Below are 144,179 nucleotides of genomic sequence, written 5' to 3' on the forward strand. Positions count from 1 at the left end.
TAAGAAACCAGAGAAGGTGGGGTATATGTATGCCGGGTTGCTCGCAACTAAAACACTCAGGGTCACTCCAGGGGAACTGGGCTACTTTGGCTGTGTGAAATCACCACACAAGAGACAGAAATACCTTTTTCTTTGGGGGTGCTGTGACGGCTCCTCTGACTTTAAGGGTCAGGAGAAAGAGAGAGCGAGAGAGCACATGCTGACCCCTTTTATTGAGGAGAAGCTATTCAAATGAGGCAAGGGGTCAGGTTTCAAGGGGCTGAGTCTAGCTTCATGATGTCTGCTGTCAGCAGGTTGACTGACATCTAGGAAGGCCACACCCAAGGGCAGCGTAAGAGAAGGGGACACACAAAGCACATTTCTGTGGAACATTTAATCCCAAATAGGGCAAGGGGGTAATATCACAAAGGAACAGGTGAGCATAGCTCCACCCATTGGGTTGTAAGAAGACACACCCAGGCACGAAGACACAGTGGCTTGCACCCTAAAAGATGGAGGGAATCGGCTAGGTTACCTAGGCAACCAGATCACAGAGTGACCTACGATGCCACACCAATCAGAAGAGGAGACAAATGCGGTTTGGCCTCCCACATAGGTATATATAAAGATTTATTATAAGGCCTTGGCTCATATAATTATGGAAGGAAGAAGTGTCACAAACTGCTGCCTGCAAGTTTGGGACTTGGGAAAGCCAGTGGCACAGTCCCAGGCCTGAGATAGACAGCCAGTGGTGCTCATCCCAGTCCAGGCGAGACGGCCAGAGAACCAAGAGCTCTGGAGGCAGAGAATCGATGAGCCAGCTCAAGCAGTCAGCAGACAGTGACCCCAACTTTCCTCTACTCTCCATCTATTCAGGCCCTCAGCACATGGAGCCATGTCCTCCCACACTGCAGTGGGCATCTGCTTTACTGAGTTCACCAGCTCAGATGCTAATCTCTTTCAGAAACACTCTCACAGACACACCCAGAAATAATGTTTAGGCATCTGTCTGGGCCTCCAGTGGCCAATTTGACACACAAGGCTAACTATCACATACAGACTTGGAGAATCGGGCTTATTGGTGGGTAGGATTTTCCAAGACAGCCCAGGAGACAAAGGGGCCAGGTGGAAGTTGAAGGTACATAACAAATGAAAATACAGTGACTGACCAGAGATCCACAACTAGAGGAGGAGGCAAGCCATGGACAACGAAGAAGGCGGTGGGCTCAGTGCGTCTAGAGGTCTTCAGCGTGGGGGGGGGGTCACTGTTGGAGCGTGCTTTTCTCAAGTGTGCTGAGAAAAAGTGGAGATGGAGCAGCTTAGGAGAGGAGGCTGAGTTGAGAGGGAGAAGGTTGGGGAAGTAAGGAGGCCAAAGGACCAAGAAGCCAGTCACTGGATGTTCATGAGAAGGAAGCCTCCAGAATAGCAGTGCAGAGAAAGATGAGCAGATACTTGGACAAGGAAGAAGAGTGGATGGATGGACCAAGGGCATTGCCTCCAAGTGCCTAAGGACTTTCTGCAAAGAAGGAAGATAAGGAAGTACAAAGGGCAGGTCATTGCACAGTCAGTCCTCACCCACAAGGTTTTGAGGTTTGGGGGTTTCGCTTAGAGCCAGGTTGTGCAGAGAACTCAGGAGAGGTGGTGATTAGAGGGTTTTGCAGATGACAGATCACACACTGCAGAGGGCTCAGGCGAATGGGGAGAAACGAGGGCATTAGCTGGGTGTGATGAAAGAGAAGGTAAGTTTTTCTGACTCTGTGTGTGTGTGTGTGTGTGTGTGTGTGTGTGTGTGTGTGTAGAAGAGGAATCAGCAAAGCTCACACAGACAGTTGTTAGTTACTCATATGAAGCCAAGTTTTGCTTCCTTGCAGATTCTTGGCTATGTTCTGAATGATTGTGTTTGCCAAGTAAGCACCATATGAATAATTTGTTATCACAGAAAATGACATTTACTATGTTTTAATTATATAACTCTATTTGAAGAAAGAATCCTGCATGTTTCATTTTTTTTGGTCAGACATTGTTATATATTCTAATTTAAGTTCATTTAAAATTAGTTCAAGAGACAGGATTCTAAGGAGGACTGAGTTACATTGCACATAACATGAACTCAGGCCAAGCTACCCTGACCTAGCAGTCATGCCACATCTGGCATGGCAAGTGCCATGGTGACTACTCTTTGTTGAGTTTGCCATAGTTTGCTGTCATCCTATCCTCTAAGATTGCTCTGGTTTTTGTAAGGCTCAGACTTGTGAATTAAATGGCAATATAATGGGGTTGACCGCCCATTCCTGCAATTTGCCCCAGGATGCATGTTATTTTAGTTGCACTACTTTGGTCATGGAGGAGATTCATTTCAGAAAATTGTCCTGAGTCCTCTATTATGATTGATAGTCTTACTCTAAGCCAAGGAACCAAAGTGAGAGTGTGCACTACAAAGGATGTCTAATTTCATTTTATATTTGGGAGGTAGATGAATGACCATTGGGTTGGTCTGCAGATCACTGGCCCTAATAAGCTGGATCTGAGCCAGTCTTTGTGTTTTACCTAGCTCCAATATTCTTCTACTCTTACTGGGGCCCATGGTGTTGATTTGTGCCTCTATGTGTTATATCTGTTAAGACCTTGTCAACAGTTATCAGTCACCCAAGCAGATTTCTTCGGGGAGTAGACCTAGGCCCTCACACAGTTACTATGGTCTTCCTCCTGGGGACCCAGACTTTTCTTCAGTTGGTGGGCCTCACTCCCAACAATGGCTTGGGCCTAGAAACTGACAAAGATCTGAGACATTTTGTGGGCTCCTGATCATCCATCCTTGATTTCTTTCTATTAAACAGATTGAGCCCTCCCGTTAGCTGCCTGCCTGTTTTGTTCCTAGGGATTCAGTAGCTCATCAGGATGTCGAGTTGACTTATCTTAGTGTTCTTTTTTGGCTATAGGAGGAGTTTTCTGTATCTGGGGGAGTCTTTGTGGATATTTCTTGGCCAGAGGGGCAGACTGTGGTAGTGGGAGCTGACTGGCCAGCATCACACTCCCTTATGTAGCGAAGCTCCATTACTGAGGGGCAGTTGCCCAGCCTGCGGCTATACTTCCCAGCATCCTTTGCTCATAAGTCATGCCACATGACTAGCTCTTGCTAGCAGATCTTAAGCAGAGGTGACATCATCTCTCTGCTGAGGAGTTTAAGAGGTAGATGACCTTACCCAGTCAACTGCTCCTTTCTGTATGTCAGCAGTTTCTCCCTGTCAGCCCAGGGAGACCATGCAAGCTAAATATAAAAAAAGGAATTGCCTCTGTCGGTCCAGGCCTTTGAATAGCCACAAGAAAGAGCCAGCACCCTCCCAGTGTTATACCAATATTGGACGGTTGTGTAAGCAAGAAACCATCTTCAATTGTGCTAGGTAGTAGAAATAGAGGGGTTTGTTTGCTAAAGCAACTATATAAATTCTATATCAAGTCTAAATAAAAGAATTCTGTCCTGGCTAAATAGCTCGTAATCTAATATGAAAGATATGTTTGCGATGGGTTTATGTAAGATTGTAGATTATGTGACACATAAAATTCACAAAATTATGTGGGTTAGAACAAAATTAATATTCTTACAGTTCTGGAGGTCAAAATTCTGACACAAATTTCATGAGTCTACCATCAGGCCTGGCTCCTTCTGAGGATTCCACGCCCCTCTTGGCTCCAGGGCTGCTGGCATTCCTTAGTTTGTGGCCCCTTTCTTGCATCACTCCAACCTCTTCCATCGTCCCATTTCTTCATACTGACTCTGATCTCCTGCCTCCCTCTTAGGAGGGACCCATTTGGACAAATAGCATGATCTCCTCCTGTTAAGACCCATAACTTATCTGGAAGTCCCTTCTGCCAAAAAGGAACATCCACAGGGCCTGGGGATTAGGACACGGGTATCTTCGTGGGTGGGGGTGTTCCTCAGCCCACCACATTTGGATTCTTAAGTGGGTTTTAAAGGCACCAGATAGATAACATGGGAACGGGGGAAGCTAGCTACCCATGTAGTGCAATTAGGCAAGGAAAGGGAGACAGAACCAAGCCAGGAAGGTAGATCTTCCTTCCTGCTGCTGGAGGAGTACTCTGGGGTGGGACTTCCCTGGCTGCCCTTGGCCATGGTAAGAAGAGAGACACAGGAGAGCTTCCCACCCTCCCTGACACCACTCCCTTTCTTGGCTGCCCTGGGATTGCACTTCCTGAAGTATGTGTAGTTAATTTCTGCCTCATGCTCTGTTCTCTCATTTATTAAGAAATACTCAGTATCTGGTACATTCAGATACGGTTCTAGATAACAGAGTGACAGTGATAATAGGAAATGATTTCTGCTCTCACGGAACTTACGATTCTAGTTGGAATAAAAAATCATTTAGTAGCAAGTGCTACTTCAAATAGTGGGGCAACAATGACTCAAATTTGGTGGTAAGGTAGGACCCTCTGGAGACGATGTTTAAGCAGAGGCTGGAATGACAAAGAACTATTCCTGCAGAATCCGGACAGAGCGGTGTGCTTTGCTGCAAGTATCAATTTGCAATCAATGTGCTTCTTGAATGGGTGATTCCAGGGGATGACAGGCAGGAGCTGAATAGCAGCCGAAACTTAACTTTTTAAAAATTCATGATTCTACCAAGTACTAGATGGCCAGCTGGCTTAAGATACAAAATAAACATCCCAAGCAGGAGCTCTCTACTAACAAATTAATGGTGCTTTCTCTTTGTCATGAAGGAATGAATTTCATTTTATTTTAGAAGTTAGATTGTCTTGCTGTTTTACATTCAGCACAGGGACCAGCACAGTAGGTGTTATAAGCTTTAGGCTTCCTCATCTGCATAAGTATAATTTGAGTTGACCACCTCAGTCTCTTTCCATCTGATACATAGCTTTGCTCTTATGATTAGTTGACATTCACATCACAGCAATTTCCACCTTTCATTTCATACGATTTTGTGAATCAATTTACTTTATTTGGGGGGAGGAGGATACTGGAATTTAATTTAGGGGCACTCAACCATTGAGCCAGCCCTATTTAAAGACAGAGTCTCAACAAGTTGCTTAGCGCCTGCCTTGCTTTTGCTGAGGTTGGCTTTGAACTCACTATCCTCCTGTCCCAGTCTCCCGAGCCGTTGGAATTACAGGCATGCATCACTGCACCCAGCTAACTTACTTTTCAGTTCAGACTAGTATAAAGAAGTCAGGAGCTGTGACATAAGAGGACACTGTTTCTTTTAGATTTCCTTTTAAATGTTAAATGCTTGTGATAGCATTGTAAAGGTGTTATTTTTAAAATTTTGTTTTATAAATGGTTGTTGCTCCTTTATAGGAATGCGGTGTTCTTGACATTAACCTTTTCTCTGGTGATCTTGCTTCATTCACTCTAATAAAAAGTTCAACATGAGGGCTGGGGTTGTGGCTTGGTGGTAGAGCACTTGCCTAACAAGTGTGAGGCCCACATAAATGAATAATAAAGAAAGGATATGTCTATTTACAACTAAAAATATTTTTTAAAAAAGAAAGAAAATTCAACATGATCAGCTGATTACCTGGGTGCTTCATCAAATAAGTACCTTTATAGGTAACAGTTATTTCTTTAGCTTGTTCCTGTCTTTTAATTATATGCAGTAAAAAGAAATTATGTGGTTCCTTCAACATCTTCTCTGGGAATCTCCTCAACTCATTAAGTACTTTTTTATTCTCTATGTGACTAGTTAGTGGTGTTGCTATACTTTCTGCCACTGAATCAAAAAGGACCCTTCTTCCAACTTCCAGTAAAATTTCCCTTACTTTCCTGTAAGTCCTCAGCAATAACCTCCTAGAGAGTAGTAGCACTTCTGCTTTCTCTTTGAGGTTCTTGATCTTCCACTAATATGGTTCTTAAGTTTGGCTTCTTCCCACTGCTGTGCCCCAAGGCCACAGGCTTTAGGTTGTTGTGGTGGCACCCAACACTTGGCACCAAATGTTCTAGTTATCTAATGCTGCAAAACTAACCACCCCCAAATTTAGTGGTTGTTTATCTATTTTGCTCATGAAACTGAAATTTGGGCAGATCTTAGCCAGGAGAGTTTGTTCTTGTTCCCCTTAGCATGAGCTAGAGTGGCTCAAAGTTAGAGTCTAGAATAATCTGAAGAGTCACTGAGCTATATCATGATTGGGAAGAATAGCAGCTGTGGGACTTGTCAGCCACCTTATCTCTGTGTGGCCTTTTTAGCCTGGCAACCTCAGGTTAGGGAGACTTCTTACATGTGAGCTGAGAGTGGTGGTCCAAGAGAAAACCCAGGTGTTGATGTATTGCCATTCATAATGGAGGCTGGCAAGTCACAGATTCCATAGCAGGCATCCATCACGAGCTAAAACTTGAGAATTCAATTACTAAATGGCAAAAGGAGAGAATAGACAAATGATTGTGGGATGGCTAACTTCTTTATGAGAAGAAATTAAAACCTGAAACTGGTGGTCATATGAATAGGGAGAAAGGTCATTTCATGCAAGGGAATGTAGCAAGTACTTGGGGAGGGAGCACTATGGGCACCTTGCAGGTTTACATCCACAGTGCAGAACCAACAGGAGGAAGCTGGTGGCAGAGTGGCGAATCGTGCCACATAGAGTGAGGCGGGGTGGCACTGCAATACTGCAGCCAGTGAAAAATGGAAAGTGCTTCTATTTCATATACTCTGTCCACAGTGGTAGTATGATTTTCAGCAAGGGTGGTAGATTACTAACTGGCCACAGTCCATCTAACCTCTTGTTGAGTGACTTTGTGGCAACTTCCAGCAAATGTGGTGTAGCTCCAACCACCTCTGGATTGTGGCCTGGCACTGTGTCTTCCTTTGGCCAATATAGTGTGGACGAATTAACAATGTGCAGTTTTGAACCTAAATCTCAAGAGGGCTCACTTGTCCCCACTGGTTTCCTTGAGACCTTGTCAAATGATCTGTGAACCAGCAAGGCCGGCTAACTGGAGGATAGAGCCACCACCTGCAGCACAGCTCGACCAGCTCGTCTGAACCAGGAACTGAGAAAGCCAAGGTGAGATGAGCCAAACTGACCTGGTGGTTGGAGTGAAGACCAGGAGTGAGCCCAGCAGGGAAAGGCTGTCCAGATGACCCAGTGCACACGGACAACCTATAGAACCAGGAGCTAAATTAGTGGATGTTTATTTTAGCCACTGAAATTGGGGGTGACTTGTTACACAGCAAAACTCACTGCTAAGTAATGTCAGTAGGTTACCTTCTACAACTCAGCATCCTTACATAGATTTGCTAGAACCTGCATCATGGCTGTCAAGGACAGAACAGAAGAACGTGGCAGTGCACTTGGCACTGAGCCTGAAACAGATGTGCTGAGCAAATGGCAGCTGATCCCGCATCACTTGAGAGAGCGGATCAAAGGAAGAACACTAACGTGGGAGCGTGCCAGAGAGAATTACACAGAAACCCACATTCCGTACATGTTCACCTCATGAATTTTCTTCATTTGTGTCACTGTACTGGCGCATACGCTAAATGTCATAAATTTGCATGTTTTGGCTCAAAGTCCCTTTCAAAACTTTGCTCTCTGCACTCTTCTTTCTGGGTCCCTTCAACACATGCTGTTCCAATTGTTTTATTGTCTCCTATCTGCCTATCCTCTACTCCCAACTAGTCTTTAAGTAACTTACTAAAGATACTTTTATTTCCTTTGAAATCCCACTAAAGTAGTGTTGTTTTCTCATCCAAATAGCAACATAATAATACGTACTTATTAAAATTAATTGAATTATGTTATGGTTGGTGTTGATCCTCAGGGTCATATTATCTCTAATCAAGAGACCTATTAAATTTCCTCCATGTTGAGTCACATGATGAATTTACAGAGAATCATTCTCCCAAGAGATCAGATTTATAGGAATTATTTGTTTTCTTTTCTGGCCTATCACGGGGGAAATGACAAGAACTATAATCTACCAACTGTTTGCCACCAAGCAAATGTATGAGTGTCTGAGGAGTAGACCTGTTCATGTCTCAAACTGCTTATCAATGCAATCCTGTTAGAATTTGAAATGGAAAAGAGAAGTCCCTGGGAAGAATAAAGATAGGGACAAGATTCTATACTTTGTGTGACCCCTGGCTCCTAGCAGCTGGGAAACTTGACTGTGTGCATCTAATTTTGACTCTGCATTCCGTGATGCCACCTTGGAGTCTGGAAGCAGCCATGGTGGGAATATTTACACCTAGAAAACCAACAAACACTCCGAAGCAGGCCTTTATTCATTTATCAGCATGTCACTGCCAGAATTCTGAATGCTTAGGAATTCTAGCTCTGGTCTTGTGGAATGCAGGTACTGGGTGTCACCAGTATCTGTTCCCTTTGTCACTGCTGGCTAGCAAAAGACTGTAAGCTAGAGACAGACACAATGGGGATGAAGTGAAAGCATGCTCTGACTTTGTACTGACACCTGCCCCAAGCCCATCTCTAGTCCACACCTGAGCTTGGTTCTTCAGGGCCCTCCAGCAGGAATTTCTTCCTCTCCACCAACCAAGACCTGCCATATTGCAGACCCGGCTCTGGGCCTACCACCCTTTCCCACACATCCATCTGCCTGCTTTAGGCATCTGCAATGCTACCTTACTGATACTCACCTGACTCTTCTCAGGCTATCTATGCAGTTATTTAGCATGTTCATGTGTATTTATCTCATTTTCATAATAAATTTGTTGAAAGGTGGGGCTGTAATCTGTTCACTTCTTACGGCTAAGTTGAGCCCCTAAAGCATTTGAGGCAGGCAGGATGCTGGATGTCCTGGGACAGGTGGAAGGATGTCTTTGTCTGGAGAAATTTTATGTCCTTTAATCAATTTACTGACAGATCAAGAGAAATGAGAGGTGATGCTGAGCTAGTTTGTACTGATGGGGAAATGCAGGGAGAGGAGGAGATTCACTCAAAATAATGAACAAAAACAAACCCAAAATCTCAGGCTGGGGATACAGCTCAGTTGGTAGAATGTTTGCCTCGCATGTACCAAGGCCCTGGGTTTGATCCCCAGCACCAAAAAAACAAACAAACAAACAAACAAAAAAAAAAAACCACAAAAAAAAAAAACAAACCAAACAAACAAACAAAAAAACCCAACCAACCAACCAAACAAAAACCCACCTCAAAAATGGGGACTATACCCCTCACATAACACAGAATAGAAATTCTAACCACAGCTGAAAAGTTATAAAGGAAATATATTTCTGTGATTACCTAAAACAGGAAAGTCAGTAAATCCTTTCTTTCTTGTTTTACTGGGGATTGAACCTATGGACAGGCACTTTACCACTGAACTACATTCCCAGAACATTTTATTTTTTGATTTGAGGCAGGGAGTCACTAAGTTGCAGAGGCTGGCCTTGAACTTGCCACCCTCCTGCTTAAGCCTTCAGTCACTGGGATTAGGTGTGTGCCATTGTGCCTGGCAGCAAATTCTTTAAATAAAAGTATGAGAGAGTAAATATTTTCAGCCTTGTGTAAAGTCTGTTCTGGATACTTAACTTTGCTGGTGCAGATCTGTTCTAATAAAACCATTTAAAAAAACATGTGGCGGGCTAGATTTGACTTCTGGGCTTCAGTTTGCTGAAACCTGGTCTAAAAGATTGCATATTTTGAAAATAGAAGTGCCAAACCTAGAATCCAAGCCCCATATTTTCCCACATGTGTATCATAATGCTTTTCTGATCAACTGCATGAAATAGCTGTAAATATATTGGTTAAATTTAGCTCTGGAGGCTGAGCCAGGAGGATCATGAATTCAAATCCCATCTCAGCAACTGAGCAAGGCCCTAAGTGACTTAGAGAGACACTATCTCCAAATAAAAAAAAATAAAAAGGGCCGGGGATGTGGCTCAATGTTAAGCACCCTGGGTTCAACCCCCCACCCCCAAGGAATCGCTTTATGTATATTTAGTTTTTTCTCAAACACTTCTGGTGCATTGGAATCTTTGTATTCATTAGCACTTGCTTTTATACTTGTAAAATACTTCTAGAATTTATTGAAGGTCCCGAGCATATGACCTAGATAATGTAGAACTTTATTATGACATATTTTTATATCAACTTATTGTTGTTTGAATCAAGTCTCATAACTGAAAAAACTGCCCTGTTAGATTTCTGAACTATTTTTAGAAATAAATTAGGTGGCCATTTCTTTTTTCCCACAAAGCTGTTTGCTGTACTCGTTACACTGGTTGAAAAGAATAAGAACCTCTGTAAGTATTAATGAAGAATGGTAATTAAAACAGTGTTCTGGGGGAAAAACAAGGTACAAAGGGATTTAGGCTTTTATATTTTCTTTAAAAATAAATAACAGGGGCAGAGGATATATATGTGGGTACATGCTTGGGACAGTTTAAAGTATTTCTGGAAGAATATTTAAGAAAATGGCAAAAAATAAAACAAAACAACCTTGGCTCTATGGATGAAAAACTGGGTAATTTTATGCTGGGAGGAAAAGTCATTTTTTATCTTTAGTATTTAAAAAAAAAAAAAACAGAGCTGGGGATGTGGCTCAAGTGGTAGTGTGCTCGCCTGGCATACGTGCAGCCCGGGTTCGATCCTCAGCACCACATGCAAACAAAGATGTTGTGTCCGCTGAAAAACTAAACAATAAATATTAAAAAATTCTCTCTCTTTTTTAAAAAAAATCACCTGAGTATTCTCTTCCAAAGAATTAAAAATAAGAATATGTGAAAATATAGTTGAGTTTAAATCTGAATGACGCTGTCCTTTACTCTGATGTTGACCTCAATAATAAAAAGGCACAGTTCCCCCACTCAGGTCATTCAAAGCCATGGACATCAAACATACCAACAAGCATGTGCAGAACCGGGGACTCAGAGTGGACCATGGATTGAGGAAGCTGCGGGCTCCTCTCCAGGGTGCGGGACAGTTCTGCAGCATTGCAGGCTGTTATGACTGGGGGACCCGGTGGTGTGGACCTCTCATTCCTTTTTGCTGCGTTGCAGCACCCTCTGAATCTCCAAATACTTCCAAATAAAACATTAAAGCACACAAAGCTACCGGCACTCAGTGGAGATGCTATTCTCTCCCTTTCCTTCCCTGCCATTTGTTCATGTAACTGGAGGGTGGGGGCGCCCTTCAGGTAGTGGTTCCAGAGGGGATCCAGCCCTCTGGCAGCAGGCCTCTTCAATTGCCTTCCCTTGAGGCCACAGGTTCTCAGTAGCACCTGGCTTCAGGTGGCTTCCCAGGGCATGGCCAAATGGCTTGTGTGCTCTGCAGCATAGTGAATTACAGGCGGGTCTGGATCATGGATTTCAAGGTCAGGCATATTTTAGAGATAGGCAAAGGAGACTGACAAAACACATTTCAAAAACTAGATGTGTCTAATGTCACTTACCAATCCTTTCGCCTTCTGAGAGAATGATCAAGATGGCCATTAATCTGCCTGATTTTGAGCCTGGGAGCAAAGAGTCCACAGATTCTTTTTCCATGGGTCCAACTAATCACAGATCAGTGAGACCCTGTCTCTTACAAATAAAATGCAAAATAGGGCTGAGAAATGTGGCTCAGTGATCAAGTGCCCCTGAGTTCAATCTCTGGTACCAAAACAAACAAAAAAATCAAACTGTATCAAGCACACAGACTTTAGTCAGTATTCCCCCAATACAGCACACCTACATAGCATGTTATTTTTTATAATCTAGAGATGATTTACCTTATACGAATGGAAGTGTGAGGATTATGTGCAATACTGTGTCAATTTATATAAAGGAGCTGAGCATCTGCAAATTTTCATTCCTGTAGCTCCTAGAACCAGTTCCTGCAGATATGAGGAATGAATATACAGGAAACACAGATCCAAAAGCAATACAACCAGAAATCAAAACAAAAATGAGCCCCTCACGGTTATTTAGAGACACCCTGATGAAGGAAACACATAGCATGTTAGCTAATATCCTTTATTGTCAGACCTTCTGTGAGCCAACAAACAATTTCACATGGTTGTTCATAAGGGATAAGGCAATTTTTTTTTTTAATGGGTAGACTTCATTGTCCCAAGTCTTTATAACTTTTCCATATAAAAATAAAGGTCCAAGTCCAGAATATTTTTCTTCTGGTCAAAAATGCTGACTTATTTAGAGGGGCCGGTTCTGACCACCAACATAAACTTGGGATAAAATGGTCTCATTTTACCAAAGCCTCAGCATTTAATATGGGTGTGCTTCAGAGGTTCGCCCCTGTGTTACCCCTTGCAGCAATGCGGTAGCTTCTCCATATTCAATGCCATTATGTCTGTAATCTATCCAGAGCGGTACAGGCTAACCTCCAAAGAAAAATGTTTTTTAACTTAACTCTTTTAGAAATACAAAGACTCCAAATAAAATGACTTCATATTGCTCTAAAGACAGTACTGGAGTTGGCAGTTTTAAGAGTGGTTCATAAATACAGTTATCTTGTGGGCTGCAGATCTGTTTGTAATACAGCAGACACAGAGTGCAGACTTTGCTACATGTAAAACAAAACTGAGTCAAAACATGTTTTTTCAAAATACAGCAAAGACAGGAAAATCCAGGATTCCGGTTTGTTAATAAAATCACCTTAATAAAGTAACAACTGAAGACTAGAACTCTGAACTATTAAAATATACAGACTGTTTACACCATTGCACATCCTCTTCCCTTTGTGTTTAATGCTCATGAAACAATGATTAAAAGTGTTGAGTTTATGAACACAGGCATGCACGGGCAAGCACAGACACTCAGAAGATGAAACAAAGCAAAAAAGTTAATACATGTCCACGAGGAAGGCTGCCAGCAGCGCTCCAACTAAAATATACCACCCCTCCGCCCTCACCTCCCCACTCCCTCACCTTCCCTCACCGCAGGGAAATCAGGCTGGGAGGTTAGTGCATAATCACGACAGACAACCCCCTCCACTCCGCAGGTTTCCCCGCGGGGAGCACCCCCCCTCAGTAGCACAGTTAAGGTCCACGGGTTGGATCCCAATTAAGGCACTTCTGGCTGCTTTGGTGGCAGCGTGGTTTTTCTCCCCTTTTCTTTTTTTAAGGCATGTGTCATCTAAGAGTAGTAAAGCTTTGGAAATTGTGCAGACTGTTAAGGTTGACAGCTTAATACATGATCATTGAAGCTGACAGGGCAAAAAGGACCCCTGGAGAATCCTCCCCCCAGCGAGGGGCTTCCAGAAAGCCTGGGCCGGTTGGCCATTGGCCAGACTTGGGACCCTGGAGCTGGCCTAAGCCAGAGGGTGGCCTGTTCAGATATTGGCTGTGTGGGCTCTTCTGTCTTCACCTGGAGCTGCCCTGGCTGCTCACGGAGCGCGTGGTGCTGTAGCGCTTCTTCACGATCATGCTGATGTAGGCTTTCATGAGCTTGGCCACGTCTACCACCTGCCCAGGGGAACAGAACCCACACTTGGTCACCAGTTTCCACCAGGTCAAAAGGCCCAGCCTGAACACCAGACATCCTCTATTTATTCTCCAAGCATAAGGCAGCAGCTTTCCATACTAATTCAGGGCTCCTGTCTTCAGTTGAGCTGCCTTTACCTATTCCTAGTCAGGGAATGTGGCTTTTCCAAATACAATGTGCGCCACCTGGTGGTTCATGCATGCAAAACAACAGTTTTGCTTTAGGTAAGTTATGAGAGCTTGCAGACACTAGTCTGCATATCATCAGGGCTGGAATTACTTCCCTCACTGAAAACAAATGAGAACTGTGAAGTTCACAATCAGTCCTGAAGTTTGAATTAACCAATTTTGGTCTACCCCTTGGAGGCAGCTGAAGAAACAGCACCTTGGTCTTGGAGGCCAGCAGAGGGCTCTGGGAAGCTGTCCCGACACCTGGCCTGCTTTGTTCCCTACCAGCCACCTCATAAAACTGGGAGCTCCCATTAGCTCCTTCCAATGGTGCCACCATCACTGCTACCCTCTTTGGCCATCCCTCCTCACTGCTGGCTATGTCCTGTGACCCCATCCTAACAGGCTTCCATTTCCCTGATCCCTCTGCCCTTCCAATCCCACTCTAGATCACTGTGAGCAAAATCACTGTGGAAGTGTCATGCATGAAGATCCCACAGTGACTTTCTATTGTCTACTGGATTCACCCAAATCCTGCAACCTTGCACTTGGGGCCCTCTGGTTGGGGAATCCCCAGCCCTTTCCTCTCATTGTGCATTTCTGTCTGCCTAGGGTGCCTGCTGCATGGCACCCCTGGCCTCCCTGCCTTCAGCACCTCGAGCACCCTCCTCATTATCATACCACGGGCAGCATTTCCGTCTACCTCTTTGCCGCCAGCCACTCCCTTTGTGCAGGCCTCAGTAGACAAGTATTCTTGCTATATTTGTTAAAGTTTGGAGTTGACATACTTAGAGGCTATTTTGTGCATGACTTTGAGATCTAGAATTAGCTACACAGATGGTCATGCCCTTCGGCTCCCTCCTGCACTGTGACCACAACCAGAATCAAGTCTCACTGCTGCAATGCTTTGTCACAACTGTCTAATTTTCACATTAAATATTATGCTTTTTCATGGACATCTTTTCATTTCCCTTTCTCTTCCTTTCCTCCCTGATAAAATAAAACCAAATCTCTCTATTTTAAAGGTATGCAGAAGAAATTTGGGCTTAATTTGGGGGAGGGGCCACCATACTGCACTTTCATATAAAAACAAGGAGAGAAATATCCAAATGGTCAAAGGTGTCAGGAAGTGGGGTGCCACCTTGCTCTTTCCTCAAGGTCACCAGTGAACACGTGCCTGTTCTGCCTCTTACCTCACTGGTTTCGAAGAGCAGTTCCCGCTCATCCACCACGATCTTGTACGTGTTTGCCAGGGGTGCCCCGAAAGAGAGGATGTGTTCATACTGGAAGACTTCTAATGGTCTTCCCTCCCCACGCTTGTAGACAGAGACGGCATCCGCGCTGACGCCCAGCCAGAGCTCCTGAGGGAAGCCGCCTTCCTTGCACTGGTGGCCAAAAGAGTTGGGATGAAGGTTTAATGGCAAGGCAGGAGAAACACAGTCTAGAAACCACCAGACAGAGTGAGACAAGAGCTCAGCACAGAACTCTGACTGCATTCACTGTGCAGGTTGCTGGAGGGCAGGAACAGGAGAAACAGCAGCTCTCTGGCTACCCTGATTGACTTCTGACTAGATGATCAATCTTATGAACTGGGAACCTCATCAGTCTAAGGTGCTGTATGGACTCTTCACCTCTTGGAAGCATTCTACTATTTAGCCACCTGAATCAGCCACATGGAAGAGGGCTGATAATGCCATTGGCCAGGGACTTGACCAAGATCTCCAGCCACCAAGTGGCCTGAGCTAGGTCTGCTGCTGCCTCTAGTTCTTTCTCCAATCCTTTCTGGAATGGCCACAGAGGAACATTCTCCAAGTCCCTGTGTGCCAGGCAATTTTGGCTCTTCTTTACAGGAGCAGCACCAACTTTTTGCCTTTTAGTGTAAATAGGCAGTTCACTGTCTAACTAAGATTTCTTACATACATCAGTGGAAGAAAAGGAGCCTAAGTGGAGAGAACAGCAATGTAGGCTGAGCTGAACTAGTGCAAACAGGAGACGTATAAATTGAGGATGATGAAAAGAGAAGGAACATGGTACAAAGCATCTGATTTATACTTTGGAACAAACATAATTGAACCAACCAATGGATCAAACCCAAAACAGCATCCAATGAGAAGCAATTAAAGGATCTTAGAAACTAAAATTAACATTTAGATTTTTATAGAGCCTCAATTTAAAGTCATCAGATAACATACTGAATTACTGTGACTTTTGAAAACTGGAAGCTAAGCCAGATCAGAGAGGAAATATTTAGGCTTTCAAAGTCATGTGCTCTCCAATTCATAATAGCTAAACTGTGGAACCAACCTAGATGCCCTTCAATAGATGAATGGATAAAGAAACTGTGGTATATATACACAACAGAATATTACTCAGCAATAAAAGAGAGTAAAATCATGGCATCTGCAGGTAAATGGATGAAGTTGGAGAATATCATGCTAAGCGAAGTAAGCCAATCCCAAAAAACAAAAGGCTGAATGTTCTCTGATAAGTGGATGCTGATCCATGGGTGTGTGTGTTTTGGGTAGGTGGGGGGGTGGTGGATGAAGAACTTTGATTGGGCCAAGGGGAGGCAGGGAATAGGAGTGGGTATGGGGGTTGGAAAGATGGTGGAATGAGATGAACATCATTACCCGAGGTACATGTATGACTGCACAATGTGGTGCGACTCTACATCATGTACAACCAGAGAAATGAAAAGTTGATGGTCAAAACCTCCTTTTGACCATCAGTAAGAATTCCTTTGAAATAATGGTCTACTTTAAAAAAATTAAAAGAAGAAAAAAAAAAAAAACGGGAAATGAATCAGAAATTCATTAAACCTCAGCTGGTGGCTAAAAATTTTAAACAACTTAAATGCAGGTTTCTATCAGCATCTAAAAAAATCAGTTCTATAGCTTCCATAGGAAAGAGTAGAAATTATTTAAGAACAGATGAGGGGGCTAGGGTTGTGGCTCAGTGGCAGAGCACTTGCCTCGCACATGTGAGGCACTGGGATTGATCCTCAACACCACATAAAATTAAGTAAATGAAATAAAAGTATGTGTCCATATACAACTAAAAAATTAAAATAAAAAAGAACAGATAACATCTTAATTTTGTATTCCTTCCTAAAATATTATAGGAACATTTACTGCAAAGGAAGAAAAAAAGCTCTGGGGAGGTAGGGGGTGTTAATGGTAAAGTTCGGGAGGCTTTCATAAAAGAGGGTGAGAGAGCACAGTGTTCCAACTTGTCTTCCCGCTACATGAACCTGGCCGTGAGTGCACCCTGCCTGCCCACCCGCACAGCAGCCAGCTCTCACCTCCACGTCGAAGAGTGTGGACCCGTAGCCAGGCCACTCCTTGATTAAGGCCATGTACTTGGCCATGGCCTGCTCCTGATTCATCCCCTGAAATTTCTTCCACTTGTCAATGATGCTGGCTCGAGCAGAGCCGACTTCCTCCTTAATCCACATGTCCAACATCTGCTCCTCCTCAACCTTCTGCCGAACAACAGACCCCGTCCGGAAGCTCCGCCTCAGTGTCCCCTCCAGGAAGCTTGTCCTCCTCTTTTCCAGCCGCTCGCAGGGGGTGAAGCTCTTGGTGGACTGGCTGATGCGGGTTTTGAGTCTCTGCAAGGAATAAACCTCTTCGAGAGGTGGGATTGTGGCGTGCAGAGTGTAATCCCCCTGCAGGTACTGGAGCCGCAAGGCAGCGAGAACCTGGAGGTTTTCTTCAGGAGCTGGATGGTGGCCGTGGATAACTGCTTCGTGGGCCTGAAAGGAGGAGGCAACAGCCCTGTGGTCACAGCGGCACTGTTACAGGATGCCCGTGCCCCCCTCATGACTGCTCTTGAATGTCACCTTCCCTGACTGCCTGAAGAAAATCATACCCTGAGCCCCTTACCATTTCAACCCAAAATTACTCCCTGGTGCAGATACCACTGAACTCGTCCCACAGTTTCTACTCCTCATGATCTGTGTTCCTCAAATGAGAAGAGTTTCTGGCAGGGAAGCCGACATAAACTTTGTAGAAGTTCCATTCTACAAATGAACGCTAGAGACACTGGCCTTGTCCCTGCTGGGAATCTAGCACCACGCACCATTTCCAAGGACCAGAGGTGGATTTATAAGGTGCCATCATGGGATTCTCTGCTGTGGGCCAGCAAGGATCTATTTTTAAGAATTCTCTTTACCTGTTCAAACATAAATGCAAATTCCACACTGTCTTTTGGCACGTTGTCCGTGTCCAGGAAGCAGTAAAGTTTGAAGTAGAATTTCCAAGGCAAGTCCCCTGATTCTGATGTGGCGGCCAGCCTAGAGAGAGAAGTCACAAGGCTCAGAAAGCAAAATGAGAGATGGCCCTTGGGTGGCCTGCAGGGAGCTGACTTACATGGCCATGCTCAGATGACAGTGAGGCTGGACTTGGGAATGGGGATGGGCCGGGGGAGAAAAAGAGGGGGCTAATCACAGTTCCCTGGCAGTTTTACCTAACCGGAAGTCTCACTCTACAGAAACAAACATGAAGCCTTCAGTTAAAACTGTGCCAACTAGTACTTTTTTGAGGAACCCAGATTGATTAGTACTGGTTAGGCCTTATATTGAATCCACAGAATGGAAAGAAAGAAAGGTCATTTCTTCATTTCCTTTACCAATCCTGAAATAAATCATAACATTCATAAATACTTAATATTCTTGTATGGAGACTGCATTTATGCTGAGGAGTAACTTTCGTGCCACCACCTAGGGGGCACGAAATCAAAAATGAAAGTGTGAAACTCCCAGTGTGAAACTGCAGGTGCATTTCATAATGGAAACATCAAAAGTGGTTTGAAGAGCTTCTAAGTTGGCTGATGGCCTGATTCAAAGCTTATGACAAGTGAAAACCTAAGAATCAAGAAATTCGAAGACAATGAATACAACAAGTGACTGAGAAAGAGAATGGGATGAAGAACCAGTTTCAAGTTAAATCATCTTTGAGACTGTGGCTTCATCTAGTAATCAAGAAACACAGCTGGCAGACATGAAAAGATAAATATGCTCAACCCAGGTAAAACCATCTAACTCGAACATACAGTGAACCAAACATGGAATGGAAGTTCAAACCCTCAGACCCTGCTCTGACATTTTTTACTTGCTCTTTCAGTACTTTATGAAGAATTTACTTTTCAAACTTTGCTAGAACATCAGCTACAATGGTTCGGCTTTCGATGGCTTTGTCCAGGTGTCCATTGTACTCAAACAAGGCGAACATGTTCCTGCTGTCCTCCATGGCAAGGCCCCGGATCAGTTTCTCTACCACCTGGAAGACACATGGGAATTCCTCAGCTCTGGAGGCTGTGGTCCCAACACATAATTCTAGAATATGCCTTCATATGGACCCAGAGGGAGCTGCTGGCACAAGTGAGGGTCCAAGTAGCCTCCTGAAACTGTCATGTGTATGATCACCCAGAATCTCAAAGGTGACATTTTCCCCTTGTTCTCCTATTTTTGGTTTTGGTGCTGTGGACTGAATCGACAGACGCTTTTACCATTAAGCCACATCCCCGCCCTTTTTAAAATTTTGAGACAGGGTCTCGCTAAGTTGCTTTGCTTAGGTCCTTGCTGAGTTGCTGAGGCTGGTCTTAAACCTGTGATCCTCCTGCCTCAGCCTCCCTAGTTGCTGGGATTACAGGCATGTGCCATGGCACCTGGCTTTCCCTTCTCTTAAAAATTAGCTTTATCTCACTCTTGCCAAGGAAGAACTTAGGGTACTTTACCAATCAATGGACACATTTCTTGCAAACCCATACTAATAGGGAAAGTAATAAAACACTGAAGTACTGTCTTTTAGCTAATAAATTCATAAACTCCAAAAAACAAGTGATTTCAAATGATACTTCTTCCACACAAGAAGCCTTCTGAGGTTTTACTGTACTAATTCTTTTAGCCAGTGGGTTTCATAATGCTAAGATTAAATTTAATGAAGAAAATGAGTTGGGTGCACAGCTGTAATCCCAGCTTCTCAGGAGGACCTTAAGTTCAAGGTAATTCTGGGCAATTTAGTGAGATCTTAAAATTAAATTAAGAAAAGGGGGGCGGGCTGTGGATGTAGTTCAACAATAGGCCCAGCATGCCTTGGGTTCAACCCCCAGTACTCCAAGGAAAAAAAAAAGTGACGTGGCAAAAAGAAACACCCTGGGGCTGGGTTTGTGGCTCAGTGGTTGAGCGCTTGCCTTGCACTGGGTTCAATGCTCAGCACCAGAAAAAAAAAAACAAAAAAACAACAAACCAAGATAAAGATAAAGTGTCAATCTACAACTAAAAAAATATTTAAAAGAAAAGAAACAATCTGTTGCAGAAATAACACCCTACATCCTTCAGGAACACAGCAATGTACCTGAATCAACTCTGCTGCCTCTACTAGATTCCCAGCTGCTTCTCAGATTAGCAGGCATGAGTGCAACTTTTTGTTTTCACTCATCTTTGGGAACTATGTGAACCTCTAGGTACATGCAATTGGTTGCAGGTTGCGCTTGCTTCCCTGTTTACCGAGCAGCTGGGTACTGTACGAGACAGCCAATCTAATTATGCAAGACCTCACTGACTTGGGCGTGTGGGCAGTTGTGCATTAAGTGGGATGAGGGCATGTCCTCCGCCTCACCTCCCCAGCTGTGGTGTGGGAGGTGATGGTGATCTTGCAGGAGCCGCCACCATGGCAGTACACTGTGGACGTCATTTCCTGCCTGTGGATCAGAGCTTCGATTTCATCCCGGGAAGGCACAAACTCTCGGCATTTGGTTTTCTTAAGTGATTCGTAGATGAAGAGGGCGTATTTTTCCATTTCGGTTCCTGGAAACTGTTCCCGTACCCTAGGAGACAAATATATGAACTATTAACTATAGATGGAGACTGGTTGGGCTGTGGGAAGGTCCTGGAGCCCAAGATAGTGAAGGGGGCAGTAACTTCCTCTTGAGTGCCCAGTTCATCCTGTGCAGATTTCAGCCTAATTACAGAAAAAATAAAGAGCTGGTGTGTGTGTGTGTGGGGGGGGGGGCACTCTCACTGCCAAGCACCTTGCCAGTGCCATTAACACTTCAAATAAGTATTATGCTGCTGCCCCCCCCCGCCCCCACCCTTTTTTTAGTACCAAGGATTGAACTCAGGGGCACTTAACCACTGAGCCACATCCCCAAGACATGGTCCTGCTAAATTGCTGGAGCTGGCTTTGAACTTGTGATTCTTCTGCCTCAGCCTCCTGAGTTGCTAGGATTATAGGCGTGCGCCACCAGGGCTGGCTCATGCTTCTTAATGTCTTATGAAAGTTGTTTTCCCACAGTTAACCAAAATCAGTAGATTGAACTACATAAGGTAACAGATGGGTTTATCTGCTAAATAATAACCATATTTCTGTATTTTTTTTTAGATGTTGATGTTCCTTTATTTGCTTATTTACATGTGGTGCTGGAAATCGAATGCAGTGCCTCACGCATGCAAGGCAAGCGCTCTACTGCTGAGTTACAATTCCAGCCCCTCATTTTACTGTTGAATGTATCCAATTAAACTATTTATAAATCTCAGACACAATAAAATTTATTAACAGCAAATATAAAATAAAATTCTTAAATATTTTTAAAAAACTTAAATCAGATTGTTTTCTACCTGATTGGCCTGAAATAAATATCCAAGCTGTTTTTTCTGTTTATGTAATTAAATGTACCCAATATCCTACATGAGGACGCTACATCAAAGTGACCTGGTCTCTGTCATGGCCTTGCATGACCTGAAGAAAGGACACCTGCATCCTATGACTTGCTGAAGCAGACCAAGGGGTGCCTGCCTACAAGGTGCTCTTTGTCAGAACTGGGACCACCCCTCTCCCAACTCGTGAAACAGTTCCTGCTCACCTCGAAGCCCCTGGGCTTTACCTTTTCAGATGGAACTTGAGATACTTGAGAATCCCTCGGCTGGGCAGGAAGGTGCAGCTCAGGCAAGTCAGGATCTGCCAGCTGTACAGGTTGCCCACGCTGCCAGGATGGGGCACTTTGTTGGTCTGCTTGATGAGCTGGCAGTACAGCTCATCCCGCAGAGGCCGGAGATCATGCCCTGTCTGTAGGATGCCCTGGATTATTGGGATAGGGTCGGACATGGATTCCAGTTGTTGGAGGGAATTGAATATCTTGATGGCTTCATCCTGAAGGGTTGTGTAGCCTTTGTCTTTGAGCACTAGGAAAAGCAACAAAACGGATGTCTCAAAGGGGTATGACGCAGACAAGAGGAAGGAATGAATGGAGACAGCCACTTCCTGATACAGTGCCCACCCTGTGCCCCACACTTTAGAATCAGTTGAATAAAGCAGCAAAACACAGGTAGGTAAGGCACACTGTTTTGTTATATAATACTTTTTAGTACATAAAATGCTTACTTAAAAGGTAGCCTATGGGACTGGGGTTGTGGTTCAGTGGTAGAGTGCTTGCCTATCATGTGTGAGGTATTGGGTTCGATTTTCAGCATCACATATAAACAAAATAAAGTCCATTGACAACTTTAAAAAAAAAAAAGTAGTCTATGTCTCAACAGGTTCTGTGCTTAGAATGCAAAATCGTTTAGGATCTGCTTATCTGGTATTGATGCACCTCAACATAATGATGAGGTTACATTCTGATAAGCCCATGTAACTTAAGTTGAAAATGCATTTAATGCACCTGAATACAAACTATCTTGCTTAAAAATGTGCTCCAAATTCATGTACACAGCCTACATTTGAGCAAAATCATCTAACACAGGTCTGTTTCATTGTAAGGTGTTGATTTAATTTATTGAGAGTTCATGCAGAGTGCTGGCATCTTGAGTCCCTTTAAATCTTACTATAGCCCTTGTACCTCTAAAACTCTGAGATCCTCATTCATGATGACTAAGTGTTTGAGTTAAACCAATGCTAAGTTGTTAGAGCTCAGAGTTATTAGGGAAAAATAAAATCACAGCCCCTGAGGTCCGATGGGATTCTGGACTTACAGTTGAGATTGATGTCTCCATAGGGGAGGGGCAAGAGCGGGGAGTGCAGGGGGTGGTGGGTGTATCGCAGGATGGGGTTCCGCTTATAAATCTGCTCCACTACATCCGAGTTCAAGCAGTTCTCCTTGAAAATAAAGAAGTCATTATGAGAAAGAAAGCAAAAATATACACCTAAGTGAAGAGAATCAACAGTAATTTTCCATACATACAAAAAATCCCCAACATCCACAACAAGTTTAATGGGGCAATGCTGGTGGGAAGCTAGAGCTGATCATTATAAAGAGAAAGAGAACCATGATGTGGTTTAAGGACAAAACACAAAAATACCTCCTTGCATAGCTCACTCTGTTTTATGTGTACATATTATCCCCTTGCTAAAAATGTCCCCTTGGAGATTATATATACTTAAGAAAATTAATTTAAACTTCTCTTCCTGATGATTTGCCCATCAATCATGTGATCTCTATTTATAATTCATTCTTAAAAATATTTTTTAGTTGTTGAAGGACCTTTATTTTATTTATTTGTACATGGTGCTGAGAATTGAACCCAAGCGCTCTTCCACTGAGCTACAACCCCAGCTCTAACAATTCATTTTTTAAAAACTTTTTATTTTATTTATTTATGTGGTGCTGAGGATTGAACCCAGTGGCGAGATAAACACTCCACCACTGAGCTACAATCCCAGCCCTTATAATTCATTTTAAAAATATCCCTTGCTAGTTATTTCCCCCGCCCCCGCCCCAGTACTGGGGATGAAAGCCAGGGTCTTACCACATACTAGTTCTTTTTTTTTTGAACCCAGGAGTGCTTAACCACTGAGCCATATCCCCAGCCCTTTTTATTTTCTGTTTTGTAACAGGGTCTCTCGCTAAGTTGTTTGAACTTGCAATCCTCCCGCCTCAGCCTCCCAAACTGGGACTACAGGTGTGCACCACTGTGCCCAGATCTTTGCTAGTTCTTTTTTTTTTTTTTTAAAGTACCTTTATTTCATTTATTTATTTTTATGTGGTGCTGAGGATCGAACCCAGCACCTCATATGTGCTAGGTAAGTGGTCTACTGCTAAGCTACAACCCCAGCCCTCTTTGCTAGTTCTTAATTGTTTTTTTGAATCCTCTCTATACTTAAAAACTACATATGTTCATGTGTTCCTGGGAAAACTCTTCCTTTCTATGCCTGCCCTGAAAATTAAGTGACCTTCTCATACAGAATTAGATTGCGTACTGATGCTCCTAAAATGTTAATCTAGAATATGAAAAAGCTAAGTTACTTTTAGAGCTTTAAAGAAACAGAAAAGTTGGAGGAGTGGTGATGACTCATTCTTTCGTGGCAATTTCATTTCCACTATGAAACTTTTTCAAATAGCACTCAGTTTGAAGGCCAGAAGAAAAAAATTTAATTACTTTTAAAATTTTCTGTGGACTTAATTAGGATAACTGTCTCATTTCTTAAGCAACATTATTTCATATCTGGAAAATTCTATTTATTCTTTGAATGCCTGAATTCATAATTAGAGAATATAAAAATAGATAAGATACAGCTTTGAAGAGACAGTATAGCTGATATGTGATTTCTTCTTTCACTGCTTTTTAAAAAGAAACCTTCAAGAAATAATCTTTTTAAAAACTCAAAATGAGGTAATTTATATCTAGCATCCTGGGTTCCATGGAATACTTTGAAATGTTAGAGAAAAATTTGTTAGAATTTGGATCTAAATGCCTACAAACATCACTTTGGACCGAGGAGGCTAATGTTAGCCACACATCAGCCCTTCTTCCCTTCCACAAAGGCAGCATTTCCCACCTGAACCCCAATGACTGATTGTCTTTGATGTACATCAGTAAAACACCACCTCACCACCATTCTCCCGTCTTTCCTGCCACAGCACCAGCTTTTCTCCTTGCCCTGGGAATCTGCCTGAACGGGGAACAGTCAACAGGATCCCTTCAACTTGGTTCTGTGCCAGAGACTGTCAGCTCTGTGAGCAGAGCAACCAGAACATCCATGTCTCCATTTCCACTCTTGCCCATGGCTGAATCATTGATTCCTTCAACTGACATACATTTACTGAGCCACTAAACTTATATAAACAGGAAATTACAACTTGACATAATCAATGTTAATCCAGAGACATGGAGCTTCTGGGCACTAGGAGGCACCTGTCAGGGATCCTGAGTTCTAAACCACTCTGGGCTCTTCATGAACCTACTCCTGTGGTCTAGAAACTGCACAGCCAGGGTAGAGTTGTGGTCTTACTCCTAGAAGGTCCCAACTGGAGCTGAGGTGGAACCTGAGACTGGTCAGGACCCAGATCACGCACACGGCTGTGGCCAGGATGCCCTTCAGTCCTTGTGCCTACTGAGACCAACATCTAGGCTTTTGTCAGCTGCAGCATCTGGCACCTCCCTAAAAGCAAAATGTTTTTAGTGTAATATTTTCACTTAAAATCTTGCATTTAGATTCCTAACTCCACATTAACTAAGCGCTAATTTTGGCTGCACTGGCCTACACTATGGTCTTTATGGCTGAGGGCAGCATGTGGGAGTGACTCTCAGCTACTCTGTTTTACCTTGATATCCTGGATCAGCTGTTGGGTTGGAGTGTCAATCGGGGCCTTGGTGTCTGTCACATTTTGAATGGCACTGGACCATCTAGTGGCCTCATTGAGCAGCTTGGTGTAGAGCCGGTAACAGTGCTTGCGCCCATAGACAGTGACATTCCAGTAGCCTGCAAGGACAGCAGCAGCACATACACACTGGTGTCAACTCTGTGACCAAGGTGATATTCTTGCACCAGAGCCCCAGAAATTCAGTACCATTAGAAACCTATATTGTCTCAGATTGGGTCCCTTTAAATTAATTAATGTTTTAATTCAATAACACTTGATAAATCCTACATGTGACTGGCACTCAGTAATCAATGACACATTAAAAAATATAGAGATTTCAGTAAAGAGGAAAAGATAAAACTCAGAATTACAGACGTAAACTGTAACGTTTCCTTTTAAAGAGCAGCAGGTATAGACCAGTGTTCGTTTCTAGGCTCTAGAATGAACTGAGACCCTCCCTTGGATTTTGACTTTCCATCCCCATTGGTCACCCACCCAGCTCTCCCTTCTACAGAGGACAAGGAACTAAGTGGTGTGCATGGCACAGAGACCACCTGACCCACCCAGACCTGTGTGACTATGTTTAAAAAGCACAAAATCACAACTGGAAACAAAAATCAAAGTAAGTAATCTTCCAGAACACCTTGTAATTCTCCAAATTAGAAGAAAAACAAAACAAAGAAACCCCTCTATGTTTATATGCTGCTCCTCCTGCTTTAGGAAGGCAGGATTCATCTTTTGTAGGTTGCACGCCCCTTATGGCACAATGATGAAAAGGACAAAAACACAAATGTGATCAGTGTGCTCTGTGTCCATCTACACTTTCTTGTCCTTATCAGTCTTTCTATACCTCTGTAAATCAAATCTGTTTACTATGGCTTAACTATGACATGCTCGAACAGCTGACTATAGCCAGCCTCAGAGATAACTCAAGAGCAAAGTTCCTTTTGGGGGAGGGGGATGAAAGTATACACAGTACCTAGGAATCCCACTCCTCTGCTTGGAGCAAGCCCAAGCCTTGTGATCTGCCCTCCTGAGTCCCAGTACAGTCAGTTTCCAGTCCACAGCCCGGTTACCTGTCTCTTTGAATATCTTTTCGTCCGGTGGCACAACAGAGCAGAGGCTGTTGAGGACCAGGGTGCCCAGCTTCAGGGCATTCTTCTCTGAGCTCTTGTAGTAATCCAGGGAGTTGTGGGTCAGGACAAACCACCGCTTCTTCAGCTTCAGTGATGATGTCTTAGGACTGTTCTTCACTTCTTTGTGTAACCACCCTGGAGAGGAAGATTCAAATGTGAATTAAAAACTATAGGCCATGGTGTGGTTCAGCAGTAGAGCACTTTTATAGTATGCACAGGCCCCAGGTACCATCCCTAACACTGAAAAGTGAAAACAAAACTTTTTGAAGAGCCAGGTGTGGTGGTGCATGCTTGTAATCTCAGTGGCTTAGGAGGCAGGAGGATGTCAAGTTCAAAGCCAGCCTCAGCAAAAGCAGGGCACTAAGCCACTCAGTAAGACGCTGTCTCTAAATAAAATATAAAAAAGGGCTGAAGATGTTGCTCAGTGGTTACGTGCCCCTGTATTCAATTCCTAGTACCAAAAAAAAAAAAAAAAATTAAAATCATTAAAAAATAAAAATTAAAAAAAAAAAATTTTTTTTAAGAGAAACCCAAGTACCACACAATCATTTGTATAACACAAAGGGGCTGCATTTCTACCTGCTAGGAAATGGCCATGATCTTTGCTTATTCACATTTAAAAACTTCCAAGAGTCAAAGTGACTCAGAAAAGTTGCTCAGGGTGGAAATGATGCAGGTATCTACACAAAGGAAAACAGACGTCTAGAAAAAAGACAGTGCAAGTATGCAGGGCAATCACCTCTCACTATAAATTCCTGGCCCTCCACTCTGGTGTCTCCCTTGGATCTCTGCAGCAGCGTTATCCAGTGGTGCATCTCCTCTGGCGTGTCTGCATTGCAATGGAGCACCCGGTTGGCCGTGATGATCACAAATGAATTGGGTCTGAGTGACAGGGGAGAGGGAAGCACAGCCAGTTAGCTCTACTGTCAGCATCACCTCCCTGAGTACCAAAACTAAATGCCTTTTTCCTGGCTTATGGGTCACAGGGAGAAACACTGTTATGCTATTTGTATTTTTTGTATTAAGGCAAACTTTGCTCATTTCTGCAGGATTTATTTTATGCATCATTAACCTTTAAACTTGGAGGAACACGTTCATTCCAAAGGTCCTAGGAGGGAAAACATTTCTTCATGCAAAACTTTCCAGATGAAACTCAGTTCCGGAAAGGCTAAATAAGGTGACTATGGGGGAAATTTTTTTTTTTTTTTGATGTTTCTCCAAAGTCAATTTCTTTTTGCCTCTGGATATTGCCTTGGATAGTATTTCTGCGGGTCAGGAATGAGCATTAGACACCGGTAAGAGGATCAGTAAATACGTGTAAATGGAACATCTTATGCACTTGGTATGCTTGGTACAAAAAGCCAGCTGGGTCCATGTTTCCAAAGCAATCCAACAAGGGTGCATCTGTCAGTGGGGATAAAGTGATAATGGAAATTTACTTGTCATACTCAGCTCTTTTTCTGTGACAAAGCTCTGAATTGCTCATGAGCCTATGTTCACACTTAATTCCTATACCTAATTGCTTAAACTAATGAATTTGACCTCACTCTCTCAAGTGTTCAAGTGCTTATCACAGTGAAATACTACTGAAGTTCAAGAAACAGAAGATTCACTGAACTGTAATAGTCAGGGAATTCTATACAAAAAGGTTGGACTTAAGGTCCCCTTAAAAATAAACATAAAAAGTTTTTTTTCTCCCCCCGAGAAGGGAAAAGTTTGGGCAGTTCAAGAGAGAAAAATCTGAGCAAGATGTCAAGTTCGCAGCATGGACCATCATGTGCCCAGTAAGGGGATGTGAGAGAAGAGGACGTAGATTAGGTAAGCGGGGAGGTTTAAGCACTGCAGTGAGAACCTGGCCTCAATGACTGTCAATGCGCTCCTGTTACAGATTACTAGTGAATCTTTAAGAAGGTGCAGGTTCACTCCTGAAAACAAAGGGTCCATAGTTAGAAGAGCTGTGTTGGTGGTCGGATGATGGAGGACTTCCCACCCCCACCAAGCTCAAATCCTGCCTAGTAGACACTATATCTGTTGTCAATTTTAATACACTCATATTCACATTCTGGCTATCTTACTAAAAGCATTAGTCAGTTTTGATTCTGACTCTGGCCCTAGAGCCACTTTTACTGAAGACCAAGAACAGAATTTACAAGCAGCAAAACAATAAACAATAAACAAAACTCACTAGGTACAAAGACTATAAAGATGATTTGCCTTAAAAAAGCAAAACCTACAGCTGAGTGTGGTGGCACACATGTACAATCCCAGTGACCTGGGAGGCCTAGGCAGGAGAATCACAAGTTTGAGGCCAGCCTCAGCAACTCAGCGAAGCCCAGCCTCAAAATTAAAAACGGGAAAAAGATGGGGTTGTTGATCAGTGCTAAGGCACCTTGTATCAAATCAGATACCCCAAACATGTTACTTTAAGGGCACAGAGAAAGCAGAAATGTCAAAAAAGGAAATGTTTGTGGTTTTATTTATTAAAGTTCTATATTTACATTGACATAAAAATCCTTTTCAAATTTAGTAAAATATAGAGAAGTATACCCTCCTTATGAGGAAACAGCATTTTCTCAATCAGTGATTTTTTTTTCCATATGAATCCAAAGTTTGTCCTTCCAACCAAATAAAGAATATTCCCCTTATGCTGCTGCTGTTTTAAAGTGACTGTCTAAATTAGGTCTCCACTGCTTCCATCTGCACTCCAAAGACAGCCAGGAGGTGATGTAAAACTGGATACCAAAAAGGAAAACTTTGGATTATGGGAAATGGATTATGGGAAATGCCAAGCCCTGTGGTGCCATGGTGCAGTGAAGGGGGTAGTGACCAGGCACAGGATCTGTGGGCACTTGCAAGTGCTTGGTCATCTGAACTTACCTGTCGGGGCTGTCGGAGGCGCACACAGAATCAATTAGCCCCACATCCAAGGTGCCCTGGGAAGGAGCAAGGAGTAGCCAAAGTGAGAGAACGCCAAGGTGGGGCACATGGAATAGCAACATCCCTAGACGACTCCCTCAATCAGCAAACCAAAGTGATACCTTCTTTTTTAATTAACTGCAAAATAACAGTTATTGAGGAGAGGTCCCTTTGGCTTAGTGAGTATGGTCAGCCGAGACAGGCAGATTCTACAGGCCTTTCCTTAAAAGTGTTGTGAATTAACCATTGCCTCACATTCTCAAAATATCTTCAGTGAAGAACGTTCATGAATTTCTTTCAGCAATATATGTGTTCTGATTTTTTACTATATTTTACTACATTTTACACTTAACTCTGCTAAGATATTTTATTTGATTTCAAGTTCTTCTTCTGAGGAAATAATTTTTTTTTTTTATAAATTAGTATTTTATAACTTTGTATCTGGGATCGAGACAGAAAACAATTTTGGAATTCGCCTAGTCCTTTGAAGAAAAAGTCTCATATGCTTCCAAGATGTCATAAAAATCGTAATTTTTTTTTTGTTCCTTTAAAGGTCTGAGGTAGGAGAATTAAAATACATCACATTTCTAACCATCTGTAACTTTCTGTTTTATTTCTATGCATAATTTTTAACCTAAATGGTTTTGTTTTTCCCTTTAGTTATTATACTTTTATTTTAAAAGATTATCTAGAAATTCCTGGTCCTGTCCTTTTTGCATCCTGATTGCCTTTCCCTCTCGCCCCCACGGAACACCCCACCTCCACCCCCAGTGCTCACACACCACGGCATTCTGTGGGTTTGCCTGCTCGTCGTGCATCTCCCGGATCTCCTGGTCCGTGGACGAGTGGACCTGACTCAGCACGCTGAACCACTGGCTGTGGAGAGAGGGCATCTGTCAGGGGCAGCCAAGGGTTGGACCAGCAAAGCAATGGCACCCTTTTCCATGTTCTCTGTGGAAATATCATCTCCTCCAAGCACCTTTGATTCAAATTTGCCCTCTTCCCCTTAGGCAAATGTGGGATTCACTCTACCAAGGGGAAAGTTCAAAAAAGCAGCCAAAGCACCTTTAAGTATCATGTGTTCTGATGTCTATTGAAGACCCCTCCTCAAAGTCCCCACAGACATCTGATGATGGTGTGTTCCTTGAGAAACTGTCAGTAAATAATGAAATACATACTTCTACCTAAAAGACTTACACCAAGGACATTTACTGAATCTTACGCATACCCTAGAGGTCATTCAGGCTCCTTCCCTGTCTTGAAAATAAATTACAAGGTTAAGAAGGTCAATACTATAACTAAGCCCATTTAAGCACAGCACTGGGTATTTGTTCTCTACTCCTTAAATACTCCAGTATTTCTACTTAAGTGAATAAAACCGCTGGAGAGTGGGAAAGAAGAAAAAAATAGCTTAAAGTAGAAAGCAGAAAGTTATTTCCACCAGATAACTCGCCCATCTTCATTTCAAATGAGATTTCTTACTTCAAGCCTCACCATAAACAGAAAGTAAGGAAAGATATTTGTGAACTTCAGAAAAATCAGGACATGCACGAGGAAAAAGATCACTAATGGCTATCTATTCATTTAGCATTAAGCAAATACAGCATGTGAAAAGGTACAAGTAAGAGAGAAGCTATGTCATCATCTTCCTACTAAGGGTTTGCAAACATATTATACGTGTGCCCCTACTAAATAATACAGAAGGGTAAGTACCTGGTATGCAATGGGATATTTAAGTGAAAAAATAACACCCACAAATAAAGATTAGGCCGTATAGCAAAGAATTCAAATCTATCTCCTGTGATTCCTGGAGGAGAAAACTCGAATAAGATCTTAAGAACATTCAATCTGAACAACAGCTTAGGGAGACCAAGAAAAGCATCTTAAGATGGACTTGCCCCGTCAAATGCTAGTGAAGCAGAAGGCAACCCTCCAGTCACTGCTGAGCTCAAAAATTCCCTAAATCAAAATTGTAAAATATATAAACTCAAGATGTGTGCCACATGCACACACGTACACTAAGAGGAAAAACGTGCAATCTGTACAGATGCTCTTAAACTTATAAAATTTCTTCACTGAATCAAGTCCAAAAAAGAATTTTTAAAAATGTGTTCCACTGGTCAGGGGAAAAAGTCCTTGGCTAAAATATCCCAGATGCTAAATTTAGCAGGTTCATTACAGCATAAAACAGACAGGACAGCTGCCAAACGCTGGGTCTATAATTCAGCTAAAAAGCTGTGGGCACTCCCTGGACCGCAAAAAACCACATGAGGTCTCTAGGAGTCCCAGACGGAATGATGGTGCTGTAATTTCAGGTTTGCTTGTTTTTCCAGTTTGTGTTATAATTTATGAGTCAAACCAGGGTTTCAGTTTGTTCCCATGGGAAGAATTACTTTCTGGTGTCTTTACCCTTAATGTTGCTATCGAGAGGTTATATCGACTTAAAAACATTCAAAGGGCAAAGGGTAGTGAGAAGCCCTGAGAACTCAGAGGGTTCTAGTGACTTCTGGGATAAGATCTGAAGAATAATACATAGGCCATTGGATGTTACCTTCATAAATTGGAACCTAGAGCTGCCCAGAATTGATGACAGTCACCTCCAACATAACTCTACAAAGTAGCAGAATGGAGGGGACAGAGACTCCACTGAGTCACACTTACTATGTGACCTTGCGATGTCTCACTGAAAAGCAAAAACCATTTCTCCTGAACTCTGTGCTCCACGTCCTGAGCATTCCAACATGGAAACCAGAGGTTCAGAAACAGGCAACTTGCCCCAGCCAATAGGGAAATCCTTTCTTATCTCAATCAAAATTCAAACTCCTTAAGAAAGAAATGTAGGAATTCTAATGCCTCCATCAATAGAACAGAACTTGCATTATAAGCCGGGCATGGTAATCCCAGCGGCTTGGGAGGCTAAGTCAGGAGGATCACAAGTTCAAAGCCAGCCTTAGCAATGGCGAAGAGCTAAGCAACTCAGTAAGATCCTGTTTCTAACTAAAAATACAAAATAGGGCTATGGATGTGGCTCAGTGGTTGAGTGCCTTGAGTTCAACCCCCAGCACCACCCCCCCCACCAAAAATAAGGAAAAAAAAAAGTTGCATTACATCTAATTAGACTATCCTTTTCCCATACCTTCAACTCTTTCTCTGCAAAATACAAATAGTGGTAATGATAATACTTACCCCGCTGGACTGTTGGTGAGTTAATATACATGAAATACTTAAAATACTGCCTCCTATAGAGTCATTTCTACTAACTTAGTATCTTGTCTCTCAAACACTTTAGCACAGAGATTTTTAAAAGCCTCCAATTTCCAAAGCACTATCATTTATTTAAACAGCCCCTGCTTAAATTATGCTTCTGTTCCCTAGATCCTTGTGCACATACAAGCTGTTCGCTTTCAAAGTTGGAAACATCTAGAGAGTGGGCTTTCAGCTTTGTTTACACTCACTACCAGTGACCATAAGAGCCTGAACTAAGATAAACAGGAGGGTTGTGCAGGGCACATGAGGACAAAGTTCCCAATCTGTGCTGTGTTTAAAGACTGCAGGACAGAACAAACAGAAAGACAACCAGAACATCAGTTAAACTTCTCGAATCAGGTGAACAGCGCCCTGTGTGCTGCATATGCCTGTGAGGAAGGACGTGGTTAAGAGAAAGCTGACAATGCAGACCCCACCTGGCATCTTCTGGGGATTCCGCGATCAGGTGGAAGGTCCTATCGGCCATAATGATATCAATCCCGTTTTCTTTGCTGGTGTTATCTATGATCTCTCTGCAAAGAAACAAAAGCAATGAATAAAAATCAAGAACACAGAATTTCTAATAAAAAACCAAGAAAAGGAATTTTTATGACTAAGTTGAAACTGTTACTAAAAAAACTATATGCAATAGTACCCACTTATCATAGGAATACCAGATTTTCATGGATACCGGAAACCAGACTACTGAATCCAAATTATTATGATGACTATTTTTCCTAGGTTGAAGAGTCTTTATCCAAAATGCTTGAAATAATAAGTGTTTCAGACTTAGGAATATCTGCATGTATATAATGAGATAGATGTCTCAGGGATGAGACGTAAGTCTAAACATGAAGTTCACTTGTGTTTCTTTTACACCTTCCACACATAACCAGAGTTGTTTTATTTTTGGGTACTGGGGATTGAACCCAGGGCCTCTCACATGCTAAGTATATAACCTACTTCTGTGCTAGACCCCGAGCTCCCTGGAGGTAGTTTATAAAGTATTTTTAGTATATGTTTTGTCTATATTTTGACTGTGACCCATCACATGAGGTTGGGTGTGGAATTTTCCACTTGTGGCATCATGTCAGCACTCACAAAGTCTGGAGGATTTTGGATTTGGGGGTTAGAAATGCCCAATCCATACACACATACTTATGATGAAGCTTAGTTTGTAAATTAGGAATAGTAAGAGATTGACAATAGTAATCAACAATAAGCACACTTCTAACAACATACTATATTAAAAGTTACATAAACAGTCTCTCCCTCAAAATATGAAATTTTCTTTTTAATATTTTCAGAATGCAGTCGACCACAGGTAAAATTGTGGAACGTGAAACCAGGATCTGGTGGGACCACTGTACCCATATCAGCCTTTTTTGATTTTTCTCTTAGAAATGATGAAGATTCTTGTGACCTCCAGGGGGAGCCAGGCTCCTCTCTGACCCCAGGAGCAGGGTATGGTGTTGTGTGTGTGGTATCCCTTGGCTTCTCCGGAGAGGGGTCTCTTTTACCTGGCCTACACAATGCCTTTTCCCATTCAGGTTCTAGAGAGGCTTTCCTGTGGCTCCTATCTGATCTCTTTCCCTACTTTATAATGGCAGCTATGATTTGATGTGTCCCCCAAAGCTCAGGTGTTAGAAACTTAATGCCCAATGCAACAGAGCTGAGGAGAACCTCTTAGGAGGGCTCCCCCTCCTCATGAATGGATTCATGCTGATCATTAAAAGGCTTGAGGCTGCAAATTAAACATCTTTGCCTTTTCTCCCCCTCGATCTTGGACTTCTCAGTTATGAGACAAATAAATTTTTGTTCATTACAAATTACCCAGTCTGAAGTATTCTGCTACAACAGCCCAAACACACTAAGATAACAGCTTTCCATCCCAGTTAAAGGCCTAGGCTGCTGTCTTGATGCGGTCCACCCAACAGGGACACACTATTTCCACCAGGGGCCACTGGGTGAAGAGAGGCCTTTGGTATTTTTTGGATCTCACCATCATCTTGATCTTATCCCTAAACAACTCCTGAGATGCTGGAGGGTGAATTAACAAAATCAGGGAAAAACACAAGCAGATGTTGGCACCAGATCAGAGATGGCAGTATATTTGATGGAGAACAGTCTTGGGGATAAAGGCAGCTTGCTTTGACACCTAAAGTAGTAGAGCTGCTCACAGTAAAAACTTAAACAGTCTAACTGGTAGAAAGACCGTTCTAACAAGCATATTGCTATAATCACTGAAACAAGATAAGTATATTCTTTTAAAAAATAAAGATCAGAATTTGCAGACGGGTCCGTAAGGCTTCCTCTGGGTGGAAGGAGAAGCATGACCCAGTGGGTCTAGCAATGGAGCCTCCTCGGCAGGGAGATGATTCCCAGGAAAAACTGACCTACCTACTGTTCTTGGATGACCCACTTTTCTCTCAGGAACTTGGGTACCTCGTGTAGAAAGTAGGGGTAAGACCTGGTGATCTAGCTGTGAGGCCAAGGTTCTGAACCACAGTGGTCCATCAGAATCCTGGGAAGCACTCATAACACAGGCAGGCCCAAGGACTCAAAAGCTTCCCCCGTGTTGGCAGGGCTCCAATCATGAAGCTAGGCTCTAATTCAGGACTCTGCCCAAAGCCTCAAGTTCAAAGTAACAAAGCAAACACTCAGGAGATCTTTTTTTACACAGCCTGAATTTTAAGAGTAGGGAACATCTTCTATCAGAAAGCAAGGAAGGTATTAAAAATTACCAGGGTGACATGGGAAAGACAAGGGAAAATGGAGAGGCATCCCTGTGAAAAGCTGCAATGACTGAAAACCCACTAAATACATTAAAACGCAAGAGCTCAACTGATACTTGGAAAAATAAATGAAATACCCAAAAGTTGCCATCAGTAGAGCATGCAGGGGAACCCACTCATTTTCCTGGAAACTGGGGTGAGGGGTGGGGTCAAGCATTTATGTTGCCTTTCCTAAACAAACAGTACCTTAGGATCATAACTACCAGATTAGAAGTTTCTCTTAATAGAAATCTTCTAGGTAATAAATGAGTACAGTTGGCCCTGTGTGTCCGTGGTCTGCTCAACAGCAGGTTGAAAATATTCAGAAAAAAGCCTGTACCTGTACTGAACACGTACTTGCTGCTTCTTAACATTATACCTAAACAATACAGTATAACTATTTACATGGCATTGACATTTTAGTTATTATTTATAGAGGATGTGTAGTTTACATGCATACTGTGCCCTTTTCTACAAGGAACTTGAATTTGATGCCCCTGAGGGGCAGGGTGTTCTGTAACCAACACCCTACAGACTCTGAGGGATGACTAGCATCATTCTGTGACCCCAACAGTCTACGGCCATACCCCTGGATATGCCAGGTCATGTTTGTTGCCCCTGAAGAATTTCATGATCCTAAATAACAATTGGAAAGAGACCTGCCATTTATGGAGCACTGGTGTGCAGAAGACCTGAACTGGAAGTCTAACAGCCAATCCACAGAAGAAAAATGAGAATGAAGAAGGTGTTCAAGAAGGCACTGGCCTGGGGCCAGTGAGGCCTGGAAATCAGTGGGCCAATGAAGTTGTCCAGCTGCAGCTAACCAGTGGAAGACAGCATGTGGGGAGTGGGGTGTCTATCAAGCAAGAAACCTAATGTCAACACCTATGACAAAGTCTAGACCTCCTTTGGATTCTGATTTTAAGAAAGAAACTATAAAACCAACCTAAACCACTTCCATTTATGAGACAACTGTGGGAAATTGGAACAACTGGAGTTTGATATTGGAAGTTTTATTTTATTTTATTTTTTAAGTACCAGGGATTGAGCCCAGTCGTGCTATACCACTGAGCTACACCCCCAGCCCTCTGTATTTTTTATCTGGAGATGGGTTCTCAGCAAGTTGCCCAGGCTGGCCTTGAACCTGCAATCCTTATGCCTAAGCCTATACATCTACAAAGGGCTGGGGGTGTGGCCCCAACTATGAGACTATGAAGAGGAACATCACAGTATGTGGGCTGAGAGTGGGCAGTGAGGCTGGCTGGGCTGTGTCATGCTGTGGACACTTGCTGTAGGACTCGCACTTGAATTTCCAAAACACTTAGACTGGTTCCTAGTAAGCCCAAAGAAGCAGCCTGGAAAAGTCCAATGTGCCGCTCTGTGCACTCATGATTTGTTCTAAAGCCAATACATAAAAGACCTTCCTCTCCTCATTCAACTTTCCATTGCCCATGAGTAATTTTCTGAAGTTGCTGATGCTGGCTGATGAGAAACAACATTTCATTTTTAAGTTGTATGACTTCGGGGCTAATTTGACCTCTCCAAGTTTACTTTACCACTTTCTTAAATATTTATAGTTGCTCAGTTTTGAGTGTAGTATGGTCACAGATCACTCTTAAACAAGTTTGCTTAGTACCTGAGTACCCAAGAAGATAAGGTACCCTTAGCATCAACGGTATTTTCTAATAACATTATTTAGTTTTTAACAAAAATAATAGGCCCTTGATAATCCAAAGCCTTGGTTCTCTAAAGGGTGGCAGAGAGAGTGGTTCCATGGGACTCAAAGGCCAGTCTTGCTCCTCTTATTGCTGGGAATGGGGAGGGCTAGCATTGAGGACACAGGTAGAAGATAGATGACCCATTTCACAACACTGGCAGTCTGCTCCCAACTTAGCTAATTAAACTGCTGACTAATAGCCAGAACGAGGAAGAATTCAAGGTGCCAGGGTAACCCATGAAAGGACTCTCAACCAACTGCTGCAGATTCACACTATTTTTCCTGCATGCGAACATAATTCCAGTTAACTATATATTCAAGGGGCCACCTTCCCAATGAGACCTATGTCTGAGCATAACCACAAAAGGCAATTTAAACACAAAGTCTTACTTCCTACTAATACTATGCACTGAACAGAATTATCAGACTCAACAAATACCTAGTAGAGCCTCTTACTGCAAGAAAGATGCACAAGGGAGCACTCTATCCTTTGGTGCAAATTAGCAAGCAGTGCACAGCGGTGCACAGCACCGCCCAAGGGCCACACCAAGACTCATCTACTTACTTGGCTGTCCTGACTTCCAAGGTGCCCTTGAGCTTCTCCTCGCTGTCATTTTCAAAGTACATGAGCTTGGATTGGCGGAGGACAAACCAGCGCTTCTTCCAGTTTCTCCTGGACAGGGTGGAGGAGCCGCCACCTTTTTTGTGCAGCCATCCTTGCTTGAGGGCCTCCTGCTTAGAGCGGAACCACAGGAAGGTTTCGTCCTTGAGGACACACCAGCGGCGCTTCCAGGAGTTCATTAAGCCACCTGTTCCCCCAAGAGGAAGTTTTAAAGGAAAAGGTTTAAGAAGTCAATCACATGGGACGACAATTTCTGTAACAGGTCTCAAGGCACAGACAGTCTTTGACCTTGCCTGGCTGAGCTGCACTCAGAAACCCTTCAAGGAAGACTGGAGACGCTGGCTCCAGTCTCACAGCAGCTGGGTACCCCCTCCTGACGGACTAAACAGCGCTGACTCACTGAGCTGAGAAGACTGTATGGAGCACACAGAAAGGCAACTAAGAATTGACACTCCCACCCAGGAATGAGTCTAGAACCATTTCTGTGTATGGATAATGGTGGCTTTCAAATGCCCCAAAAAGTGGGGAAGTTATTTTAAGATGGTGTCCTTTATATGTTTCCTTCCACATCTGGTCAATGTGGAACAAGAATTCCATCATTTGGTGATAAAATCTACCAGAGAACAAGAAAACATGGTGTTTGAGGGCGATAGCTTAGTAGCAGAGGGCTTGCCCAGGAGGCCCTGGGTTCAATTCCTAGCACCACAAAATAAATAAATAAAGAATTTAAAAAATATATGGTATATATGTATAAACATGTTTTTTTCAAAGAGCATTATCTGAAATGGCTTAAAGGAGAAGCTATAAGATGACATTATTAAAAAAAAAAAGCCGAGAAATTGGACCTTAAAAGAGAAAGTTCAGCTTAAATTTGTGTAGTAGTAAACTTTCTAGCTGAAATTAAAAGAATATGCAGATACTATCTTTCACAGAATTAAAAAAAATTTCAATACCCTTTCCGCAGGACAATTTTATCTTAGTATTATAAATTCCCTGAGGATGCTTAAGAGTGACATCATACCATGACTGTTTAAAAACCTGTTTTAATTAGTATACTGAAGGACAGAATCTACTTTAACACTTTATTATGAGACTTCTCATATTTCAATCTTTGATCACTCAGTAATAAAAGTAATATTTGACATGGATAGTTAAATAAGCAAAAATAACACTTTATAGATTGGAAAACGAGATCTTTCCTCAAGGACTGGGACAATGGTTGTGTAATTAACCCTCTGACTAGAACCAACGAGGTGGTGGAAGTCCCCTGGCTTTGCTGCAGTGCACAGATGCTGGCTTTCTTCACCTCTGTAGTGCTCTCTGCTTGTCTGGCTGAGATCCCTATGTGGTCACACTCCAGAGCTGTTTCCTAACCAACAGCAAACTTGCCAAGGACTCCCAGTGAAACATTATTACTTTTTTTTGATTTGTGACTTATAATCTGAGTTTCTCAAAACAAGTCCAAAGGAAAACTGTAGTACAAAGTTGTTCTGTTTGTTAAATGATCACATTCACCCTCAGCTGTGTCAAAGACAGCATCAGTCACCACAGCAGCCCTCACCACTGGTGTGGAACCTGTCACTCCTCTCTTCCCAGAAGTACCAGTGCTAGCCCTCCCTCGGGATTCTACATGTTCTTCTGATACAGCATCACATAGAGAATTTGATCAATGCTCTTAATTTCCTAACTGCAAACACCTTAGTAAGCTATTTGCCCATGAGGACAAAGTGCTGACAGTATTTTCTTTTTTTATGGTTTCTCTGAAAATTCTGGGCATTATTTTATTCAAGAGTTTGATAAAAATTAATTGATGCTATATTTAATCAGTAATGTACTTTAATAAGAGATACTCCAAAATAGTTACCTCTATGAATTCTGATTTAAATGTTCTACTTTCTACTTTTTCTGATTGTTTAGTTTTAGTCAGACGACTATGTAATAAACCAAAGCCACATAGCCGCATATTTTTAGTTGTTTGCCTGTTTTGTTGCTGTGGTACTGAGGATTGATTCAGGGAGTATTCTACCACTGAGCTACACCCCTTGTCCTTTTGATTATTTATGTTCACACAGGTCTCACTAAGCTGCCCAGGCTGGCCTTGAACTTGTGATCATCTTTCCTCAGCCTCCTGAGTAGCTGGGATTATGTGTGTGCCACGGTGCCCAGCTTCAATGCCAATATTGCAATCAACTGTGATATTACAGGAGACTTTAAAGCAAATTTAGAGAACTAGAAATTAATTTGGGAAAGGAATTATATCAATAAAAAGCTTATATTTATTCTATCTGAGAAATGTCTAAGAAAATCTTTAGATGCCATGATTAAACATTGATTGGATCATTAGGTTCTGATTTGTGATTACATATTTTCCCATATCAGGGGTTCCAATGTGGGTACATGTCTTGATTAAGATCCCCCGATGTATTTCAACACTCCTATAAAAACCTTTAGCAACCAGTGACTTCAGGCAAGTCTCCCCTAAATCAAACCTGGTGGGGGGTTTTGTGAGCACTTTGGATCTGAGGCAGAGGATGGAGAACTTAAAAAAGAGAAGGACTAATATTAATCATCAGACTCCTGTTTTACAAAGGCAGCAGACATAGCAAAAATAAATAAAATGAAAAGAAAACCACAGGAAAGGCAGAAGAAAATATTAAGGAGGGCAAAAGACGACATATGGAAAAGATAAATATGCCAAGAGCTGAAAAACAAACCGGAAAGGAAAGGAAGCATCCCAAAGCAAAAAACTACACAAACAAAAATCAAGAGGAAACAGGAAAAGGAGGCAGAATTAAAGTTTCTCAAGGGAAAGAAGAGGAGAAAAAGGAAGAATGAAAGAAGGAAATAGCACTAGAAAAAAAAGTGAAGAAAGGACTGGAGGGGCTGGGGATATAGCTCAGTTGGTAGAGTGCTTGCCTTGCATGCACAAGGCCCTGGGTTCAATCCCCAGCACCACACACACAGATACACACTCACATGTACTAGAGAAGACAAAACACTTGATGGGAGAAAGCAGGAAAAGGAGAGAAAAGAAAGGGCAGCAGAGTCAGACACCACCAGAGGAGGCTGGTTCCTGTTCTGCCCTGTCCCCACATTCTTGACTTTCCCATTGAGTCCAGGATCATGTGAGAAATGAGGGTTCCCTCTTGACCACCCAAGTAAAACTCCTACCAAGCAGTTTTTCTTTATACCTGCCCCTGAGAGGCCGGGAGAGCCAGAAACAGGAACAAGGCATGAGTACCAGGTCCTAAGTAAAACATTTTCCAAATGGTATAAGGTTTAGGGTTCCCAAGTGCTAAAGTCCAATATAGTATATTCAGCATTTAATAACAATTAAAGGAAAATCCTCTTCAGGAAGTGGGTGCTGTAAGCAGTTTAAGCAAACTGTGGCCCTGTCATATCTTTAATCCTCGCCCCCCAGAGCATCACCTTTTTAGGTTCTCTAACACCCTGTGCATGAGGAAATGCAGTCTGTCACTTCTAGCAGTAACAACGCACACATTTGTTTTTGTATGTGTGAGAGAAAGAGAATGAGTGAGAGGGGGCAGCAACAGACAGGAGAGAGGGGCTGAAAATGAACTCAGTGATTGCAAACTCTTTGTCCTATCACTGTGGACCAAACCAGGGGTGCCAGAACCATGCTCATCATAGCAGGACCACAACCATCCTTATGCCAGCCCAGCATGGTGTTCCCATTTGCTTAAGCCATATAACTCCAAGGAGAGGCACAGTGGAGTGGCTTTCCCAGGCCCATCAATCAGCTCAGGGAAGGCAAAATCCATTTCCCACTGCTGTACCCTGGCCCAGGCTCTGGGGCTGTAGGTCATACCTTTCATGTACAGAAAGCTGTGGAAGTAAGGCAGTGTGACACAGCTATACACAGAGTCACGCCGGTAAGAAAGTTCGTCGTCTGTATCGAACCTGGAGTCAAAGTCTTCTTCGCTATCTTCAAACTAGAGAAAGAGGAAAAGAGACAGAACATTAATATTGAGAAAGGATGGAAATCAAGCAATGGAAATGCCAGCATAGGTAAACATCAAAAAATGACAGATCAAAAAGTTCACTCTCAGCTCATAACATTACAATGGAGTGTGGCAAAGGAATTTAGAATAGCAAAATACTAACTTTTAAGGTCAAACTGTCAGTTGAACTGAAACCTAAAACACAAGATATACTTTAATCCAAAGGCTTGATTCTAAAAAGAGCACTGTTCTTTAAGGGTATAATTTTAATCAAACCATGCAAGAGTTAAATCTCCTTTAAATTACTATGCTAAAACATTTTCAAGTCTTAGAAAGTAAAGACAGCATTTAATGCATGACCAAAGGGGGGAAAATGAAAGTAAACTATAAATAACACTAGAAACTGGAAAGAGCATATTTAAACTCAAAAGTTCCTCCCTTACAACCAGTACAAGATAACATCACATAGTGTGGTGTGGATTGTGAAGTCACTGTAAAGAAAGTTCTCAATATGCCCATGGCCAGTTTGATTCCAGTTTGGGGTGTGTCTGCAGCAAAGCAAACCTAAGGCTCCATTTAAAATGCCCATTTTCGAAGGTCCTGGGCAAAATTCAGTTCTGGCCTTTGGGCTCCAACCATCACCAGCACAAGCAAGTATCACTTATAATTCAAATGGCCTTTGGAAAGAGAAAGGGGTTTAATTACCTTCAAACACAACACTATGATCTTTGGTTTTAGATGTGTGTCTTAAGGGGACAGATGACAAGCGGGTGAGAGGGTGGAGCACTTCCACATCCCGGGCTACTCACCGAGGACTGCGCCCCTTCGGAGCTGAACCGGTAAGCCCCAGAGCTGTTGTACGTCCCCACGGAGCACCGGTAGTCTGGGGACCACTGGCTGCCATAGGAGTTAGAGAAGGTCACGCTGCTGCCAGAGGTGATGGCGCCATCCTGGTAGTCGTCCTGGTCGTAGTCATAGTCGCCGTCCGGGGAGGGCAGGTCCCCAGTGTTCTGGGGCATGCAGTAGGTGGACTCGCCACTGGACGAGTCATGCACGGAGGGGGCGAGCAGCACCGTGCTGTCTGCGCTGGGGCTGGTGGGCACCACTGTGTCATTCATGTAGGGGTCTTCCTCGGAGGAATCGTCGCTGGTCCGGATGCCACTTGTCCGCTGATCTGAGTGGCCGTGCTCACTGGGGTTGGGGGAGTCCTTGAAGGCGTCGTCGTCGGCCTCAAAACCCTCATCCACCTCCTCCTCCGGATAGGGCTGGCTGAAGTTGAAGTTGGGCTTCTCGGCGCTTGCATTCTCCGCAAGTTCACTGAGCTCGCCCGAAAACTCGCTGCCCACGGACAGGGACCGCTCGATGTTCCGCACGCACTCGTCGATCTCGTCGAAGTTGAGCGACTCGAGGAACTCCTGCGCAGCCCGGCACGCCTCGTCCTCCAGGCGCCGGAGCTCCTCATCCCGCAGCTGCTGCAGCTTCTGCAGGGAGGCCTGGGTCAGGGACAGCTCCTGCCGCTCCTTCATGCGCTGCAGGTCCTCGATCTCCTTCTCCAGGCGCAGGATCTCTTCCACCTGCTTGTTTTCTTTCTGCTTCTCCAGCTCCCGGGTCAGTTCGGCTTCCTTGCGACTCTTCTGCAAAGCCGCCAGCTCTCGTTGCTTCCTGGCTTCTTCCTCCTGAATACAACGGGAAGGTGGGTTTTAGAATGTTGCACTACCAAAACCCACAAGCATCTTCCTTCTTTTCAACTATGATGAAATATGGTCGCCATGGCCTGAACTGTGCCTCCGTACTGCTCAACACCTCAGGTTGTGACTGTACTTGGAGACAGCACGTATAGAGAGGTGAAGGCTCTTAGGGTGGGTCCACATCTGACCTGATGGTGCCCTTATAAGAAGACATAAGGACACATAGACACCTTGCATGTGCAAACATTGAGGAAAGCCCAAGTGAGGACACAGCAAGAAGGTGGCCATCAGCAAGTCCAAGATATGAGGCCTCAGGAAAAACCAAGCCTGATCCTGGACTCCCACCCTCCAAAACTGTGAGAAACTCAGTTTCCATTGTTTAATCCACTCTGTCTGTGGATCAATCCTAGCAAATTAACACAGCGGTTTTCCTTGGCTTCAAGAAACTATGCTGTTGTGATCACAATGAAATTTGACAATCACAAAGCTTTCCCCAATGGAAACATGTAAGAAAATGAACCATAAACATTTCCTCAAGCTGTTCTTTCCTTCTACCTATCTACCTATCCCCCACCTGCCCTCCCAGTTTTGATTCCTATACTCAGTGTTTGCAGTGGGAGGGAAGCAAATAAGGGAGTGGCCAAACTGTTATAGTAATCATCACCTGCTGGGCACGGAGCTCTGCTTCTCTTCTCATTCTCTCTTTTTCTCTAAAAATGGAAAAGAGAAAAGAAGATAAAAATCAATAATAATTGTAGAATGATTTTTCAGCAAGATCTACTTTTTTTTTTTTTTTTTTTTTTTGGGTGGAACCCAGGGCCTTGTTCTGCTAGGTAAGAGCTCTACCACTGAGTTATAGCCCCTGTTCAAGATGTAATTTTATTTTTTATTTATTTAGGTACCAGGAATTACACCCAGGGGCACTCAACCACTTAGCCACTTCCCTAACCCTTTTTATTTATTTATTTTAAGACACTTTAATTGCTTAAGGCCTTGCTAGTTGCTGAGGCTGGCTTTAAACTTGCAATGCTCCTGTCTCAGTCTCCTGAGTAGCCGGGATTACAGCAAAATGTAACTTTTAAAAAGCTCTGCTAAATGCAAGTTAAGAAATATGAAGAATGTAGCCTCTGCCTTTGGCATGGTCCCTATTCTATGTGTGAATAGAAATATGCACAGAACTGGGCTTCAAATACTGCCAAGGAATTTTACATTCCAGATACCAAGAATTCCTGTTTGTTTCAATAGTAGGTTCTACAGTGTCCACTGGGAATTTTTGAGAGAGATTGAGCATAAAACTCAAAATGTGTCCTATTGTTTCATCCAAGGAAGAAAGACATTGCACCTTTCCTCTTCCTCCTGTTTTTTCTTTTCTTCTTCCTCCCGCTTCCTCTTTTCTTCTTGCTCCCGCTTCTCTGCCAGCAGTTGTCTGTAAAGTCTCCGGGCAAGCTGGCCTCTGAGTTGCTTCTGGAACACTATGGCTGCTTTTTTCAGGTGCAAAAATCTCTTCCTTAGAAGGAAGGCTCTATAATTCTTCTGTATTGTCACTACACCACAAAGGACCTTTCTGTATTGCTTTCTGCAAAGGAAAAGAACAGCAGTTGAAGTAATGAGGTTGTGAGTTATTCAAATGAGCTTCATTAAGGCTTCAGGACAAGAGGAGAGAACTTAGTTTTGAAATGATACTCTCATCAGATACTTTCATTAGGAGACTGGAGAGAACAAGGAGGCCCTTTGGCTAAAACAAAACAGGAAAAAACAAAAGAATAATAAACAAAACAAGTAAGAACTCTATCACTATCTTGTCTAAATAAACACAGAACCCCTAACACTGACTTCCAATTGCCAGCAGGAAGCTGGGTAAACAGAACCCAAGTAGATATGATATATTCTCCTGTTCATATGAAAACAAACAAAGCAAAATACCATCATAGAGAGCGCTCTATTTCAGAAAATGCTCTATTTCAGAAAATGTGGTTGTGTGAAGCTTCACGTGGTCCGATATTACACACAGTGGAGAGAACTAAAATGCAGTTAAAAGGAGGTGCCTCCTTCTCCAAACAACTAGAGAATACATGGACAAAATGATACAGGGTGGGCATCCCTCTTCTAAAAACCTGAAACTAGTGCTGACACAATGCTCAGAAAATTTTGGGTTCTTGATGTGGAGGGCATGCTTAGCATGTGGGAGGCCCTGTGTTTAATCCTCAGCACTGCAACAAAAAGACAATCAGATTCTGGAGCATTTTAGATTTCAGAGTGTCACATTAGAATGCTCAACCAGTACAGTGCATGCAAACATGCCAAAATCCAAAAATTCTGGAATCTGAAATTTTTCTGGTCCCATGCATTTTGGACAAGGTACAGTCAACCTGCAATAAACAGAGGTGCTGTGGCTTCAGCATAGGATGCAGTGCAACTAGGCAAATAATTTAGGCATCTCGGTAGAATCCTCTAATGAGAATTGCAACCGAGATGTCAAAAAGTGGCATGTACTCTTTCCTGTTTCTGCCCAGGTCAGGCTTATTTGGCTTGGGCTGCTGGTGTAGCTACTTAAGAGGCCTGACCCGGGACACCCCTCCATGCCAATGACTCAGGCCATCCCAATGGAGCCACAGCCCCTTACAGGCCCTCTCCCTTTGGCATGGCTCTTACCGTGCCAAATAGCCCAAGATGTGGGCCCGGATCACCATGGCTGCCCGAGTAACTTCTTCTTCCCGTTGTTTCTCCAGCTTCTGCTCCAAGGATTCCCGAAGGAAGACCTGCCCAGGAGGAAGTTGCACGTCAGAAGAATGGAACTTGGTTGGGAGAAGGAAGGCATCTCTGAGTCAGGGCTGTTGTTTGTGGGCAAGGCTTTTTCCTTCTCTTTTTGTCTACTGCAAATTCATAGGGTCATGCTTTCTAGAAAAGTGCTTTTTAAACTTCCCGCCTGCGATGGAGTAATATGTTTGTGAAATCCAATAAAAATAAATATATTTTTTGGTATAAATATATTCAAAAGGCTGGGCGCAGTGGCACACACCTGTAATCCTAGCTGCTCAGGAGACTAAGGCAGGAGGATCATTATTTTGAGGCCAGCCTCAATAACTCAGCAAGCCCTATCTCAAAATAAAATTTTAAAGGGTTGGAGATGTAGCTCAGTGGTAGAGCAACCTTGGTTCAATCAATTGCCAGTTTTGCAAAAATAATAATAAAATATATATATATATATATATGTGTGTATGTATATGTATACACACATATGTGTATATAAAAGATTCAAGTCTCATTATTTTTGTTATTAAACTAGATTCAATAGGCATAAAATGACTATAAAATTGCTCTTGAAGTTTCTAAAGGTTTATCTCACTGTGGGCCAGGACACGTAGTTCATGGTCCAGCACCAGTCCCTTCAATCTCGGGAAGACAAGAAAGGATGAATCAGGAAAGTCGGATAAAGGTTATTCTGCTATGAGGAGGAAATCCCTCCACTCTATTTGTATTACAATGTATCAAGCCCAGGTCCTTGAAGGGCTGTTTTACCATTTAGCTATATTCCCAGCTCTTTTTGTTTTTTTTATTTTCAGACAGGGCCTTGCTAAATTGCCCAGACTGGCCTCAAACTTGTGATCATCCTGTTTCAGCCTCTAAAGTCCATGGGATTACAGGTTTGCACCACTGTGCAGCTGTGGGGAAACCCTCTCTTCACACCCGTTAAATGATTATAACCAGAGATCTTGGCTTTAAAAACTTATATGTGCATAAAAATATCGACATTACAAATGCAATTCTGAGGGTCGAGGTGCAGCTGCAGATGGGGTGCTTGCCTGGCCTGTGAGAAGCCCCAGGTCACATTGCATTGCATGTATAGGGGTGGGAGGATCAGGCGGAGGACGAGCTCTTTGGAGAGGTAACCTCCACTGCCTGCATTTCTGTGTGCGGAGTCATATTTGTGTCTTTCTATGTGATAAGGCCCTGGAGGGGAGTGAGGAACAAATGAGGTTTTGGCAATTCCCTGACATAGGAAAAGAGGTCGTTCAATTGATTTCATGGCTGATTTTTGGTGTTCAGGCTAGACTGCTTCCTACTTATCTCTGTCCAGCATAAGCGGCTTAAGGCCTCTGCCACTGCAACATGTTCCAAAGCAGATTTTACTTCTCACTGTCTGGACCGAGCTTTTGGCAACCTGCAGAATTCCAGACTGCCTGCTGGCTCTTGCACAGCAGCTGCTGCAGTAGCAGCAACACCATCCAACATTCAGTTACAGAAAGTTAGAACGGTTGGGGCGCGGGGGTGTGGGGGGGTGGGAGTTCATTTCTGGAAATTTGGGAGCTGCCTCGTCCATTTGTGACCCTGAGACACTCACCAGCCAACATGTGTCCTCTGCTTGAATATACAGGAGAAAAGTTGGGACGAGATGTTCCAGTGTGTCTCCTGAGGAAACACTGTCCTGAGGAGTCAAGGACTTCACATAAAATAGTGTTTGGAAGACAAAAGATGGCAGTGGATATGGCAACGTGAGCTTTTTTCAAATACTAAAAAGCTAATGGTGAGCAGTATCTTGGAACACTACGCCTCACGGGCATCACCCTACATTTCTCTGGTGTTTGATTATCCTCTGTCACTGTACCTTGGTCTTCCCCAGCTGCCACTCGCTGTTGGAGGCGTCATAGAGCTGCAGTAGTGCTGTGCACTTGCCCCGGACATCCTCCGGCAGAGCCAGGTTCCTCATGAGCACTTTATACCTGCAACGCAGAGATGGGCACTGTCACCTTGAGCTAGGGTTACTTGTTTTCTCCCACCCTTTTGAAAAGAAAAGAGGACCATCCATTGAGCTCTCTCTTGCCTTTTGTAAAAATCCTGAAAGGGTCTTCGGACCGCATACCCGGCTTTGCGAATCCGCACCGTCTCCAGCATCCCGGAGTACCGCAGCTGGTTTAGCACAACTGCCTGGTCAAACTGGTCTGGCATCTAAAGCACAAGAAAGGTGAGATGCAGCAAGATGACACAGTCAGATAAGACGGTGCTGATATGGCCATCCTCACCACTGCCTTTCACGAGTGTGCACACATGATTTGTAGAATTTTGAACAAAATACACAAAAACACAGGCTAGAAAATGAACCCCAGTGGATGTACCACCTCTCCTCAACGACCATGCCAGCTAGCCCTCCCCCTTCAGGAGCCTGCTTTCATCCTCTCCCTCTGTTTTGAAGAGTTCCAAACTTCATACCATCTCATTTGTAAATATTTTAGTATATATCATATTTTAATAACACCATTATACCTTAAAACTTACCAATAATTTCTTAACATAAATATCCATGTTCAAATACCTATCTTACAAGTATCATGAATGTACCACCATTTTAAAATCTATCCATTTCCAAAGAATCTAATGTATCATAAATATCACTTTGTTTCACTTTTTGAACTTCAATTTAAGAGCATTTTAAAGTTACAGAATACAGTGAAAGTGAGGGGGAAACATACACACACACACACACACACACACACACACGTGCACACACACACATGCATGCGTGCACACATGGAGGGATGGGGAAAAGGGGACCAGTAATGCTGGCCAGTGCATAAAAGAGACAAAAAGAATTTAAATTTCCTCAGTTTCTAGTCAAATATCGCATTTATTGTGAGTCCCATACTAGACACAGTGAGCCCAAGAACATACAAATTAAAGACAGGAAATCAAATCAAGACTAAGCATCTGAAATGTGCTCTCTGCTCAGCTGCCAAACAAGTTGGCATTGCTTCCAGGACAATAGTTTCTTTTAGGATAAAGCGAAAAAAGTGGGTCATTCCTCATTTACAGCTTTTTGAACAGCAATTCATTTTTTTAATCCAACCACCCCATCCCCTTTAATTAACTTCTATTTTGTTATTCCACACGACCTTGAATAAATGGACTGTAAAATAGAACCAAAGGATGTTATTGCTAAAAGGTACAAAAAATGCAAAGGAGCTTAATCTGTGGTCTTTAGCAAATGCATTCAGTCACTAACACAAAATGAGGCTTAAAGCCATGATATCCTGCACACTTCCAAAACTAACAAAAACTAAACTTAAAGAATGCTCTGCACACCCCCTGACAGTTTTTGATGGAATAGCTGCTGTCTTCTAGCAGGCTGACTCCTCGCAAAAATTTCTTATACAAACACTGGCCGAGTCGTCTTTACTTAGCAGTATTTTGACCAATGCAGCCAAGAAATCAGGGCAAACAGCCAAAGAGCTGGGGCTATCTGATTAAGAATTGGGGCTCTCTGATTTTTAGTCTAGATGAAACTATCCTTAGAAAAGTAAGAGAAGCATAAAATATGGAAACAAAATGACTCCTGGCAGACCTTAGGCCGGGTCTCAGGTTTTAAAAATGAGGGTAGAGGTTAAGTAACTTGTTTTGAAGTTATTTGGTTCTGCTGCTTCTGTTCTTTTAACTTGGGGATATAATCTGAACCAGTAACAATCTACAAAGGATAGTGAAGAGATACCAAACGAACACTGAATAAAGTATCTGAATTATGCAACTTTTGTTAAACTCGTAATATCAGAGAAACCCACATTTAGGAGCTAATCATCTGAGCCTCGGAGTTTAATTCAAAATCTCCAGCTTCCAAAAATCTGTAGCTCTGGCTGCAACTGATGCAAAAAATTTCTTTAATTACTTTCTCCTCCAGCCTCTAGTTGAAAAAGTCCGCACAATTCCTTAGTTAGAGCTATTAAAACAGCCTGAAAGGTATTATTGGAAGGGCCTCCCCCTCCAGGAAGTTTGCTGTGCGCACTTACCATCTTCCAGGCTCTCCCAGGGACATTCCACCTTCGGTTGGGCTCTCAGGCCAAAATTCATATGGAAAACAACTGCCACACTGACCTTTTCCCCACAGCGAAAGACACGGAACAATGATGAACACCATTCCTGTGCTTTAAAAAGTGCCCTGTCGCCATGACAACCCCTTTCCACTCTAGGGCTAATTAGTGTGGTGTGGCTGTAGGATTTGATACAGCTCATGCAGGGGAGGGAGACAGTCGCTGGGAGCGGCTGCTACTGCCAGACTCCCACCACCATTGTCCTTTGGCCCCTTCCCAGCAATTTAACCAGGGGATGGGGGATCTACAGGCTGACTGTCGCCCTGAGCAACCCACCCCGCAATCACGAGACCAAGCCGGGCTTTCCATTGGTGCTTCTCCTTTTGCGGGGCAACTTCCTTTCCTGGTGAATTTAACATTCAAAGATGTCACAGCTGGAGGCTGGACAAGAAGCAACTTAAAGGCTTTTAGCTTTTCAAAACTTTGCTAATACACTCCAGTCTGGACTGGTAACTAGTTTTCCAGAGCGGGAGTTTGCCCCAACAAAGACTGCCTGCGGTGTGCTAACAGTGACCATTGGATGGTGACAAATAGGTTGGATTTTGGAAGGAACAGTTCTACCCCCCCAGGCAATTATGGTCACAGGAATCCCAGCTGGATCTGGTTAGTGAATAGTTATTAAACACCTACTGTGTGCAAGGTTTCCAGGTTTCCAGGGAAGATACACAAAAGGGTAGGAGGCTGGATTTTGTTTTCCAGGACCCTGAAATTTAGGGGGGTGCCCCGTATGACAAACACCACCATTCACATGGCAGGAAGCCCAGTATTATACCACATTAAAGATAATTTGTATCTTTAACATAAATTAAGTTCCTTGGGAACAAAGGTGAGAAAAGTCTATTGAAAGGCTAATGGCAGTGTGTGGATTGGAACCAGAGCTTGGAGGAAGGGCGCTCCACTCAGCAAGAGCAGGAACAAATGCTGTGAAGCAGAGAAAGAACCTGCCCAGCTCAGTCTTCAGTCTGGGAGGGACCTGGGCTGAAGGTGTGCTCAACATGGATGGTGCTGTGTTCAAGAGCCACTGGCCACAGACTAGGTCAGACCTGTGCTGCAGAAGAAACCCCCGTGTCCACATATACAACACTGGGAACAAGACCATCATCAGAGGGACAGCAGAGTCCACTTCAAAACCATGCACAGCAGGAAATAATAGCAGCTATTAAGAAGTAAATCCAAATGAAAGATATGTTAGTTGACTTTGGGCCCTTCCATAAGGTTTTACTGAGAAAAAGAAGCTAAGCTCATTTCATAAAAGCAGCAACGGCCCTTCGCCACAACACCTGCTCCATCTTTGGATGTGCACATGAATATACACATCTAGATAATGTCATGCAGAAAAGCAGGAAAGACATGCTAGTGCTAAGTCTTTACTGAGTTGGGGGTGCTGCTATGGGTGGTGGCAGGAAGAGGTAGCTAAAAAAAAGGGATAGAAAAAAATCAGACTGCACTAATAGAAGGAAATAGTCACATAGATAAAAATGAAAAATTCCAATACTTTGTATCTTTGGAGACATTTCAAAATAATAATTGTTACAATGGGAAAAAAATCAGACACAGGATGAACTTTGGAATGGAAGAAAGAAAAAGAATAGGAGAGTGTAAAAGGTCAGAAGGGAGACTGGGAAAGTCACAGGAAACAAGAGAATGTCAATCAACTGATGAATGGATAAAGCAAATATGGTATACACCCATCTAATAGTATATGGTTGTCTACTGGCATCTGAGAGTGGGAAAGGGACCAGGACCCCCTGTGAATACCCAAAGTCTCAGATGCTCAAGTCCCTTATATAAAATGGCATAGTATTTGCATATAACCTACAAGCTCCCCTATACTTTAAATTATATGCTAAAATGCTATGTAAATAGTTGGTAGAGAATAAGGACAAGGAAAAAATCCATACACATTCAGTACAGATACAGGTTTTTTTTTTGTCTAAATTATTTTCAATCCACAGTTGGTTGAGTTCATGCATAAGGAACTCAAGAATACAAAGGCCACCCCCACACAGCACCTTCATGTTACAGAAATATGCTACAATATAACATCATGCCAAATGAAAGAAGCCAATCACCAAAGACCACCTGTCATATGATTTCATTCATATGAAATGAAATGTCCAGAATTGGGAAATCTCTAGGAAGTATATTAATGATGGACTGATGGATGAGATAGAGGTCCATATAGGAGGGTAGACAGCTAGAGAATCAGGGGGGTTCTCTGTGAGAGGATGAACATGTTCCAAAACTGACTATGATAATGGTTTCACATATTTGGGGACATTTTTAAATCCCTGAATTGCACATTTTAAATGAGTCAACTATCTGATCAGTGAATTCTGTCTCAAAAAGTCTTAAAAGAAAAGAGTGTGTTAAAGGCCAGGGCAACACTGAGGCATTTAAAATGGCAAGAAGGGAGGGGCTTAAGAGGAAGTTTATGTCCCGGAGATGATCAAATACATTTAGCTTCAATTTATACTAGGGGTAATTGAATCCAAACAAACAAAAAAATTTGAAAACCTTCTAGTTCTATAATCTGAGGCAAAAAAAAAAAAAAAAAAAGACAGGAAATACTAGACAAAAACAAACAATTGATAACTGAGCACACTAAACTCTCTATAAAAAAAAAAAAAATCAATTGTGGCAAATCTCATCTCCTGCTGCTTAAAATTTATATAATTTGTGTCCCCTCTGTCCCCAGTTGTGTTGACAACTGGGGACAGAGGGGACACAAAGACCAGAGAGGGTGGTTTACATCCAAGAAGACAGAGTGCATGCATTTATTGAATCTGACTGCCCTGAATGTTACCCAGCCTTCCTTAATTTCATAAATATTGCATGGTGACTGTAAGAAGCATGACACCTGTCTATGGTGAGGGGAGGTCAGTCTGGCTTATGAAAGAAGACATGTGGACCGCCATGTTCTGCTGCCTTTTCAGCATTTGAGAATGTCAACCTGGGAACCCTGGGAGGAAGGCAGGAAAGGAGGTGGGTGAGAATCCAGCCTGCCACACTGGATTCATCACCAGTGCCAGCTAGGACTTCAGGGAGACCTCCCTCTACTCTCTGAAGGCAGGAATCTCACACACACATGATTAAGTTCTATAGTGCAAGAAAGCATTTCAGGTGATGATGGGGGAGATCCAACACTATGGCTGACGTGAGACCCTCCACGGCCCACAGCCTCTGGAAGAGAACAATACTCAATACCTTTCACCTCACAGAAAGGGGAGGGCTTGCTGAGTAAGGAGACAGGGCTGATAGGAAGTAGATTCTCATTTCACCCTGCTGTCATTCACTGTCCCTAAAAAGGATCTTCAGGGTCACTTTTTAAAAATTTAGTTTGAAGGGAAAAAAATAATTTTCTCTAGAAGAAATGGTGTGCTTTATCCGACTATAAATTTATAAACTGATCACTATATAGTTGACTGTAATTAACTTAACTTATAACTTACCTTGGGCCAAGAGGAATTAAGGCAGGCTAAAATAAAGTGAAATTAAATATGGTGATTGAGAGGGGAATTAAAAAAAAAAAGAAGAAAAGAAAGAAAATGTACTGTATTGCCCATTTTGCCTTGGCTGACAAAAATATCTAAGTTGAATTTAATTTTCAACAGTAGCTATTGTTAACTAGGTTATTTTATTTTGCCTTAATCTCAGAATGAATTTTCATATAGGTTAATCAACAGACAGCTCAATTTCTTTATAAAGGATATATTATTAAGTCTAAAATAATCATAAATGTTTAAAAACATTAATGCTTTTTTAAAAAAGAGAATTCTATTATTCTAGCCTCAAAGATCTGCTATTTCTTATTCAACAATTCTGAAACTGAAGGAATTTCAAACCTTTCAATTTCAAGTCCTTTAATTTCAGGAAGAGATTTCAAATTCTTGACTTTAAATTCTTGAATTTCAAATTCTCAACAACTTTGAAATTGAAGGAATTTCAGATCCTTGCTTAGCCCTGCAGGAACTACAGGCTGCTTTTGTTTTGTTTATGAGAATGAGGTGCTGATAGAAATCCTTCAACATAGATAGCACTGTAACACACAAACTTGACTGATGGCTTAGGTGGGTAATTTTATTCCATTTTGTGGCTTTTGGGTGGGTAGATAAGAAAACTGCAGGCCAACAAGGAAAATGGCTTATTCAAGAGATTTATTATTGCTAAAATTGAATAATTAGTTAGTTCAGTGGTAATGGCCATTGATTCAATCCCCAACTCCAAAAGACAAAAATAAATCAAATGATGGAGAACGTATATCAAAGAGCTCTGCATTTTGAAAACTAGTACTGAATGTCAATCAAACTTGTACACATCAAACCTATTTTCTTATCAACATATTTATAAAAACAGGGCATGGTTTCTTAGGATATAACTTTCAAAGGGATACATACTTCTTTAGGGGAAGCATGAGGCGGAATCTAGATAGCTAGGCATGGTGACACACACCTGCAATCCTAGCTACTCAGGTAGCTAGGCAGGAAGATCACAAATTTTCTGCTATCCTGAGTGATTCAGAAACCCTGTCTCAAATAAAAATTTCCCAAAAGGGCTAGGGATGTTAACTCAGAAGTACAGCATTTGCCTAGCATGTATAAGGGCCTGGATTCAATCCTAGCACCCCCAAAGACAACAACAACAAAACCCTAATGTGTTCTGTATTGTAGTGTTCCCTGTAGCCATCTGTTTTCTGAAAACACATTCTCCCAGATTTTAGCACCAAGTGAGGTCGTAGGGACCAAACTGTCAGGTGCTGGCATGGTCTAACAGAAGTAATTTAAAAATACCAATTTTATCTTATGTGGTGAAGTGCACCCATAATTCTAGTGGCCTGGGAAGCTGAGGCAGGAAAACTGCAGGTTCAAATCCAGCCTCATAAACTTGGTGAGGCCCTAAGCAATTTAGGGAGACCCTGTCATAAAAAGAAAAAAAAGGGGGGGGGAGGGGTGTGTTAGGAATGTGGCTTAGTGGTTAAGTGCCCCTGGGTTGGATCCCTGGTCCCCACCCCTTCACAAAAAAATAAACAAAAATCCCAATTTTGGTGGGGGCTCACTGACTGGTACCTGGAGCCCATCTACTCAGGTGGCTGAGGTAAGGGGATGCCAGCCTGGACAACACAGCAAGTCTCCATCTCTAAAAATCAAAAACAAAAGGGGAGCGGGGGGGGGGGGGGAGACCAAAATTTGAAGAGGTACAGTGACAAGGATAGGAAACCGGTTCACTATGTTGTGAGTTTAGCCGAATGTCAGTATGCAGAAACAACTTCTGAACAAGGAAACCTCGGAAGATCAAACAGCAAACTCCAAGCAAATCCAGCTCCAGCCCTCTCATGAATGTCATCCTTATTTGCACCTCAGCTTCAGATAACTGACATGGAATGCAGAAGTTCTTCTTTGACCCACTGTGGTTTGACTTCACTTGCATCTCTGTGCGCCCCTTGGGCATCTGCCAAGGGCAGACTTTCAAGCTAACTGGATCCCAAGGGTGAACAGAAGGGCACTCTCCAACTGCAGCCACACATGTGACAACATATTTAACAATGACTGCTTTTGCTTTAATAACAAATGCTCACTGCAACTTGATACATTGTTAAGGGTGTTTCTAACAATTTATTTCTAAGAGGAGTCCTTTCCTTCTTTTCTGGGGAGGTAATTTATTCCAAGTCTAAATATTTAAATATGATCCCATCTTGATGGCTATGTAAAAGAAAACTTATTTTAATCCATTAAAAATATTTATTGAGGGGCTGGGGTTGTGGCTTAGCGGTAGAGTGCTTGCCTCAAATGTGTGAGGCACTGGGTTTGATTCCCAGCACCACATATAAATAAATGAATAAAATCAAGGTCCATCATCATCTAAAAAAAAAAAATTATTGAAAGCCTCCCACAGATGGAGCAACCACTTAAGTGTACGGGATGCACCAAAGCCAAGTCAGCCCTGGCCTGGACCTGACACCCAGGCTGCAGGGCTCCACACTGCTTAGCTGCTTAGAATGCAAAATGGCAGTGAGTCCTAAGCTGGTGTCCAGGAGGCCCTGAGCTCACAAATGACCAGACAAAGACCACAGCAGGACACCCACAGTTCTTGCTGCCCTAGAAGTTTATTCAAGAAGACATTTTTAAAACTCTCTTGTAACACTTAAACTTTCCCTCCACCTTGGTCAATTGTTTTTTCAAAGTAAACAGCATAACTTTCTAAAATTAAGAATTCTACTTTCCCTCATATTTTAAAATGAATCTTGACCTACTTTATGCGAAACACTTTACCTAGTCCATATTATGAGGACTGGTCCCCATCATTCTAAGAAACATAAAACATGCTGATTATTTAGTAAATTGAACCATTACATGATTTTTATTTTGATAGGTAAATATCATGGGATAGAGAAATATTGCAACTAACCTTACAGAGAGCATTTTATATATTCGGTATATTTGTATTTTGTTCCCCCTTTTAATTTTAAGTGCAACCAAACCTACCTTACTTTCTGGAAATCCCTCTTCAGCTTTAATAAGTTGAGGATTCCATAAGAACTTACCGCAAGTCAATTACATTACACTAATAAAATATCATCCCAGGTCCTACAAAGGCTTCGAAGTCTCACCCAGGAACTCTGATCATGCCTCTGACTAATTCGGAGGACCCTGCAGGTCATCACAATCTCTATTTGCTTTCTTAGCCACATCAAACCCACAAAAGCAGAGAAGGAATAAATATTATCAGATAAGAAGTTTATCATGCTTTGAACAGTGTTTCAAAGCCTGGTTACTAAAGCAGCAATATAATTTCCCTGACCTTGAACAGGCAGTAAACAAAAGCCAATTAAACAAGGGACAAAGGCCCTTTGTACTTACATCAGTCATTTCACTCCGGGGCTGTTTAACATTTTACACAGTTGTTGCCACTTGCTAATTTTCACATTTCCAGAAAAGAGGCAGAAACTAATTTTCCCTGCAGAAAAGGCAACCCCCCCAGGTGAGAACAGGAAGCTAAATGGTTACATGACTTGCAAAAGTGGAGCTGTGAGTCAGTCCTGGAGGTCAGATTACAGAGTATGGAAATTTCTCACTCAGCAAGGACAGCCTTCAGCCACACCCCTGGCCCCAGAACAGTTATCACCTATGCAAGGAAAACCTGGTCCCCCTGAAGCTGGAAGCTGCCTGCTCAACACAGAGCCACACAGACCCACCTGCTCCTTACAAGGAAGAGGGTGAACACAGAAGATATGCACATATGCACATTCCTCTTTCCTGAGGCCCAGCCTGGCCACACCAGACCCTTCACAAACACCAAGCACATGCGAACTCAGACTTCATGTCCAAGGTCCCTGAAGCATGGCTCCAATTGGCCTTTCCACTCAATCACAAACCCTGCATTTTAGTTCAATTATGGTTCATTCTAGTTTCTGAATTCACCACTCACTTCCTGTCTTCACCTCAGTGGAAGTAGCCTCTCCACCAGAAATGTCCTCTTTCTAACTCTGGAGTCCGCTGGACTTTCAAGGTGTCTCTCAAATGCTCCCTCCTCCATAATATCATTGCCTGAGCATGCAACTGGGTCATCTGCAACCTCCCTCTCCCTTGAATTGCTCAGAGTGACCATGCTCACACTTTCCTTCGTGGCCTGGAACTGCCTGGCATACAGAACTGGCATACCAGGTACACACCAAGGCTGCTGTGTTGCATCAGAAAAATTGTGGTTCTATTTGTACTTGCTTCTAATGTACATGTTTGGTTAACAGACATGTTTTGTCTGTGTAACAGATTTTCAAGAAATGAAAATGGTTTTTGCTGCTTAAAAAGTATGTGAGTCTACACAACTACAGTCAACTGATTTTTGACAAATGAGCAAAGACAATTAAGAGGAGGATAGTCTTTTTAATAAATGGTGCTGGAATAACCAGAAATCAATATGCAAGAAAAAGAATCCATATGCAGGCATTATAACATTTGTAAAAACTAACTGCAACTAGATCATAAACCTGTTTGTATAAAGCACAAAACTCTTTGAAGAAAACACAGGAGATAATCTAGTGACCATGGATTCAGTGAAGATTTAAAAATACAATACCAAAAGTATTGTACATGAAAGGAAAAACTGGTAAGTTGAATTTCATTCAAATTAAGAACCTTTTCTAGGACACTGTTAGGAAAACGAAAAATTAAACAGTAGACTAGAAAATACTGGAAAAACACACATCTGAAAAAAGACCATCAAAAATATACAAAGAACACTAGAACTCCACAGTATGAAAACAACCCAATTTAAAACATGGGCGAATTACCTGAACAGATACTTCCCCAAAGAAGATCTGTAGGTGGCTTATCAGTACATGAAAAGATGCTCAACCTCACCTGTGATTAGGAAATTATCAGTCAAAACAACAAGGAGGCACCACTGCATACCTACTAAAACATTAAAATCCAGAAAACAGACAATACCAAATGCTGGAAGGATACATAGCAATGGGAATTCTCGCTCGTAGCTGTCAGTAACGTGAAATGCACAGTCAACTAGGAAGACAGTTTTTTAACAAAGCTCAAAGCCTTAATGTATGATCCAGCTAGTGCACTTTCTCATATTTACCAACTGAGCTGAAAACTCATGTCCAAGCAAACTCCTGCATGTGAACAATTAAATAACCAGGTGGCAGATGGTGGGGACCAGGCTTCCCTCTCATTGGAATGAGCCTTTTGCAAGAAAACTGGAGAAAAATGAATTCTATTTAACTAGGTTCCATTGACTTTCATGAAAACAGCAGCAGAACATTCCAGGGTCCTGGGGCCAGCAGGGCTAAGAAGGTAAAGGACGTGGGTTATTGCTGGTCATAAGACTCAATCAGTCCTCAAGATGGGTCTGTAGAGAACACAACATGCCCCCAAACAGCTCCATACCCCATGCTTTTTTCCAATTATTTACAGGGTGGGACTGGCATGCATTTCTATGGGAAAGAGACTGGTGGTCAGACGTGATGAAGGAGTATTTTGGTACACAATTTAATGAGAATGGATGCAAAAGACTAAAGTTGTCTCTTTTTTTTTTTGTCATTAACTAATTTACTGCTGGTAAATGAAAGAAAAAAGCATGCAAAGCATTTGTTTTCAAATGAGGATATATAGAAAGTATCGATAGTAAAAACCCCACCGCTCTCCTAGAGAAAACCACTCTTCCCAGTTTCTTGTGTCTCTTTTTGGATGTGTTCTAAGCATGCATAAATAGAACATGTGTATGTGTGTGCACACGGGCATCTTCATAGGTGTGCAGAGGAACACACTTTGTTTTTTAAAAATGTAAATAAAAACATTCCACCCTTGCCCTTAACACCTAAGGGAGTCCTACAGAATCCTTGTCAAGACTCCTGGGTCTGTCTTTTCCCAGCCGCAAACTTGCCTTTAAGAGGTTTCTAGTTTGTAGTTTTTCCTTATCCAACTTTCAGGACATGAAAAGAAATAAAAAAGCAGAACCACAGGGTCCCAGCACGAGTGTTTCCAGTCAATACCTCCTCCTCTGACCCAAGGACTCTGTTTCATGGTCCTACACTGTTGGTGGCGGGTGTCAGAAGCACAGTGAATTGAAGATGACCACTCCAACACCCAGCTCTCCAGCCCCTGCATGTGCCGCCCACCTCTACCTCCGTGAAAACCTGGCTCCTGACAAGGCACATCCCTGGGAAAGACCATACTGCAGGTCTCCTGCCATTGGCTTATGAAGTGTCAGTGTTCATTCAGTATTAGTTTGGCATATCAGTCTCTCAGTCAGAAAGTAATTACTGATGATGGGAAGAATAGGGATTTAACTCTCAGATTTTTCCTATTACATTCTGGAATATGAAATTTGGGAGTTCATCTGTCATACCATTAACAAGGTCATTTAATAATGTTTCTAGTCCAAATGATGAAAACTGAAGAGATGGATTATGATAATCTGCTATTAAACTGAAAATTTAATAATAAAAATAACAGCTACCTAGTCATTGAGCAGAGACTGTTTCTGCCACTGGACTAAGTACTTCTACATGTACTGTCTCATTTAATCTTTAGAACCACCCTAGGAATTACATCAGTCCATGATGATAAAATTAAGCTTGTGATATAAAGCAAAGAAAGGGACCCATTTGGGAAATGCTGTTGGTTATCATTTGTGTAGCACTACAGGCTACTCTCCGTACATGATGGTGTCATTTGCTTCTTGCTGCTACCCTGTGAGGAGGGCAGGGTAGCTCTGTGTTTGCAAACAGCCTACAGAATGTAAGTGACCAGAGACACATCACATAGCAATTACTAGGGCAGAGGGCAACAGGGACCCAAATCTTCTCAATGTTAGAATCCTTGCAGATCCTGCTAAGGTACCCTAGACTGTAGCAGTGCCTCTCCTTCAGGGGCAGCTTCAAGTACAAAGTGGTCACCATGATCACCTGTGGATGGCTGTCTCCATCGACATGGAATGGCTTCTATTCACAGATCTCTGCAGTGGTAGTGGTGGTGGTGCTGAGAGCTGCACTAATTCTGCTGATAGTGATGTCATAAGAAGTCCTGTGAGCAACAGCACTAGTGACAGCTGTAAAAGGCTAACGCGTGCTAAGGACTGTGTGCCAGGCACTAAGCTAGCTTTTATTAAATCTTAGCAACTCTATGGCATAGGCATTACTGTTACACACATTTTACACTCGACCTGAAGCACAGAGAGGTGAATTAATTTGTCTATGATCACAGAGTTCATGCCTAACACAGTCGAGACTCCAATCCAGGCAGAATGGCATGTAAGTCAACACGATGTACCACACTGCTCTTCCTGCAAGGTGCAAGTTCAGGAAGGGGGAGGAGAGTTCCTGCAGTTCTAAAGCATTCATCATTTAACAATGAAGTTTATTTCCTGGTCATATTTCCTGAATATTCCTGAATGAAATTCAACACAATAGCTATATTGATAGCAGACCAAAATAGAAATCAACTTCTGAGGATTAAAACCCAACTGAGATAATACATATAGTCAAAGCAGGGGCTGGCACAGGACAACCTGAGAGCTACATCCGGCCTGCCACCTGTTTTTATAAATAAAGTTTTATTGGAACAGAGCCATGAATTGTCTGTAACTGATTTCACGATACATGGGCAAAGCCTAAAATATTTACCAGAAGTTTACTGATCCCTAAATTCAACAACAAAAGCCAGCACTGGGGATGTAGCTCAGTGCAGAGGCTGTGTTCAGGATGCAGGAGGCCCTGGGTTCCATTCCCAGCAAAAACAACAACAACAACAAAACAAACAGGCAAAGCATAGAGGGCATTCGACTAGTGCAAACTGAGTTATTGTCTGAAGTTACTTATACACCAGATTTCAAAAACTTAGTATGAAATAAACAATGTCAGGTACCTCAGTAATTTTGAGACTTTGTATGTTGAAATCATAACATTTTGGATATACTGGGCTAAATATATATATAACTCATTTTTGTGAAATTAATTTCGACACTTTTAAATATGGCTATTGGAAAATGTTTAATTGTTTATGTGGCTTATATGTCCACTGGACAATGTTGCTCTAAGAAAATAGAATCTCTGCTCCATAAAGACTTGAAAAATAACAGAAAATAAGGTTAAAATTATAATTATATTTGCATTTGTTTGACACGTAGAGCATGCTTTATATAAATGAACTGTCCAACAAATTTTGGGCGGGGCAAGGACTGGGGATGGAACCCAGGGGCACTCAATCGCTGAGCCACATCCCCAGCCCTTTTTTGTATTTTATTTAGAGACAGGGTTTCACTGAGTTGTTTAGGGCCTTGCTAAGTTGCTTAGGCTGGCCTTGAACTCATAATCCTCCTGTCTCAGCCTCCCAAACAGCTGGGGTTACAGGTATGTGCCACCGTGCCCAGCTGTCCAACTATTTTAATGCAAGGCTTAGAGACTAAACATATTACTTCTTACCATCATTTATTATTTCGAATTGAAAAACAACACTTAGGCAAAAAAAAAAAAGTGAACTAGAAGAGACCTAATAGTTCTCACCAGGCCAATAAGTCTGAATGAATAAATTAAATGTGAAGACTTTCCATTAATTTTAAATAACGTGTGAAAGATCTTTCAAGATATAGACAGTGATTCTCAAATAATATGTGTTAATCTTACAAATTTCCATTTAATTTCCAAAGGCACCCCAAGATTTCCAGAACATTAAGTTTTTGACTTTTGTTTTGGAAACAAGCCAGTGAACCAGCACTTCAGTGCCTAAGGGAATGATGAAAGAGAGCCACCTGGGGACTGTGGGCTATAGCTGGGCAGAATAGGCCCACATGGTCCTGCCCTGTCCTGAACTGGCAAGGAAACGCCCGGGGGGCGCTCCAGCATGCAGTGTGAGCCCTCCTCTCGCAGCCTGTCACGGGACACTCACCCACTGCAATCTTAGCTACCATTGTGTGCCTGTCACAAACTTGTTTCCAAAGCCCAGGCGTGGCTGGAAAACCACACACACTGAGCATCTGGTCAAGCGCTTCCTTGCGGCACAGCAATGGAGGCCTGACCTCCTCCAGTTTCTTCTTTCCTTCTTGCTCCCTCTGGTTTCCTGCTGTCACAGGCCCTGCACCTGCTGCTCTCACCTCCCCCTCCCTCCATGGCCAGGCACTGGAACCCACTGGGTGGGGGGGGGGGACTCCCCCACTGTGCGCCTCTGGTCACTCCATTCTTAGGAGGTCTGGGCAGTTCTTCACGCCTGAATGCCAGCTCCCTTGGGGACAAGGCACCTGGGGGCTTTCCTATGGTGCATGCTCCTGCTGCCCTGCCAGGAAGAGAATGCAGAGTTCTCCTGCTAAAGGAAGCCCCGGTCTGCTGAAAGGGGGCTGCCATCAATCTTCAACACTGAAAGGAAAGCAACTTTCTCTCTCTTGAATTAAAGTGAAACAGCAAACAATGGCACTAATATTCAAGTATGGATTGCTACATACCAGGGATTTTTATTATCTTAACTAAATCTCAAAGAGCTCTCTTAAGACCAGTGGGTAAGACAGGATTATCATTCCCTTACAGACATGGACACAAGCGAGTGGCTTGCCCAAGGTCACATGACCAGTGACCTCAAGGGCCTGTGGTCTTCCTCAGAGGAAAACCCCCAGCAGGCCCTGTGCCGGGTGCCAGTCCATGCTGAGATCCAAGCTGAAGGTGAGAGTGCGCATTTAAGAACTTGTATACCAGTTTGACACAACTGCATCATTTTATTGTGTTTTTCAAAAATATCAATCCACAACGAATAAGGAATAAAAAATTTGTTCCTTTGCCACATAGAGTTGGAGAGGCGCTGTTCTAGAAGGTACCAATGCTAATTTTGAGTACTATGTGGACGATCTTTCTTCATATTAGTATGTATGCAGCTCTGCCATTATTACAATATTACTCAGTAACTGCCTAAAGTTCTAACATTTAACACCAAATCAGGCTTAATGGATGAAGAAAAGGTATTGAAATCTTTCTTTGAAGTTGTCAGAAGTATAAAATGTTTAATCACAAAATCTGATATCACATTGTTAAAAGTCCTCTAGTTTGCACACAAAATAAAATCTGAACATTTCTGTATTTCTGCCTTTCCATCTTATCCCTCCTGTCTACAGTTTCACCCTCTAGGGGAGCCCAACAGCTACCCCTTGTTAAAGGAACTCCAACTATATTCAGTGTCTTGGGGATGAGATCATTCCACGCCAGCCACATCAGCTCATTCACCTTTGCCAGATATTCACTTTCTTGGCTTCCAGTGCAGCCAGGCTCAGTCCTGGCCCTAGAACCAGGCAGAGAAGCCAGCACCAGGGAGACAAACCTAAGGGACTCCTGGGAAAGACTTTCCTTCCTAACAAAAGGACAGGAGCCCCAGAGAGGAGTCTCTTTGGCTCAGCTTTCTCCCTAGGATTAATGTTTACTCTGAGTAGACAAGGGCTTTGTGATGGGGGTGTAGCTCAATGGTGCCTAACAATGCATATGGCCTTGGGTTCAATTGAAAGAAAGAGAGAACGAGAGAGAAAGAAAGAGAAAGAGAAAGGAAGAGAGAAAGAAAAAGAAGAGAGAAAGAAAGAGAGAAAGACAGAAAAAAAGAGAGAAAGAAAGAAAGAAAGAAAGAAAGAAAGAAAGAAAGAAAGAAAGAAAGAAAAACTGTTGAAAAAAACTGAATGACTAATGTTCTGTGAGGCTGCAAGGTTTGTAGCTATAGCATCTACTTTGTAAAACTGAGGAAAGACTGAGAATGGCAGATGGCCTTGGCTAGAATTCCCGACAATGTGGACAACGCAATTTTTTTGGTGGTACTGGGGATGAACTCAGGGCCACATACATGCTAGGCAATGCTCTACCAGTGAACTGTATCCCTAGCCTTTGGTTTCTCTTCCTTCCTTCCTTCCTTCCTTCCTTCCTTCCTTCCTTCCTTCCTTCCTGTGGGGGTGGGGGAGTGGAACCAGGGATTGAACTCAGGGGCACTCAACCACTGAGCTATGTCCTCAACCCTATTTTGTATTTTATTTAGAGACAGGGTTTCACTGAGTTGCTTAGCACCTCGTTTTTGCTGAGGTTGGCTTTGAACTCAAGATCCTCCTGCCTCAGCCTCCAGAGCTGCTGGGATTACAGGCGTGCACCACCACACCTGGTCTTTTGTTTCATTTTTAAATTTTTATTTTGCAACAGGGTGTTACAAGTTGCCCAGACTGGCCTTGAATTTGTAATCCTCCTGCCTCAGCCTCTCTAGTTGCTAGGAGTACAGGTATGTACCACCTATACCTGGCTCAAAAGTGTCTTATTAAATGTGACATTTACATCATTTAACTGCACAGGTCACTGTTGAGTTATGGTCTTACCCGTGGAGAATGGAAGGCTTCCCTGGGGCATGGGGGGGACTGAAAGGCAGTGAGTGCACATGGCTTACCTGTGTAAGCTACTGGTGGACGGAAGAGGTTCCCAAAGAGAGGGGAAGGAGTGCTCCTAAGGAAGAAGGGAACTCCCCAGGGAAGAGGTTCAATCTTGGTAATGTGAAGATCCAGCTAGGTCAGAAGGTTCAATCCCCAGCACCACAGGGGGGAAAAAAATCCCTAGCACCAAAAAATAAAAATAAAAAAGACCAAGGTCTACCTAATAACTGCAAGGATGGTGCAGAGTTGGAAACTGCACTAAGTTAGTCAGCTAACTCTGTGAACCTTGAAAATATCCCCAGGGCAAGTTGGTATGGAGCAGGGTGAGCAGTACCCGACGCCAAGGCCAGAAAGAAATCAGGGGCAGCGGTCAAGTTCAGGTCAGAAAAGCCCGAATCAAACAGAACAGAGGCCCAGGTTTCCCAGACAGAAATCAGATGAGAATGACCAGGTGGTGGACTCATCCAAAGCACCCAATGTCCAGGCAACCTGAGATGGGGGAGTTTTAGGAACACAGTACTTAAGATACAATGAGGATTATATAGAGGGAGTGAGACCCTGGAGAAAGGGTTCCCTGTAGGTGAAGAGGCAAAACAGGCTAATGACAGATGTTCTCAGTGCTTTGGTGAATTACAAGGGCAGGTCACGTGCTGGGGGCCAGGAATATCAAGGTTCAGGGTGTGGAAAGGTGTCAGGGTAATTAGGAGCAGGAACACAGTACCCAAGAACACTGTAAATGTGGACCAGCATTGATCAAAAGAATGTTCTTTTTTTTTTCTCTCTTTTTGTGATGCTGGGTATGGAACCCAGGATCTCAAACATGCTAGGCAAGTGCTTTACCTCTAAGCTACATCCTGAGCACATTTTTTTTAATTGTCCAGCAACAGTGGGGAATCTGAGGGTGAGAGCAAAACTGGACATAACCCAAGACAGGACTGGCAACAGGATGAGAGGCCAGGGAGCCGCTGAACTGTGGGATTTTATAGAGGATGCGAGCTTATGACCATAGCTCACTTATGACCATAGCTCACTGCCCGAGTTCACCTTGTGAACATTCAAATTTGAACATTTGGATTTGAGCACTCACTTTTTAGAATATAAATGCTATACTGCAGTTGGGAACAAACAGTCTAAGGTTAACATATAAACCCAAGGGAAAAAAAAAATGAAATTCTAAGGGGGCTCACGGGGACACTAAGTATGGACTGAGAGGCTTGTGTGGCAAAAAGGAACCGTTTCACTCTTCTGGGAGGATGGGAGCAGGCTGGAGGGGGATATCTTAAATGATGGACAGATCATATAAATTTAAAATTAAGAGGTTAGTAATTTGAGATATTTTGAAAAGGAATTCTGAGAGTTGATTAAATGTGCTGTAAGGCTGGGGGCATGGCTTGGCGGTGGAACACAAGCTGTGCATGCTGGAGGCCCCGGGTTCCATTCCCAGAATCAAAGAAAAAAAAAAGTACTGCAAGAATCTCTCAAAAAACCCAGAGAGGTGGGGATGTAGCTTAGTGGTCCAGCCCTTGCCTAGCAATGTGTTCAATCCCCAGCACTGCAAAAGAAAAGAAAAAGCCAGAGAGAGTGGGGAGGGAAGCAGGGACTACAGATATATTCTAAATCAGACCAAAGACCCTGGAAAAGGCAATAGAAAGTGCAAAATCCTCCCTGTGCAGCCCCCCTCCTAGGTACAATCGCTGCCTTCCTGCCCAGTGAACCTGATGAAACCTTTTTATCTCACAAATCTAAACCTCAGTCTCCCTCTACGGTCACTGCTCTGCTCCTACTCGACCATTCACCACACTGATCAGGTCACGGGTCCCTTATTCAGACTGGCTCTGGAAAATCATGCTGAGAAATACAAATTAGGAGGGCAGCTGTCTCTCTTTGTGGATGTTGGCAAGAAGGGCCATCGGTCATCAAAATGCTAAAACAGCTGCGGAACTCACTATACATGCATGGTTCCTTGCTTCAAGGTGCTTGAATTTCAGAGACACAAAACTTCTAATTCTCTGGAGAATAGAATACTCATCATACTTAGTTAAAAAAAAATGTTTGTTGTTGTTTTTTCTAAATTTAGTATGCACAGAAAAACAATGGCTCTCAGAGACAAACAAATAAATAAAAAATCAGACCAGAACTCAGAAGTCTAAACTCTCACAAAGAGGTGAAAACAAAATTTAGAAAAACACACAGCCACCAAAATGAGAAGAGAGGCAGAGTCTAGCTGGAGCTGGAAGGGCTGAGGGCTTCACACCCTGCTCCGGATACAGGAAAAACCAGATGTAGGGGCTTCATTTGCATAAAAATATACAGCCCAGAAAAAACTTCTTCCATAATGAATATAGCTGATGTATAAATATTCATGAAGATATACTAAAATACCAGAAGAAAAGAAAAAATAATAGAAATTTACTTGAAAACTGCTCAATGCTGTGTGCTAAGTAGTAATTTGCTGGCAAGTACTGTCCAGAGGGAAGGCTGGCCTGATGGGAAGGGGCTTTGCTGAGTTCTGCATTCTAGGAGTCCTTTCTCCTGCTTATTCATGTATCAAAGTGGTTGTCTGTGTGTTATAATGGGAAATTAGCCAGCCTGCGATCACAGCCAGTATCTGTTAAGTATAAATTAGAAACACCACAAAATATTGCACTGAGCAGTTGGGAGTTGCTAGGGAACGGCAGGTCAGGCAGCATTCAGAGGCCAGGTTATTCCCATCCTCAGGGCCGCTCCAGGACTCTATTCATGCTGGACTCTAAGCACAGTGGGCACCAGGCCCTGGAGGGCCCAGCATCCCAGCTCCACACCCAGCCAGGCCCTCTAGGCTTTTGAGCTGCACAGTCCAAGTTGCTTAAATCTGAAGGCCCCCCTCCCAGCAGCAGGCTCCCACCCTCAGGAAGGTGTCCAATGCACAAGGTACCATATTGGTGTCATGTGCAAACTGGTCCCTTTCTGCAAGACACTGGTGTCTAGGATTAGTGCGAAAGTTAGAAACAGAATGCTCCACCAACTAAGTAAAACCTTCCAAAAAATAAAAGCAGCTGTGGGATGTGGCTCAGTGGTAAAGCGCTTACCTGACCTTTGAAAGGCCCTGGGTTCAAGCCCCAGAACAGCAAAAAATACATAACATTAATTAAAAAATAAAAGAGATTTTTTAAAAAAAGGAATGGGGAGTACAGGCTCCTAAACCCAAGGGTCAGGAAACAGAAGACTGCACTGTGACAATATTTCCCCTACCTGCTCTTAGAACGACATCTTCCACACACTTCCATTAGTGATCCTGGGTACTTAACATTGACCCATCTTCGAGTTAAAGACTAGTTTACAGGGTCCTGATATTAACTTTTCCATGAATTCATCTTTCCCTGTGTCTATGCCAAAATGAATAGGGGTCCTTCACAATTTGTAGCTGGAAATGTGCTGCCAAGTTTAATACACGGTAATAAGTTCAAATTACAAATTATGAGAGGAAATGTGTTGAGAGCCACAGCCAAAGGGGCCCCAGCAAACTTCCAGCTGCCGGCTGATGATTGGCTCACAGCAGCCCCAGCAACATCTAGCTGATTGGCTCCTCCAGGGAGCTGCTCATTGGGGGACTTCTTTGGCTCCGCCCACACGACCCAGCCAATCGGCCTCAAGAGCAGGAGGATTGTGGGAGGTGGTGAGGGTTGTGTGGGGGTGAGAGGCCTGTGGGAAGCCGGTGGTGGCAGTTGGGCTCTGAGGGTTTTTTCCTGAGGAGCTGTTTTGTTTGGTGTTTTTAGTTCTAAAAATAAAGTATGTTTCTTTTGACAAGTGGCTCCTGAATTGTGCCCAGCCAGACTGCGGCAGAAATGAACCCTTCTTTTGCTGGATGGTTGCAACAATCAGCATCAGAGTCACCACCAAAGTACCTGTTGTTTTTTTTCCACAATGATGGACGTGGTAACCACCATACACTAGTAATGGGACCACAAGTGGTGACGTGCCAGAGTGAGGTGGGTTCAGGGCATGCTCAGTTATCAATCCTCGAACCCACCCCCAAAACAAGAGAACTCTGTCCTCGCATCATTGATGAGAAAACTGAGCACTTAAGTGAGAGGCCAATGACCCATTACTGGCCAAAGGCAGGAGGAGTCTCTGCAGAACTTCTGAAAGGCCCTGGGTTCAAGCCCCAGAATAGCTCCTGATATGCGACACCTCCTGAGAGGTATCATTCAGCATTTTACTCCAGAAGTGCTAGAAAGATGACCTGCGTTGTCTCTTGTTAACCACACGCAGGCTACAGCACAGGCTGCTTTAGTCCCTGGGCAAACAGCAACAGAATCATGTTTTTCAAGGATCTTGAGGGCCTTCTGCCATTAGCCCTGAAAGATGTAGGAAAATGGTCCAGGGTTAATTAATAAATTGCTATGAAGTGACCAGGCCAGCAGGAGTAAGTGCAGGATGGAGATGAAATTCTGATTCACACGACAAAACCAATGAGACCAGGCCATAGGGTGAATGCTGTTTAGACACATCATACAGGGAACACTCTAAAAAATCCTCCAGGGTCTGTCTCTGCACTTTCCTACCCATGTTTTGGCACCACAAACCATGATCTGTCAGCCAGTCAGTAAAGAGTGAGTGGAAAGAAAAGGAACTTGAACCTGGCCTGTGCATCTCTTTACTCCTTCCTATATTTCTGCACCCATCCCCTCAATACAGCTAGCATGCATCTATACAGTCTCTATTCATACTCCTTGATCAGTGCCCCCTCCAGGCCCCGAGTCTTTGGGCAATCAGCAGTCTCCACAGCACCCAATAGGGTGCAATCTGTCTTAGGTATGCAGCTGCACGCCCACCAAAAGAACCAGAACAAAGAACAAAAAAAGCCTGTGCACCCAGGCCAGTTGCTAAAGGCTCTTTTGAGTATTCCCAGGCCTCCTGCTACGTGCCATAACAAGCAGAGTGGATGCGCTAGGAGCAGGAAAGGTGAGTCACAGAGAACAAGTGGCGATTGTCTTGCAGTTACTTTTTTAAATTGAGCATGAGAAGGGAAACGCTTTTGCCCTACGGACCTCAGCTGAGCCTGGGTTTTTATCAAGCAGGAAAGGCCTCAAGCCTGCCCCGGATAGCAGGAGCTGTCCAAAAGAAGTGGCCTGTTTGCTAATGCAGCCAGGCTGCAAATGAAGTTCCTCTGAAGATGACCAGTTGCCCAGAGCTTCCTGTGCAGGTTTTGTGCCCATTTTTCCCCCTTGGATGACTGACCCTGAGCACTCTCACAGGCTGTCAGAACTCTGGAAATCAGAGTCAAATGACATCACCACCAGGTTGGACCTGCCCTTCTACCTCACACAGGACCTCATTCACCTAATTTGCAAGATATGGCTGATGGAAACCTCTACAGGTGGCCAATATGTGCATCTGTGGGTCCAGGGTACACTGACCAGAGCTTTGCAGGAGGTGATGGAATGCAATCAATCAAACACACAGAACATTCCAGAGTAAACACCAAAGCAAGGAAGAATAATTTTCCTTTGCATGTCCTCAAACCACAATTCACATGGTAACAATGCTTTATGACCAACTACACTAATCCCATGAGATGTCTGTCTCTCTGACTCAATGTTTTAATTCTCTAGTAAGTATTGTAAGAACCTTATTTAAACTTAGCTGTCTCCTAAGAAAACAGCATGAACAACATGTGCCTAAAAGATTTTGCATTTAAATCCGGTCTTTTTGCCTATCAGTCCAAAAAGTGAAATCTTAGTTTTCTAAATTTACCTATATTCTTACCTCATTTTCTTGTTTATCCAACAAGATCTTTTTAAAAGATGTCAAACATTTATTTTCTAGTAAAAATTTCACCTTCATAAATGAGGAGGGGAGGTAGAAGATGCTACAGTATCTTTAATGGGGCCACTTTAATTTTGATGGAGGCAAAATGTGAGTAGTATAAACAGTATAATTCCAAAGCCAAACAGTATTTCCTTTGAAGTGAAATACTGACAAATGGAGTGTCTGGCACACTTTAATGAGCTGCTTTATCCTTTCAGAGTGGCTGAAAGTAGGGCATCCATTCATCTGAGGAAGTGGACAGCACAGAGCTGCTCCACCATGGTGCAGGACACAGGCACAGAAAGTCCCCCCCACCCCCCACCCCCAGTTTCCAGTCTCCAACACTATACAGGGGAAAAGAAAAAGACATGCTTCACTTAATGACTCAACGTACCCCACCTGGAAAACATTAAATGACACAAAATTTCCTATAGTCACATTAAATAGTAAAACATAAGGTTAAAAGCAATAAGAAGTGCATAATAAAAATTAACTTGAGTGTAGATTCCTTCTTTCTGGAGAATAAGTAAAAAGAAGATTAGAGAAGAGGAGAAAAAAACCAAACCCAAATTTTGCTCAGCTTTGACATCCCAACCCCATGGTTTTCAAGGAGTAGCAGTTTGGATTTCTGGAGGTAGGGGCTGTCACTGGGTTAACAACTGGGCTGGTGTTTGAATGTCCTATAAAGCACAGGAGAGACCCCAACAAGGAAGTGTCCACAGTGTCAAGGTCCAGGGATGCTGCTTGAACTCGATAATGAAGAAAATGCTTATGAATCATCTTTCTAAAAGGCGGCTGAGAAGGGAGGGAAAGAATGTGAAATTTAGTTATGGACACACTTCTATTCCAGGTGCAGGAAGCACAAAGTAGAAAACCCGGGGAACTAGAACTGAAAGAGTAAGTCAGAGAACTGGAGGAGACGGTGGGAGCAAAGCTGAAAGGTTCTGAGCTGGGAAGGTGGTACAGAGATACCGGTACTCACCCAGCTGCTAGCTCCAGGGAGAGAAGGCGGCCTTTCTTGGGGAGCAGAGCAGGTGAGGAGGCGAGGGCAGAGCCCTAGGCTGTGCCTCCATCTAGAGGAGCCAGTCAAGAGCCTGGCATGGGGGTGGGGAGGCCTGGTCAAGGTGCCAAGAAGGAGGGGTGGTTAGCGGTATCCTGGGTCTAGGGGAGTGGGTGGGGATAGGAGGCTGGGCAGGGAAACCCTGCAACAGAAAGCAGCAGGCAGAAGGGGGCCCAGTGCCATACGGATCCCACAGACCTTAGAAATGACATGGGTACAGACTTTTTGAACAAATGTTTAGCAGTGAAGAGAAAATTGCTTAAGGCGGGATCCAGTCAAATTCCTATTCACCTGTTTCCTCTCTCTTTCAGCATCTGTATCTATCCTTCTCTTTATATATCTTCCAAGGTAAGCAAGAGAAACTAAGGGGGAAAAAAACAGGATGAGATGATCCTTTTGAAAAGGCTGCAATAATCTAAACTCTGGGCAGTAAAGCACAATAATAGTAGTTTCTTCAAATAATCACAGATCCTGGGACGTTATTAAAAAGCAACACAAAAGCCAGGAGTGGTCATGCATGCCTGTAATCCCAATGATTTGGGAGACTGAAGCAGGGGAATTGCAATTTTGAGGTTAGCCTCAGCAACTGAGTGAGGTCCTAAAATTTTAGCAAGATCCTGTCTCAGAATAGAAAACAAAATGAACTGGGGACATAGCTCAGTGGCAAAGTGCCCCTGGGTTCAATTCCTAGTACCAAAATCAAAATAAATAAATGAAGGACTCGGTTTGCTGCGTAGTGGTAGAGCATTTGCCTAGCATTTTTGAGGCACTGGGACTGATTCTCAGCACTACATATAAATAAATGAATAAAAATTAAAAATAAAGCAATACAAAACCAACAATATCATTCAATAATCACACTGCCAAAGTTATCTCGATATATTAACTTGTGTGCTTTCTTATTATACCACTAAGAATGTCAGGTTGGGCATGGTGGCAAACACCTATAATCCCAGCTACTTGGGAGGCTGAGGCAGGAAGACTGCAAATACAAGGCCAGCTTCAGCAGCTTATCAAGACCTTATCACCAAAGAAAGAAAGAAAGAAAGAAAGAAAGAGGGCTGGGGATGTAGCTCAGTACTTAAATCCCTAGTATGGGGGGCAGGAGGATGTTAGGTTATTTTTCATTTATATTTACCTTTTGTAAATTTCTTGTTTATGTGTTTTACTAATTTCCCCGTTAAAACATTGTCCTTTTCTTAGTGGTTTGTAAGGGCTCATTATATATTCAGGCTGTGTGTTCTTTGTTATACACATTGCAAAAATTTTTTCCTTTTTTTTGGGGTGTTAATGAAGGGTATTTTGGCTATGTGCATATGCATATGTGCTCTGATTTAGTAAATAAACTTTCAAGAACTTAAGAAAATAGTACTGAGGCACTTAATATTGGATTGTTTACAACAACAAAGAAAAAAATCCAATTGTAGAAATTTGACTTTAAAGCACATTCACTGACAAGAATTCTATACTCAGGAAAAAAAAAAAAAGCATAGGAATGGTTCATGATATGCTGTTTACCAACAGAAACAAATCTGAACTGACAGTTCTTTGGGCACTTTCTCGCTTCTCCCCTCCTTTAGTGTTGTACCCTCCGTGGTTTCTGATGAGAAATCCAGCCTTTGGAACTAGTATTCTTCCACAGGCAACACATTTGTGTTTTTTTAAGTTTCTGTCTTTTCTTCTTTGGTTTTCACAATTTGACTACAAAGTAACCATATCTTGGAGTTAATTTCTCTTTTTCTTCTGGATGGGATTTTCTCTGCTTCTCAAATCTACAAGTTTGTGTCTTCAACTAAAGTTAGTATGTTTTCAGCTATTATTTCACCAAATATCTTTTCAGCCTCACACTCCTCTCCTGGGAGTCCAAGGACACAAATATTAGCCCCACCACTGTCCCAGGCTCTGTTCATTTTCTTAAATTCTTTTTCTATTATTCAGATTAATTTCTATGGATCTTTTTGAGTGAACTGGCTCCCTCCTCTTGTGTTCATTCTGCTGTGGAATCTGACAGTAAGGTTCTTTTTTTCTTTCACTTATTGTGTTTTTCAATTATAAGAGTTTGCTTTGGTTCTCTTTGCAATAGTGGTCCACTTTGTTTTGAATGGAGCCCTTTCTGTTCTGCCACTGCCTCTTATTTTTAAAAGGACATGTTTCTTTGTCTTTCATTTTCCCTCCCCTCCCTAACCTCTCCCTTCCCTAACCTGGGCCAGTGGAGGACAGGATTACCTTTCTTCCTCATCCCAGGCAGAGGTATGTACTTGGGTACAGTCCACCACTGGAATGAAGTAATTCAGACCTCCACGATGCACCAGAATATCTAAGAAAATGACTATCTCTCAAATTAACAAGTTAATTACAACTCTGGAGAGAGAATACCTGGAATGTAGCCTCTTTTTTTTTTTTTTTTGTACTGGAGATTGAATGCAGGGGCACTTAACCACTGAGCCACATGCCCTAGCCAGAATGTAGCCTTTGAATCATCTCTTTAAAAACTCTCTGCTCCCCGACTGGCAGAATCACAGAATGACACACAACTTCCCCCATGTTTCTCCTTTGCTAAAAGAGCAATAAAATATCTTAACGGGGGGAAAAAAAAAGTAGGTTGGCAGGGCTCAGTGGCCTTAGATATTTGGGAGGTTTAGGCAGGAGAATCACAAGTTTAGGGCCAGCCTGGAAACTCAGTGAGATCCTATCATAAAATAAACAAAATAGGCTCAAGAATGGAGTTCAGTGGTAGAACACGTTTGCTAATCCTGTACAAGGTCTTGGGTTTAATTCTCAGGATGACAATTAAAAATAATAACAACATACAAAATTAAGGTAGATTATGATCCTTAAAAGAGTACCTATTCAACAAAATGTAAACAGGATTGTCTCTGGTGAGATTCTGGCTAATTGTAATCTTAAAAAAATATTGTGCATATTTTCCAAATATTTATAAACAATAAGTATTGCCATCATGTTGGGGGACAGGTGGAGACAAAAAATAGCAATTATTAGGGTGTTTTTCTTGTTGTTTCTATTCTTTGTAGTATATATTTTAGCATAAGGCAAGGAGCTGGCCTGAGAAGAGAATAAGAAACTGTACCCGAGGCAAGAACACGGTGAAATGTTGAGGGCAGGCTAGAACCGAAGCGAGGCTGAGAGAAATCCCAGGGGGAGCTTTAGACACTAGAACCTGGACCTGGAACCCACCCCTGGTCTCCATCCTCAAAATAACCCCTTCACTCTGGAGCCACCAGGTGAGGGTGTGTGTGGGAGTCTGGGTGAGCAGGAGGAGAGGGGAAGCTGCTCCAAGTCAGCAGTCCTTCCCACAGCTGGTGACCGACCAGTGGGAGTCCAGATCAGACCTCAAGTGAATCCACACACACAGGAAGTTGCCCATGAAAATGTTAATGTGGGGCTTCTCACTCTAGAGGATAACAATCCTGCCTTGAGAAGTGGCTGAAAGTTACCAGTGGGACTCCTGTTCTCATTGGAGGACATTCAGGAAGTCAGGGCCAGAGGGCTGCAGCAAGGAGGGCCATGTGTACCCCTGTGGGGGACACAGCAGAAGACAGATATTCTGTTTAGCACTTGGTACCTCCCAGTGGGAAGCAAGGAGGGCAGACCAGGGTCTGTCTCTAATCGCATCACCTTCCCCATACACCCTTTAACATTCCATGGCGTTCACTGGGAGAGTGCAGTGTGGGCTGGGGTGTGGCTCAGGGGTAGAGCACTTCCATGCAAAAGGTTCTGGGTTTAGATCCCCAGCACACCATACACACATATAAAAAGTGGCTAGGGACGGACTGTCTATCCACAAATTTAAACTTAACCAAGTGTGTGAGAAAACCAATTTTCATGTATTGAGAGGGTTAGAAATGTGTGGTATTTTCCCGTAGCTGACTCATAGGCTATTTTTTACTTTAGGAGGGTAATACATTTATGTCAAATTAATTACTCTCACATGCTAATATTTGAGTTTCCACTTACTTCTAGATGGTGTTTTATCTATTTCAATTAAAGTAGATTTAGCCCAGTATCAGTCAGTGCATTATTATTCATTTTATTTAAGTGTAACTCAATTTACTATGAAAGACCACCCTCACATTGAAAACAGTCACTCCCTTCAAGGGTGCATTTAGCAACTGAACACTGGACATCAACTGAACTGGACATCAACTGAACACCCATTCCTGCAGTCAGGGTGTAGGCAAAGATTAGCATTTCAGGCACCCGATTTAGTCCTTTCTTTGGAGATCTCGCTTTGGGGAATAAGAGAATCCAAAATGTGCCTCATCAGGTTTCTCCAGGCTGATTGCAAAATTCCCACATGTGTTTATGGGTGTGAAACAAGCGCACAATATTCAACAGATGACCATCGAACTCCTACAACTTCTCACATTTCCACACTTGTGTAAACCAGTTTATAATGCAATTCAAAAAGAGACTGATTATTCTTGTGCAGATTTCTTTAAAGATGTCTAAAGCTCCCAGCAAGGAAAAGAAAAGTTATATAACTAGTGTGTAAGTTTTTTTTTACAGAGAAATACTTTCAAGTAAATTCAAACAAAAGAAACCCCTACTACTGTCCACCTTCCAATTCAAAATGTTTTTTCTAATAAAAGGAGTCTGTCAAAAATATATCACATTACCAATGACTTATCTGATAATTGGATTACATCCTTCATATTTCTTTTTAAAGAAAAATTAGTAGTTCAAACTTGTACAAACAATCAAAATCAGTACTTACCCATTTGTTTAGAACTAAACACTTCTGATGCTCAGAGAAATGGCAAAATCCACTCCTTTCCTATTTAACCTCTGCAGAGTTTTACACCAGCACAACCATTGCAAAGTACATAAAACTTTTAAGCAAAGCAAATAAGAGGAACAACCCTACCTTGGGTTTTCTTTCTCCCCTTTCAGTTTTTGTGCAGTGTAAATGGCTGCATCTTTAGCAGTCTGGGCTGCGAGCATCTAAGCTGACAGACACAAAAACGGGCTTTCTTCAGCTCCATGGTGTTCCCAGCCTTTTATGTGGTGCCTTGGGCTGCGCCTGCTTAATTCATTCCTGATTCTACTCAAAGGAAGTGCAGCCTGGCCAGGCTGGCGTAATGATATTTGCTTTAGATATTTCTATCTACAGGAGCAAGCTATCTCATACATACTGTGTGCAAATACATTTAAAAGCCCAAAGAATCTTGATTTTTGAAAGATGATCTTTTTTTTTTAAACTGCCGCAGGGCAAAATCAATCAATTTGGTTGTGATCTTGGAAAATCCACCCTGAGAACAACACTCTTCACTTGAGCTGAGCTTCGTTTATGGCTATTTATCCTGGTCTTTAGAGAGTAAGGCTGAATAGTTGCCATGACAACTTGGTAAACAGGACTAAAGTGACCACTGAGGGGTTTACTGGGATTGTTTTGTTTGGGGAGAAGAATGGCTGCTTTAACGCTTCCATTACTAAAATTTCCTCAAAAGGTAAAGCTGCCTTTTTACAGGTTTGTATAAGATGTTCTCAAAAGTCAAAAAAGAAGATGCTGGCAATGGGTGCTCCAGTTGCTGGCGATGGGGAAAGCCAATCCGGACATTAGAGGTAATTGGAGAAAAGGCAAGAACTATTCATGGTTTTTGAATGCCAGTAGAATTCCCCTCCTCCACAAGAATGTAGAGAAAGCAGAACCATCTCAAAGGCTGAAAGTCACAGGAGCTGACAATTGGGATAACTTTAGAAACTCCCAGCTCCCTAGCTGATGCCTGTATACTTCCTTGAGTCTCTTCTATATAAAACAATATTATGCACAATTTATCAGGTGCAACAGAAACCTCATTGTCAATGCTTCAGCCTTCAGCCAATCAGGAATTACCCTATTCCTATAAAATTTTACTTGAAAAGAATGTTTACTGATGATGAAAAGAATGTTTACTGATGATGCACAGATTATGAATGCTTGGTATTCTGACACATCTTGACAGTATGTGTTCATCAAAACTCAAAGAACCACAGGGCACAGTGGCAAAAGCCGGAACTCCCAGAGGCTCAGGAGGTTGAGCCAGGAGGAGTGCAAATTTGAGGCCAGCCTCAGTAATTTTGGGAGGCCCTAAGCAACTTAAAGAAACCCTGCCTCAAAATAAAAAATAAAAAGGGCTAGGGATGTGGTTCAATGGTAAAGCACCTCTGGGTTCAATTCCCAGTACAAAAAAACAAAACAAAACAAACCTCAGAGAATCTAAAACAGCACAGAGAGTAAAATACTAAAGTAGACTTTGGACTTTCATAATAATGTAGCAATATTGGTTCAATTTATAATAAGCACACCACACTAATGCAAGATGTTAATGAAAGGAAATTGGATATGTGGGGCTAGGTGTAATATGGGGACTCGGTATATGCTCAAATTTTGTGTAAATGTTTGCATGTATTAATAAAAACTGAAATAAAAACGTTATTCCAATAACAGTGCCAAAGACTATAGGAAATTTTTATCCAGGTGTGGTAGCCCTGTAATAGGGGTTCATTTGACTACATCCCTTGTGGCTTTGAAACTTACATGTTTATATCTTTTTCCCAATTTTCTTTTCCCTAAACTTCTCCTCCCTGATCTTCTTTTCCCTGATCTCTCCTCTCTGATCTCATTTTCTCTGAATCACCTTTATAAAAGCTCCATTCCTGTGGATAAACAGAATCACAGCCTTTGGGACAGAAGTCCCCTTTGCTAGCAAAGAAATAAACCTTCTTTTTTCTTTTCCTCAAGACCTTATCTTCCTTATCGGATTGGTGTTGAGGATGAGGACCAAGCTTTTGGTTACAACCCCATTACTCAGAAGGCTGAGGCAGAATGAATGCAAATTCAAGGGCAGCCTGGGCAATTTAACAATACCCTGTTTCAAAACAAAATAAAAAAAGGACTGGGGATGAAGCTCAGTAGTAGAGCACCCCAGGGTTCCATCCTCAGTACCTGCCTCCAAAAAGAAGAAAAAGAAAAATTTAAATGAGAAAAAAAGAAAAGGCTATCAGAGGTTTGCACTAAACTCAAGGTGGGCTTGTTGGTGCATACTGGTAATCCCAGAGACTTGGGAGGCTGAAGCAAGAGGATCAAAATTTCAAGGTCTAACCAGAGGGGCGTGGTGACTCAGGCCTGTAATCCCAGCAGCCCAGGAGGCTGAGGCAGGAGAATTTCTAATTCAAAGCCAGCCTCAGCAATGGTGAGGCGCTAAGCAACTCAGTGAGACCCTGTCTCTAAATAGGGCTGGGGATGTGGCTCAGTGGTTGAGTGCCCCTGAGTTCAATCCCCAGAACCATAAAAAAAAGTTCAAGGCCAGTCTCAGCAATTTAGGAAGGCCCTATGAGACTTAGTGAAACCCTGTCCAAAATTAAAATAAAAAGGGCTGGGATGTAGGTTAGTAGTAAAGTAAGTACCCCTAGGTTCAGTCTTCAAGGGTAAAACAAAAGAAAAAAAAAAACCCAAAACCTAAAAAGAAAAAGGGTCTGACAATATTTTCAGATTTTCCTGTTGATTCAGCTTAAATTGAGGAAGAAGAAGCCATATGAATGTTGAGTCTATCTACCAGCATAAACATGCAATGTAAGCATGAATTAATGGCTTCCTACAGTACTACGCAGCAGCTGCATGTCAGCATGGCCTCCTGCAACACACATAGCTGTCCCCCTAAGCAGGAGCTGTCAATAATCACACGTCAGAAGGCAGAAAATCTTGAGGCCACGTAAGACCAAGTGGGAAAAGTCTTAGTGAGAGAAACCTGGGTCACACCTTCCCAGTACTCAACTTTCATCCCACATCTTTGTGGGCTCCCATACCTGGGTACTCTGCAATGTTCCTCCCAGGCAGCAGGGCTGTGATGCGCCAAGATGTGCTAGAACCAGAGCCCTGTCTTGCAGGAGTGGCGTAGAGCCCCAGGAGCCCTTGATAAGGAACACAGGTGACCAAATACCCAGGTCCTGCAGGTAAGGGAGTAGAGGGGGAGAGCAGGGAGCAGCTGAGGGTGGAGGGTAGTTAAGGGGAAATGTAGGCCTTGGAAAATAATCACAAAGTAAGAAACAAAACAAGTGAAAACAAACATAGTCAGTAATAAGGCAAGCAAAGCTCTACAAAACACAGCAGCCTCCAACAGGCTCAGGAGGCTGTTTATTGGAACAGGAAGATGTGTTCTATGTAGAGAACTGGGACGAAGCACCAATCCTTGGATGAAGAAGAGCCTATGTATAAAGCCTCTGATGTTGTGCTTGGCTGTTCTAAGAGGGCCTTGAACCCTATAGGTATTCTACCTGAGAAAGGGTCACTTAAGGGAGGTAGATGCGGTGAAGTAACTTATTAACATGCAAGATTGGTACATATTGAAAATGCTGCCCCAAAGTGGTTGTACTGGTATATACCAGGGGTGACTTTCGACTACACAAATCAAAGATGATCTCAAAGAAAAAACATGCTAAAAATAAAATATATAACTAGAATAGTTATTAATGATTAACAACAGCACACATGTCCTTTCTGTTGGCAGAGCTTGGCACTCACACACCACGGGTAGCTGCACATACAACATGCCCTCTGAGCAGCTCAGGTATAGAGAGCACACACCTGAGCCAGCCTGCACCTGAGCTGTGCAGAGGGACAGGTAGCATGAGACAGGCCTACAGAGCGGGGCTTGGTCAGGTCTCCATGGGATTAGGATGCAGAGACAGGCCTAAAACCAAACCCAAAGTGCTACTGGGAAAAAGTTCAGTAAGGATAATGAGAAATAAGAGATATAAGAGAAGATAAAGACATAGAAGAATAAGAGGACTAGAAATTCAAAGGAAGAAATGTGCCAGGATGTTATCAGATTTTTTAAAAGAAATGTTTTTGTTTCAAAACATTAAAAACCTATGGGGAAAAAAGTGGTAAGCAGCACCTGCCATTCCCAGGATCAGTGGCTGGATTAATGGAATCCACTCATCATGTTACCAGGACTCTGGAAACAAAGGGGCATGTTTCCACCACATCTGCATGGCTGTCACTTTACACATGTCCTCATGAGCTGTCCAGGCATCAAAATGAAGGACTTTGTGTGACATAAAAAGTAGCATCAGGGCTGGGGATGTGGCTCAAGTGGTAACGTGCTCACCTGGCATGCGCGGGGCGCTGAGTTCGATCCCCAGCACCACATAAAAATGAAAAAAAAAAAAATAAAGATGTTGTGTCCACCGAAAACTGAAAAATAAATATTAAAAAAAAATAAAAAGTAGCATCATGCCTTGCGCAGTGGTGCACACATATAATCTCAGCAACTCGGGAGGCTGAAGCAGGAGGATCACAAATTCAAAGCCAGCCTGGGCAACTCAGTGAGGCCCTGTTTCAAAATAAAGTAAAATGGGTTGGGAGTGTAGCTCAGTGGTAGGGCAACTTTGGGTTCAATGCCTAGCACTGTGCCCAAAAGAAAAAAAAAAAAGCATCATGAAAGATCAGTCAGCAGGATTCTGTTAGGTAAAAGGCACTGACACTGAGGTCATCTCTGTGAGAGGGTGACCGTCCTCATATCTCAGGACAGGAGACAGGAAGTCCCAAGACCTTGGTCCAGCTCCTTTTCTCTCAATGTTTCCTTTTCCAGAAAACACTACCATAGTTTACCTGCTAGACCTCTGGCTGCCCTCCTCTGGAGCGGATCAGCAGCCTCCCCGCCGGGGACATCTCTGCCTCACTCTTCCCTCAGAAGAGAGCCTTATTCCAAGAGGTCTCCTCTGCTGGATGTCTTCCTCCACCAGATCCCAGCCCTGCGAAAACTAAGGTGACCTAAGCCCCTTTCACGAGGAGACTTGATGGAAGCTGTCAGGATATTGGTATGTCAAGTTAAAAGGAATCCAGGATGCTTCCCTCCTGGAGTCCCTGTCACACCAAACCTAGCCTACAGAAAGAAGGGAACAGAGGCAGCCCCAGCTAACTCTGCAGCAAGTGGCCCGGCCTCACACTCTGCCTGGAACTGCAGACAACTGGTTCCCACAGGGGCAGGTCTCCCTGATGCTTATCAGTCTGTTCCCATCTTTAATTCTGTCTTGAATCTCCTCAGGGTTTTTCTGAGGAATGTTAATGAGAGACTTTTCTGACTAGAACTTATTTGCTAAAATACCAGGCAGGGAGAGATCATAGACCAGGGAAGCCCTTGGGGAGAGATTCGGAGGAGGCCAAGCAGGTTTGCTCTCATCTGGAAACCTGTGGTCGGTTGGGGCACTTTGGAGCCGGCCACTACTACTACCTAAGCAAATCACAGTAAAGGTTGAAAGAAAGGCCACATCAGCAACCAGAAGTCACCTAATGGAAAAGTCTGCCCTTTGTGAACAGCAGATTCTAAGCTCGATGGAAGATTTCACCCTCCAGAGGTGCTGGAACCCGAGGACTGGCTGCAGACTTCCTCCTGTCAGCAGATGTGTTTTTTAATCCCCTTCCTAATTTGGCGCCAAGAGGATTTCCCAAAGAAGTGAGTGTCGGTGGGTGCCCTTGATACAATGCCCAAGATTAGTGAAAGGCTGTTTATAAAGACAAGGCCACATGTTGTTAACAGATGAGTGGACATGTGTTGCAGCATTTCAGTTACAGTCTCCCTCCTTCTACTGCTTTTCAAAACAAACACCCCCCCCCAAAAAATAAAATAAAATAAAATAAATTTAAAAACCCCCCAAAAAACAAAAACCCAACAATAAAACCAAATAACCAAAACCCGCGAAGGATTCCCAGATTCTTTAGGCCCAAATACCCACTGGGAGGGTTCAAGCACTTGCCGCAGAATAGAACAGCCCATTCTATGGGTCTTGGGCCGTGTGGTCCCACTCGGTGGGCCAAAGTATGAATCCTGCACATGTTACCTGCTCATAAAAGCACAAAAATAGCCATCTTCTTTTTCTACAGCTCTTAGGACAGAGTTTAGAGCTGTTTTCCTTCTCTCTTTTTCGGCCACAGAATCTCAACAAAACAAAATAAAAACCTCTAGAATCTGCCAAATCCCCGTAACACTTGTTCCTGAACAGTACACAAAATACCTACATTCACCTAGAGTTAAATCCAACTTCCCAGACTCCCACTATGAACCAACTGGAGGAAGACGTGAGGTGAGAGGAGACCCATCGCCCTATAGCCAGAAATGGACATCCCCCATTGCTGCACACAGGGAAGGCAAGATTTTCCCTATGGAATTTTCTAGAAGAATTCATCTTTGGACTAAAGAAATTGGCAAAAAACTCCAAGACACGTTTCATAGAACATAAATATCAGTAACAATATTTTCAATGGAATCAAATGAATGCTAATTGATGCATAGCTTAGTATTTCCCTATTCTCATTAGCATCTTGACACTTATAAATCACACCTACATCTCAGACAAGTCAGTTCTTGTGCCTGGGCCTTCATTTGCTGGGTGCCTTTCAAATGGCAGTAAGACAGTTTTTACAGCCCATCTCTTGGTGTGTTATTAATTAGTATGTGCTATAAGTCAGGAGATAGTAGGGCCAGGAGCCAGTATAAATGGGAACATGAGGTTGAGTTGGCTCGTTTTTAAAAGTACAAAATCCAAAGCAACTGGGTACAATTGAATCTCAGCGTGGAAAAATAAACATCAAAAAGAGGTAATTTCTTCAACATTTAGACTGCTGAAGTGTTTTCAAGCAGGCCTAATTTCAAAAGCTTCTACAATTTAAAGGAAAAAAAAATAATTTCATGCCATCTAAGAATGAAACCCAAACCACTGAGGATCAAGTTTGTTTTCAAACTGAAATTTCTATCCTCAACACAGCACTGCCAGGACATATTCCTGTCTCACTGAATCTGACTGTAAAACTGCAAGATTATATGTCATAACAGGAAAAAAGGAAAAAAACATCTCACGAAACCATGGCTCCCTAGGAACTGTAATGTGCAATCTGGCAGCTAAGACTTTAGACTGAGAAAAAGACTTGTACATTTGAAGGATGAATTATGGAATTACCACCCCACCGAAAAGCAAGGAAAGAACACTGGCAGAGATCAAGTGGCACCTGAGGTATATGATAGAATCACGAAGCCCGTCCACACTGCCTTGTGCACACGCCTGCTGAAGATCACCCAGTACAGCAACAGGAACATAAACCAGTGTACGTGACACAGTGTCACACACAGACAGGTTCTACCTATTAATTTCCAACACTGTGTCCAAAAAAACCTTATGTATTGTTATATTACCATTTTTGTGCTATGACCTAAAACATTTTAATATAAATTTGAAAAATGGAAAGGTGTTATTGTTTTAAACTACAAAAATGGTATACATTAAGTCATTTCATATCTTGTATATAAAACCTGCTCTACCAGGTTCCTGCCCTCTCACCTCACAGGCAACAGACTGAGGGGGTTTACTAGAGAGATGCCCACCTGTAACCCATATCATGGGAGAAAGTCCAGGTCAGCTTTCTCATCTTAATTGTGAGGATGGCCTTAGGCCTGAGCCTAAGCAACTCCATTTTAAAAACTCCGGTTTTAAACCTGCAGTTTCACCAGGCACATCCACAGAGCCCTCCAGTATGGCCTCAAACAAGTTACTTGCCCTCACTTTGATCAAAAGAGTGAAGCCCCTGGCAGGCTGTCCTCGCCTGATAAGAGGGAAAGGCGAGAAGATCAGGGTGGAGACTACTAGACCAGATGTTTCTGGTCCTAGGATAAATGATGTCATGGAGAAATCCAGTGGTAGCTGATAAGGATTGAAAGGGGGGTCAAAAGCCCCAAAATTTAGTATAAATAATAGAGCTGATGAACAGGGATTCAGCCAGCCGAAACAAGGATGCACTCAAGCTGGAGAGCCTGATGAGGACCTGACATCCCATCACTTTTCATCATTTCCTGATCTTCTGCATGATCCTCACTGCTCTCAAACTCTACCACCTCGTCTGGACCCTGGTGAGAGCCACAACTTCTCCTCAACCGGTTGTCCACTCCATGCCAGGAAAAGCCTGCCTTGGTTCCAGACCTGGTCACCGCGGTCTAAGTGAGTGTGCATCTGCTAGACATAAAACCTTAAGACTTTTGAACTTAGTGTGCAGAGGGAATGTCTGTCATTAGCCTGTCATGATTAAGTATGTTTTGCAGTGCTTAGAATTAATTAATCTAGAATTGTTTGCTGTGAATTGATTATGTCTATTGCAGTGCCTAGCACTAAGGATTGTCATTTTCTTGATTAAGAACCTCTAGAGTGAAATTGTATTGAGTAATTTGAATGAATAAAGCATTAAAGGGGCAGAAGCATGTGGACATTCTTTATTTCTCCCCTTGACTCATACTTTGCAATTTTGCCCCCTTGCAACATTAATCCTCATGAAGATGGCAGTTCTTTAATATGAGGAACCTCTGGACATGACTATCTTGAGGGTGTTTTTCTCTCTCAAGAAAGGTTTCTAAGAGGCTTGTCTGCCTAATCAAAATTAACTTATGAACAACACTTTAAGGCAAGGTAACCATTTAGCCTTGGATTTAGCAACAGCACATTTCTAATACCCTTTTTTTTTTTTTTAATTTAGGATAACCTCCTTTTTTACTCTCAGGTTGTTTCTAATTGAGTTACATCATTAAAAATAGAAGAGCCTTTATGTTATAACAACTTATACAATGTCTTCAAATTGGTTTCAATCAATTCATTTAACTAAACTTCAAATTCAGCATTACTACTTATAGTATAGCTTCTTCATCATGTTTGACAATAAAGCAAAACAACAACAACAGCAACAACAAGTCAACCACAACCAAAAGTCATGCCAAGAACTTTTTCAAAATAGGTATACTACATTTTGGAGCTGGATATAGGAATATCAATCCAAATGCTAAAGAAAAATGTGAAGGCTTCACAATATTTCCTTTTAAAATAGACTTCCCGAAAGCCTAATGTCATCATTCAAAAGCAGACCAACAGACTCAGAGGACAAAGGAAATGTTTTTCCATTTAATGCCAGGTTATGAGAAGATCATATTCATTCCCAACCATTTGTAACGAAAGGACTTGGGAGAAACCGAATCTATGAGCAGGCACCCCAGGAGGCTGTGTCCTTGAGGAAGAGACTCAGCCTGGTACTCGTGAATCTTACCTTCTGCATGTTTGGCTTGATACAGCGCACGAAGAAGGGGTTGGAGGAACTCAGGGTTGCCATCAAGGAATGCAGGGAGTCCTAGGAAACGAAAAGGAAAGGGTATGTATTGACTTGGTCTCTTATTAGGCCACTTTACATTTCTCAATACCCTAGGTACTTATTGGAAACAAGGCTTAAAACAACAACAACAACAACAAAAATATAAATCATAGGAGTAACTTAAGAGATTTTCATTTCTAATTATGTCATTTTAATGTAAAACAAAGCAAAAGATATTATAATTCATTATAACTGGAATTATTCCATAATATATGAAATGTATTTATTACTTCCTTTGAAGCACAACCTTTTAAAAAGACCATTCTGGCTGGGTGGTGGTACATGGCTGTAATCCCAGTGGCTCAAGAGTTCAAAGGCAGCCTTAGCAACTTAGTGAGGCCCAGAGTAACTGAGGGACCCTGTCTCTAAATAAAGTACAAAAAAAATAATAATAATAATAATAAGGCTGGGGATGTGGCTCATTGCCCCTTGGTTCAGTCTCTGGTACACACACACAAAAATGTGTACACACACACACACAAATAGCCATTCTGAGCAGTACCTATTTTCCATGGAAATTATTTCTATAAACTCATTATTTCCATCAAAATAGCCTAGGAGAGTACTTGGCTGGTCTTTGAGCCACAATCTCTCACTCTCACCTTTAAGTCACCAGTTAGATTTTATATCAATCTGTAATTCTACTTGCTAAACTTTCCCAGGTTGTTTTATTATGGAGAATTTTTCACATTTTCTAAAGCAGACACAATGGGTCACTAGTTCCCATCTCCAGCTGCAGCTCAAGGCTAATCTCATTTCATCTGGTCTCTGTCTCCATATGTACTAGGCGTATCCCTTGTGGAAAAGCAAATCCCAAACATTCCATTATTTTACCCATCAATATTTCAGTATGTATTATTAAAGGCCGAACACTTTTGACATCAGTCAAATATTATTTCACATAAAAAGATATATGGATTATTTATATTAACATCTAAATAAACATTAAAATGTACAATGGCTAAACATTTCACATTTACAATCTGTTCTGTCTCAGATTTTATAATTTTTAAAATTTCTTTTCCTTTTTTTTTTGCATCAGAATGAAATGGTTCATGCACCATAGTTAATGTATCTTTTATTTCTCTTTTTAATTCATTGGTTTTCCCTCAAGCTCTCTTTTTTTCTTACATTTTTGCAGTAGAAGAAAACCAGGTTGTCCATGATACCTTGATCAGGTACTTTTCTGCTCAGAAAGCTTTAGGATCTCTAAGAGGACAAAGCTTCCTGGTATTCTTGGCTCTTCATACTCTGGTGTCTAGGTGCACTGCCACAGGCCCTTGTCTGCAGAGAGCCTTAGAGGGAAGACTTACTCCCGGATTCCGGACTTTTCTCCTGTTCTGGTCTCCACCAGGAAGGCCACCCACCCTTTTCCTTCATTCCTCACCCAATTCAGGTCCCAAATGTTCAAAAGCCTTTTAAGACACTCCAGGCAAATGGATAGGGCACCCTAGAAAAAGGAAGCAATTCTACTGGAAGATTAAGAGCTGAAGCTGTAGAGTCAGACACACGGAGGTCCAACTCAAATCCCACCTTCACTCCTCTGAGGGCCTGAGTGGGTCTGCTCTGCCCCAAACCTCCGACTTCATTTGTAAAACGGAGACAATAACATGCACACACGGGGATACAGGAGCAGTGACCCAGACGCTGAATATAAACTAATTAGCCCAATGTGCAGCACAGTATCCGTTGCTGCTGTCATTATATCTTATGGTACATGAATATTGTGTTTATTACATTATATCTAATCTGGAAAACACCTAACCTTACTGCTGTACCACCCATGCTGTTTGCATGCCGGTGTGGCAGCTCATCTCCACCTACAGTGTAAAGCAGGCTGCACACAGTGAGCCCCGAGTATCCCTGTGTGAGAGGCCAAAGGGAGGCCAGCCTCACAGGGCATGTTTAGTGTCAGCCGAAGAACTGACTCCACTTCTCTTCATGCTGGGATTTCCATTTGAGGGCAATATCTTCATTATACTCTACCTTTTTTTTTTTTTTAAGAGAGAGTGTGTGTGTGTGTGTGTGTGTGAGAGAGAGAGAGAGAGAGAGAGAGAGAGAGAATTTTTTAATATTGATTTGTTTTTAGTTTTTGGCGGGCACAACATCTTTGTTTGTATGTGGTGCTGAGGATCGAACTCGGGCCGCACGCATGCCAGGCGAGCGCACTACCGCTTGAGCCACATCCCCAGCCCATACTCTACCTTTTAAGGTAGATAAAATGCTTACACATTTAAAATGCAAAGTAACTGAAATTAATCTTATTTAAATCTGAACTTAGTCACTATATCTAGTTGTGATATTGCAAACATACCTGGGAAAAATACAGACATTCAGACATGGGAAGAAAAACCATCTATTTTCACATGAGCTTCTAAATACAAATAAGATGGCAAAACAGAACTTCATTTTTTCTTTCTTTTTTTTTTTTTTGTGGTACTAAGAATTAAATCCAGGAGCACATCACTGCTGAGTGACACCCTCAACCTTTTATTTATTCTTTATTTTGAGACAAGTTGCCCAGGCTGGCCTCAAACTTGTGATCCTCCTGCCTCAGCTTCTGGAGTCACTGGGATTATAGGTGTGCACCACTGTGCCTAGCTACAACTAAAACAGACCTCTTAAGGAGATCTGTTATTTCAAAAGCTGGGGCTTAAACAGTTCTCCTTTATTTAATAATAATTTTTAAAAACCATGTTTTCATCTGCTTCAGAAAATGTATATATTTTATATATGTTTATATACATACATACATATATACACACACAAAAACATATGCATAAATGTATACTATATATTATATATATGTATAACACACACACACACACACACACACACACACACACACACACGTTTTAGGGGGAAGTCCTAGGGATTGAACCCACGTCTCCATGCATGTGAGGCACACACTCTATCACTGAGTTACACCCCAACCCAAACAGTGTATATTTCTAAAGGACTGACTATTTGAAAAGCATGATATAAAAGAAAACAAAATCAAACATTCCCATAGTCCTTACTATACCTAAATCCTCTTTTGGGTTCTTAAAATTATAGTAACAATGAACTCATGTGAGCCCCAGTGGAGACTAACCTTGAACTGTGAGCTGACTGTGGGCCGCCGGTGTTTGCTTCCACATTTCAAGGTGTCCTGATTGTTGCGGCTTGAGACGTGTTCAAAGAGGTCATAGATGAAGTCGAACCTGTGTGAGGGAAGAGCAGGATCGTGAGGCACACACACACCCAATTATTAGCCGTCCGATTACTGTAATTATAGTACACTTTCCCACTGATAACTGAAAGTGGCACTCTGAGGCCTAAGAGCTAAGACAGCTTCCAAGGACTTTAAACTAACTATTGCCAAGAGCTTCTGGCACTGAAAAACAGTGACTTGGCTGGCCTCCCACTTAGGAGTATTGTGCTTTCCAGAGCAGCACCTGAACCCTGTCACCTGGGTTTCCTGACCTGTAGGGCGACAGACCCAGCCCTTGGGGTCCACAGGGGATTGCTTCCAGGACCCCCAGTGGATAGCAGAATCCAAAATGCTCAGGTCCCTCATGTCATTCTCCCATATACCTAAAATCATCTCCAGATGACTTATAGTGCCTAACATGGTATATATGCCATTGTTAAAATATACTGTTTAGGTGATAACAAAAAAAAAGTCCATACGTGTTCAGCACAGATGCATTATTTTTTTAATCCAAGGTTGGTTCAATCCATGGAAGCAGAACCACAGAAATGCAGAGCCAACTACATTTGTTTTGCTCTTACAGTCTTGTGAAGACCCTACCAGTTAACTTATGGGAAGGTGCTAGTGAGGAACACTAAATCTGGACTGAGGCAGACTAAAGTTCAAATTCTGCCTCCATCACTTGCTAGCTATGCTACGAGGGTGAATCATGCCTGGCCCCCCAGTATTGGTCTCAGATTTTTCATCTGGAAAATGGCGATCATTTTAGAACTGTCTCCTAATGCTGAGGCAAGGATGAAATGCAAAAGGTTGAGAGCATGGTCCCTGGCACAAGATAAGTACTGATGTTAACTGTCATTGTCATTACTATTAAGAAGTTCAGTAAATTCCATTGCCACTATTAATAAAATTTAAAAAAAATGTTTCCCCATATTTTCCATCCTCCTTGCATGGAAGATATGGGATATAACGGGGAGTTTGGTGGCTTCACTGTCACCAGGAAAGGCAGGGAGGACATCTAGGAGTCCGTATCCCCAAGGTGGCAATGTTAGTGCTTCTCGCTCTGCTACAGCACTTTTTCACGTTTGTTCCGGGTGGCTGTGCAAGGCTCACTCTTTTAAGATCTCCAACTGTGCAGTTGACCTCTTGGAGAAAAGCTTGGTTTGTATTAAGAGGTCAAAGATGTCAGAGGTGAAAGGGTAGGGAGAGCCAACAGCTCAAGCCCTCAGCTTGCAGAGGTGAGTGGCTGAAACAGCAAGTTCCTTACCCCATCACAAAGCCGCCCAACACTAGCATAGAGGCGACCCGCCAAGCCCCATCCAGATGCTCCAGGCCTGTGATCTTTCCACTACAACAAACTGCTTTTATTTAAAATCAATATGCAGCTTTTATTTAAATGTATCACTTTAAATCTTTTCAAACTGCTTTGACAGATAACATGCTGTGGTATTTTAAAGCATTTTTTAATGGGTATGAAAACTCATCTAAAAATGAAAATAGCTGTTGATATTATCAATAGTAAAATTTTCACAGAGGAGAAGTTAAAACAAGTATAAAGATCAAAAACTTCAAATTCTGAGCTCTCAGCTAATAGCTTAGCCTGGATCCCCTTCACCCCAATTCACAGCCACTAGCTAAGTGATGGCCACCTGGTATTTACATTTTGAAAAGAATTACAGCTTTTTAACAATTGTGCTACTTCCTTCCTTAGATATCAAAAATGTATTTCTGTGTGGAAAAAAAAAATTGAAGGGATGTGGGACAATTTCAATGGCTTTAAAAAAATAATTTATTTGTTATAGATCCATACAGTATAAAAAGCTTTCAGGCCAGGGCTTTCCCCCAAACACTCACCCATTAACAAAGCCTCCCAACAATAGGAAGCTTCCTGGTTTAATACCTACAAATAGCTAAACTAACCATTAAAAGTTTCTATATGTTTTCCTTAGCTACTGAATTAATGGTGTGAATTTATAATTCATGAGTTAGTAAATGAAAGTGTAATAAATGTAGAACTTTAGTTGAGCTAACAACTGGTTAATCTTCTTGTCACTCCTGTACTAACAAGAGACACCTGGATCCTACAATACCAAGCCTGAAATGAACACTCTGCTCCAAGCTGGCAGTGAAGAAAGGCAGTCTGACTGGTTAAGGGTCTCAAGTTTCTTAGCTAAACAAAGCTCTACAGCTCACTGGTCACCAGTGGAAGTGACTTAGGCAAGTCACTTAACCACTCCATGGCTCAGTTTTCTCATTTACATAAGGAGATCTATCAGAGTACCTAACTCATGGATTTGCTATTATTTTGACATCTCATTAAATGATAGTCACTGCTATTATTATATATCTCTGTGTCATTGTACTGATGAAATATTGTCTGGAAAAGAAGATATAATGTCAAGGGTTTCCACAGTAGTAATTTGTTCTGTATACATGAATAAGTGCATTTACACAAATTTTAATTTGCTTGCTAATGACTTCATAGAGGAGACCCACATACCGGCTTTCTCTTAGCAAGTTGAGAAGGTCGTCTCGAAATGTGTCTCTGTTTTTCTCCAAGATGCCTCGGACATCATACTGAACCTAGTTTTAAAAAAAAATAAGAGAGCGACTGGGGTTGTGGCTCAGTGGTAGAGCACTTGCCTAATACATGTGAGGCACTAGGTTCAATCACATAAATCACGTAAACAAACAAACAAAAAAAATAATTAAAAATTCACTTAAAAAAATAAAAGAGAGAGGCTGGGAATGTGACTCAGTATTGGAGTATTTGCCTAGCATGCATAAGGCCTCAGGTTTCATCCCTAATACCATAAATAAATAAATAAATAAATAAATAAATAAATAAGAGAGAAGGACAAATTGGTCAACAGAAACGTTTCGGGTCAGAAGCAACTTATTTATCTATCTAAATATCTACGTACCTACCTATCTATCTATCTATTTATTTATTTATTTTTAGTACCAGGGATTGAACCTAGGGGTGCTTAACTACTGAGCCACATTCCCTGACCATTTATTTAAATTTTGAATCAGGGTCTCACTAAGTTGCTGAGGCTAGCTTTGAACTTGTGATCCACCTGCCTCAGCCTCCCAAGTCACTGGGATTTCAGGCATGAGCCACTACACCTGGCTAGAAGCAACTCTTTTAAAAGCTAGACTCATGAAAACAAAATTATTTCAATAAATTTGTGCCTGTTTTCTGAAACTACTACTTTCTCTTAATACCAAATGAACAAATACATTGTTATCTCAATAAGAAGTTACCTCTCCAGCGTAGTGTTTCACCCCAAAATTGTTGACTGCAACTCTGGGCTTCACATAAAAGTGGTTATTCTAATAAGAAAAAAGAAAAAAGATACAAATGCCTTAATTCACTCACTGATTTCCTTGAACTTCTAGAGAAAACCATACACAGTGGGCAGTAAACTACAGTGCCTGTTATGCACTGTCAGTTTAGGACACAGCAGAAGATGCACTTGAACCATCTACATCTCTGCTGTGTCAGTACAGTGGGTTAGAATGCTTCCGTTTTCCACCCATACAATGAACTTTGGCATATTCTAACAAGTAGCCCCAAATCTAACATTCAATTTAGAATTAGAGGAGAAAAGCTTTCATTTGAAAAGAAATAATTAAATGTGGGAAGCCAAGTTGGGCCAAGACACATCTGTGCATTATCTTCATGAGCAGAAAAGCAATTCGGAAATAAAGAGCCAGCAGGGTTGACATACAGCATGCTGATTGTGCAGTTTCTCCAGTAAGGTGCTGTCTGTGGCTTGGGGAAAATGGCTCTCTTCATTGATGAGGGCGAGGAGGCCAAGCTTCTACAGGTGGGAAAGAAAAGGATGAATGAATCAAATGTTGAATGTTTACCTTTCCAACTACTTTAGAGCTTCTTTCTGATCTCTATCAAGCCAGTGGTCAAAAGAAAAAAGCATGTAACTTCTTGGACTGAAAAATTTATAATGTCATACCATAAAGAAAACCAACTAATTCAAATTACAATAAGTATTTTTCAAAAAATGGAAGCCACTGCAATTTGGGGAATCAGTCTTTTGCAACTGGCCAATCTACTCCTGGACTAGCCTATTAAGGCTCTGCCACTGACTAAGATCTATGTGAAGCCAGTTCACACACTGTGGATTATAAAACATTGAGTTCAATGAAACAATGGGTCTGAAGCAGCCAAGTATTTAAATTCAACCTTGCACATTTACATGTATGCTTCCAAATGGTCCATTGTGTTCTAAACATTCACATCTTTGATGTACGAGTTCGTGCAAGTTATTTTGTTCCCATAAGTATGAATCAGCCCGGCTGGACACCCTTGGGACTGTTACCATTCTTCCACAACCGCTTACCTTCTCAATCAAGTCCAGGCATTCTCCATTGTCTATCCAGTCGATATCTTCCCACACTAATCCCTCTCTGTGGAGAGATGAAGAAGGACAAGTGAAATTAAAATACAGCTTTAAACTATCTGATTTAGTGGATTTAAAAAAAAAATAATTGAAATGGAAGTCTGCAAGTGCTTACCTGCTATATTCTAATTGTTCTAAAGAAAAAATATGCTTATTGAAGTATTCCTGAAGTTTCTCATTTGCATAGTTGATATTGAATTGCTCAAAGTGGTTAACCTGAGAAGGGAAATGGTCAACAAAAATCTTTAGTTCCCTCACCACAACATATAAAAGTGGAGAAAAGGAAAAAAAAATTGACAGAGAAACATATCCATGTCTGTTTCAAGAGATATGCTTCATAGCTGCTCAAAAAACAGAACAGACTTCATGTGTCCCACTCTTCGGAAGCCTACCTCAAAGTTTTCAAATCCAAAGATGTCAAGGATGCCAATAGATTTGAAGTCATCTTTGCCCTTGATCCTGCTGTTGATCTTCTTGATCACCCACTCGAAGCAGCGTGCATAAAGTGCCATGGCCAGGGAGTCTCTGCTGTCCACTGCCTAGGGGACAGGACATGCTGTAGCCCCAGCTGGCCACACCTGCTCTGAGGAAGGACCTGGACTCCCAGTGTTAAGTAAATCCACACTGTTTAGGAAAGCACAGATATCTAGAGAAAGCAAAAACTCACTGACTGACTTTACAGTAAGAGTCTCCAAGAGCCCCTTGAAGTGGCAGGGTTCCAAGCTCAACTTTATATGTTCAGTTATATGAAAGAACCTGACTCTACATATATGAGTACACATTTTGTCAGGTTTAAAACACTGATTAAGACCTGAGTTTTAGAATTTTCATCTTCTCCTCCACTTCTACTTTGTACACATGAAGTTTTTCTTCATGATATGGTTAACATTTTTACTCATCCATTTAAAAAACATATCAGAAGGGCTAGTGCATACAAATTGGCTCAAGGCAGCAGCAGAAGCAACAAGAAACATGCTGTTGCACTGACTTCATGTATAAGAAGAACAACAATAGGCTAATGTTTATGTAGGGTTTATTCTGAAGGAGGCATTACTTACCATATATTTGTTATTTTTACCCTTGAATTAGGTGTGATAATTACTGTTGTCTTACAGAGGAGGATATCGAGGCACAGTAAATATATTTTCCAAGAATGGACATTAGTAAGTGTAAGGACAAAGTCTCAAACTCAGGGGCTCTGTATTAGACCTGTCCTTGTAAACACTATGCTATACTGTCTCTCAGGAATTAATTCAACATCTTTGTCTATTCTCAAAACTTGGATATCTTCTACATGTGGACCATGAGCCAAAGTCATTTAAACAGCTCAATGTCAGTCACTTGTGTGAATCAAAGTCACAGATCTGAAATCCCAAGGGTGTGTTTTAAGACAGGTGTTGAGGGCAAAGTGTGGGTACCTGTTGAACATTGAGAGGCGTGAGGATCTCTTCTCCCCTGAGGAACATGGATCTCTGGGTCAGAGCATCGGTGAGCTGCGTTGGGTCCAGCCCAAGTAACTCTGCAGACCTGCCCAGAGCTAAAAGCAAAGTGTAAGGCCCAAGTACACCCACAGCCTCCTAAAAGAAACCAGCCACTGGACCTCAAATAGGTTCAGAGCTAACTACACAGAATGACACCACAAAGCAAATCATTTCTGAATCCATTTGGCAGAAATGGTAATACAATGTAACTGTTCTCACAACAGTGTTTTTCTGTTTGGGAAAACAGTTTTTTAAATAAAAAATAAAAAATATTTATTTTAATATGATGTGGGTCTGCTATTTTTATGATTAAATGAAATAATAAATCTTTTAAATGCCTCTGTTCTAATTTCCAACATTCAAACACATTTAACCCACATCAAAAAAGTACTCCTGTGTTCAATGATTTGAGGATACTGAGGAGCGCTGGGTGGGATCAAACATCTGAGAAGTACTGGCTTACAGACCATCTCCTCTAGAGACCCCGAACTCCTCCAGTTCCCAGCTTCTAGCACCTCACCTACTGCTTCTATCAGAAAAGTACTCAAAAACACTACAGTAAATAAGTCGCTCCAGAAAAATGAAAGCTCTATGTATATTCACTCATTTTATCTTGACAAAGATCTCTGAGGTCCTGCGGAGCAGGCACCAGGGTTAGGGGATTAACAACACAGGCCACAGCTTGTGGCAGACCTGGGATCTGAACCCAGCATTTTGGCTTGGAAATCTAATGCTCTTAACTGCTACACTAAAAACCAGGGCAAAGCTCAAGTCCACCTGACTTAATATTTTCCCTACATCAAGTCCTCCTTGTTCCTATTTCCACTTATTTGGCCCATTTTCCTTTTTCCTTAGTAAGGAGAACAAAGACACCATCCCCTTTCAGTAGTAATGATCATGTGCCCTGCCCTTTACGAGCTGACACTTCACATCAGATACAGCTAAAATCCTATAGCTCTTCATCTGGGGGTTGGGGGGCACTGAGTGGCAGAAAGTGCACCCAGCATGTCCAAGACACTGGGTTCAATCCCAGCACCAAAAAGAGAGAGAATAAAAATTTCCCTAGTTCTCTATTGCAGGGGCCAGAAAACCTCTTTCTGTAAAAGGTCAGTCAGTCAATTTCTAGGTTTAAATTGCAAGAGGAAGACTCCAAGGAAGGGAGGAAGGCTGAAGGCAGGTGCAGCCTCTCACCTGTTTTGAAGGACACCTGCGCCCCACCAGCAGTGATGAACTCAATGTTCCCGAGATGCAGGATTCCAGCCAGCAGCCTCAGCACCTCCCGCACCTCCTCCTTGCTGAACTGCATCACTTCCATTGCCGTCTACAAGGACATAGATACAGGTAATTTTATGTTGATCTTGACATTGAAGGAAACGAACAAATATTCACGGCTCGATAAAATTACGAGGTGTTATTCTTAAGGTAAGAAAACAAGTAACAGATGGTAACCACTCACTTTTCAATGACCCATGTGAATGAAGAGGGATAATGAAAGGACTTGGAAAGCTCAGAGATAATCCAATCAATGAAATAAAATAAATATCTTTCACATAAGCCCTGCATTTATTCTACAAAAAAATTACCTGAGGGAGTGGTAACAGTGATAATGACCATGGTAACAGGATATGTCAAAGAACAAGGAACTGTTTTCTTGACATAAAACTTGTGGGGTGATGCTGGTATTTAGAGGGACTCATACCTGATGAGACTTCAGGGTAAACTGAGGCCCCTGCCTGATGGTTATACAGCACAGGGGCCAAACAGATGGAATAAAACCCTTACCCAGGAACTCCATAGATGGGACACTCTTTTCTTTCTTTTATACAACAGACACTGAAGGGAAATTTGAATAGATGAGGATCTATTTTTCCTGGACAGTCCTGACATCTCTATTTTTAATTTCTCCAAAGAATGTTTATGACTGTGTCTTGGCCTCCGGATAGTAAGTGGAAGTTAAGTAATGCTGTTTTGGGAAAAATAAAGTCACCTCTAGGTTTTTGTTACCAGAACAAGCACTTAAACAACTGAGCCAGGTGTTTTCTGAATCAAATCTAAGATTCATTCATTTTCTTTTGTTATTTAGAAGCATATTCTTTTAAGGAAAAAGGCTTTTAAAAAGAATCCCCCGCCCCAACACACACACACCCTGAGGACAGACTTGTTGACACACTGATGACAAGAAGCTGCACAGAGAAGGGGATTCTTACAATGACCAGCAGGAGACCAAGAAGAATGGAACCATGTACCACTGTGACAATAGAAACTGCAAAGGAAACAACTGGAGATTTTAACATGTGAATGGTCTAATATCTTTAAAGGGAAAAAGTAATAAAGCCAGAAGGAGAAGACAGACAATGGAGAGGGAGACATAATTAAAAGCTCTCCTGAAAGACATGTGAGCAACAAAAACAGAACAGGCACTTCTAGGGAGGAAATGCAAACCCACAGAGAATGTTTCTCTTCCTTGAAATCACATATGTGCAAATTAAAACAAATCTGAGGGCACGTCTATTAAACTAGCAAACATTTCTGAATTATCAACTTAAAGACTGGTGGAACAGGGAAATTTATACACTGCTTGTTGCTACTATAAATTAGAAATCTTTCTGGAAAACAACACAACTATGTAGTAGTATCATGCCAGGTCACACACACAATCTTATCATTTTAGTATCTGGAGAAAAAACAACAAAGTTTCGTAGACATTAAATAACTCTTTCTTGGTTACACAATCATGATTAAAAGTCAGGTTCAAGTAACTCAAAGGCTAGAAATTAAGGGTTATTACCCACTCAATTACATTACTTTCTAAGTAAATAAAAAAAAAAAAAAAGAAAAGAAAAGGAAATCTCCCATGTAATGTCCAATAATATCAAGGCCAGAAATTTGATCCAAGGAAAACTTCAGCAGAAAAGCTTTTTTTTTTTTTTTTTTTTGTAAAATATTCATTACAGTGGAGACTGTAAAAATTCTAACTGAAAAGTTATATCTTAGAAATAGACAACTCAAATATACGAAGCAAACTTGTAATAGTAATGTAGTTTTTAAAGAAAATTATACACATTATACAGAAAATTACATTTCTTATGGATTTACATAAAAAGTGAAAAAAAAAATCCTTTTGGTTGTGCTGGGGAGGGAACCCAGGGCCTCATTCACTCTGGGCAAGTGCTATACCTTCAGACCCCCAAACTGAATTTTTGCACTTATTTTTAAAGATCAGGCTGGTAGGAAATTTTACAAAAGTGAAAATACCTGCAGTAGTAACTATTAGGGTTAACTGTTAGTTAATGGTGTTGGTAGACACATGAACATTATGTTCTAGTATGTTTTACAGGCATTGATAATATTTTTACAACAAAAAAAATCAGACTATTAATGGATTGGTAGATAAATAAGATTCTGACTATTCAATGCAAAACCAACAGCAAAAAACAAACAAACAAAAGATTGGATAATGATACATTCCAAGTAGGTGACAGGAGGAAGCTAGATGAGGGGAATACATACTGTATTGTTTCTCTTATATGAAACTAGGGAAGATAAATCTATACTACAGTGGCTGAAATTAGATCATTAATTTCCTAGGAGTAGGTGAAGGTGGCTAGAATTCTCTGGGAAGGGGTGCAGAGGAACTATCTGGGTACAGAACCATTCCTTATCTTGATATTGGTTGTGGGGACATGGGTGTAAAAATTCAAATTTCATATAGATTTAAATGGAAGAATTTTATTACGTGTACATTATATCTCAATGAAGTTAGTCATAAAATATTTTTTAAAACTACAAATTAATCAAAAGTGAGAAGCCTTATTTCAGAGGTAAAGGCAAACGTTGATGCAAAGAATAAGAACTATTTGTCAGTGCTTATCAGTTTTAAAAAAACCTATGGGAAAATCTTTATTCAAATTTCAAGATATTTATCAGTGACTTATTCTAAAAGATAAAAGCAAAGAAATAAGGTTAAGAACTATAGAATAATTTTTCATTTCTATTATTAAAATTCTCACATATGACATTGGGATGGCCTCTTTCACCACTTCTATTTAACATAGTTTTTGAAACACTGGCCTGAGCAATTATTAGACAGACGAAAGAAATTAAAGGGATATAGGAATTAGCACTATCTGCTGATGATATGATTCTGTATCTAGAAGACCTAAAAAGCTCCCCCAGAAAACTTCTAGCACTAGTAAATGAATTCAGCAAAGTAGCAGGACATAAAATCAACACCCATAAATCAAACGCATTTCTGTATATCAGTGACAAATCCTCTGAGAAGGACATGAGGAAAACTATCCCATTTACAATAGCCTCAAAAACAAAACAACAACAACAAAAAAAAACTTGGGAATCTACTTAAGAGGTGAAATATCTATACAATGAAAATTACAGGACCCTAAAGAAAGAAATCAAAGAAGACATTCAGAACTGTATGTTTAAAAAGTATTGTGGGGGCTGGGGCTGTAGCTCAGTGGCACAGTGCTTCCCTAGCATGTTTGAAGCACAGGTTCAATCCTTAGCACCACATTAAAAAATACAGATAAAATAAAGGCATTCTTTCCATCTACAATTTTTTTTTTTTAATTTTATGTGTGTGTTACTGAAGACTGAACACAGGGCCTTGCACATGCTAGGCAAGCACTCTACCTCTGAGCCATAACCCCCAACTATAGTTTATAAAAATTTTATAAAAATAGTTTATAAAAATTTTCTAAGTCAATCTTACAATGACTACACAAAATCCAAATCTCTACCAATTTAACTATCTACACTTCACATAATACTAAAAAGAGTAAGATTTAAAAAAATAAGTACATGGCAGCAGAAAATTCCTAACTAGCAAATGAAAACCCTCAATACATTCCCCATACAAAAATTCCTTGATTAAGTTCTTAAAACATAGAAAGGTTGTATATGGAAATATGAAATGAAATAAAATTAATGTGTTTACTATATTAATAAATTTGTGACTTCTTTGCTTTCAAGTTTAGCTCTAAGTGATTAGTTAATTAGCAGTATAGTGATAAGTGGTAATTGCATTAATCATATGATGGGGTAATTTAATGGCTGCAACCAATTATCACCAGTGTGGGTGTGTGTGCTACAACTGCTAGCAAGAGTCTCCATTTACTGTCTCTTGCTGTCCTATTTATAGTCAGTTCAGCAAGCAATCCCCCCTTGGCAAGAGTAGCCACTTAAAGGCTTATTATAATTATTTTATTATCTCAATAATATGGCTCAAGACTGAAAAAACCCTGGGAAATTCTCAGTGTGGCTCAGAATTGCTAAATAGCAACTTCTTATAAAACTGGTACTGAGTTATAAAAAATACTTTCAATAAAAGTTTTTATTAAGCACATAAAAAATAATGCTTGCGAATGTGTGTGTGTGTGTGTAAAGGCAACAAATATATGATACAGTCTCAACTATCAAGCACCAAAGGTTGTCACACTGGAAAAAGGAATTGCCCTCTCAGAGGACACAGGGACCTCAGACGAACCTTGAACAAATGTTATGACTTAAATGGTGGAAGGGGAGGCAATTTGGGACACAGCAAAATATAAACTGTAATTTGAAAATGATTTATTATGTAATGCTATGTTATGTTGTATGATATAATGTTATTTAAATTTTTTTATATGTATAAAATTTTCTTACGTCCCTGAAAGTTGTCACAATGAAAATGGAGTCACTTATGTCAAGCTTACCCAACTAAATAAATAAGGCCAAAAAAGTCGTGAAGGTGGAGGAATCTCATGCACCTGTGCCCAAGAACAAGAAGTTTCACAAAAGACTGCCAGGACCACAACCTTGGGCAGAAGCCACTGTAAGCTCACAAAATCACTTCTGTAACATCTACCCAACAACTGCCTGTCCAACTTCAGATACATCTACCCAACAACCGCCTGTCCAGCCTCAGACGGGTGTCGTCCTTGCTACTGACCTTTATAGCCAGTGGCTGTTATTAAAAAACAAAACAAACAAACTTCAGTAATCCTCCCCATTTTGCCTTTAAAACCCTCCTCTTGCCTCAACCTCCTTGAATACACATTGCAGTGCTGTTCCTGAATAAAATCACTTCCTGAATAAACTCACTATCTGTGGACGATCTGTATGTTCTTTAGATTGACAACTTCTGCCTTTTCCGAGACTGAAAGAGACTGATGTTTCCACCTTTGGCAAAATGAAGCAAAAAGTCAATCCTTTAAATCTTAATAAAAATCTGACTCATGCTGAACGAATGTACATATACATAACCATGGTTACGCACTACTTGAAACCCACGGATGCAGGTAGTAAGGTCTGTGTGATCAGGAAATTCCAGCTGGGGTCCATGGCCACAGTATTTGTGGAGTGGAATGAAGAGACTATTATTCAACAAAGGCTCTTGTTACCTCACATACACTTTATCGGCCACCATCCAGGTGGGTCAAATGTAGGCAGTAAAATAAATTAATTGTTACTTTTGAATTGAAATAGTTTTCATCCTCACTGAAAAATTTATAGTGCATTTTAGAAAATTATTAAAAATGGCTATGAAATTGAGTGCAGGTTCACTGCCTCTGTCCCAGGAAAAACCAGATCTCCACTAAAACTTTGCAAAACCCCTGCAAGTTCTTACATCTACTATAAACTGTTGTCAATGATGCATTCTGAAAACACATAAAACATTCTCAATGAAATAAGCAATATTCTCAAAAGGTTCTATTGCAGAGTACACTGACATTAAGGTTCACAAAAAGAATAATATATATTTAATGTTTTTATTAGCACATTAATAGTTATATATAACAGTGGGGTTCATGTTGACATATTTATAAATGGATATAACATAATCAAGACAATTTTAATAGCTACAAATAAATAACAGAAGTGACACTTGCTTACATAATTCACAGAAATAAATTATTCTCCCTTAACATTTTAGCATATTCTGTAAACACACAATCCTTGAGCTCCAACAGAATGTGGTTCTTTCCCTTTGATTCCACCACCTCTGAGAAAAGGAGCTTCATGGAATTAAAATAAAAATATATAAATTTAAATGGTATTTGATACTAGAAATACTGAGAAAAATGACATAAAACACAACAGTGTCATCTGTCTTTTCCTTTCTCCAGCAGAAGACAGGTAACACATCTGACATGTTCACTGCAGTCTCTGGTGCCTAACGCAGTGCCTGGCACGTGGCAGATTTTTGCACATATGGAGTATATAAAAACCGACTTTGGTTAATGCTGTTTATGAACCACATCTGTCACTCCTGGCTGCAGAGTGCTTCATGAGGCAGTAAGGTGGGACAGCTGTTATCAGTAATGACACACACTCAAGTCCCTTATATAAAATGCTGCACCATTTGCACATAATCTATATGCATCCTCCCATGTAAATTTAAATCATCTTTGGATCATTTATACTACCTAACATTATAAATGTGGTGTGAATGGTTGTATTGATTAGGAGATAATGACAAGAATAAAAGGTCTATACATGGTCAGTACAGACACAACCATTGAAGGCTTAATTAACCTACAATTAATGGATAAGAAACCTATGACTACAGAGGCATTGACTGCACGACAGAAACAATGATATTAGGAAAATTATTATATAATAGTTATTAAAAAGTTAACATGTTCTTGTAGGGCACAGTGGCGTACTCCTATAATCCCAGCAACTTGGCAGCCTGAGGCAGGAGGAACTCAAGTTCAAGGTCAGCATCACTATTAGTGAGGCCATCAGCAACCCTAACTCAAACTCTAAAAAAAATTTAAAATAAAAAGGGCTAGAGTTGTAGTTCAGTGGTAATGTACCTCTGAGTTAAATCCCCATTACCAAAAAGAAAAAAAAAAGTCAATATGTTTATAGAAAACATATTACAGAAAATGATGCAGAATAAAATAAAATCCTAGAATTTTGCCATATAACATCTTGGTATACATTTTTTTTTCTAATCTTTTTCTGCACATACAATTGCTATATGTATATGATATGAAAATACTGATTTATATATATATATACATATTGAATTGATGTTTTACTTGGTATAAGGGAATCTCATTTTATGAATACATGAATTACTTAAACTATCATTTCCCAATTTTTGCTTACCATAGGTTTAAGATGACAGATCCTCATTGTGCACAGAATGACACATGATGTATGATTTTTTTTCTTCTTTCCCTCCCTCCTTCCCTCCTTCCATTTTGGAATTCCAGAATGAGGTTAAATAATAATAGCAAAAATGTCTCATATGTGACTTAATGAACATCAGCTAAGTTTTCATTGATACTATTGGTGAGCCAACACTAAAAAATATTTATAAATTAATGTTTAAGGATCTATAAATATATTCTATAAACTGGATGTCTAACTAGAATAAATTTGTTAGGTATATTCATTATGTCAATATCCTTTCTAGAAGATATAACCTCTGGTCATAAGATTGAATTTTAAATGCCAAAACCTTTGATTTTGCTTTAGCAATAAAAGCTAGCAATCGCTGAAAAGAAACCTCGCTCCCAAGGTTAACTGTAGCTAATAAAAAGCACACAGTTCTGAGTGGGAAAATGGTGCCCCCAGAGGAAGAGAGTGTAACTCCACCCGGGGAATTTCTCAGGGCCCTCTCAGGGCCAGGGAATCCCTAGATGCCAAGTACACCCTAGTGGCCAGCCAGCTCATGGAGCATGGGACTGCAGGTAAACCAGAAGGGGATATTTAAGAGTCTTGTCTGTCTCCAGGTACAACAGCCTGTGATCAACATTATTGTTCTTCAGCTTGAAGAAAGAAACAAAAGGAAAAAATTCACAAGACAGCCTTTTTTGCCCTACTCATTGAAAATGAATTCTTATTCTGACAAGTGATCTTTTCAACAGAGACAGTAGCAGATGAAGGAAGAAGCTCTGAGGAGTAAGAAGAATCTAGGAGACCAAGATAAAGTTGAGACAAATAAATAAAAATACAGCCATCCCTTGGCATTTGTGGAGGACTGGTTCCAGAAGACCCCTCAGATACCAAAATCCAAGAATGCTCAAATCCCTCATAAAAATTTCCACATAACCTACATACGATGTCCTGTGTCCTTTAAATTATCTTTACGTCACTTATAATACCTAAAACAATGTAAATGTTATGTAAATTGTTGCTATTATTTAAGAAATAATACCAAGGGAAAAAGCCTGTAAATATTCAATACAGATGCAATCATTTTGTTGTTTTAAAACATATTTTCTACTTGGGGCTGGCTGAATCTTTGTATGTGAGGCCCAGAAATACAGAGGCTGACAATACTTAGAAAAACAGTTCATAAGGCCGGGTTTGTAGGGCTGATTCCCATGCCTCTTGGTGTACACACTGCAAATGGTGCTGTCCACAGGAAACCACTAAGAGGTTAAGAAAGGGATGGTAAAAGGCGGAGGGTGTAGCTCAGGAATAGAACACTTGCCTAGCATGTGTGAGGCCCCAGGTTCTACTCTCAGTACCACAGCGGTGGGGGGGGGGGGAACTAGTGATAAAAATCACTCTGAATTAGAAATGGAAGACATCACTCCGAATTAGAAATGGTGACATCTTTAAAAGACAGGAAAAGAGGAAGACAGTCATATTTGAGCTTACCCTGTCTTGAAACTTCATTTTCAACTTAAGGATATACCATTAGATGTGGAGAGATGACGTATGATTTTTGACCACTTTAAAAATACTTGGATTCTATTGCACAAGGCATCGTTATACAATCTATGAGACTAAAATAGGATATGGAATAGAGAATTGCTGGTCTTTTAACAACAACCTAAAGAGACAAATCTGAGGTGCATTGAAAGCAGGTGGGCCATGTCTGGTAGTTTGGAGTCTGGGATTTTCAGTTAAGTGTTTGGAAGCCGGGTGTAGTGGCGCACACCTGTAACCCCAGCAACTCAGGAAGCTGAGGCGGAGGATGGTGAGTTGGAAGCCAGCCTCAGCAATTTAGTGAGGCCCTAAGCAACTCAGTGAGACCCTGTCTCTAAATAAAATATTAAAAGGGGCTGGGATGTGGCTCAGTGGTTAAATGCCCCTAGGTTCAATCCCCAGTACCAAAAGTAAAAAGTGTTTGGATACTGGTTCCCTCACACACTGCATCAAGGTAGGCTGGTCACCAACCTCTCTGAGACTCAGAACACAGACAACTATTCCAATGACCTGATAGGGTTATTAAGAGGACAGATATAACTCCACTCCTTATAATAAGTAGTTGCCCCTTGATATCCAACAGGGGACTGGTTCCAGAATCCCCTACAGAAGTTAGAATCCCAGAATGCTCAAATCCCTTATACATAATGACACAGTATTTGCATATAACCTCTGCACATCCTCTCATACACTTTAAATCATCTCTAAATTACTTGTAACACCTAATACAATGGACATAAGTAGCTGTTATACTGTACTGTCTAGGGAAAAATGACAAGAAAAAAATCTGTACATGTTCAGTACGACACTTTTTATTTTAAATAGTTTATTAATTGTTGGTAGACCTTTTATTTATTTATTTATATGTGGTGCTAGACTCAAATCCAGTGCCTCGTATATGCCAGGCAAGTGAGCCACAGTTCCAGCCCCCAGTATAGACACTTTTTTTAAAAAAATATTTTTATTCCAAGGTTAGTTGAATCTGGTGATAGGAAACACATGGATCCAGAGAACCAACCGTGCTTGATTCCTGTCAGCTGCATTTATGATGATGATGATGATAATGATCACGAATCAACCCCAGATGCACTGCATTCCATGGTTCTAGTAAGGGCCCTGGCCCAAAGTGGGCTCATAATACCACAATCTCCTGGCCATGCTCAGTCAGGTGGGCTGTTAATAGTACTGGATGACCAGGTTTCTTAAATGCCCCTGTGATGTGTAAGAACTGCTAGAGACCATGGCATGCCAGTCTTAAGATGCCCACTCTTCATGTAATCAGAAATGGCTGTCACATTTAGACTCCAGGAAATGGATGATATCACACTGGTCACTGGGTCCAACAGCTGAGGGATTTGTTTTTAGTATGGAAGCTGTTTTTCAAAAGAAATCTGACTTGTAAGCTAAAACTAAGGACCTCTTTGTGCCAATGCAAAGCCTAGAACTTTCTTGTTTTGCTCAGTGGAGGGTAGGCATTCTGCATAGGTGGTTCCAAGTAAGCCATCCCTGGGTCTTAATTGATAGACTCGCCACCTTCTAAAGCAGGAGGATTCCTTGAATTCCCTTCCAGTCTGGGGGGCAGTCTTCCTCACTACTTGGTATAAGAAGAAAATACCTGAATTCTCATGCATCCTTCCAAGTATAATTATTTCTATTAAAGAAAAAAATGTTTTGAAACAGAAAATGAAATCTGTCACTGGTTAATAGAGAAAATAACTTTAAAAAATGCTTACAATGACTTCCTTAAAGGATTCCTGGTCACTGATTGTCTTGTCTTCTATACATCCAGGCTGATTCAAGTAATGGTAGTTTTCTGGCACAGATAAATAAAATTCTTCTACAGAAAGAAAAAGAAAAATATAGCATCAATACTCAGTTGGCCAGGGTAAGACACAATTCAAAAGAGTTCACATTGTGATTGTGTGTATATATATATATATTTTTTTGGTGGTTGTTGTTTTATTGTCTTTCTTTTTTGTGCTGGAGATTGCATTCTATGATTTTTAAAATTATAGTACACACATAATCCTATGTCCCTAACAGTCCCCTAATAATGGATCATTAAGTTTCCTTGTAATCATAATTTAGGGAAAATAGAAAAAGCTTAATCATATACCAAATGGGATGGTAGGAAAAAAAAACTGACGAGCATTTTATTTTTTCTCTTAACAATCAAATGTTTAGAAATTACTTTTATTTGGCTTTGGTTTAAAAGTAAAACCAGCTAGCATAGTATATTTTTCATAAATATCCTTCAAATTAAAAATGTTCCAAGACTCCCAAACAAACAAAAATTCAAGATAGCTCTATTGATCATCCTTTCTAGATATTATTTTGCCCTACAATGAACTGGGCATCTTTTGGTACCCTCATAATCACATTCCACGGCCATGGATGGATGTGGACAGCATCCAGACAGAGGTCTCGTCATTTACTCCTGACAAGTGAATGTCCCAAGTGGAGAAGGAGTCGCTGACCCAGGTCATCCGTTGTTGCACCTTCCCGCCTACCTCTCTCTGCATGTTCCAGCCCTGCCAGCAGTGCATAGAATATGTGATAATTCCTTTCCCCAGGATTTTGCCTTACTACTCGGTTCTGCGGAGAGAAACCAAATTTATATTCAGAGACGTTTCCTCTGCTTAATTCACACAAACTAAGAATTTCTGAAAATTGTTACTGTGGAAAAAAATATGAATTCAAGCATGTACTCACTTTTTCTAATAAATCTTCATGTGAGAAGCAACGGCAAGTCAAGGAATAAAACAAAGATGTTACACGTTACATTAGTTCTCAATTTTCTGTCCTTTGTTACCTGATTAATTACAGTTCCCTATTCCTCTGAGGTTGAAACTTGCAGTGCCAAAAAACAAGCAAAGCCCAGACTACTTCATGTTAACTGAATTCTAAGCCTGACACCTGATACTTCATCATGTCCCAAACTATTTGATGAAAATGATTTAAAACAAATATCTGATGTTTGATAATTATTATGGTTTAGATATAGTTTTGAGAGCATCCTCCAAAGTATCACATGCTGAAAGCTTGATCTCCAGTGTGGAGGTAGTGGGGGGTGGGGAACTCTGTGGAACCTTTCAGTAGTGGGGCCCAGCCAGGCACAGTGGCACATGCCTATAATAATCCCAGTGGCTCAGGAAGCTAAGACAGGAGGATCATGAATTCAAAGACAGCCTCAGCAAAAGTGAGGCACTAAGCAACTCATGAGACCCTGTCTTTAAATCAAATACAAAAGAGGGCTGGGGACGTGGCTCAGTGGTTGAGTGTCCCTGAGTTCAATTCCCGGTATACCCCCAAATAAATAATTAACTAGATAAATAAATAAATAATAAAAAAAGGGCAGAGGATGTGGCTTAGTGGTTAAGTTTCTCTGCGCTCAATTTCTGACACCAAAAAAAAAAAAGGAAATAAAAGGTAGAGCCAGAGTAAGATCCATTTCATGTTCCTTTTGGGGCTTTGGGATAAATCAGAACAATTTTCAGTGACAACAGTTACATGCTATAGACAAAAAGTAAATGAAACAGGATACAATCTACAATTCTCCCGCCCTGAATATTTCCCTTCTGACAGATGTTCAGCTGAACGAACTTCCCAAAGCGACTGGAGTTGTTATTGTACACTGTTTTTGCATTGCCAAAAGCTTCCATGATGGGGCTGTAAAGGAATGAGAACAGTAGATGGTTATTAATTAGGGCAGATTTAAAAACAGCAAAAGCATTTCTCACAAATGTCAAAATATACAAACGAAGAAAAAAAAAATCTGCAACCAAAAGGACCCAGAGTGGCTGTGTTTATTTTCAGAATAGGCAGACTTTTCAAACACTTGCTGAAATGGGTTCATCCTGCACATCCATTTTGAATAAGAGCAGGAATCTACAGCTAGTTACGCAGGCAAAGCATGAGACCAGGCTAAGACCACAACAGCTCATCCTTGTGCAAACTAGCCTCAGTTTATAAACACGAGTCAGAGGTTGCAAGAAAATCCTGCCCTCAGATTCTAAAAGCTGAAAAGGCTCCAGTCCTGAAAATGTCATCCGTTTGTTTTATGTCCTTCGGGCAAACCATTTAATATTTTGAATCTTCTGCCACTGTAAAATGGAGTCAGGCTAGGCCACAGGTTGGAGACTTCTTCTGTAAAGGATGAGACAGTACTTGTTTTAGGGTTTGCAGACCATGTGGTCCCTGTGGCAACTACTCAGCTCTGCCACTGTAGCTTGAAAGCAGCCAGACACGGTACAGTTGAGCATGGCTAGGTTCCAACAAAACTATTTGCAAAAAGGGCTGCAGGAGAAAACAGAAGTTCTGGAGATAGAGGGTGGAGATGTTTGTACAATGATGTGAAAGCACTTATAACTACTGAGCTATACAAGGAAAAGTTGATAGAATTTTAAATTTGATTATGTATACTTTACTACAATTGAAAGAAATGAAGGGTTTGCTTTAAAAAAAAAAAAAAAAGGTTGCATGATATATCACTTGTAGTCTGCTGACTCCTGGACAACTCTCTAAAAAACAGGCTCTGCAATTCCCGCTCCCCTACGAGTTCTAATATCTTCTAAGGCACAAATCAGATGCCAGGCAATTACCTATCTTCAATAACAATTCAGGTGATACCTGGCACACAGCCCCCTTTCAAAATTGTGAAACTTCCTGTTATGAAATGCACGTCACTAATCTGTCCCAGCAGAGGCTGCCCAAATGCCATTCTGCTCACCCTGAGCCTCCTCATGGCAGAATGCTGGACAGATCCCTCCTTGCTCCTCTGCACACTGGGCCCTGTGACACAGGGCTGGAGGTTTAGCTCCCACTGATAACAAGTGCTCCCTAAAGCCAGCTGATTTGATTCTCCTCCATAGCTGCCAGACTAGCTAGTGCCCATCTGGCCCAGGTCCTTCAGAAGCTTGGAAAGCCTCCTAGGCAGGGAGGAGGCTGCTCCTCCAGCCACATGGCAAACTAGCCCAGCAGGGAAGGGTCAGGAGCATCTTCCCAGAGTAAAGGAGTTGCTCCTGGGGCTATTAGAAGGTGCTACGTGTGTCAAGAAGGGTTTTTAAGGAATTGTAAAAGAGAAGGCAAGAAAAAGAGAAACTTGACCAGGTGATCTAAACTATCCCATGCTGAGGAAAGCAAATCCTATTAGTTGGAAACAAGAAAATGGATAAAAGAAATACCTGCTTTCAAGAATAGCTTGTTCAACACAGGATGTCTTCTCCTTTAAGGACAATTCCAAAGACTGTTGACTGATGACTGAGAGAAACTTGAGGATCAATTTAGTGCTTTCGGTTTTCCCTGCCCCACTTTCACCACTGAAAGACAAAATGCAGAAGTTTGTGCTTCTCAGTGTATGTACTGTTTTAAACAACCAGTGTGGTCAATGGCACATAATTCCTCAACAGAACAACTGCTCAAAAGTGGGAAAAGGGAGATTCAGAAAAATTCCTCTGCAGAAGAGCTGAGTTAAAGGGAGGCAAAGGTTCCTTCTCCTGCCGGCTGCCCCATCTTCAGTCCTACACAGGCCTCTTTTAGCACACGGGTGAACAGTAGTGCCTTTTATTAAGTAAATGTCCCAAAATGGATGGTGCTCTCATGGCAGGGAAGTCCTGCAGGAGTTGGGATCTTGCTTTGTCTTGCAGTATTCCAAACACCTCAACAGAGCAGTGGGTTCATACATATTAAATGAATAAGCACATTAACAGTATCTGGGCAACTTCAAGCAAGTGAATGAATGTGAAATCATTAGTCAATTTTTTGGAGAAGACGAGGAATGAACCTGAAGGTACACGAACGACCCACACTTAATCACTTCATCCTCAGAGTGAGTCAGAACAGAACAGCAGGTCTGTCTGCCCAGAAGCCCCTGGGAGACCTAGTGTTAGTGATGGTTCAGGAAAGTGAACAAAGCAACTTAGACAGAGGGTGCCATGGAGAGAAGTAAAGGAGGTCTGAGACATGCCTCAAAAGACTGGCAAACATGAGGCAGGCACAGAGGAAAGGGGAAGGATTCCGGGTAATGATAATGCGAGTGAAGTACAGTAGCCAGACAAGCGTGGACGGACTCTCACAGGACATGGGACTGCTCGGGGCAGCTGGGCCACACCAGAGGTAGCACAGAAAGATGGTTAAGACTGACTTGGTACAGAGGCACAGGCAGGAGCAGGAGGGTGAGACTGACCCGTCAAGGGTACTATAGAGAGCACAGTCCTGGAAGGAAATCGCTAGAAGGGCTGAAAGCTCCCTCAGGGAGACAGGCTGCTGCTATTACCCGGGATATAGTGGTCAGGTCCAGGATACAAGTAACGTGACAGGAGATGCAGGAGGAAGTGCGGAGATGAGACGGATTTGGAAGGAGAAGCCCAACAGATTTTGTATAAGGTGCCATGCTTGATGCTGTGGGGAGAACAGGAGAAGCAAAGAAGCTGAACTTATAAGGAAAGAAAACCAAAAGGATAATCAGAAGCACAGCTGGACAAATGCCCTTGCGAGGTAGCAGGTTGATCAGTGCTCAATGGCGGGCTTCACAGAAGAGTTCCTCTGTATCCTAAAGATCTGGCGGAATGCCTGCCAAGACCTGGGGTGTTATCAGGAGAGAGAAGCATTGCTGAAAATGTGGTGGATGATTAAGCACATGTAATAAAAGAGAGGAAATGACTCAGAGACAACACTAGGGAGCTAGATGGGGCACCATGGGCCCTTGGGGACTCTGCTCGTCCAGGCCCAGCACATTGGGCATGGGAGGGCGCCATGATTCCCACCTCAGAGACATCATGTTGCGGGTGCCCAGGGTTCCTGGCAAGGTATGTACACACCCAAGAATGACCAAGCAAAAACGTCCCCTTCTTGCAGACAACAAATACCTGAGAATCCACACCTACCTTGAGATCATAAAGCAAAAGCCAAGAAAAGCAGAGAGGAGCCCAATGGGAATGGCTGAACCCCAACCTTGAAACTGTCCCACCCCGTGTTATTTGAGATAATCAAAGACCCGTGGAAGTTAGGGCCAGCTTCGGTTGGGTTTCCTTTATCAGCAGCTGGAATCTTCCGAGCACAGGGCTGAGCTTGCATCTTCACATACCTGGTAGGGCTCAGCCCGGTGCTGGGGCCAAGGAAGGCATTTGGCCATAGTGCACTGAGCGTATAACACACACGCTGAGAGAGAAAGTTTCAAGGAAGCATTTAAATAACTTTCCATATTTCAAAGAATGTATGTCTACCTAGCAGCTGTTGGTGACTCAATTATTAAAAATGAACACTAGAGGATAAGTCCTTTAGTTAAAATAGGGTGAGGAAGAAACAATGTCATCCCCCAAACCCACTTTTTTATCCCTCAGGCCACAGAAGGGGACATTCCAACCTCCCTTGAAGTGAGGGCGGTCAGTCGGCCAATGGAGCTGAACATGGCCAGTGGACACGAGGAACTGAATGACTGAGCGAGAGCCACATGCCACTGCCAAGCCTGTGCCTGCAAACCCCCTCATGGTCCCCTGGGTTCTCTACCTTCCTGCCATCTGGACCCCCTCAGGGTGGCACATCTCCAAAACAAAGAAACACGCAGAGGAGTCAAGTCCCTCCCCTACCCACCAAGAGCAGTGACATGGCAACAAGGAAACCCTGGCTGTGTCATTCCCCCTGAGATTCGCCCACCTCGCATAACATGACAAAAGACAACCACGGAGAGCATACAAAGACTTGGTCAAGGGAAAGAAAAGAACTGTCCTTGTCATCAGCTCTCACTGTTAGTGACACGCACTTGAAGAAGAGATGATATACAAAGAGAACCCACATAGCTGGCGGTTGATGGTCACAGATATCCGTCTCTGCCCATTTCCAGCTAGACTTGTCCTTACTGCATCCCATCTTCTTCAAGAATCTTTAAGTACTCCTTTTTGATGCATCGGTCAACCTCAGACGAAAGTAAAACTCTGATGTGTGCATGCTCTGCACCAGAGCTTCTCAAATTTGGCTTCACATTAGCATCAGCAACATATCCCTCATCCAGTCCTGCAGGGTAGAAGTCAGCCGTCAGCATTTAAAAACAAAACAAAAACCAAAATGTTCCAGATGATTCTGTGAAGCCAAGTTGAAAAACTATTGCCCTTAAAAGCAGCTTCTGAAAATTCAGACAGGACTGGGCTACTGTTTAGATCGTAAATGTCCCCCAGAGGCCCATGCGTTGGTCCGCAGGGTGGTGTTATTGAAAGGCATGGAATTGGGGCTGGGGTTGTGGCTCAGGGGTAGAGGGCTCGCCTAGTACGTGGGAGGCCCTGGGTTCTATCCTCAGCACCACATATAAATAAATAAAGGCATTGTGTCCAACTACAAATAAAACCCATAAAATATATTAAAAAAATAAAGAAAGGCATGGAACCTTTGAGAGGTGGGGCCTTTTGTCAGGTTCTCAGGCCCCTCAAAGTGTGTGCTACCAAGGGGATTGTGGGACTCTGGCCCTTTCTTCTCTCTTTTGCTTCCTATCCATTAGGTGAATTAGGTTTTGTTCTATCACACATTCCCACCAGGATGTGCTGCTTCACAACAGATCTAAACCAACAGGGCCAATCCATCACAGACTGGAACCTTCAAAACTACAAGCCAAAAAACCCCTTTTCTCTCTACAAGTTGATTATCTCAGGGATTTTACTATAGTAATGAAAAAAAATGACTAATAAAGATTGCACCAGGAGACAAATGGTGACTACTCACACATGGGGATGTGCAAGTGTTATATCAACAAGACAAAGAATAAAAAATTAAATAACTCGCATATTGCTAAAACACAGAAATATGCCAGATGTCCTCAGACATTAATGTCAAAGTAACAGAACTCTGAAAGTAGTACACTTTTACCTAACTCTCCCCCACCTCTTTCCCCGTCTGTCCCTACTTCTTTTTAATTCTTCATAAGTCCGTGATGATTATAGACCTCTGCTTTGGTGCCGATAGGACAGTAAGTACAAATGGGCTTCAGCAAAAATGTGTCTATCTGCTCGAACCAAAATGATCTTATGTTATTAAAACCAAAAACAAAATATAAAAATAAAAACACATCGAAATTCTGTAACTATAACAATGAAAATAAAAAGAGAAAGAAATATAATCCAGAAGCTCCATGGTCCATGTTAAAAATATTGAGTTTTTATAGGCATAATGGAAAGTCACCAGGTGTCTCTAAGCAGGACAGTGGCATGGTCAGATTTAAGATTCAAAAGAATGGTCTTGACCTCTGTGTGGAAATGGACAGGAGGGAGGTGAGAAAGAAAACAGGGGGGCCAAAGCCACATGGCTCAGTAATTGATAGACATGGGTAATGACCCCTGGGACCCAGGGAGCCTGCTAGTGTGATATTCTGGGTGTTGGTAATGACTGTACATTTGTGAAGACTTAAGCTATACTCAAGATCACTTAAGACATTGTACTGTATGTAATTCTACTTTAAGTTGGAGAAGAAAAGAGTGAATAATTTTTTAAAAAAGATTTTACAGTTATAAATGAACAGTATGCCTTTACTTTATTTTTATGTGGTGCTAAGGATCAAACCCAGTGCCTCACACATACCAGGCAAGTGCTCTACCACTGAGCTACAGTACAGCCTCAGCCCCAAGAATGAATGACTTCTGGATAGGGTTGGTGGTGCACATCCACAATCCCAACTACTTGGGATGATGAGGCAAGAGGACACAAGTTCAAGGACAGCCTCAGCAGTTTAGCAAGCCCCTGTCCAAAACATTTTTTATTTTATTTTTTAAAAAATTTCAGCTCATTGGTGGAATGACCCCAATACCACAAAGAAAAAAAGAATAACTTTTAGATTAAGAAGAGTGATTTTCAGTCTCAGACTCGGGAAAGGACAGGATGAAAGGGAAGCAGAAGACGAGGAGCACGTTTCTGAAGAAAACTGTAAGAGTTTACAACATACCATCTTGAGGTGCCCATAAGACATCTCAGTGATGATACCTAGGAGGCAGAAGTCTGGAACTCAGGGAACTCAGGGGACATAGGTTAGTCTTGGGAGACACAGGAGGAAAGAGCAGCATAGGAAGTTTAGAAGAAAAGAAGGTGAAAAATGATCAAGGAGCTGAGAAGTGGCCAGAGAACCAATCAGAAACCCAGAAGGATGGAGAGCCATCAGGAGAGCTGGGACAGCTTGCTGCAGAAAGTGGGTGGCTTAAAGAGGCTGTGGGATCAAAGACACACCTTTCTGTCCCCAAGAAGGAACATACTAGAAAGTTTTGAGTGATAGGGGGCTGGGTTAGTTGGTAGAGTGCTTGCTCTCATGCAAAAGGCCCCAGCACCACCAAAAGAGAGAGAGAGAGAGAGAGAGAAAGTTTTGAGTGATAATGCTAATGATCCAGCAGAGGAGGAAAGGTCAAAGAATCAGAGGCAGTGAGGCTCAAAGACAGAGCAACATCCCCAGGAAACAGACAGGAGGCATCCAGAACACACCTGCAGGAAAAGAGCACACAGGGTACTGTGGGCCGGCTAGTCTCCTAGCCCCAGACGTATTCCCTAGATTCAGTGCAGTGTCGCAAATGATAAGCCTCAAATCAGACCTGCTGCCTGTTTTTGCACATAAAGTTTCATTGGTACACAGTCCACTTTACCATGTTTGCATTCCATCTGTGAGCACAGAGCTGAGTAGTGCAGCAGAGGTGGTCTTATCCACAAAAACTAAAATATATTCTTTGTACTTTTATGTTATAGTTTAGATGTGAGGTGTTCCCCAAAAGCTCATGTGTAAGACAATGCAAGGCTTGGAGGAGAAAAGATCAAGCTATATCTTTAACCTAATCAGTGAATAAATCCCTGATGGGAACAACTGAGTGGTAACTGGAGGCAGGTGGGGTGTGGCTGGAGGGAGTGGTTCATTGGGGTGTGGCTATGGGGTATATATTTGAATCTGGCAAATGGAGTCTCTGCTTTCTGATCATCATGTGGAGCCACTTCCCTCCACCACACTCTTCCACCATGATGTTCTGCCTCACCTTGAGCCCTGAGGAATGGAGAGGGCCTTCTATGGACGAAGACCTCTGAAACCATGAGCCCCCAAACAATTTTTTTCTCCTTTAAAGTTGTTCTAGTTGGGTATTTAAGTCACAGCAGTGAAAAAGCTGACTAAAACACCTCACACCTACTTATTGTTGGCATCTGACAACCAAACATTTCTCTTCCTGTGAATCAAATTCCTGAGCCACGTGATTTTCTCAAAATATAAATCAGATCACTTCCTATCTTGTTAGAAGACTTTGGAAACAGCTCTTCTGTCTAAAGAATTAAGTTTAAAAGTCTTAGCAAAGGAAACAAACCCCTAAAGACATGGCCCTACACCAAGCAGTAGAATTCTCTTATGTCAGAGAGTTCTAAGTCTGGGGTTTGCTGCTGAAAGCTAGTCTCTTTAGTAAGTCCCTCTACAAACTGAGTTGCCAGCCTCAGCTTCCCCACACACTGCCCCTGAGGTTCCTTAGAGCATTACACACAAATGAGTCTTCTCGATGGACTTCAGCTCCCTTTCACTGCCTTTCCCACCCCATTTCCTGCTGCAGAATTACAGGAGCACAAGCCCTGACCCATGTCCTGCTCTGCTTGGTGCCTTTCCAATCCAGGACCTAAGTTTTCTTCAGCATTCCAAAGCCATCATTTCTAGAAACAGAAAAAGACCAAACACCCAATTATCATTCCAGGATATAAAAGACACAGTTAAGCAGAAATTGCTCACATTCTGAACTCCACCCCCAACAAGCCCCCCCCCCAAAAAAAAAAAAAAGAGAAGATCATAAACCAATGGTCACTCTGGATTGTTCATCCTGCTGAAAGCTGGCCTCTACCAGACCCTTTCCTGGGTGCCACGCTGCAAACAGAAACAGGCCTCAGGCCTGTTCACTGTTAAACAAAAACGATGGGAAGCCATTGTTTAGGCTGGGCTCCTGCACTAGCCCCCAAGTACCAGATCAAACCAAAATGGAATCACTTATTCTAACTGCCACATAATCAAAACTGAAGTTTTGAGTCTCCAGACTAGTTTTTTTTTTTTTTTTTTTCCTGAAAACAGGAGACTCCAGTTTACCTGAATCAGTGCAATAAGAAAGTCTACTCGGCTTCAACCCCTACGAGAAGGTAACCTGATATTGACCACTCGATCCCTTCTCCACGGTTCTTTCCTGTTTCCCACCCTACAAAACCCTCTGCTCTGTCAGTTCCTAGCAGGATCTCTCATTTATTTTGTAGAATGAGGCTGCCTTGATTCATAACTCATGAATAAGTGCCAATGTGATATGCAAGTTAATTGGCTGTAATTTTGTCTTTGTACTTCTCTGTTATCTTAAAAGGTCATATATAATAAAAAGGCCATGGGGCTGGGGATGTGGCTCAAGTGGTAGCGCACTCGCCTGGCATGTGTACAGCCAGGGTTCGATCCTCAGCACCACATACAAATAAAGATGTTGTGTCTGCCGAAAAACTAAAAAATAAATATTAAAATTCTCTCTCTCTCTCTCTCTTTAAAAAATAATAATAATAATTAAAAAAAGGCCATAATAAACTAAACCCTAATGGCCCAACACAATGTCTGAAAAACTGTACTAGATAAACCAAGGGTCAAATGCTGACCTTATTAATTAGATGAAAAAAAAAAATTCTAATGTGTTTTAAGTTCATATGTATTAAGTTTTATTTTTACATTTAAAATTATAAAAGCATAAGATTCCACTTAAATGGGTGCACAAAAGTAAAATGAAAGAGGTTAAGAGAGGTGACAGTCTTAAAAATGAGACGAATAAGTGTGGACTGGAGGCCATTTGTTTATTCATTCTTTCATTTCTGGGCTAGGGATTAAATATTTTCTGATTTTAACATCACTAGGCACCAAGAGAATCTTTTGAAAGTAGTAACACATTTTATCCACCAGAGGGCAGATCACACCCAAGGAACACTAAATAGGCTCCTGTAACCAGCAATTTATACTTTCAGACTCAATTTTATTCTCTTAATTCCACAGCTCCACACACCCCCACACCCAACTTAAAAAGAAAAAAGAACTGCTGAAAAGATCTGTTAAAATCAAAACACATTTTAGTGAGAACTATATTCTTAAAGTTTGTTTCCTGAGTTAATTTAGATATACAGTTACTCTTTTCTCATCAACCTTACTTACATAATGAGAGCTTTCTGTTTGAGACTCACTTCCCACCCCCACCCCCTTAATTTTCAAATACTATGGTCTTTGGAATAGAAATGTCAACCTCCTTTTATTTTATTTACACATACACATACACACACACACACACAAACACACACTAACGTGTGCGCGTGCTTGCACAAGGATCTCATTTGATTTTTCACTTTCTTCCTAAACTGCCCTGTCTAGCAAGGGATATATTAGCCATGCTCTCATTTTTTTTTTTTTCCACTGGAAGTAATAAATACAAGCAATTATCCATGAAAATCCTTAGGTATGTAAGTGGGACTAACAATTTGATATCCTTAAAAACAGGTTAGGTTCTCTTTCTGTTCATCTTATGAAATTATATACTGTATGCTGATATAATGACCTTTAATTCTAACTTCAAAACTTTAACATAGTCATCTAATAAACAAGCACATAGTGCTTCTACTGAAGTATAAATCAAGTTATATTATTAGGTATGTTATTCTTAAAAGCTGTTTCTATTGTAAGAAAGTGGCTTCACTTTGATCAACAACAAATCAGGTTAAATGAACGTCTACAACTCACACACACACATTGTTAATAGTAACAGGGAATGAGCACAGTTGTTCCCATCTGTGTAATTCCCATCTGTTAGAAACACAAGAAATCACCACAAGGACAATAACAGGTCAAAACCACCCTTAAAAACACTCCCCTGAAAGTCGCTTTCTGAATGGCTCCTGGAGGTATCACACAGAGGGCCCACATCAAAAGCTGTCGGAAGGGTTCCATGTACTAGTACCTGGAAAGTTCCCGGCACAGTGTCCAACACACCATAATCAGCTTCAAAAAAATAGCCAATTATTTCTTCCTCACCTTCAATTAGATACCATAGGGGACAGTGTCAACGTGTCTCAGGTGCCTTCAGTAAGGGCAACTCTCCATTCCCTTGCCTGGGTTTTGAGGATCTTGAGAGGCTCCTCTGGCACACCTGCCCCCCCCCCCAGCAGTAGGTGTGGCTTCCCTGGTGGGAGAACTAGGGAGAAAGGCTGAACACACTCACCCGTTTGATCTGTTCCTCACTATCTGGGAATTGGATTCTCACAACAACTGTGGCCACCAGCTACCTGGCTGTACCCATTCACAACCAGGTGCTTCTGTCTGTCGGTTGGTCTAATTTTCGGTTACGGTGCTGGCAAGCTCAATTGGCTGGGACTCTAAAGATGACATATGGCTCTCCATCTGTCTTCTTATGTCTTATTTCCATTTAATTGGAAATCAGTGTGGGGGGCCAGGATGGTTTTCTTATTGTCCTCCTCCAATGCAAACATCTCACTGAGCCACACCCCAGCCCTATCTCACTAGTTGGTTAGTGCCTCATTAAGTTGCTATGGCTGGCTCTGAACTTGTGATCCTCCTGCCTCAGGATCCTCAGCCGCTGGGATTACAGGTGGGCACCACTGTGCCCAGCTACCCCTTTCTTTTTAAAATAATAATTACTGTGCCACAGGTGGGGACTGGGCAGTCACCTAAAACATATCAAAATCTTTCACTTTTGCAGTTTTATTAGACCATCACTCCTCAGTAATGCTCATGTTCCATGAATAAACACCCAGACAGACAAATGAATGAAATGCTTGGATGTTCCATGGAAACCTCACTACAACTAACATTCATCACATCTGCTCTGGCAATCATCCAGGGGTATGCTGATCACAACCAGAACACAATTCCAATTTAAATAATTAACAAGAAGATGCAAGAGGACATCACTAAATATATGTGATGAGATCAATGTGAACAATTAATAATGGAAATTAAGAATTTTCTTTTCAGTACTGGAGACTGAATCTCAGGTCTTACACATTCTGGGCACTAACTTACACCCTCAACCCATTTTAATTTTATTTGGAGACAAGATCTTGCTAAGTTGCCCAGGATGGCCTTGAACTTGAGATCCTCATGCCTTAACCTCCCAAAATGCTGGGATTACAATCATGCACAATTACACCCAGCAAAACCAGGAAATATCTTTTTTTAAAAAATACATATTTTCTACTACTGTTGGACAGTTCTTAGTGATAAAGGTTTGATGGTGGGGTTCCTAGTTCTTTATTTTTCAAAATGAGTTGGATGTTGTCTAAAATAGATATGACAAGTGCATTTTTTCACTACTAAAAAAACTGAAATAAACATGTCCTTGCATCACTCTTTTGCCATATCCATACTAAATCCATTTCTGTAATAATTTAGGCACACGATTATTTAAGTCTTAAATTTGGGACATTCTATCTGGAGTAATTTTATCATATTACACTAGAGAAAACAGAAAGCTTTTTTGAGGATACAGGCATTTTGACTAGCATACATAAAACATTTAAATTTGGAAGAACCATGCAGCATTTCCTTAAACAGACAGCACCATGCCACATAACTGAAACAAACCAAAGAACAATTAAGGCAAATTGCAGGCAGGGAGTGAGGGAGTGAGAAAATGAGAATGAACAGGTGAAAGGAGCAATTCTAAGCAAAGAGCCCAACAACATGGTACATCTGCTTTTTTAAGATTTCAAAGTTAGCTCTTCTAAGTGCATGTTTTCTGAAAACTGCAGTCACCAAACTACTCAAAACAGAAAGCTCCATCTGAGAAATCAGGTAGTGATTAAAGCCTTTCTCCAGGTCTCAGAGCAGGTGTGAGCTGGGCCGATCCTGGTGATGCCCTCCTTCTCCAGACCAGAGCCCACATCTCCTCCCTCGCGCCCCCTGGCGGCCTGCACTAGCCCTGCGCATTACCTGATAAGGACGCACTGGTTGTCATGGCGCTTCCACAGGCATCGGTAGCACTCGTTGGCGATGGCGAAGATGTGCGGAGGGAGCTCGCCCAGGTGGCGCCTGCTGTACTGCTCCATGGTGGCGTGCTCGTACAGGCCAGCGATGGGCTGGTAGGGGTTCACGGAGGCGATGATGGAGCCAATGTACGTCTGCAAGCACAGAGATGGGGACAGGGATGCAGGCGTTACACCCAGGGAGCCTTGGCCGAGGACTTGCTCTCCAACACTGCAAGTTTGACAGCAGTTCCACATCCACATGCCAGCAGGACCCACTGGTATGCACTACAGTGAAAGGTGACCCCTAATCCCCACTATCAACTTGTCCCCACCCTTTCTGGTACAAATTTTGACCTTCTGCACAAATGGGTGGGGCCATTTCAAAGTGGGCTTTCAGGGAAAGGTAAATAAGAGGGGAGGATGGTGAGGAGCCAGGCCAAGTCCCTGCCTGGGTGGTCTCCCTAATCCTAATCCCTTCCCTGGAGCAAAAGAAGCTGGTTCCAGTTGGCTGCTCCTGGGGTGGCCCCTACAGGAGGGTTAAAATGGTAAGGGAGGGAGAAAATAAATTAGAGGGGGGGTGGGGGAGGGGGAGAGGGGGCAAACAGAGCAACTTAATGAGTGCTGACTTCTGTCCAGGGTGATGAAAAAGTTCTGGAGGTGTCAGTAGTTATTTGGAAGCGTAACAATGTGGATATGCACTTAAAATAGTCAAAATGGCAAATTTTATGTTATGGGGCAGCCATAGCTTTTAAAAAGTGACAAGACTGTTTGGAAAATGCTAGGCCTTCTTCCAGTAACCACAGTACATCACAAAGTGCCAAATAACTTATCTGGAACTTAGATAATTGCCAATCTCACCTTTTTAGGACAATCTCAAGGCCAGGAATTAAATAAAAATTTCAGACTAACTAAACAGAAGCTATAACATCACTAAAGCTTAATATCTGGGGTCCCTTCCATAGAGACTTGTACTTCCTCAAGATGCTAGGACAGTTTGGTTACCTGGTTTCTAGACACAGGGAAGAAGAAAATCAAATGTGGGTGCAAGCAGAGTCCTGAAACTGCCACCACCACCTTTTGTGGAACAAATGTACCATGCTAAGGGCTCTACAGAGTGTTAGGGGCACATCCGTGTCCCTCTCAAATTCATGTGCTGAAGCTCCAACCCCAGTGCCTGAGAATGGTACTATATTTGAAGATAGAACCTTTAAAAAGGAGATTACTTAAAGATAGGCTATTAGGGGCTTCTAATCCAATCTGACTGTGTCCTTATAAGAGGAAATTAGGACATACAGAGACACAGGGACGTGCACTTGGAGGAAGGGCCACATAAAGATGCAGCAGCAAGAACATAGCCAAGAAAGGAAGCTTCCAGAAATTAATCCTGCTGACACCTTGATCTTGAAGTCCTGACTTCCAGAACTCTTAAGAAAATAAATATCAATTATTTAAGCCATCCAGTCTGTGGGTCTATGTTATGGCAGCCCTGGCACACCACACGGCGGGGCGGGGCAGGAGGGGCTAGCCCTTAAATATTCAAAATACTCTATGAGGTTGGTGGCATTTATTTTTTCAAATGAAGAAACTGAGGCATAGGGAGAAAATTTTGCAGTCACAGACACAGAGCCAGTTAATGGTAGAGATAATATTTGAATCCAAGCAACCTATTTACAGAGGCTTCTCTTAACACATTCATTAAGTATAGCAATTCAATAGAGCAAAAAGCAAAATGCCAAAAAAAAAAATCAAACAAACAAACAAACAACAACAACAAAAGAAGAAAATCTAGACAGAAAGTCCGAACATGCTGAGAACCATATTATAATAATTTGTAGTAATTTATAGTCAGAGTAACTTCCAGGAACATCAAGTAAAAAATTATATGTTCTATATAACTTTTTCAAATATAAGACATTTTGGAGATAATCATTTTCAAATATAACATATTTTGGAATAATCTGAACCCAAAAAAGTCAAATATAAATAATATTACCATAGCAATTCTTCTTATAGAATTGACACAGGGAGAAAGTAAATCAAATGTGGGTGCAAGCAGAGTCCTACAACCGCCACCACCACCTTTTGTGGAGCAAATGCATCATGCCAGGGGCTCTATAGAGTGTCAGGGGCACATCTGTGTGCACAATTCTACTTATAGGCTTATAAAAAAGAATTCATTCAAAACAGATACTCAAAGAATTACTTGGGCACCCCTGTTCACAGCAGCACGATTCACAATAGCCAAGAGGAGGACACAGCCCAGATGACCATCATGAGTTCAATGGAGAAACAGGATGTGGCACATCCAAACTATGGAATATTATTCTACCAGAAAAAGGAATGAAGTCTGGGACATGCCACAATGTGAATGAGACCTGAAAATATGATATCAAGTTAAAAAAGCCAAATTCCTTGAAATACAAAGATTGGTGGCTGCTAAGGATGGGAGAGAGTGGAACAGGGAGTGACCGCTGAACGGATGGAGGGTCTCCATCTGGGCTAAAGAAAACAGTTTGGAACTAGACAGAGACTTCGGTTGCGTAACACTGTGAATGTACTAACACCTCTGGTTTATATAATGATTCATTTATAGCATGCACCTGGCCCTTGGTTCAACCCCCAACACTGCAAAAATAAATAGAAAGAAGATGACTAATTTTACATTGCTACATTTCATTTAATTTAGTATTAGGATGTACATTTACCATTAATGAATCTTTTTTTTAAAAGATACACCTTTACCTTGGATATTCTGTACCTCCTGTTCCTAATATATTTGTATGAGTGTTGTAAAATTCTGAACTGAGCCCCCCACCTTTTTCTTGGTATTGGGGATCTAACCCAGGGGTTTGTCACCCCTGAGCCACATTCCAGCCCCTTTTTGAGACAGAATCTCACTAAATTACTTAGGGCCTTGCTAAGTTGGTGATCCTCCCATCTCAGCCTCCCAAGCTGCTGGGATTACAGGCATGTGCCACCATGCCCAGCCTGAGCCCTTTTTTCTTAATGTACTGATGTACACATAAAGCAATCACTAATTCTAGTCATTAACATAAGCTTTCTTTGAGAATGCTTATTTCTGCTAGAATCTCACAACCATGTCACCCCTTCATAGTTGGGGAACCTCATCGACCAGCATCTTTTAGACTATTGCTCATTCTGACAGGGTGGATGATGCAGTTTTCCTATAGGGACAGGAGGCACAATGACAAAGGTAAAGATATAACACCCCAAATGATCTTACAACTATTTCTATTTGCAGTAATTCACACTGTACCTTGCCCAAGAAGAGTTTTCTATGTCTCAGGCTGAAAATGTGGCAGCTGTGCCAGTTAGACCACACACAGCCTGGAAGTCACGGTCCTGCATGCCTCCCCCACACAATCACCAGTGCTTCCGGAGGCCAAAGGAAGCTGGGTATTCCTGGCAGCAGCTGTTCCATGGGAAGGCAGCCCACAGAATTTGCAAATATGTGGTCCATCTCTCAGTGCTTACACATGACGAGGATCACACTTTTCCCTGCTGACCCAGTCAATTGCCACACAGCACTAGTGCCACCAACTGCAGATGGCCTATGCCTTGAAACTCAGAAAAACCATTTGACACATCAAAAGACTGCTCTACAGAACCATCACATTTCAGGAGGGAAGGAGCCTCTCACACCACGGCCTCAAAAAGCACATGCTGCAGAGGTGCAGAGGAAGGGGCGAAGTGCTGGGGAGTGATACTGGTCAAAGTAGATTGTTATATTATACGCATATATGAATATGTAACAACAAACCCCATCATGATGCCCTATTACAATGCACCAAAATAAAAAACGTAAGAAAAAGCACATGCTATGAGGGTGAAGGACAAAACCTGATGTGCTTAATTTAGTTACAGCAAGACGTCAGTCATGGTCAGTGACCACTGTGGTTCTACTGGTTGTGTATGTTTTCTAAAACCACACTGAGCTTCAACACCTAACTCATAAGAAGATAAAGATGTACTGCTCAACTGTCAATCAGCTTAGTGAGTTACTGTGAAGAAAGCATGGTACCTTATTATCATGCATTGTTATGAAATTAAAAGCTCCATGTTAACACTGCTGACTTTAATAACAACAACAACAACAAAAAAAAAAGCCTCCATTTTCCCCATTGTGATAGAAAACTTCAGAGGGGTACAGCTCACACCCTTGTGTTTTTAAACCCAGGTTAGTGTAGTTGATTTAACATGTTTTAAGAATTTTTATCTTACCCATACTCTGACCATAAAAACTATGCCCACTGCATATCTTCTAATCTACACTAAAATCTTTGCTGCTTTGTGGCACGGCCTGCTCCTTTTCCACCCTGCAGGTTGAGCAGGTCTCCAAATCCCCTGAAGAATAAAAGGCAGAAGGCTTTTCCATCCTCAGGCCTGTCCAAGCGATGGCTGAGATGCTGAAAAGTCTTTGCAGACAAAAGATAGTTGTTAGAGCTAACTTAAAAACTTGACGGAAGATACCTAACTAGGCTTTGATTTTACTTTTCATTTAGACACCAGGCAAACATCCAATGAAAAGAAAAATTTCAAAATGACTTGCATTTTGACACATTTAAAACTTTCCGTGCTAGGACTGGGGATGTAGCTCAATGATAGAGCACTTGCCTAGTGTGAATGGGACCCTGGATTCCATCCCTAGCACCACAAAGAAAGGGAAAATAAAAAACCCAACTTTTCATCTTTCAAAGTAAGTATAAATAAAAAAGTATAAGCACCTTAGAAGCTGCCTGCTCTCAAGTACTGACAGCTCTTCATGCCTTGTGATCCACTCTTATAGCTTTAATCTAGACCACGCACAGAATTCTCCTACCCTAAAAAGGTTTGGGACACTTCTCTATTTAAGTGTGAAATAAACTGCTGCACCTGATTTTTAAAGACCAAACACTTATGGTAAATGACAACATTCCAACATGACCTCTTTGCAAGTGTAAGTATTACTGTATGGTCCTCTCTATTCTGAAGTTGGGAATCCAACATTCATATTGTGAGTAAAAAGAAATCTGAAAAAAAAAAAGTACCCTAACTGGCAGTTTAGGCCGTATTTAATACTCTTAGCAAAAAAAAGGGAAAGCAAACACCCTGGGATTAGGCAGGAATGGGGCACTGTTAATGAGAACAGAGTTTCAGCTTTGAAGGATAAAGAGTCCGGGAGGCTACCCAACAGTGTGAACACACATAAGCATTCCTGAAGTGCAAGAAGAACAATGCAGAAGATGGTAAATTTTATGTAACAAGTATTTTGCTACATACTCATTAAAAAAATTAAATTTAAATTTAAAAGAAAAATTAAAAATTTTCTTCTCTTAAAAGGTGAAATGAAATCTCCATACTGCTTTCCAAATTGGCTGCACCATTTTGCAGTCCCACCAACAATGAACAAGTGTACCCATTTCCCCGCATCCTCGCCAGCACTTGTTGTTGTTGGACTTCATAATGGCTGCCAATCTTACTGGAGTGAGGTGGTATCTTAGGGTGGTTTTGATTTGCATTTCTCTGACTGCTAGCGATGTTGAGCATTTTTTCATGTACTTGTTAATTGATTGTATGTCCTCCTCTGAGAAGTGTCTGTTCAGGTCCTTGGCCCATTTGTTGATTGGGTTATTTGTTATCTTATTATCTAATTTTTTGAGTTCTTTGTATACTCTGGATATTAGGGCTCTATCTGAAGTGTGTGGAGTAAAGATTTGTTCCCAGGATGTAGGCTCCCTGTTTATCTCTCTTATTGTTTCTTTTGTTGAGAGAAAACTTTTTAGTTTGAGTAAGTCCCATTTGTTGATTCTAGTTGTTAACTCTTGCGCTATGGGTGTCCTATTGAGGAATTTGGAGCCCGGCCCCACAGTATGTAGATCATAGCCGACTTTTTCTTCTATCAGACGCCGTGTCTCTGGTTTAATATCGAGCTCCTTGATCCATTTTGAGTTAACTTTTGTGCATGGCGAGAGAAAGGGATTCAGTTTCATTTTGATGCAAATGGATTTCCAGTTTTCCCAGCACCATTTGTTGAAGATGCTATCCTTCCTCCATTGCATGCTTTTAGCCCCTTTATCAAATATAAGATAGTTATAGTTTTGTGGATTGGTTACTATGTCTTCTATTCTGTACCATTGGTCCACCCGCCTGTTTTGGTACCAGTACCATGCTGTTTTTGTTACTACTGCTCTGTAGTATAGTTTGAAGTCTGGTATCGCTATACCGCCTGATTCACACTTCCTACTTAGCATTGTTTTTGCTATTCTGGGTCTTTTATTATTCCATATGAATTTCCTGATTGTTTTATCTATTTCTACAAGAAATGCTGTTGGGATTTGGAAAGCAGTATGGAGATTTCTTGGAAAGCTGGGAATGGAACCACCATTTGACCCAGCTATTCCCCTTCTCGGTCTATTCCCTAAAGACCTAACAAGAGTATGCTACAGGGACACTGCTACATCGATGTTCATAGCAGCACAATTCACGATAGCAAGATTGTGGAACCAACCTAGAAGCCCTTCAATAGATGAATGGATTAAAAAAATGTGGCATTTATACACAATGGAGTATTACTCTGCATTAAGAAATGACAAAATCATAGAATTTGGAGGGAAATGGATGGCATTAGAGCAGATTATGCTAAGCGAAGCTAGCCAATCCTTAAAAAACAAATGCCAAAAGTCTTCTTTGATATAAGGGGAGTAACCAAGGACAGGGTAGAGATGAAGAGCTGGAGAAGAAGATTAACATTAAACAGGGATGATAGGCGGGAGGGAAAGGGAGAGAGAAGGGAAATTGCATGGAATTGGAAGGTGAGCCTCAGGGTTATACACAATTACATATAAGAGGAAAGGAGGGGTAGGAGAAAAATTAGACAAGTGGAAGAAATGATTTATAGTAGAGGGGGTGGAGTGAGAGAAGGGGAGGGGAGGGGAGGGGGGATAGTGGAGAATGGGATAGTCAGCAGAATACATCAGTCACTAGAAAGGCAATATGTAAATTAATGGAAATGTAACTGATGTGACACAGCAATCTGTATACGGGGTAAAAATGGGAGTTCATAACCCACTTGAATCAAACTGTGAAATATGATATATTAAGAACTATGTAATGTTTTGAACAACCAATAATAAAAAAAAAATTTAAAAAAAAAAAAAGGTGAAATGAATCTCTTCTAACTGCAAAGTGAGATTTGCAAAGAAGCCCAGGCTGCAGGGTAAACAACAATATGTTCCCTAACCTTAATGAAGTTTCAGAGTACGTGCCTTCAAATTTTAAATCAAAATGAGAAGCAAAAATGCTGCAGTTGACAAATTACAGACCACTCAGAAAGGGAGAGGACGAAAGACATTTACATTCTCGGGGAGGAAGTAATTTCACCAGAGTTAAAATAATTAAGAAAAACATTTTGTCATGGATGACAGTAAATTCCACAAATGCACACCCACATACCAACAGAGATAAGAGAGTTGGAGACAAACTTCAACAACCTGACATCTCCTCTTTAAATTAAAAAAAAAAAAAAAAAAGCAAGGAAAATGTAAAATGTGTATCTGGCTGGTTACAGAGAGAATCTGATTTTTTTATTTCCCTTTTAACGATTATAAGAAACCTTATCTCATTAACAATCAAAACGCTGGGCTGGGGGTTCATTTCAGTGGTAGAGTGCAAGGCCCTGAGTTTGCAACATACATACATACACACATACATACATAAATAAAATTCCCTTATAGTGCCCCCATTTAGTACCAAGGGTAAACAAGGCTCTTACAACATGAATGCACAAGCTTTACTATTTTACCTTGTCACTGACATTATGTCACTGCTTAAAAGGTTCTGGGCATCCAGAAACTTCTTCCTTGTTGCAGATTTAAATTAAGTATACATGTTTCCAAAACAGCTTTAACTGACATTTCCTAATCCCCTGGCCAAGAGGGCTACCTGCCCATCATCAGCTGCTCTGACATCATCCTAGTGCTGGTAGGCAGAGGCCACTGCTCCTGATCTTCTGGCAGGAACAAGGTGGCAGTAAGATGCTCTTTCTGTAGTCTCGGAGTGGATGAGTAACAGTGAGGATGGGGACCCTCGTTTTGACAGAGTGCCATCACATGGATGTAGAGTGACTGCCTTCAGCCATGCACAGAATGCTGCCCAGCCCCAGGTCTCCATGTCCTGAACACTCCACTTCTAATTATGTCTCGGATCCACCCTCTTTCCTGCCATCTACAATACCTGCCCTGCTCAGGGACTCACCTTGTTTTGACTCAGTTTCCACAAAGCCTCCTTTCTCCATGATTCCCACAGTCTTGCTCCCTCAATCCAACTTCCAAAAAGACTGATATCACAGCACAGGTCCTAATGAATTAGTCATGCACCACATAATGATGTCTGGGTCAACGGATGGCCTGCATATACAACAGTGGTCCCATAAAACTATATTTCACAGTGATATCATAGCCAACTTGGTTTATGAGAGGACACTCTACAATGTTAAATGTGACCACAAAATAACCTAAGGATACATTCCTCAGAATGTTATCCCAGATGTTAAATGACACATGACTATATTCTCATAACAGGGTATCAAAGGGGGCAGGGGCTTCAGTCCATTGAAGGTCTTTACTATTAAGCTCTTACTGTCTGTGCCTATGTACATGCAACAGGGCACTTCCATATCTGCTAAAACAGAGGTGTAACATGAAATGGCAATCACAGCAGTAGTTCACAATGGTCTATTCAAAGAAAGACAAATTACAGTATTTGAAACCTTGGAGGTTCATTGGCAAAAGTAGTATGGCCAAGGACACCACCATCCTCCCTACCCCCACCTTAAACATAACACCTCATTTATATTTGCATGGATGACTGTGTCACTTAAAAAAAAAAAAAGGCTGCGTGTTTCAGAGATTCGCTGAGCAATAAGGAAAGTTACATGTTGATGTAACATAAATAAAAATGGCAGCTGGGGCAAGAACAGCCTTATGTGAAGGATGGAGTGAAGACAGTGTCACAGAAAGTCTTGAGAGCTACAGGGGGTGGGCATTTGTTGCATATTTCTATCGTTTCACATTCTACATAAGGCTATTATTACCACTCCAAAAATGGCCATGATGACTCTGTGCAGCTTAAGACTATGAACACATGCCACCCCCAAACATGAGGCAGGGCCAGGTACCAGTTTCCTCATGTTGGATTCCAAATTCCACAAGAATAAATAGCCTGGTCACTTTAACGGCTGTTCAGAAATAGAAAGTACATCCTATTTTGAAGCACACAAAACAATTTTCTAGTCGGAAAAGTTCCACATACCTCACAAAAAAATACATTTCCTTGCCCATTTTAATAATTTGGAACAGCTGTATCACATATTGCTTTAAAATGTTGGGAGAAACTCACTGTGTTTCTTCAACCCAAAATGTACCAATTCAAGGTTTGCAAAAGACACAAGAATAGGGACTCGGGCTGTAGCTCAGTGGCAGAGCACTTGCCTAGCATGTGTGAGGCACTCAGTTTGATCCTTAGCACCACGTAAAAATGAAACAAATAAAATAAAAGCATGTTGTCCATTACAACTACCAAAAATAAATAAATGAATGAATAAAGGCATAAGACCTAATATCTAACCCCCACCAGGAAAAAAAAAAGTTATAATCTGACTTCACTATGGGTATATGCATCAAAACTGATGTTCTATATCTCAAATATATACCTTTTAAAAAAAAATTGGTACCAGGATTTGAACCCAGGGGTACTTAGCCACTGAATAATATCTACATCCCTTTTTATTTTGAGACAGGGCCTTGATGAGTTGCTTAGGGCCTCACTAAATTCCTGAGGCTGACCTTGAACTTGCAATCCTCTGGCCTCAACCTTCCAAGCCACTGGGATTACACTACACCCTATATATATCATATTTTTAAAAATCAAGTAAGAAAATCTGTAATGACCCAGGGGTCCACACTACTGTGTGGACATCACAGTTCCAACTAGGACATGTTCATGGTGTGGACAAATCCTCAGTCCTGAAGCTGCCTGCCCTGGCCCTAAATCTCTCTGGGCCTAAGATTCTGATCAGTAACAACAAGGCATCCTCAGTTACCCACTTGATTATTATTTGAAAATGCTACATAAATCAGAGATATTTATTATTGTTATTGCTAATGAAAATAAAACTTTTCATCATGTGGTCCTGCAAAGCTGGATGTAAATCAGCTGAAATGCACTGGGGAAACTAGTTGTGTAGAATTGTGCCATGCACACTTTCCTAAAGAATTTTTTTTTTTGGTATGGGAAGTGGGGGTACTAGGGATTGAACTCAGGGGCACTCAACCACTAAACCACGTCCCCACCTCTATTTTGTATTTTATTTAGAGACAGGGTCTCCCTGAGTTGCTTAGTGCCTCATCATCGCTGAGGCTGGGCTTTGAACTCATGATCCTTCTGCCTCAGCCTTCTGAGCCCCTGGGGTTACAGGTGTAGACCACCATACCCGGCTTAAATGGAAGAACTGTTAAGAATCATTAGCCAGATATATCCCCGACCTACCATTCCCCTCTTTCTTTCTCCCTCAATCATCCCAGCTCAATGTGGCAATGACTCACTTTCTAAATCTTTACTTTGAGTGCAACTTCAGTTTAAGTTACAAATCCATATACTGAGTGGTCTACTAGACATCTTCCCTTGGACATCCTGAGATGGCTCAAACTCAACATGGACAAGACTCTTCAAAACAGCACAGAGTTACATCCTGACTAATAGCACCAGCATCTATCCAAATGGGTAGTCCAGTAATCGTATGGAAATTCAGTCTCCTTGACCACCAAAGCCAATTAAACTCTTGGACTCTACTTCTTCCATCAGACTTTCATGATTGGCACACCACCATTCCCATCTAGTTTACCGGTCACCTCTCCTCCCAGATTTGATGCCTCCTGCACTCATTCACCAACCTCTTGCCAGAGTGGGTTTTTGAAAACGTTGGTTTGAATTTGACTCCTGCAATTTCCATGAGTCCATTCAGCCTCATTAACTTGCACACAGAGCCTGTTCTTGCCTGCTTGTGGCCATCTTGCCAGCCAGTGATGTGTAGCCTTTTCTCCCGTCTTAAATCTAGATCAATGCATCATGCTATTTTGATCACATGCTGATCTGCTGCCAGGAGAGCCACCCTCCTCCTTGGCAAATTCCCCACATGTCCTGCAAATTCACGGAACTAACGCCTTGTCTGGGAGTCATTTTCTGACCCCCTTCTGGCTCTGATGCTCATTCTTTGGGCTCCCAGTATTTTTATTATACTCACAGTCATCTGAGTTGCAGTCAATAGGTTAGTATCTGACCTCACCAAATCAATTAAATGCCTTACATTTCTGTAATTTTTTCAACAATTACTGTGAACAAAAATAGTTCTGCAGCCTTGGAGTCCAGTACAGAGCCTGGCACCTGGGCAGGGCTGAATCAGTGTAGATGTGGAGGGGGCACATGATCTGACCACCAATCCATCAAAGAAATTTGTGTTTAATTTTGTTCTAGTGTTCCATGCTCACTGCCCTCTACATAACAAATTTTTTTTGTCTTGGTCCAATTACACAATGAAAATCAGTTTCAAGCAATTTTTAAAAATGTTAAGTATGCAAGTGTCTTGAAAAGAAGTTAAGATTACAATAGATAACTCATGAAGCCTGGCTCTTAGAAGTTCTGGCATTTCCACTTCATTTAATGAATTTCTTTTCCTTTTTAAAGACTGACTGGGACTTATTTAGTTTTTGTTTGTTTGCTTGTTTTGTTTTTTAGGTGCTGGGAACCAAACCCAGGGTCTCCCATGTGCAAGGCAAGGCCCTACCACTGAGGTACAACCCCAGCCCTCAAGTGAATTTCTGACTCAAATCCTCTCCTTGTTAAAAGCAATCTGAACAGAGGGAGAAAGTAAAGAAAGACAAAAAACAGTTTCTAATTGCCACTATCATGTGCTGATGTGGAAGTGGCCACTAAAGAGCATAAATGTTTGGTAAAGTTTAAAAATATATATAGTCAAACAGATGGTTATAATTATCTTCTGGCAACGTAAGTCTTGATTTCAAGTGAGAAAAGAAAAAAAAAATCCCCAAGCCAAGAACCCCTTGGCAAACTGCACCACATTCAGCTGTTCCTGGTACGTGTCATACATCAAGACCGACCATCCGACCTGGAATCATCCAGTGTCCATGAGGGGCACACTGCCACTGGATACCGCCTTTGGAAAGGGATGGAAACAAACCTAACAGTCTACTTTGGGGAGACTCAACCAACGTAAGGAAATGAAACACACATTTTGATCTGCATGTCCCCCAAAGAGAAAACTCTGTCCACGGCAGAGCTTGGCTGGTCTGCGCAATGCAAACAGCTGTGATCTCCCTGCAGGTGAATAAAATCAATAGTTCTTTAATTGGCTGGTGACTGCTAACATTCACAGAGGCAGGCTTCAAAGTTAATTCAGGAACATCAAACACATTCGTGCTGGAATGCTACCTAACCAGAGAGGGATATTTTTGAACCACCTAAAACATACATTAGTTGTGAACCATCTTTTGTGCTTAAGAAAGCATGTATCTTTAGACACAGCCTCACTTCTTCAAATGGGCTCCTTTGATTCTGATCTTTGTACTGTTTGTTCAGCAAGACCAACAAACTACCCAAAGGGCCGGGTGGAGCATGGATGGGCTTCCTCTGCAGCCCTCCTCTACTCCATAATTGCAGGCGAGCTCCCAGGTTCTCTGCGGCTCCCCGTGATGTGGTTTTGAGCCGTTCCTTAGTGGTTGGGAGAGGAGTCTCCTCCATGCAATCACCCCAGAGCTCCACAAGTCCTCTAGTGGAGGGAGTGTACTTCTCCTCCATTTGGCAAAAGACAAAACTGCCTCATTCTGGAGCTTGGCAGTCCCTCCACTGTAGACACAGGGCTTAGAGACCTCGCCTGCTCGTGTCAACACTGTTTAGTTGCTGGGCACATAATCTGAGATGATCTAGGCTCCAGAGGATACAGTAGGAGAGACATCCAAAACCCACCCGCCCTTCCTGCTCTCCTCAAGAAGCTGCCAAGACCATCAGCACCATGTCTCCTCACCAGCCTTCCTGCTTGACAAGGCTGGATCAGCACTGAGGATGGAGGCTCCAACCTCCCTCCCCATGCTTGTCAGATCTACTCTCTCACTTCCGTGGCTCTGCCAGTCTAAAACCCTCATGTCTTCACCACTGAATTCCTGCAACCTTCTCTCAGCCAATCTATTCTTTCTATTGGCATCTCCTATCACTTCCCTATCCACTCTTGTAAACATATTTTCTCAGGGAAATTTTCCCTTCAAAAACCTTTATCCAGGGCTAGGGATATAACTCAGTTGGTAGAGTGTGCCTCGCATGCACAAGTCCCTAGGTACAATACCCAACATGAGACAGAGAGGGGGGGGAAGGAAGGAAGGAAGGAAGGAAGGAAGGAAGGAAGGAAGGAAGGAAGGAAGGAAGGAAGGAAGGACCTTTATCAAAAATGGTATGCTTGGGACTGTGGTTGTGGCTCAGTGGTGAAGCGCTTGCCTAGCACATTCAAGGCTCTGGGTTCAATCCTCAGTACCATATAAAAATAAATAAATAAAATAAAGTATTGTGTCCAACTACAACTAAAATACAAATATAAAAAAAAAATGGTATGCTCTCTATACCATCAATCCCAGACTTTTCAGATTAGCTGCATGAAGGGAGGGTCCTGGCCTGTACTACTGACAACCTGGGCCATATTCCTCCTTGGGGCAGGGCTGCGCTGTGCACCTTAAGATGGTGAGCAGCATTCTTGCCACTAGTCACTAGATACCATTAGTTCCCCCTCACCTATCTGTGACAACTAAAAATGTTTTCCAATATAGCCAAGTATCCTCTAGAGGTAGGATCATCCAAGCTGAGAACAAATACATTATGGTTTTCTAAACCTCCTGCCTATTCCATCTCATTGCTCAACATTCCCCAGCAAACACCTGAATCCAAAGCAAGAACAACCTTCTCTGGATTCAGTGACGTCTATACACCAGACTATCATCTCTCAATCTTTCCACATAGGGTCCCACCAGCCTTTTCTTCTAATCAACATTTACACTTCCTTTATAAAGACCATCCTCTCCATAGAGCTTGTTGTACCAAGTTGAGGCTTTCTGACCCACCCATAGGTTCTTCTCTCTCCCCAGCTCTTACTCTTTGGACCATGAACACACACCCAGTCATTCTCTCCTGAAGTCTTAGAAACATAACAGGTGTAAGTACTTGTCCTCACCAGGTCTTATCAGGTAGTAGGAAGAGAAAGGAGAGTGAGGACAAGAGGTTTAGGGTAGAAGCCAGGGGTGGTTGGGAGCCTGAGTACTGGGCAGAGGTCTCCACTAGAGGATGGGAAAGTTAAGAGCAGGAGCCTCAAACAGCAAGACCTGGAGTTCCAGGAAGGGAATCAGCAGTAGGGCACAGGACAAGGGGGCGTACAGCAATGGCAGGAGACTGGGGCTGCCCTAACAGTAAGAGCACTAGCAGCATGGCTCAAGCCAGGTGGACCAGACACTGCCAACAAAGATGTGTTGCCCAGGGCAGGCGTCTACCCACAGCATCAGTTAAGGGGCCCAGGTAAGCGTTAGGGGCAAGGTCAAAACTAGGACTACGTCACCCGCACATGATGTTTCACTCAACAAGAGACTTTCTTCAGTTGTTCAAGATGGTAAGCTGGGCACTGGCCTTGGTTTTGTCTCCTTGCTAAACTCCAGGCTTTGAGGCTAGGGCCAATGTTGTAAACCTCTTTAAGCCCCATCGAACACAGTGCCAAGCTCAAGGCAGGAGCTTTCTAAATAAATGCTTACTCATAGGAGAGGAACAAGTTGGATAGGAAGCTAAGTTTCTAAGGCTTTTACCTATTTTAAAACAACCCTGCCAGATGGCGGAGGGGGGGTAGCTTTAAAAAAACAAATTAACAAAGCAGACATTTTGAAAGATTAAATTATTCATATAGAGCTGAAGAGGAGGTTAGTGAGGAAAAGGGAGGCTCAACTTTGATTTGTTTAGCCTGAAGGCTTTTATCTTTTCATCATTCTCTACACCACTTCAGTGGGAAGATGCAGAAATCTAGGGGGAAAAGTAATAGTTTACTAAGTTCTGATAAAGTCCTTAGACAAAAAGCCTGGTCCCCAAGGAGAAAAGCTAAAGGTCCTTCTTAGCAGAAAGAGCTGACTTCTCTACCTGGAGGTAATTCCACTCACCAGCAACCTGGGTGGCCTGCCAGCTCAGAGCACAAAGCCAAAGGATGATGGGAAATGCACACACGAGTGGGCGGGAATGGTGAGCGCAGGGACAGCAGCCTAGACCCTTCTCATAATGGGAGGCAAAACAACATCTCCTCCCCAAAGACATTCACAGTCACTCTACAGCCCAGTCAGGTATAGAAATGGGTCTTTGCAGATTAAGCATGAAGATGTGATTATAAACCCTGAGATGGGGAGAATACCCTATGGGTGTGACCAAGAGACCCTAGCAGGGAACCCTTCTTGGCTGTGGGTGTGGGAGGAGGCAGAGAGGAGGAGAGATTTGAAGCCACAAGAAGGACTCAATCACCAAATCAGGGACCAGAGCTATGACTTCTAGATGCTAGGAATAGCACTCATGTGACAATCAGCAAGAAAACACGGACCACTGCCCACAACCGGAGGAGGAGTGATCCTCCATTAGAACCTCCTGAAGGTGGGGGCGGGCAGCCCTGCGACCCACTGCCTTCAGCCCAGGGAGACCCCTATCAGGCTTTTGACCTACACAAATACAAGGAAATAAACTGGTTGTTTTAAGGTGGTACACTTATGGCAGTGCGTTATATCAGCAATAGAAAACTAATATAATACCTCTGGCAAAATTCAAGTCATTCCCCCACCCCCACAATCTTTTAAAGATATAGGCAGGTATTTCTGAGATGAAATTCAAGGTAGAAAAGTGGTGGCTTTTCTGACAGTGGTGGTTTTGTTTCTATGTGAGTAGTCTGGCAGGTGCTGCATCCCTCACAAATAACCTCAGTGGTAATAGTGAAATCATGGGGGCTGCCCTATGGATAATAATACAATTGTCCACAAATCAGAGGAAGGCATATATATAAAAGCACAATCAACTGAATTGAACTGCAAATTGAATGCACGAAAATCCTGAGTTTTTCCCTCAAAACACAGGAAAAAGACCTTCAGTCCATGATCCTATTCAAAGGATTGGCTGGGCAATTTAGCAATGAAACTTAACATCATTATTATTTAAAGGGAAAAAGAAAAAAAAAACTTACAAAGGCTCTGCCTTTGTACTCTTAAGATAGGTTTTTCCTTCCAATGGACTTATGAACTTGAGTCTTTTCTGTAAAGACAAAAAACTATGAGTTTTGAAATGCTTAAAAGAGACATACTCCAATAAAAAAAGAACCCTCAAAATCTAGCTTCATATCTTGGTATCAACTAGAATAGGCTATCTGTAATGTGTGGCAATTATTTTACAAACGTTTATTGCACAACTACGAGGCGCCTGGCAGTGTCCTTGGCTCAAGGAAGGCAAAATAAGTCCTTAAAAAACCTGGCAAGTAGTTACATGACAGTGTGGGGGATTTAATAATGAGAATAGCTGCAGAGTGCAGCAGTAGCAGAACCCTGAGTAATGGGTGTTCCACAGCTAGTTAATTCACTAGTCACATGTAAGCAGATTTTGGAGAAGGAAACAAAAGAATAAATGCACATTCTGCCAACACATGCAAAACGCAGAATATGTGGCCACTTTTACATAAACATGGATAAACATTACCTTTTCTGAAGAACATATGGAAACCATTCTAATCTAGAGACTTAGGGTAAGCAAGCCCAGCAAGTCAGAGGACTACAACACGATTGACAGGGCTGCTTGAAAACATTTGGCAAACATTAGGTCAATCTAGCAAAAATGACACTTTCACAATGTAAAAAAAGTCAAATAAACATACTACTTTTTTTTTTAAAGTTGGGGAAAACGAAGCATTAAAATCCACAAATACCTGGTTCTTCCTCTGTCCTAACCCTTCCTCCCCAAGCTAAGGGATACTGTGGAGTCCTGAGTAGCCAGCATACCTGGGTTTCGGGCAGTACTTCCTAGTCATTTCAAAGGCTGATACTATTATTAATCAGAACCCCAACATTAGCAAAGTTACAAATTACTCCTTAAAATTACTAAAAGGTCAGAATTTTTCAAGTATCAAAATTTGGCACTTTTTAAAATTATATGAATTTGAAATTGATAGTTTACTATTAAGACTTGCAAAAAGGCATATGGAAAGGGGAAATACACAGGTCAATAAATCTTTACTTGCAAAGAGGAAGATGGAAAAAGGAAAGAAATACAGAGATCAATAAATCTTCACAGACAGTGTAATATCTGCACTTTAATGTCAAAAAGTTATTAGAAGTAATTTTTACATATTACTTTATAATATAGGTTTATTCAAATTTCATGAAACTAAGGAGAAGAAATGCACGAGTGCTTTTTTTGTGGACATTTCTCCCTTCAAAATAGCAAAACAGCAACCCCATAACTTGGAAAGTTGAATTCCCTTGAATGCAAAAATCCCCCAGGAAGAGCTCCAGAGCCAGGAAAAGCAGTAAAAATCTATAAAAACAGAAAACTGAAAAAAGAAAAGAAAGAAAGCAACTTGAGCTTAGGTGGCCTGTCTCCAAGTCAACATTTGCCCCAGTCCTTGATGGAGAAAGCCAAACAACTCCAGGTGACTTCTTAGTCCCTTACAACAGGGACAGGGCGTGCACTCGAGAAGAAAGAGGGCAAATGACCTCAGTGTGCAGAAGGTCCTTCAACAGAAACCAAAGCCCCTCTGACAAAATCTGGGCAATAAACCTAAGGAGAAGATGGTTTGTTGAATCAAGTTTCTAATTTGGTAAAACCCTCGGAGACTGTTTTACTTAGATTAACAGAGGTTCAGGAAATACACTGGAAATAAAAATAAAGAGTCACTCAAACTTGAGGAACTTAACCCACTTGAATCAATCTGTGAAATATGGTATATTAAGAACTATGTAATGTTTTGAACAACCAAAAATAAAATAATAAAAAAAAAGAAAGAAATTAGAGGTAGAACTCACATATATCTGATTTCTCTTATATCGCTGGAACAGGTTGTACATGATGGAGCCTCCGTGGAGCTCAGACAGGGCGGCCATGTCGTCCACACCCTCCTCGTTCATGGGGTGCATAGGGGTCACCTTCTGCTGGGTGATTGTGCTCTGTTTATAAGTGAACACCTGAGGGAGGGAGACAAACTCAGTTGTTTAGTCAGCAGTAAATGGTTTTCACAGAAGCTTCCCAAACCAACAACACCATCTCAGTATGAAGATCCTCAATTAAAAAAAAAAAAAAAAAAAAACTGCAAAGAACTTTTCATTTTCTTTATGTCACCTATATATTTCGAAGGGAAGCAATTATTTGACAGTTGCTATCGGGTATTTCTAAAAGACATTAATTTAAGCACTAACAATTCTTTGAGAAACATAGAAATTACAAATCTATAGTTCATTTCTCTGTGTATTTCTGCAATTGCTATATAACAGCTAAGAAACTAGCTAAGTCCTTAGAAAGTAATTTGGCTTTCCCAAAAGATGTTTTATATTGGGTCATACAGTAATTTCAAAGCTTCAGTAAGGTTCAGTAAGGTTCATCAATTAAGTATTATATAATTTAAGTTTTAGTTTCAATAGTTCAAATATTATATAAATTCTTATTTATTCCATATACATTCATGTATCTGTTTGAAGACTGGAACATCAATGTTTAGAAAATATTGCTGGCCAACATGCCCCTCTCAACCAAGACATATAACTATTCATTATCTATTGGCTAAACAGATCCATGTTCAGAGTTTTAAAAAATTTGTTTCATTGACAAGCTATATTCCTTAAAATTCCCAACAGCAGCAATGAGTGTACACACTGCTGCTTGTACATCAAGAGACTCTGATACAGTAGGCTTGATTATTGAGTTTAACATGTATCTGTGAAGACCTGCTCAGTGATCTTTTATCATAATGGATCTGGTATAGGATGAACCACACACAACAAGTTAAGCCCCATCAGTTGACCAAAGCTTGACCAGCCTCCAAACCACAAATGTGGTAAAACCATCTGATTATGGACTTCTCCATATTTACTCATTTACTAGTTGGTAGAGTTTTGTATTTGTTGGTTTGTTTGTTTGTTGTGGTGCTGGCCATCATACCTGGGGCCTTGGGTTCTATCTCTGAACTCCATATCCAGTCCCTACCAGTTAGTAGATTTTATGCTACTTTAATTGCAATCATCATTTAAGTAAAACAAAAATGCCAATAGGTTTAAAAAAAAAAGGAAAGATGTAAGCAACATGAAAAACATAAAACATATAGCCTTCCCAAGTATACACTCACAGGTACACATACACAACAATTTTCTGGAATATTTGCAGAAATCTTAAATTGGAAATTATACATTTAAAAAGCAACTAGCTACCTACAATGGCAACAAACGGCATATTTTTGCAAAAGTGAATAACACACCAAGAATTGCAAAAATACCAACCCAATGGTTTTCCTGAGTCGTGAGAAGTGGCATGTTTTATATTTCTGGAGAAAAATAAAAGCTTTACTTGTGGCATTTCTGCCACATGAACCATAAAAGTTGGTCACAACCAGTCCTGAGAAAGTGCTCGAGGCCAAAGCGGGGACCCACCCATCTCTCCTGAGCAAGAGCCATCTCATCAGCTGCTCCTTGGGCTCGGACCTCCACCAGCAGAATGAGGCAGCACTGGTGGCCCCACCTCAGGGCAAGGGGCCAACCTGCCATGTGAGCACTCAGGCTGGGCAGAGGCCTGGGGCTGCAGCAGAGTGTAGGGTAGAGTGTGTCACGTCCAGAAAAACAAGTATTAAAGCAAAAGACACAAGGACATTCCAGAATGAAGAAACACATGACCTTTCATTTTGAGTCATAAATACCATGGAAGAAAGTTAGAGAAATGGAAACTCAGGCCAAAAGTAAAAGTAGTCCTAAGGCAACCAACAAAATTCCAGATGTTAAGCAATTACACCCCTCTGACCTTCCCAGCTTGCCACATCCCTGGGACACCCATCTAGGCAGGAATTCCAGAAACATGGCAGTTGGACAGGGTGGCTGGGTCTTCCATAGAAAGTGACAATGGGGTGGGGCAGTGGCAGAACCCGCCTGGCCCCCATCAACTTCTGGCCAGCTGAGGAGTGGAAAGGAGGAACTGTACCACCTCCCAGGTCTCACCTCACTCTGCAAGCTCAAAGTACAACTCAACTCGCCTCCAACACTTTCTTCCAGAAAAGAAGACAGGGCACCAAAGCCAGCACAACTATCTTCTACACAAGGCTCTGTAGATTCACTGTCACCAAGTCTTTCCTAATGTTGACAAAACTGTGCCTATCAGTTTCTTACTGAGTATGTGAAGCAATCCAGAATTTAAAGACAGAAATTATTTAGAATATTAAAAATTTTAGCTATAGGTAAGATCATATTGATGATGCTTTCTGGAAATAATCATATATACCCTACAATACTTAGTGTGTGTGTCTCTCTCTCTCACATGCACACATGCAATGATAACTTTATGTTATATGTAAATATTTTCTTTTCTTTTTAATGTACCAGAAAGAGTAAGACAGTGCATGAGTCCAAATGAACAGCTCAGAGCTGGGTACAGTCACTGAAAAGAAAAAAAAAAATGCTGTGATCTGTAAACAGAGTCCCCATCTTCTGTGTACAAAATGTGGGCACATGACTGTTCTAGAAGTGGGAAAATCAAAAACAAAAACAAAACAAAAAAAAAAAACTCCAACTATTCATTCTTGTGACTTCAGGATCATGTTGAGAGATAGACAAAATAGGAGGCTATAAACAGAAAAAAATTTAAAAGCATATGTCAAGATATAGAGTTGCAGCTGATAAGAAAAAAGAAATGGAAAAGTAGAGAAAAAATGTATTTGTGAAAGAAAGGAAGGATGATCATCCATCCAGAAATGGGTTAACATTGCTAAAGATCTTGGAACAGTATCTGGCACATATAAGTGTTCGAAAACTTAAAAATTCAGAAATTCCATTCAAACCAGGCAGCTAGGGACAGAGCTTACATTCCAATTCAGGGGAAGGAAGTGAAAAACAAGCATCCAAGTAAATACTCAGCATCACTGATCCACTGACGGTAATGAATATCTACAACCTGTAAATGAGGGGAAGAAAGGACAAGGCCGACCAAAGGGACTTATTTTACATCAGGTGTTTGGGGACAGCCTCACTGACAGGTGAACATCAAAAGAGAAAAGCTACCGAGGTAAGGGACACAATGTGCCCCTGCATTCTGGTGTCTTAATGCATTACTGGTTGAATGAACAACTGATTTAATTTGGAAAGATTTCAAAGGATTAATAAGACCCACAATCCTATTCCAGAAGTTTTAAAGAGAGCCTCTTGAATTATCAAAAGTCACTTCTATGCCTAACAATTAATGGAGTACGAGTTGTGCAAGATTATTTCCAAGCGCAGAGAAGAAACTTCCCAGTTTAAAGAATGAGGTTCTTTTAAACAGGACTGTCTCTAGAAGAAATGACAGCCACAATGCAATAATAAGATGTATTTCTAAAACCCAACTCAGAATAAGCTGAGTTACTTCAAGGGAGCAAATACCAGGAAAAATGCTATGTTTAGAAAATGAGCCAAATGTGGAAGATTCATAGACAGGAAATCAACTTAGGGAAAATCAACTTAGAGCAGTTTGGAACAAACGGCTCTTGTTATAGAATTATAAACCACTGGTCACAAGATGAACTGGGTTTGTGTGGGGGCAGAACAGAGGTAACCAATCAACACTCATGGGGAAAAAAAAAAAAAACCTCAGAGATTTGACCAACCATAGGTCCACTGCTGCATAAAAAATGAAAAGGCATGGAGTCAACTAATCAGATAAAACAGCTTTTATCTTTAACCGTAGAACAGTACAAATATTTCAAGGAAGCCCCTACCTGCTTGTACAGTCTTTATAACGTACAGACATTTACAGATTTCTTTTATTGCAATTCATCAGGAGCTTTCAGACATAAAACCTAACTTTCCCAACTGAAGATAAGTAGAAATGAAAAAAAGCCTGACATGATCAACAGAGGGGACACAGGACATTCTCAGTCATGGCAACATCACCTGACGTTAGCCTAAAATTTCTGTTAGAGCAGTGGTTCTCGATTTCGCTCCCCAAGCACATTTGGCAGTGTTGGGAAACATTTTTGGTTGTCACAGCCTAGGGGAGAGGACATGGGTACCCTGGGCAGGGGCAGGAATGCTGCCAAACATCAAGCTATGACCCAGAAGTGCCAAGCGTGAGGTACGATGGTCTAGAAATGCCTGACATGCCAGAAAACCACATGTCCACCCACATATCAGGAAAAAGTGCAGCAATGAGCCAGAGCCTATGAGCAAACTCTTCATAACACACAGAAGTACATGTTTAAAAAAAATCAGAGATAAAAACAGTGAACAGAGGCCAATAAAATCAGCATGGCGATACCATATAATTCAGTGTTTTATTATTCTTCACAGGACCCAGGCTGGTGAGGGTGAGGGTGGTGATTTCCAGGCACTGGGATTTGCTAACTGGGATTTTCATTAGCATTTTCTAACTATACTGCCTTGTGGTCCAGCACTACTGTCCACTCCATCTCTGCTCCTGGGAATTGTCCCCCTGCTCTTTCCTGCCCAGATCCTCACACCTCCTCCAGTGTCTGGACTGCTGTCACCCTGCTACTCTCCTTCAGGTCTCAGCTCAAATGATATCTTCGTGGCCAACACTGAGACACTGACTGGAAGACACCCTTCCCAGCCCTGCTCCAGCTGTCTTCATAGCTCCTTTGCAGTTCCTGAGGGCTTACCCACCATCTGGCTTCAAAATCATCACCTAATCCTTCCACGCTAAACATTCTTGGTCAGGATCTTTCAAAACTCTTCTGACTACAGTTATGTTTTTCCATTGTAAACTATTGTAGAGTCTCATCAGTTTCATAAAAACAACACTTACCCTCACCATCCCTTGAGAAGATGCTGTTACCATTCTCTTGAATCTCCCTGTTCCCAGAACTCTAGGCCAAATAATCCTCTATTGTTAACATATTACCCAGTCTCAAGTACCTTGTTATACCAACAGAAAACAGACAACAATGTTTGATGCTTCCCCATATTTACTACCTATTTCATTTATTTTAAATGCTGGAGGTGATCTTCACTGATTTATACCTCCCTACTACAAGGGTGAGAACCTTGCCTATCTTGTCTCCCAGTGCTCAGCCTTAGCCCACTATACACTCAATACATACTGAGTAATGGCCTTGGCCCTCAAAATGGGTTTAATGTGTATGAAGAGGCAGAAGGAGATAAGGAGCAA

General features: G+C 41.8%; 1 protein-coding gene across 2 annotated transcripts; it reads right to left on the reverse strand.

Moving 5' to 3' along the window:
- Positions 1–11,910: 11,910 nt before the first annotated feature.
- Positions 11,911–107,293, reverse strand: MYO10 (myosin X). 2 transcript variants are annotated; one of them, XM_081279629.1, is made up of 34 exons: positions 107,249–107,293; positions 106,472–106,575; positions 96,261–96,390; positions 95,007–95,125; positions 93,981–94,127; positions 93,704–93,804; positions 93,529–93,595; positions 92,899–92,991; positions 92,432–92,500; positions 91,665–91,747; positions 89,066–89,174; positions 85,870–85,950; positions 48,022–48,146; positions 47,806–47,920; positions 45,852–45,958; positions 44,542–44,775; positions 43,864–43,909; positions 42,321–43,187; positions 41,379–41,502; positions 37,493–37,736; positions 32,874–32,969; positions 29,973–30,066; positions 29,152–29,207; positions 27,014–27,156; positions 26,215–26,409; positions 25,100–25,257; positions 22,530–22,653; positions 21,443–21,740; positions 20,179–20,386; positions 18,701–18,837; positions 17,732–17,852; positions 16,860–17,312; positions 14,752–14,943; positions 11,911–13,372 (listed from the first exon to the last, which is right to left on the reverse strand). In XM_081279629.1, exons 3-34 carry the CDS (start codon positions 96,382–96,384, stop codon positions 13,271–13,273), a joined length of 5,232 nt encoding a protein of 1,743 aa, XP_081135755.1. In that variant the 5' UTR covers positions 96,385–96,390; positions 106,472–106,575; positions 107,249–107,293; the 3' UTR covers positions 11,911–13,270. The 2 variants fall into 2 exon arrangements, with proteins under 2 accessions (XP_081135755.1, XP_081135756.1); XM_081279630.1 differs by lacking the exons at positions 85,870–85,950; positions 89,066–89,174; positions 91,665–91,747; ... (7 more) ...; positions 106,472–106,575; positions 107,249–107,293 and adding an exon at positions 56,914–57,067.
- Positions 107,294–144,179: the final 36,886 nt, after the last annotated feature.

The sequence above is a fragment of the Spermophilus citellus genome, assembly GCF_964194105.1.
Source record: "Spermophilus citellus genome assembly, chromosome: 1".
NCBI lineage: Eukaryota > Metazoa > Chordata > Mammalia > Rodentia > Sciuridae > Spermophilus > Spermophilus citellus.

Coding starts and splice junctions, on each gene's coding strand:
- MYO10 (XM_081279629.1), bottom strand. CDS start 96,384: ATGGAAGTGATGCAGTTCAGCAAGGAGGAGGTGCGGGAGGTGCTGAGG. Junction 43,188..43,863: donor CAGAGCTCCGTGCCCAGCAG/GTGATGATTACT, acceptor CGTTGTATTCAG/GAGGAAGAAGCCAGGAAGCA. Junction 32,970..37,492: donor TTGGAAGTCAGGACAGCCAA/GTAAGTAGATGA, acceptor GTTTCTTTGCAG/AGAGATCATAGATAACACCA.